The 140,288-nt window shown below is 44.8% G+C and overlaps 3 protein-coding genes across 4 annotated transcripts; 1 reads left to right on the top strand and 2 right to left on the bottom strand.

Moving 5' to 3' along the window:
• Positions 1 to 35,161: 35,161 nt before the first annotated feature.
• Positions 35,162 to 80,803, top strand: GALNT5 (polypeptide N-acetylgalactosaminyltransferase 5). 2 transcript variants are annotated; one of them, XR_006413542.1, is made up of 11 exons: positions 35,162 to 36,788; positions 48,094 to 48,260; positions 50,040 to 50,159; positions 54,267 to 54,402; positions 60,701 to 60,820; positions 61,826 to 61,943; positions 62,681 to 63,004; positions 68,309 to 68,389; positions 70,641 to 70,802; positions 75,700 to 76,068; positions 77,534 to 80,803. XR_006413542.1 is itself a non-coding variant. In XM_044418275.1 (10 exons), exons 1-10 carry the CDS (start codon positions 35,299 to 35,301, stop codon positions 75,838 to 75,840), a joined length of 2,859 nt encoding a protein of 952 aa, XP_044274210.1. In that variant the 5' UTR covers positions 35,162 to 35,298; the 3' UTR covers positions 75,841 to 80,803. The 2 variants fall into 2 exon arrangements, 1 of the variants encoding a protein (XP_044274210.1); XM_044418275.1 differs by having other exon boundaries at positions 75,700 to 80,803.
• Positions 80,804 to 86,621: 5,818 nt separating this feature from the next.
• Positions 86,622 to 97,256, bottom strand: ERMN (ermin). Its single transcript, XM_044418469.1, has 3 exons — positions 97,023 to 97,256; positions 96,285 to 96,402; positions 86,622 to 87,094 (listed from the first exon to the last, which is right to left on the bottom strand). Exons 1-3 carry the CDS (start codon positions 97,254 to 97,256, stop codon positions 86,622 to 86,624), a joined length of 825 nt encoding a protein of 274 aa, XP_044274404.1.
• A 16,015-nt stretch (positions 97,257 to 113,271) lies between these two features.
• LOC123017224 (cytohesin 1 interacting protein) lies at positions 113,272 to 129,486 on the bottom strand. The gene is made up of 8 exons (XM_044418426.1): positions 129,278 to 129,486; positions 126,161 to 126,210; positions 124,886 to 124,940; positions 122,881 to 122,983; positions 122,670 to 122,763; positions 120,836 to 120,905; positions 116,528 to 116,594; positions 113,272 to 115,380 (listed from the first exon to the last, which is right to left on the bottom strand). The coding sequence occupies exons 1-8, from the start codon at positions 129,446 to 129,448 to the stop codon at positions 114,914 to 114,916; spliced, it is 1,077 nt and encodes a 358-aa protein (XP_044274361.1). The 5' UTR covers positions 129,449 to 129,486; the 3' UTR covers positions 113,272 to 114,913.
• Positions 129,487 to 140,288: the final 10,802 nt, after the last annotated feature.

Genomic DNA, 140,288 nt, shown 5'->3' with positions numbered 1-140,288 from the left:
CGCTTTTAGAACGGTCTTTCACGTTTCTGCTGCTTGACACACGGCACTCTGGCTCTTCCTTATTCTTGCTTCTTCCCCTGCCTTCTAGGTAGCAGAGAAGGAGAGAGCCATTTCACATGACACCTTTTTATGGTCCTGATGGCAGCAGGTCAGGACGGGGTGCACAGAAGGTACTGAGGAAAATATGGAGCATAAAGCCTTGTGATTAATACTGGGGTTTAATTAACAACATCTTCAGAGGTTTAGGATGCACAAACAGTGTGTGTGTGTGTGTGTGTAGCGATTTATATCCTGCCTTTTTCCTACAAAGGGCTCAAGGCAGCTTACATCATTCTCCTCCTCCATCTTATCCCCACAACAACAACCCTTTGAGGTAGGTTGGGCGGAGAGTTTGTGACTGGCCCAAAGTCACCCAGTTGGCTTCATGGCTGAGCGGGGACTAGAACCCAGATCCTCTGAGTCCCAGTCCTGTGCTCTTAACCACTACACCACACTGGCTCTCCAGTGGACAAACATGGACTCTCCTGTTACCATTTCCAGAGGCATAGCTGTGTTAAGGCTGTTGCAGGGAGAGGAGAGGAGAGGAGAGGAGAGGAGAGGAGAGGAGAGGAGAGGAGAGATCTGTGGCCCCTTAAAACCTAACAGAAGCTTATGTCATAATCAGTTGGTTTGACTTTAAGATGTTGCAGGATCTTTTGCTCTTTATGAATTCCTCTATAATTTGGGGGAATGCCCTTACCAACATTTTCAGGGTTCTCCATTATGATGGCCCCACAAGCTAGCAGCTGAGAAGCAGAGCTACATATCAAACAATGTAAATCACATAAGACTTTCCTCTTTTCTCAGCGAGGCAGTACTTTATTGACATTTAGAAAGGATAAATGTTCGATTTAAATTAATCCAGCAAAGCTAGGTCCAGTTTGCAGAACAGTGTTTTGACCAAGCAGCATAACATTCTCAAAAGACAAGGTTGAATTCTTGTCTTCCATGTACACCTGTTTAACAAGTGTTCTTCAGTTCAGAGTTGATTGCCAAGAAACACAAGACGTGATGACAATTTGGTAAAATAACGTTTGTGAATCACACAAAATGTTGCTATTTGTAAGCCACCTTAAGGATGATTTACCTTTGGAAAAGTGGTATACAAATAAACCCATGATAAGTGTATATAGGATTAGAAGTATAATCATTATGTCATTTTATTACGGAGGAATGTTTACACACCTTTGTTTATTTACTTACTTACTTAAGCCATGTTCATGCTGTCTCTCATCTTATGGAACCAGAGTAGCATATAAAAAGTAAGTTAAGAATCCTGGCATGAATACAATCAAGACATTAATGCACACTTTTAAAAACTACTTCACTTGCATCCAAAGCTAAAGAAATGGCTTTTATGTCTCTGCTTCTGCCTTATGTCTCTGCTTCTAATGGCAAGGAAATCCTTGATCTCATACTGAATAGGCACCAGATAATATTTGTACAAAGTATTTAGTCCTTACTGGTTATAGTTAAAGCAAGTTGGTTGTGCGAAACACCTTCCACCACTCTATCCAAAAAAACAGCAGCGTAATTAATATCAACAGCTGGTGAGAAGAATTGGGTCTGGAATGCCTCATTTGCATATCAAAGAATGCAGTCTTACACATGTTTTAGCAGAAAAAAATTGTACAGCTCCCAACATATATCCTATTTTTGGTCTAAACTTGCGTCAGACTATTTCTGTTAGAACACTCCTGAATTACAGAAACTGACAGATGCATTTAGAGTCTGTCTATCCTAAAGCACATTTACAGATGTTCCAGCTGTCAAGAAAGAAAGAGCATTGATCAAGTGTCATGCCTGTCCTTGCTATGCTCCCATTTTCGATTTTGCCTCTGTTTAGGCTTAGGGGAGATTTGTGGCATACCTTTATAAGCATTTCTGACTTCAGTCACAAGCACGCAAAGTGCAAGGATCAGTCCCTTCCATACCACTGCCAATGCCAACCTATGTATTCGCTCAGCAGATATATTTAGTGCATTGACCAGATCATTATATTTCCATGTAGCAAAGGGTTTACAGAGTTACAGATTCACTGCAAACCCGATCTTTTGTGGGAGTGAAACCCCATCCACAACTGGTTTTTTTCACTGAACATCCACCACAGAACATTGATCAATATGACCCAGAGGTCAAATCCCCTGCCATCAGGAGACAGATCTGAGGATACCACAGGATGGAAGAATTAGCCCCTAAGCAGGCTCTGAAATATGTTGCTGTGACAGAACTGTCCAGGTGAGGGAAACTCCAGGACCCTGCCAGTTGCCAGCGAGGCAGCCTGAGATGGTTGTTCTTCCTTTACCAGAGGCTCCATTCACATGTCACACTAAGCCATGGCATGCGGCAACCACATGCTATCTTACCCTGTGTCCTGGCCTCAGACAGGCACTTGGTTCCCATGGTTTCCAGGCTCTCCATATTCCCTCCAAGTGGCTTTCGCTATCCCATTGTTTCATCAGCCCCCATGGCCCAGAATCAATCCCAGAGTGCACCACCCCTGCCTGTACATAAGCAGTAGCTGCCTACTCACAAGAGTAGCCCTGTTGTTCTAGAGTAGAGCATGAGACATGGGCTTTTCGGGGCCGTCACCCTGAAGGCAATTCCCCCGCACAGCCCACATGCTCCTTGTGAGTAAGGACGATGGAATGTGCAGGCTGGAACAGCTGCTGCAGCCATGGCTGGTCTTGCTCCAAAACTCAATGGCAGAAATGTGGAAACCGCACACAAACATACTAACTTTCTTCAGACAGGCAAACAAGTCACGGCGACGTATGGGAACCTTACAACAACTTGGTGTTTCTCCACATGGTTCCACAGAAACCAAACATGCCAAGTTTCACCATGGATCCTGGGTTCAGATGTAATAAAAATTCATGCCCACATGGTTGCCACAGTGGCTTGTTGCTGGGAGACTCCACTCTCAAACCCTCAGCAGAGCTGAAGGCCTGCTAGGGCCATCAGAGTCAATGTCTGAAAAATCAATTAGGGTCTCTTTAAGAAAGAACAACTCCCTCAGTAATGGGTGGACCTAAGAACTTGATGCGTCTTCCGTAGCTTCGTAGCTTTGCAGTCCTGCTTTTATGTCGAAAGTCTTGCTTTGTCTTCCGATTTCTGCCTGTGGAGTCTACTTGGAACAGGATCCCACTTTATCCAGAATGAACTTCAGTTTGTGGGGTCCCACAGAACTTAATGCTAGTCCCAGGCACCAAGTCAGTACTTCCACTGCCTCATTTTATGCAAATGTCAAGAAGAACTAGGCCAAAGTGGGTTGGAGTGAAGCCACGTGACCTTTTGCAGAGTGTTCTGTTCCGAAGACGTTCTCTACCTGAGGCACTGACCTGTCCAAGTCTGGCATAAAGATAAAGCACCATCAGAAGCAAGAGTGGGACCTTAAAGATACTCGTCTACAGTATCTAGACAGCAAGGGAAGAAAGGTGGTTGCAGTCTTCCTCATTCTGGGAAGATACGTTTTGTTTCTATTTCAGTTAGTACTGTGCCAGACCCTGCCCCTCTTTTGGGGATAATTTTTCTGTCCCTGGCAGAAAAGGCATTGTTGTTGTTTTTTCTGCCTCTTTCACAGGGGGAAATGTCAAATAATTTTCTCCCCGGTGTCGGGGACAGCATCTCCATATACAGTGGGCTCAGTTACTGCATTTTCAGTTAACTGCGGTTGACCTTGGCACAAAAGAGAAGTCATAAAGTGGCAAAGAGACCTCGTAAAGTGCTGTAAAGTGCCAGAGGACGTCTTACGGTGGTGAGGTAAGAACGACCAGAATTGGGAATGTATATAGTTTGAGTTTATTTTGATTATATAGTGTGTTTGAGTTTATTTTGCAGCTTGCCACTTCCACCTGCTGCTGCACACAGGTGCCTGCTTGCTGCCCGCTGTCTGTGGGCACCTGCTTGCTATTTTGTAGTGTGTTGTATGGTGAGTACTATTATCCGTGGTTTCAGGCATCTACTTGGGAGCTTGGAACCAATCTGTGCACATGCAGGGGCCCTGCTGTACCTTTTGCAGTTTACAAGTTGACTGAAGGAGTGTCTGTCTGTCTGTCTGTCTGTCGTCCTATTCTTTATCTTAAAAATGGGCTTGTAGTAGCATTACCTTCTTGAGGAAGAGGCTTCTCCAAGCCAGCAGCAATTCTTGAGCACTCTTGAGAGCAGACGCTCCCCTGGGCTGCAGAAACCTCTCTGCAGAGAGTGCTAGGCTGCCACAGTCAAGAGCTGAGTTGATTTTATTAAGAAAACTTGTGTGTGTGGGGGGGTGTATTTTAAAAGAAACACGTGCACATGCACGCACACACACACACACACGCACACATAAAATAAAATAAAATAAAGGTCACTTTAACACAAAATGTTTCATGGTAGCTCATGATGCATTTATTAAGATACATCATATGATTCTGTTTCCAAATGTTTATTACAATCTTAATGCAGTTTCAAAATTCAGCACACACAAAATTGCTTGATTTGATTCCCCATGTAAGCAGAGCGTTCTGAACCAAACAAGTCAAGTACAGTAGTGGTGCATTCCAGTGTGAGATGCACCAAAAATGCACTTTACACAGACTGAAACAATAAGTATTTGCAAGCAAAGAATATATGTGTTTAAACAGTTCCTGAGATCAACTTTTCTTTCATAACACCCACATTTCTGGGGATTTAGTGTCTTGTTAATCATATAGCACTTGAAAGGGCTTCTGGTGGATTTGGTTCAGTGGGCATTAAGTGAATAAACTTGATTCACATTTCCTGGACTAACATGCAAATCAGAATGCAGTTATCCTGTTTTCTCCCTTCTCTAAATTTTCAAAGAAAAGTATAGCGGTGTATATTTTAGGTTAAAATGTACACAAAACACATGTCTAAGGATAAAATGCATTCCAAATTCTTATTGTATGTACAGGATACATACAAAAATGTACTGTATACAAAGTACATCCTTCTGAGAGCTTTTTGCCGAAAGAACAGTATATAAAAGCTTCAAATAAATAAATAAATAAATAAATAGTTTCAAATCCATACATGTATAGTTCTGTCTTAGATACAAAAATGCATTTTTCGTGAAAAAAAATAATTTAAAATCAATACAAATTTTAAATCCACAGATTGATGTGGCAGCATGGAAGATCATACGAATGAACACTGGTGAACTGGATATGTATCAGAAGTAGACCTGGCTGTCCATTGCTAGCACTAGAAGTCAGGGATTTTAGCAATGCCATGCAAAGCTTTGCCCAGTCTGAGGAGGCTATAGACCATTGGTCCTCAAACTTTTTCAATAGGGAGCTAGTTGGAAGGTTGCAGCGACCAGCATGAGCCGGTGAGGAAGGGGGGCCTGGGAGTGTGGCCAGTGAGGCATCGCCGGGCGCGCACGAGGAGGCATCAGGCATGCGCAGCGGTGGCTCGCTCGCTCGCTCGCTCGCTCGCTCGGAGATCTCCAAGCAAGCGAGCCACCGCTTCCCTGCCTGTGCTGAGAGGCAGTGGTGAGCGCACGTGCGGGGGGGGGGGGGGGCAGCGGCGGCAGCTCACTCGATTGGAGATCTCCCAACGAGTCCAAAATCATCTCCGACTGAGCAAGCCACCACCCCCCACGTGTAGCGAGGCGGCAGCGTGCACGCAGGCAGGCAGCGGGTGGTGGTGTGGGCCAGCTAAACAGGCATGGTGGGCCGTCGTTTGAGGACCCATGCTATAGACAGTGTCCAAAGCCGCTTCTCTGTTCATGCCATGGGTAGGAAAGCTTACGCACTATCTCTGCACCTTTCCTTGGCAAATCCACTGTGCCAACTTGCACGGCTGCCACAGTGCTTCCGGCAGCCTGCCAACCGGCGCTTAAACACAGAGGCAGCAAGAGATGTTGCCTGGATCCGCCATGTCTCTTCATATAAGTCTTGATTGCTTTTGCACTACCCACCCGTGCATAACAATGTAGGTCCTCCAGCCCTGTGCACACTGAAATATATACATCTTCTTCCACAATCACTGCAATCAGTGCCCATGAGTGCAGCAATAATATAGTCGTAGAGATAGTAATCATCATCATCATCATACCAAACACAACCTGACTATTAGGCAAAGGGGGTGGAGCTGATACTTGCGTGCATTTGGTGGAATTACTACGTGCAAATGTTAAGTATGGGAGGGAGAAGACAATGTTCCCAATGACGGCTGACAACCTGAAGTGCACATGGGCCCCAAAGGTGGTGCTTCAACTGGTCAGTCACCTGGCGACTAGGCTTTCCAAGCCGCAAACATGGGTGTGATGCAACAATGCAGAGCATGCAAACCATCTCTCATCCAAGATGAGATGGTAACTCTGGGATGGGCGTCTTCTCTGGGAGGAAATAAAAAAGTCGATAAAGCCTCATTGTTCAGCGGCGATGGAGATGAATGTGTTCTATAATATCTCTCAATAATAGTTTGGTATTCACCATGTTTGAACTTCCTGCCAAAGGTGAAACCTTTTCAATCCTTTTGTGTCATCATGATTGTAATCTGCAAATTCAATACTCCCACAATCCTAATTTTGCTCTTGGCATTCAGAAAACTGGCCTTTTATTTTCAGACTTCACCTTGCTTGGGAGTCCTTACAACTGACAAAATAATGACCTTAAAAACAAAAGTATTGTTTACTATGGATAACGAACTCAGAAATAAGAAAATCACAGATAATCCTATCAGCAAATACTCATCACTCTCAGGTTCATTCGTTCCCTCATCCTTCATTTGCTTTCTTTTCACTCCCTTTTTTGTACTCTGCTGTTCTGTCCATTCAGGAGTGTGAGTTTTGCCAATAATAATTTGATTCTTGTGCTATAGGACCACTCGTTGTCTCGCTCTCTTCCTTTTCCTGGAGTAAAAAGAAGGTTATCTGAAACATTCCATAGAATTGCATGCACATTCATCCTTTTCAATTTAGTTTACAGATTGGTGTCTGATGCTAAGTTCACATCCGATTACATTATGCACAGCCTGGGCAGTGTTGAAGATGAGCACTGCTGAGCACCTGCCAAAAACTCACAACCGCCGGGGCTTGCTCCTCCTCTTCAGCACTGCAATGCAACTTGTTTGTTCTTCTGACTCTCCCGCTGGCCCAGACGGGAAGGCAGGGAGCTTGCTCACTGACACTGCACGTGCCAAGCAAGCAGGCGGCCGCAATGGGGAGCAAGACAAGTGCAAGGCTCGGGCCACGAGGCACAGGTGCAAGGTGCGGGAGCCAAAGGACTCCCAGACATCCCCCTGAGCAGGGACCCCTCTCACTCTTCCTCCAGCTCAGCCAAGGCCCAGTGCCAGCCCAAGGAGCGCTGCAGCAGCCAGCCAGGTGAGGTTGAGGACCCCAAGGCATCCCGTATTAAAAACAGAGGGGGCTTTACTTGTGTTTTGAGTAGCAACAAGCTTGAAGTCTGCCTTTGAGAGTCATTGCCAATGAAGGCCCCACAGGAGCGACCTGATGTCAACCCTTTTGCCCTCATTGGCCACGGCACCCCAAAGGTCAATGACTGCTCAACAGGAAACATAGAAAGTCAAAAGGGGTCTCCCAGGCCATCTAGTCTGACCTCCGGCACCAGCCGGCTCCGCTCACGACATGCCCACGACATGCCCACCAGCCTATCCTTGAACACCCGCACCGATGGGGCCTCAACGACCTCCCGTGGAAGCCCATTCCACACCCTCGGGGTCCTGTCTGTCAGGAAGTGCTTCCTGGCATCCAAATGGACTATTGGTCTGCCTTTCAGGCAGAATAAAATGGCAAAGCCAAGCACTGCAACATGCACATTCAACCAATGCCCTCTCATTTCTCTGTTCAATTCCAGAATATCCCATGTGTCATAGTGGAACAATAAAATGGAGCTGTGTAAGCCATCTTGGGTTCCTCACAGGAGGAAAAAAGTCAGGATATAAATGCAATAAAATTCTCCTCCTCCCCATCCACGATGCCTCCTTATTTTCATATTCTTCTACTCCAAACACCCTGAAACATTGTACCCTTCCTCACAGGGGCTTGGTCCAGGCTGTAGATCGGAACTATACACCTTGTGACACACCCAAGACCTGCTTTGCATGGTTGTTAAAAAGTAACTTACAGGCAAGGGATCCCCAATCCAGAACAGGACTCTGCTACTGGTGTGTGTGCAGGATGCACCCTGGACCTTTCCAGCCCTGCTGCAGCCCTAATCCAGGTGGAGCCTGCGATTTGCTCTGGTAAAGGCATCCCGGCAGTTCTGTCCCTTGGGTGTCTGGTTTTACCCTCAGGAAAGAGCTTTCTGAGGACTGATGTCCTGCCTCTGCCACAATGAACTGAGGGAAGCCCCTGACTCGAAAGGCCTCATGTTCTCGCTTTGTGTTCCTCCTCCTATTTCTAACTTTGTTGTTTGTATGCTGCTTGCTGTGCAGCTTTGGAGTGTTAAAGAGTATTAACTTATTAGCTTTTAATATGATGGTTTCATTTAAATTTGCTGGGTTTCTTCATATTCTGTTTATTCATCCTTAGTCTGCACTGCATTGCCATTTTGCTCAGATCCCCAAACCTACATAGTATATAACCTCCCTAAGCAGCATCACAGATGGGTGGAACATGGTACAAAGAGGCTTTCCGTTCCCCTTGCAGCCGATCCATTCACACCAAATGCCGCTGTGATGCCACATGGCGACCTGCCGTGCTTTAAAAGCAGTGACCTCCTGGGCAGGGGAGGGGATGCTGCATCCTTAAAAAAATACGTTGCATTTACCTGCAACAGAACTGAAAGTGAGCCTGCTCCGTTGCATTGTATTACGGAACGTATCAGGCAACATGCAGAGGCTCTTTTCAATGTGCATGAAAAACAATCTGTTGGATCTTCATGGTGAATGGCAGGAAAGAGGCTGGTTGTAGGAGTAAGTGTTTCCACTTGCCCACCCAAACTAACTTCATCTGGACGAGGAATCATTAAGACAAGATGGGAGTCTCTGTGGTCCTCCAGAATGGACTACAACACCAATCACCCTCAGGCAGTAGGATCAGAGAGTATGGGAGATATAGTTCGACAACATCTGAAAACCACCCAGCCCTGCTTTTCAGAGTTAGCGCTGTAGCCTGTCTACAAATGCCGGGGTATGTGAATGAATCATAATCAGGAAGCTTTACCCCAGTATTTGCCAAAGATTTATTTTAAACGACTACATAACTGGAAGGACAGATTTCTAGATAAAGAAGTAAGCCGGCCTCCCCAGCCTGCTCTCCAGGTGTCTTTGGCATCAACTCCCATCAGCCCCTGCCAGCATCACCATTTGCAAGGAATTCTGGGAACTGGGGGCAGAAGTAGGTTGGGGCCAGTTGAGCTAGGGGTGCCTCCACTCCCCCAAGACCACAGGAAAACAACCGGTACCTAAGCAGCCCGGCAACATCTTCCCGTGGCTGACCCAAGCAAAGCTTCTTGTTTGAGTTACCCATTCGGTAATGAAAGTAAGATCATGACCACTGTGGTCATATTAGAGCTCCTCACTGGTAAATAGAGGAACAGAAGGCCCGAGCCCACTTGTGCCAGGAAGCCCTTCTGAGACCAACAGGAGCCTGTAGGACAGTGCAATGGGTACCGTTTGTTCTCTGCCAGCAGTGGAAACTGAAGAAGAAGAGCCCAAGGTACATTGGAGCAAGACACCCAGGCCTTTCCCTTGGAGGACTCTTCTTACACACATAAGAGTGCTGTCAGGTTCAAGCTGAGCTAGATATGAATAAAGCAAAGTGCAGGGTGTTTTTATGTTGTTACCACGCACTTCTCCTAGCCAATCAACTTCCCAAAGCGAGGCACTTTAACATTCCAAAATCGAGTCTACTCAAATTGATGCTATCATCCATATCAAAGGAATCCATCATGCAACACATAATGCCTGTTGAAAGCAGTGCTTTCCATGCTGGGGAAGGGTGGGGTGACCATTACCTTTAGTTTGGGGGTGCATATGAACAGTCATGCTGCACACACTGAATAATAATGCCAATGAATTCCTCTTGCCAAGATTTCCATCTTGCCACCGTCCACAGTGTTAATTTCATAGCTCCTTTTTACTGCAATATGAATCTTCTGTCACCTATACTCAAAGGAGCGAACTCTGCTTTTAAAATCCCATCATAAAACACAGCCTTCCAAAACAAACGAACCACTAATTCACTCACACAATTATATTTGTAGACAAAATTGCATTACCTCCTCATGGACAAACAGCTAGCATGGAAGAGGAACCCAAGAAAAAAAAAAGGGTGGGGGGAGAGTGGTAAGTCTCCAGCTTCTCCCTGATCATTGTCTTCTTTGACTTCTTCCATGCTAATCTGTCACAATAGAAGCAAAAATGACAAAACTGAAGATGCCGTGCTTTGGCCACATCATAAGAAGGCAAGTCTTACTGGAGAAGACTTTGGTTCCCCTCTAGAAACCAGGGACTTTTCTACACAAGACCAATAACCACTATATCTGCTTTCTGGTTTGCCTCAGAATTGGGATCCAAGCTCTATGCAGTTTCCTTTTCTGCTTCTCTGCTGCATAACCTCCAGGAGGAGCTGTGCTGTAGTAGAAAAATAGAAATAGAAAAGCAGATACAGCATTTCCAAAACAATATTCTATTTCCCCCATTCTAACCTTCTACTCTGGGAATATTGAAAACCTTTTCACTTCAGAAAAATAAACAAAACCAGAGGATCATGACATTGTTTAAAAACACTGGTTAAAAAAAAAAGAACCACAAATTCGCAATAAATGTCTCATGCCCAATTAATTTGTAACTACTGTATCTAGTGAAATTCAAATGCTAATTTTGGAAGGATCCTTCATTCCTAGCAGCTTTTTTAGGCTTGCACAAACTATTCAATTTTCCAGTCAACACGAATAATACAGGTGGGTGGAAGTCCTTTCAGAAAACCACTGTGATTATATGTTCAATAATATTTTCTGATCCTGTTCATTGAATTGCTTGGCTGCCTGTTCCCCCTAACCGGGAGAAACATGGGAAAATATAGTATGCATCAGGGATGCTATAATACAGCCTTCCCCAGCCTGGTACCCTTTAGATATTTTAGACTACAAACCCCAGCATTCCAGAGTTTTGTAGGGGCTGATGTGAATAACGCCCAAAACATCTAGAGGATGCCAAGCTGGGAAAGACAGATGTTGTGAATGGGATGACAAGACAGAGCTATATAAGTCCATTTTGGTAGGCATTCCTTGAGGTGGAGCACAAGTAATGGAAAATAAGGCCAGTGCTACATGAATATATGGACATGCTTGCAAAAAGGGCTAATCATCTGATAAACAGGAGAGAAATTATTGGGGTTCAGGCTATTTCAGATCACACTCTGTTCAAGTATGCTGGCTGGAGTCTTTGTTATACCTTTTCTCCACAATGTCATTGGGAAGAACTGTATCAAGCACTTTTAAAAAACGATTATTAGACCTATATCCTGTCTTTCCCTGAACGGAACTTTGCATAATTCTTTTTCTCCATGTTATCCTTACGAGGCCTCCCAAGTTCTGGTCCAGGCCTCAAACCAGCATGCCACACTGGCTCACAGATGCAGCCCACTGGCACCCTACACACCTGCCCTTCCACTCTGCTTCCATAAACCAGAGTGGCATTTCCATGAAGGGGTCCATTAAGAATGATCAGGGCCCAGGGAAACAAAGCCGCTCTATCAAGAGTGATATACATGAGGAGTGCACAAGCTCGCAGCGCCTTATCTTGACAAAGAAACCAGGCCCGTTGCTAATACAACATGACTCCCCAGGGAGAGCATTTCCAGTGAGAGTGGCATTTGGAACACTGACCTTCATGATCCCCTTCTGAAGCCAACCAACTCTGAGGAGGATAAGAACTAATTTGCTCCATCCTCTCCTACTAATATTTCCTTCCCGAGAGCAAACATGGCAGTGTTTTTCTTATGCCTTGACGCAAATATGGTGTTTCGGCTATACGCTTTGTCAACAACACTTCCCATCCTGGATGGGGTGACAGTAGACTGTTTTTACAGATTTCCATTATCTGCTTGGTTGCTTGCTCACTGCCTTATTTCTGTACTGCTCGATAGCCAAAACTCTCTTATTTAAAGCTTTTCATGGACATTAGCTAGACAGACACCACTTACGTTCTTACAAGAAATGGATGAGATTTGTACAGAACGGATACCATTCCTTCATATCTAGCATCAAGGATAATGTCTTGAGTACACTGGCTGGACCACAAACGGTTTAGCAGAAGTGCATGATTTTCAGCCAATATATTCTCTATGTCAAGCTGCTCACAGACTATTGACGTGATTAGCAGGACTGCGGCTTCATTTTCATCCTTGTGTTATGCACTCTCTTGAATTAACAGGACAGATCATATAACATGTGTGCTGTGACGAAGTGGCCCCTGCCCTTCCTCTCCCTAGCTAGAAAAAGAGATTGCTTACCAGACCAGGGAAAAAGAATTCCAAACAATGATTCTTCTGACTGATAGTGGCTTGGGCAGCTGCTATACAATAGCCCTGTCAGAAGTATGGTGTCCACGGCAGGCAGCAATTCAGGCAAAATCAAGGAAAACAGGGAGGTTAAGTGGAAGGATGATCACCTGAATGGCGGGTGCTTCCAGAAGCAGTGCAGAACCCCAAGACAGAAATTAAGTGCCTGTGTGTAGGGAAGGTGTTTCACCAGAAATCTGGTGGGCATCGAGGCTGGCGGAGCGTCAAGGTCTTTGTGACTGCCACCATGGTGGGAACCCTTGGCCACAAGTCCAGAGCGAATTCACTTGTAGGAAAGAAGCCCCTGACAAGTGTGAACAGGGAAGAGGACTCGAAGAGTATTTCTGTTTGCTTTGTTGATCACCCACAGTGGAAATCGTTGTGCTCATTGCTTGTGAGGTGTCAAGAAAGCCTTCACTGAATTTTCTTTGCAAAGCAAGGGATTGGGGAAAGCTTTGGGGAAGCAAAACCAGTCTCACCATTCTTCTGGGGATGAGCACCAAGTGAAGAGGACTCTGAGACAACCCCACCTGCAATACAATGTGCACACACACAAACTGCAGTAAACCATACTGCAATCCTGTCCGGGTGTGCACAGGAGTATCCAGTGGGATTTATTCATAGCTCAGTGTGTTCATATACCAGTTAAGAGCACAGAAATGGGACTCAGAGATCTGGATTCTAGTGGCCAGTCAGTGATGAAGCTAACTGGATGACTTCACGCCAGTTGCAGATTCTCAACCCAACCTACCTCTCAGGGCTGTTGTTGTGAGGATAAGACTGAGAGGAGGAAGAGAATTGTGTAAGCCACCTTGAGTTCCTTGAAAGGGAAAAAAAGGCAGGGTATAAATAAATAAATGATTTCACAGTAACATTCTCAACTCAAAGTCCAGAGTCAGCCATAATCCAGCATGAAGAATGCAGTCTCAGGGGTTTTGTTTCTTGCTTTTTAAGAAAAATATATACAAACTTAATATTATAAAAGTATCTAACATTGTGGTTGTGCACCTGGATATTTTTACTTGAAAGTAAGTCCATTTTAATTGATAGGACCTAGTTCTAAGTAAGCAGATGCAGGATTGTATGGGATTGGGGTATACATTTAATTTCAAAAGCAACATTTAAAGAAATCAGCATTACATACTTTTCATACCTACAGCTCTGTGTATTCAAAAATATGCTAAATTCCATGAAAAGAAAGACTGAAATCATCAACATTTTATTAAGCCACTTTGCCTACAATGCTTCCACGCTAACCTCCTGTGTTGTTGCCATTGACTCATTCACTAATCCCTAAAAATCCAGATGTTACATTCCCCAATGCTGGCCAGGTCTCGTTCTGTCAATCTGTGGCGATTTTTAGAGGTTTGAGTGCAAATGAGCTTTCAGGAGTGAACTGATGTCATTCCTGAGATGTGGGTGTGTTTTTGATGTGGTCTCCTCCTCGCTGCTCTGTGGTTCCCTTGAATCCACTGTCTGCCCCTTCCAGGTTTCCTCTGCTGTAGAGTTATTGGAGAAAACACTTGCCAGTTTCACCCTGTGGTGAAGAAGCTCCTTCAGCCTTAATGCAGAGGTGTGTATAAGGTTGTCATGATAGGTGGGAGGGCACTCTGATAGCTTTCATTGCAGAATGATCACTGAATCAAGTGGGAACCTCCAGGGCTCAAGAGATCTGCCTTTCTGGGGTTGCTGGACCCAAAATTGCCTCTGCAGTTGCAACGCTCTTCTGTGTTACTTACGCTCTTTAACATTTTTTAAGTGTGTATGAGTCACATGCAAGGTATCATTCCAGCAATGGGGCAGGTGTCACCGGGGCTTCTCTGCACAAGGCGTTTATTGTGTGCTTATGATTCCTCATTCCTGGGTGCTTTTCAGGATGCTCCAGACCCTCTCCTATGTTTTGCAACCATTTCTGCATTTTTATTTTTTTTCCATCAAGGTAAAACTACTATTATCTGGAAATCATGCTGGGAGAAGCTTGTGAATTGTCATGATTCCACTATACCACAATGTCACCTTGTGGTTGTGTTCTGCAATCTTAGTCCCTCAAAAATCTGGCAGCAGAAACTTGAGTAAAGTGCAGAAGCAGAGGGTTAAAAGCCTCATGGACAGAGGCCCTGAGTATGAAAAGGCTTCCTTTCCACAGAAGTGCAGCAACAGCTCCTTTTTCTCCTGGTCCCTCCCACTGTCTATTCCAGTCTGCTTTGTCACGGCTGTGACAAAGAGGAAGCAGGGTTTGGCCAGGAAATTCCAGTGACTTGTTGAAGAGGTATGTCATGGACACCAGCTGAAAGCAATGCATAGCCAACTTACTAAACAGATTAGTCTTGTCCTGTTAGTGGGTTTGAACTTGCTGTTCCTTTCAGTTTCTCTCTTTGATACAAGTAGCTCCTTCCCTAACTTTCTGTTCCCATTTTTCAGCCAAAATTCATTTTAAAATGCTGTTTGCATTTTTTTTCCAGTAAACATTGTAAAAAAAAAATGAAGGACTTCTGCATGTGAATATGAAGGATTTTTCCCAGTTCTGTTAACACTTTGCTGACACACCTGGTGGTGGGCACCCTGCTTGGTCATAGCACTTGGAGGGTTCCTGACCATGCCAGCCCCATCACTGGTCTGGAGGCTGGGATGGGCGGGAAAGGAGGTATTCCCAGAACAGTTGCCGAGGCATAGAGCCAAGTGCACTGAATGATGTATAGCACTGACATAGCCCCAGAAAACAAAAGACAACTCACCTTTTAGTTGTCGGGAAGCACAATCATCTCACAGGATCTATTATGCAATTTTTACTACTTGTAATATTTTTTTCACTTTCCGAGAGGCCGAAATGGCATGAAAGGCCATCGACCACTGGCAGTTTTATGAAGTGACTCATTCCGTTTCTGAAATTCTTCATTCATTTTTCCCATGCTTCATTTATATTTCTGCAATGATCAGTGCCAGATCATTCTGCATCAAGTTAACATCTGGCGGCTTTTCAGGAATCTCATATAATTACAGCATGTGCACAGAAGTAACTATTGGGCTTCTCTCCCTAGCTGTTCCCTGTATCTAAAGGGTTTAATCTGAGCAGGGCTGCCAAGGACTGGCTGTTTTGGAGGGCATTCATTCATAGGGTCATTCTTGGTGAGAGATGACTTCATGGCACATAACAACAGCAGCAAAAGCTCCCATCATGGCTCTTTCTCTGCTGCCCAAGAATGAAAGCTGTCATCCGCTGGACCAGGAAAAAGATGCCAGACTGGATTCAAAATCTGCCTCCTGCAAGACTAAGAGGATTTCTATGAGAGGAGGGACTTGGCCCCTGTCCCTCACCTGATTTTGGAGGTCACACCCTGCCACATCACAACTCACCCCATCCAGCAGGCTCTCTTGACTGCTTGTGCAGCATTTTCAGGAAACAGGATGCAAAGGGGGAACCTGGGATGTCCACTTCCATCAGCACAGTAAATACAGCTTAAACCCACAGTGAAGTTCTGTGTACATACAGCACATCCCACTGTGTTCAGCCGCACTTACTTTCCAGTAACTACGCACAGGATTGCAGATCACAAGTTCTCATGGTTTCTGTTTTAAGGTTTCACTTTATTACCTTGGCAACTTTTCTTATTGCACAGAGCGGCAAGAATGAACCCTAAAATGCTTCTGAATTTAGGTATGCTTCATCAGCCACTGCAGACACCTTTGTGGCTCTTCTTGGAAAGAGAGAGAGAGCAAAAGCCCCACCTTGTGGTGAACAAGCAGCGTATTTCTCATGATGTTTGTTTCTTGTGTTATAGCTGATCTCTTTTGAAAAAAGCCTGCCCCTTTAGTTTCCCTTAGTCAAAGTGACGAAGGTTAATAAAATATTGTGGCTGCAATCCAAAGCATCTCACTTGCCACCACAAGGCTTCTGCGCAGGCAACTGAGCCTTCCTGTCCTGCTGGCCATTCCACCTCATGCCAAGATGGGGCTCATTCAGGAAGGGTCTCCAGCTCTGGAGTATGGCTTTTGAGGGATCTGTATATGGAATGTGGGGCTTAGAAGGCTTGAAGAAAACATGGAAGTTCTGTGAAGGCCTTGGAACTAAAAGTTCCCATTTGGAAAAGCACTGTTTGTGACTAAAAGGGACAGGAAAGCTTTTTAATTTAAAATATTCATTCCTTCATTCATTTTGAGAATCACCCTATAGATGAAGCAGCTGGAATGACCTATATAATACAAGCAAATACAATAAAACCAATGATACATCATTGGTTTTTAAAATATTTTTTCTAAAGTTTCAAAAGCAAAAAGAATAATAAGTAAAGAAGAGAAAAATATCCAAAGAGCTAAAATCTTGGAGCGGGGTGGAATCTGGGGAGGAGTTCATTAAACTTGATACCGGCCCCCACATGGCATGCACAGTACCCCTCCCCAAAGGTCATCAGATTACTGCTAAGGTGTATGTGCCTTTGACCTCACTTGTTCCAACTATGGTCAAACTGCAGGCTAAACATGAGTCAGTAGTGTGACATGGCGGTCAAGAGGGCAAATGCCACCCTTGGATGCATAGCTGCAGCTGGAGTATTGTGTTCACTTCTTGGCCCCTCATTACAAGAGGGATATTGCAAGGTTCGAATCAGTGCAGCGAAGGGCCACTAGGATGGTGGCTTGTTAGCAGGGTAAGACATATGAGGAGAGACTGAGGGAGCTGGGTCTTTTCAGCCTTGAGAAAAGGAGATTCAGAGACTCAGAACCAAGATTCAAGGTGGATGCCAGGAAGTACTTCTTAATCGTTAGGACCCCGAGGGTATGGAATGGGCTTCCATGGGAGGTGCTTGAAGCCCCATTGGTAAGGGTGTTTAAGGATAGTCTGGACACGCACATGGTAGGCATGTCATGAGTGGAATTGGCTGGAGCTGGGGGTCAGACTAGATGGCCCAGGAGACCCCTTCTGACTCACTCTGTTTCTGTTTCTGCAAGCTTGAAAGATCACCATGCTTCTGTGGAAAGTAGACTGATAGAGACACTGCATAATCTTTATCTGTCTCCCTGTTTCAACTGACTCTAAAAAGGATGGAGTTTGTGGAGAGGTAGGATATCTTGAAGCGATATTGCTTGATAGTGCAAGAAAGGAAAGCTGGGCAAGCCTTCCTACTGGAAAGTGTCTTCCCACATACCTTCATCCCAGCGTTCCCCAACCCTGTGCCTTCCAGACACCCAGAATTCCCTTTCAATGGCCCTGTTGGATGGAAATGCTAGGACTTGCAGCCCAAATGCCTCTGAAGGCCACCAGGTTGGGAAAGGTGGCAATAGAATAATTGGATTACATTTCTATACTACCCAACAGCCAAAAGCTCTCTGGGCTGTTCATAGCACTTAAAATCAGAAAATGCAGCATAAGATACTCTATAAAAAATTGAAACTACAGTATAAAAACACCAAAGTAAAACCTAGCCACAGAATGCCAAGTTTTAAAATAGAGCAAGGGTATAATCCCATGGCCTCCCAACATCACCAGGGAGGCCATAAAATACTTTGGAGATCAGTTCCAAGATCCTCCAATCCAGGACTGAGCCCCAGCCTTGCCCCCTTGCAGCCACTGTGGAAAGAGCTACAACTGGGCCTAGGGGGCGAAGAGGGGCATGTCAGGGGAGGATGGGGCTATGCCAGTGCCAATTGGCGCCCCAGCCTCCTGCCTCCAGCCCCCACCCAGTGCATGGCCGCTGCCACCGCACCTTGCTGCGGCCGTTGGAGTTTGGAAACTTGGGGGCATCTGCAGTGGGGTGATAGGACCGCACCCCAACAGATCTGAAACAACAGAAACTGAAAGACTAAAATACCTGGGGAAATTATATGAATATCACATGCTTGCATGCACGCACACACTGGTTTCACAGATGAGGTAGTTTAGAGGAATGTATTTTTAAAATCACATAGTTCTATTCTCTCATTTCTTCCAGAAATTAGACTAAAAAAGCAATCCTAGACTTACTTAACCAAAGAGTAAATGCCACTGAGCTTGCAAGAACATGCCCAGGACTTTCAGAATATTGGGCCTGGGATCATCTTCTGCATTGAAGATCTGTGCTCTATTATGGGGATATAATCCCTCCCTGATGTTCAAAGTGCAGTGACAAACTCTGCCTAAGTCACGGTCCCAATACGTACAGGCATTTTTCTGATTCTCCCCAGTGCATAATCGCCATAGCATCTGCACAGTTTCTTGCAGTGAGTGTAGTAAATGGGGAACTCATCATCCATGGAGTTCTTTTTGTTGGTTTTCCTGTGAAGCCCTGAACTGGGTCAGCTGCAATGTGAACAACACTGCACCTATATGAATAATACCAGTTATTGTGTTAAGAGGAAAATAAAGAAAACAAGCAACCTATGTCGCTTCTGAAGTCCCCACCCCTACCACAACCACCCCCATTTGAAACGTGAATGGTTCCTACCATTTTATCACGGACTCGTTTTAGTTCTGTTTGCCAAGCCTTGGTCTCATGTCCTGCCAAAGAGGTTTCCTGGCAAACTGGTTTGTTGCTAGGCTGGGGAGGTGGGAACAAGCATGGATATGCCAATGGGTAGAACAGAAAACAGGTTCTGAGGCCTTTTAAATCCTGTGGATTGGATCCAGGGACTAACGTAGTCATGCTGTAGTCCCACTAAGCGCAACGGGTCATCTCATGAGCTAACTTCTTCCACGGATTTCAGTAAGCACTGAAGCATGACTCTTGGTGGATGCAAGCCAGTTGGTTTTCGCAACACCCATTTCCTCACTACACCAGAGAACTGAAACTCACCCAGATGTTATGGGGATCCACACAGAGCAAGAATTTGTCTACTGCCCACTTTCCTCACAGCCCACATACCATGCTTATTTAAAAACAGTAGTCCTGTTTTTCCTATCCTGTCATTCAAAGATAAAGCGAATATATCCAAACTCTGCAAATCAGTAAGAAAAACATTTAACTGTTTCAAACAAACAAAATCAGTAAGAGAAACTGCAGTGCACCTAAAGCCACCATAACTCTTAAGGATTACAAAGCAGGGGCTGGGCAGAAATAGATCTCCAGACAATTTGGACTCTAATTCCGAAAGGCTCTTATAAGCATGATCAATGGTCAGCACTGCTTCCCACCAGCTGCCCACGGGCCCACAAGAAGGATGTGAATGTATTATATGCTTCCCACCAGCTGCCCACGTTCCCCAGCAACTGGTGTACACAGGCAAACCATGCCTGATATGGGAGGTAACATAGAAGCGATCAGATCTCACAGCCATTGGTAGCCCTTTCCATGAATTAGTCTAATCCCCTTTTAGAGCTCTCCAAGTTGGTGGCCACCACTACATCTTGTGACAGTGAATTCCACAGTTTTACTGTGCTCTGCATGAAGAAGCCCTTCCTTTCATCGGCCCTGAATGTCCCCCCAGTCACCTTCATGGGGTGATCCTGGGGTCTAGAATGAGAGGGAAAAATGTCTCCCTCTCTACTGTCTCCACAGCATGCATCAGTAAATGCACCTCTGCCATGTAGCCCTCCCACACCCTTGTTCTGACCAAACAATCCCAGATGTTGCACCCTTTCCTCAAGGAAGAGTTGCTCCAACTCCTCAACCGTTTTAGCTGCTCTTTTCTCCACCTTTCTAATCCCACAATGCCTGTTTTTAAGCTGTGGTGGTCAGAACTGTATACAGTATTCTAAGTGCGGTCGCACCATCACTTTTTATAAGGGCACTATGATCTTGGCAGTTTTATTTTCAGTGCCTTTCCTAATTATGCCTAACACAGAGTTTGCCTTTTTCACAGCCTCTGAAAGTGGAGTAATAAAAAACATGGAATGAATGGAATGAGAATGGACCTGAGTTGCAGGAGTCTTGAACGGAATTCTTTCCATGTGCATAATGAATCATTCTCATCCCCTGCATTATGACTGCTCTTTTAAATATGCACAGACCAGCAATATGAGGGACGCTGTCCAAAGGCTGCTGAAAGCCCATAGCCTGGAGACAGGTACTGGACTGATTCTTTTGAACACTAACTATGGGACAGGGCATAGGCATGGAAGAATGACAGGGGAATGCTGGGAACTGTAGGATTATTTTTTTCCCAGTTTAAACATGGATAGGATTACAGCCGAACTGGTTCATCAAATGCTAATGGGATGAAGAATGCTAAAATTGTGGAGGTCTCTGCTCTAGGAATAGGTCTAGACATGAAGCAGAATTTGACATTATAATACTATGACTGCTAATACTATGACTGCTAACTTCAGACTGCTATTTAGTACACCAGATTATAGATAAAGGAAACAAGAAGTTTCAGTTCCAAGAACCAGATCTCTGCCCCTTCTGACACAATGCAGTAAATACATGGTCTTTTTTTTTTTAACTTTCTGACATATCCATTCCTTTGTTACATTATTTTGCAGATTCCCAAAATCACCAGTTCATGGCTGACAACATCACAAATTTGGTTTAACTGTTTTGATGCAACAACCTAATTAGGTAACGAGTTCAACAGACTGTGTTTCGTTAATTTCAACCATCTGCTTCAGCATTTGTTTATAGGTGTACCAGATTTTGGTGCTTCTCTGTTCTAATAGTAATTAATGGTACTGTTAATAAGCTACATATATCATGTTATGCAGCAATAACTCACCAAAGGAAAGATCATTTTATGACACTGATTATATATAGCAGTGATAGAAATTACCTCACATTCCTGAACATTTCATATTGCTAACCTGTTTTACTTTCCTCTTAATGAAGTCCCTAATTAATTTAGTGCACACTTAATACCTGAGAGTTAAAAATAAGCATTGCCAGATCCAGTTCTATCCATTTTTAAACCATGCCGTCTGCCTTTACGACACATCTTTACCAAATATGACCTGTATGTGCATTTGCCTCAGACCTGATGTTTCAATTCCGAGTCCTTGCAAACATATCGCAGAGCAAACAAATCCCCCATCTCTGGTTTTCCAGAGGACACTTTCACCCGTTACCTTCTGAAAGGAAGATACAAGCATTTCATCCTATTGCACGCCCCTGTGAAATCTGTTTTCAAATCTAGCCTCTGAGACTTAAAAGAGGGGGATTTTATTTAAAATGCCGCAATAGGCTCTAGAGCCGAAACTACATCCAGATGGGGAGTGGGGGGTCCAACTTGCCCAGCAGGCAGCTCCGTTCTCCTCTCTGCCTCTCAAGGGACCCATGTGTTCCAATTAGTGCTAGAAACAGATCTAACTGCTGGCATTTGCATGTTCAAAAGAAGGGCAGTCATTATTTCTTTCTCCCAGTAGCCTTTGGTGTACGTTTGCATCTAGTATGGCTTGGATATAGCACTTCCTCCACTCTGCTATACCTCACAAGATGCAGAACTCACTGTGGCCAAGAATAACGCTCTATCTCTCCTTCATGTTTGCACAAACTCCAGCCTGAACCTAGGAAAACATAAATCTTGCACGATACTTCATGGCATTCTCAGTGGCATGAGATCATAGTGTTTATTGTAATAATCAAAGATGCTGTTATGGTTAGGGGCCAGTCTGAATGACATGTGAGGGGTCCCTTACAGCCCAGTGCTTATGAAATTAATTTTGTACATGTATATTTATTTGTATTCCACCTTTTTTCCTTCCAAGGAACTCAAGGTGGCTCACATAGTTCTCTTCCTCCTCTCAATCTCTCACAACAACAAACCTGTGAGGCAGATTGGCCTGAGACTGGCCCGAAGTCACCCAGTGAGCTCTATGGCTGAAGGGGGACTAGAACCCTAGTCCTATACTCTTAACTACTACACCAGATTAGGTTCACTCAGGATCCCTTGCAAATACCTTATCCTTGGCTGGCCCTTGAGTACACCTCTCAGTGTGGATGCATTAAGGCCTGAAAAGGACCGTTGATAGACAATAACAATGCCAGGGGCTTTCCTCCCACTGGCAACCCTGAGGGAAGCCTAGAGGTAGGCAACGAGGAGGAGAGTTTTCACTACAGTGGGCCACCATCGATGGAAAAGCTTCCCCACTGCAGCCTGCCTGGTGCCAAGCTCACCAGCTTTTCGGTGCCAGTCAAGGTAGCCCTTTCTGCTGAGGCCTTTAAAGATCTGCTTGGTGGTATGAGGGGATAATCCAAGTGATTCATTTGCTTTGCCCGGTCATTTTTTACTGTATGTTTTAGCTATTTTAAATTAAATTTAAACATTGTTTTGTTTTTATATTTGCATTGTATTTTATAGTTTTGTTGTATGCACTATTGTAAATTGCTCAGTCATCTTCAGCTATGGAGTGGTATAAAAATGAAACAAACAAACACAACATTATCCCCCGCCCTGTACTTATAATTGTACTTTGGTCTATTCGGTGGCCTATACATCTGAAAAAGAAATAACAGTAGTTTCACATTCTGACAATGTGCTTCAGCGAGAGATGGGGTGGCATCATTAATGCAGGTTTGTTTTTCCTTGTTCTAGCTTGCTCCAGACAAGGGTTTGTGTGCATGCGTGTGTTTCTGTGTACCAGAATGCTGGCAACGGACTTGAAAAGGAAGCTTAGAGCTTTTCTGCATGGGGCATTTATTGTATACTTATAATCAGGGGCCTCACAGTGGTTTGCAGGCTCTTCAGCTGACAGCACAACCCTCCTGTATTGTTTCCGTTTGTAAACAGCACGTTGGGTGAGTTTTTTTTAAGAACGAGGAAAATGGTACAAGAAAAGCATTTCCAGTTGTGTATTTGTGTTATTCCGCTATATTGCAATGCTACCTAGAGGCTGTGTGATGCAGGAAAGAAAATGCTCCTCATGTAGTGCTTGGATCTCAGTTTTGCTACTAAACCAGAACATCACAGAAAGTGGGTCATAAACCCAATCAAACCAGAATGTTCCCTGGCAGCACAAGTGACAAACCTGGTTGTCATACTTCAGACACATCATGAGAAGGCCAGACTCCCTGGAGAAGACAATCATGCTAGGGAAAGTTGAAGAGAGAGGATGAAAGGGAAGGCCAAATATGAGATGGATTTAATTCATCTAGGAAGCCACAGCCTCCATCTTGGGAGAGCTGAATGCTGCTGGCATGAACAAGACATTTTGGAGGGTTTCTTTCATAGGATTGTCGTAAGTTAGGGAGGACTTGATGCCAGATAACAACAACTTCACAGAAATGCCCTAAACCTAGTGTCCCCTTCTACGAGTCCTTGACACTTTTCATAAGTGAACTGCACATGCATAAAAGTATCATTCCATTACAATTTTGGCAGCTTTGTTTCATATCAGTACTTTTGTTGTTGTTCCAATAATAAAAATCTACTCTTAGATTTCTATTAGTAGATTTCCAGTAGAAAATGGTAAACAGTGACAATAGTAAAATTTCTAATAGCATAAATCAGTAAACACTGGCAAAAGAATGAATCGTTCTCTGTTCTCTAACAGAATTAGGAGTTAATGCGTAATAATTATTTGCTCCCTAACACTGAACACTACCTAGTATGATCAGGGATCTGCCATCCACCCTCGTGTTTTATTCCAGTTCTACAATGCTCCATTTGTGCCAGATGTGAACATTTTTAGTCATGACTGTGTTCCATTGGGCTTACTCACAAGCAAGCCCCAATGATACCATTCAATACGATCACAACCTAAATGTTGTTTTATTCATCTAAAGGGCAGCCATGAAAAATAGTTTGCTCGTTGAAATTGTAATTCGCTAATTGACTTAGGAAAATGTGCTGTTGTAATACAGCTTTCAGAAAGAACTTGCCTTATGCAAACAGTTGTAATTCAAAAATCATACAACTTGCACAGGTTGTATTTGAGCTATGGATTGCTTGCTTTATTGTTGTTTTGAAATATATATTGGGGGGGGGGAGGAATGAGATTTGTCCACCATGTTAACATTCCCATGCATCCAAAAGCGTACTTTTCGTGACAACATACTGAAGAATATTTCCATGTCTTCAGTCCAAATTGGCATCAAGACTGAAATTAGAAAAACAGAATAAATATTCAGGCTATTTGTGTCCTCTGCAAAAGTGAACATTTAGAACATTACTATTTGCCATAAGACAATTCATCAGGAAGCCTGAAAGACAGAAAAACTATTCTTATAATTAGTTACTGTGTCACATAACAAGTCTTTAGGCATGCAAGAACGCTAACATCTAATTACCACTTATGTGATTGCTAACAAAACATTAGTAAAGTGGCAAATGTTGGCAAAGCGGTAAAGTGTGAAGTTGCAAAGTGACAATTTTTCCACATGAATGGTACAGATCTGAAGCACTGGATTCAAAGTTCAATTATGAAACTGTGAGCAATAAATACTTACAGGGATTTACATGAATATTCAAAATAAACCTAATATTCACTAATGCATTAATATATCCTCCATCCAGAAGATGTGTACCTCCTCCTTATTGCCAGAACAGTTACTTGACAGTTCCAGTGTCAAGGTTCAGTGTTGAGGCAGAATTGCATGGGACCGCAGATTACAACAGTAGATCCCACTGATGGCAGCTGAATTTATTTTTGAGTACATTTAGAACTGGGCTTTCATATACTGATCCCAGACATTTTTACCAGGAAGTAACAGAAGAATGGGATGTCATGGGTTTTTTACTTTTTGTTTCTTTTTTATGAGGGAAACATATGAATTGTCCTAAAGCTCTGTGCACTGCCTTGCAAATTATTCTAAAATGTGGGTATAACTACATGAAATTATGAAATGAAATGATGTGGGGAGGGGAAGGGGCAGTTCTGCTGTTTATGGTAGGAAAGGGAACCTTGCAGTCCTCCAGAGGTTTTTCCCTACAAGCTCCTTCAGCCCTAGGCAGTACAACCTGTGCTGTGGATTGGTGGAATTCAGAAGCCTAAACTTTTGGAGGGCCACAAGTTGCTAAGTGCTGCATTTCCCACTTACTATTTATAAATATTGAATTATACTTCTGCCCTACCTTTCTTCCATGGAACTCAGGGGAGCATTCCCAGCATTCTGTCTTTCAGACCCAGGCCCGCTAAGCTTCCAGTGATCACAGCCCAAGTTGCTAAATCTTGTTCAATTATTTCATCTACATTAAATTCAATGTGATTAAAATCAGAGGCATGCAGCAGAAGCTAGATCAGAATCTACTGGTAGATTCAATAGATTTCAGTAGATCTCCAAGAGTTTCTGACTCTCAACGACAGTATATAAAATTGCAAGAAGCAAGTTGCAATGGCTGACCTTGTGCTAATTTATTACAGTTTAGCTTTGGTGTTCCTCATTGAAAAAACAGAGTGCTAATTGGTTGATCTTCGACCAGGTGTCTGCTTGCCAGTTTTAGAGAGTTGTGCTAGAAGAAACTCTCATCTCAGGGAATTCAAATATAGATTTATATACATGCCAGTGCATGGTTCTTTGGGTGCAGTAGATGACCGACTCCTTTCCCTGAATTGCCATTTTGTGTCTGGCTCCAGGTGGAAGATACCTGTTTTACTGAAACAAAAAACAAATAGATCTCAGAACCCCAAAGTCCCTTTACCTCTGATTATACTGAAATTAGCGGGACTTCTTATAATACCTTGTTTACAATTAGGACATTACATGGAGAATCCACAGGCCATGGGTCTATGACCTTTCACCTGTGTTCTGTGGAGTACCAAGAACACATCTGGAACTAAAGAAAAGGGAAATCAACCCCATCTGCGCAGTAGAAATACAGCCATCCCTTGCATATAACTAGATAGCATGCTTTCTCCATAACTGTGACAGGGAGCTGCCACCTGGTGAGAAAGCGAAAGACTGGAAAGTTACTTTCATATCTGTGTGTCTCTTCCTCCATCTTCCTCTTCCAAGCATGTGATTTCTACTCCCACCTGGTTTTCAGGTCCCCCCCCTCCCCATTACAGTCAGTCAACATTCTGTGGGCACAAAACATACTCAGTCCACTGTGGTCTGTTTTAGGTATTTTTCTCATGATGATGATGATTGCAAACCTAGGAATTACCCTGTGTCTGCTGGTAACCTGCTGGCATGGCTGAGTGGTGCAGCTTAGCTAGATGTCTATAAGGCAACTCACATATAAGACAACGTCAATATTTTGGGCTGTTTTTCTGGTACTTGTCATATGTCAGGCATATAAGACAATCTCCAATTTTTGCTTAGCTATTTCTGGTTTTAAGGGTATATCATGCACACACACACAGGCCATATATATGCCAGTATGTAGGTGTAGATCACTAGAAAAAAGCACAAATATTTCTAACAAACAACAGCAAATATCTCTAGATGTGTAATATCATTTCACATGCACTGAGAGACAAACACATGAGTGAGGCTGGCTGATGCTGAGACCCAGAGCATGGCATCCCTGGTGTCCCTAAAGATATTTGCAGCCTTTCCACTTTTGTGGGGCTCTTGAAATTTCAGGCATCCGCTGCAGTGCTTAGAACCTGCCAATACAGAGGCCCTACCATATGATGAAAAGTTTTCACCTGGCATATAAGATGCCTCCCTGATTTCTGCCTTGGTACTTTTTTGTTTCAAGGACCATCTTGTTTATTTAAAGCTTTTCTATCCCATCCCCTACAAACATCTCAGGATGACTTACAATGCCGGTACTATATGCACTACCTCCAGATGCGGATGCATCTGAATACCAGTTACTGGGAAAAATCTATTACCTTCATGCCCTGTTTTGGGGCAACTGGTTGGTCACTGAGTGGAACTACATGTGGACCTAACAAGCCTTTGGTTCGATCTACCAAAATGTGCATTTCCTACCAGATGGTGCCACAAATCATGAGCCAATGCATCAACCAAATACAGTTTAGCAGAACCTTGTGGCCTTTCTCACCGCCAGATTTTAACAAAGTTAAAGTTCACGACTTTGTTAAGGTTCTCACATTTTAATTTATTAATAATCTAAGAATTGTTCTGAATTACAGGAATATTATATGGAGTGATAACACCAGGACATGCTGTTCAGGTATGTTCAGCTTCCTTCAACATTAAAAAAAACCCACAATATTTTTCAAGTGAAAATTTATGCAGCCATGTTTCATGTAAAGTATGCTTTCTTTCTCCTTCCTATTTTTCCTAATCATTTTCTATCCACACAGACTTTTCACCTTTGTTCCTCTCACACTCATTTGCCTTCTCCCTTCCAACCTTTAGCTTCACTGCGTCTTTCCTCCAACCCCTTCCTTTTCTCCGTCCCTTTTAACCCTTCTCAGTCCCTTCTCTTCTGCTTCTCATACACAGAGAGAGAGAGCGAGCGAGCGAGCGAGCAAGCACCTACCCAGTCATGGGCTGTGATGGCAGGGGAGGAAAGAGGAATGCCAGGTGGGGATAGAGGCAGAGAAAACTTTTATTTTGGGGCTGGAGGCATTTTCCTTTCACTTAGAGCTGTGGAAAGGGTGGGGGGGGTGTGCGCGCGCGCGCGCGTGACAGAAGATAGAATGAACAGAAGAATCCTCTGTCAGTCTACTCAAAAGTAATTCCCATATGTAAGCATGCATAAGACTGCCATCTTAAAAAGGCACAAAGGTGAGCTTTGTTGAGCTTCCACATCAAATAGGTGCATTGCTTTTGGGGTTCAGACCCTTCCTTTACTTGTTCTCATTTTCTTGAATGACTTATGTGCCTTTTGACTAGCCGGACCCCATGGTAGTCACATCCTGCATGGGAGCCATATTGTGGTGGTGCCTATAGCAGCTTCTCAAATTCCCATATGTGCTTACAGATCCAAAAAATGCTGGGAAGCCATCACTTAAGGATTGCTTGTTTGCCTTCACATCAACACACTAGTCAGCTAGTGAAACCTAAGGCTAGAATCTGGTATTCTGAGAAACCTGAAAGAGCTTAAAAAACCACAAAATAACACTAAAATTATTGCTATAAAAGTTGCCCTTCCCCACAACTCTTCCAGTTCTATACACCTCATTATTATTATTTGCAAATGGCCTGAAATGAAACATACATACTCATTCAGTTTACCAAAGTTTCCTACCTAAAGGTAATTCTGACTGGTCACAGTTGATCAGACAAGCAGCTGCTTACGCACCAAGAATAGTTGAAATAGCTTGTAGACATCTCAGTGGATCAGAAATTATCCAACAAAATGAAGCAATCTAAAATTAACATTCATACAAATCTACCAAAATGTAAGTCTTCTCCAGTGCAGTAAAAAGATGCAAAGGGAGAATGGAAAGGGAAAATAAACTTCCAAAGGTTCCTCTCTGGAAGTTTTGCTCCCATAAATAGTGCATGGATCTTGGTGAAGGAGGACTGAGATGAATATCCATAGTCATACTCCTCTTGAAATGCTAGCTGTTAGCTCTACCACTTTATTTTTCATTCATTTTATGTTACTTTTCCCTATGCCACTTTCAAAGACATGTTCGTTTGTTTTTTAATTCCCAAAACAGTTTACAAATCAGAAAAAGCAACAAAAAGCCACATCCACAGAGCAGCTAAAAGGTGGGCTGAGAAGACACAGGGTAACAAATCCCTTCCCTCATTCCCAGCCTTCTTGGCTTGTGGTGGAAGTGACAACTCCCATTTTGTCCAGCACTAAACCAGCTGTAGGTACAAATGCCTCATCTTAATCCTCATTCCGCAGTCAGCATTGGGGGTGGTGAGTAGATTACACCATTAATATTATTCATTTGCTTCAAATATTTCTAAGCTACATTTTAGGATTACTCCTCTCAATGCAGTGTACAGGAAGTTGCCAGCATGATTAAGGAAGTTATTACAGAAAAGACCATTTCCTTCAGAAAATGGAAGTCTGGACCATATGAGGAAAACAAAGTGAATATAAGCTTCCACAAGGACATGCAAGCAAACAATAAGAAATGAAAGAAAGCCTTCTGAAGAGTATATTTCTAACAGCTTCAAGGCCGGCAATGAAGAATTCTTTAAATATATCAGAAGCAGAAAAACGGAAAGGGAGGAAGTTGACCCTTGGAAAAAAATGGAGCTGAAGGAATACTAAACAAGGATAAGGAGATTGTGGACAATCTAACTGAATTATTTTAATCTGTTTTCAGTGCAGAATATATCGCACACATACCTGTGTGTGGACTGATGTTATCAGGAAGTATGAGACACTGAGGCAAATAGTGATGACAAAACATGAAGTTCTTATCCTTACTGACACACTGAATGTTAATAAATCACCAGGCCCAAATGATATTCATCCCAGAGTTCTTCAATGACTCAGTATGAATATGCTGATCTTCTAGCAAAATATGTAACATATCCCTAAGATCAGCCTCTGTACCGGAGGACTTGGCCAGTAGCACACTATGTTTTAAGAAGAATCCAGTAATAAATTATGGACCAGTTAACAGTTATTGTAGGCAAATTGGATGAAAGCATTATTAAAGATAAATACAACAGTATGGAAATAAGGGCAAATGCATTATTTGCTAGCAACTAGATTTGGCTCTGTTGCTTTTACAGCTTCAGAGTCTCCCTTATTATTGGAAGTACTTACGAGGGCTAATCAAATACATTCACCCATGATCCAACTTTATACCTATTTATTATCAGTGAATAAATATGATACAGAGACATAAGCAGGAACAGAATAGGGGATTGGATCATTTTATTCTGCCTAATTAATCAATCAATCACTGCATTTGCGTCCATCTCAGTCAAGTATCACTGAATCTTAAGGTATGTCTTATTCAGCAGATACTTCTTTCTTCTGTGTATACTGGACACCACAACATCTTTTTAAATAAGAACTGATCTAAGTTAACTAAACATTGAAGATATAATACAGCCAATGCTTCTTTCACTCAGGTTTTGTTAATGCTCAGTAGTTGTCTCTTTTTAGGAGGAGGTTATAATACAAATTTTATGCCTGAAAACTCTTTGATATGTACTGATACACATGCTATCTTCATTGAGAACCTGTTTGATATAGTTGTGAAGAGCATGGGACCAGGATTCAGGCAATTTGGGTTCTAGCCCCTGCATAGCCATGGAGCCACCTGGGTGATTTTGGGCCAGTCACAGATTCTCAGCCCAACCTACCCCACAGGTTGTTGTTGTGGGAGTAAGATGGAGGAGAAGGAGTCTTATGTAAGCTGCTTTCAGTTACTTGAAAGGAAAAAAGACAGGCTATAAATCAAATAAATAAATAAATATTGAACTCTAACACAAGGTCAATGTAAATTGATTTCTCCTGACCTTTTGATAGCAAAAAGACTGATATTACAACACTGGAAGGATAAATGGCCATCTCCAGAAACACAATGGTTGAGGATTCAACAATGCTTTCAACATTTGAACTAGTGTCAAGATGCTGTTTATGAATGATAAATAAATGGATACTGTTGAAGCTTATATATAACTGGATGCAGGTGGCGCAGTGGCTTAAACCGCTGTGCTGCTGGGCTGGTTGATCAAAAGGTCACCGGTTCGAATCTACACAATGGGGTGAGTTCCTGTTGCTCCATCCCAGCTCCTGCCAACCCTGCAGTTCGAAAGCATGCAAATACAAGTAGATAAAAAGGCACCACTTCGGTGGGCAGGTAACAGCATTCTGTGCACCTTGGTGTTTAGTCATGCGGCCACATGACCACGGAGACTTTCTGTGGACAAACGCTGGCTCCCTCGGCTAGGAAACAGAGATAAGCACTGCCCCCTAGAGTCAGGCATGACTGGACTTAACATCAAGGGGAAACCTTTACCTTTTATATGTAACTGGTTTTTATATTTCTTTAAATATATGTGGATAATCAATCCATTCAAATTTTAGGTATGGCATTTCTTCTCTCTCTCTTTCTTGCTCTGACATTCACAAGACAATGATATTAACGATAAAATTAGTAAGCATATAGAAGGACAAGCTCTGCTGAAAATGTATCAATCCAGCTTCATGTCTCTATAACCTAAGTCATCTCTCTATATAACCTTTTAAAGTCTTTTAAGAATGTCAACAAACGTGGGTGATCTGATAGACACTATTTCCTTGGACTTCCAAAGGCTTCTGACAAAGTGCCTCAACAAAGACTCCTTAAAAAGAGCCTTCTTTATATCAGGCTTTTAACTCATTTTAAGTGACCACCAAGGTTTCTGCTTCCAGATTCTTTGTGATTAACTCCTTCAATGTCCCCCCTCCCCAGGTTTTCTTCTGTGCCTTTATGTTCTATTACATGATCACAAGGTGGTGCTGTGATGTAGTAGGACTACCAAACACCACAACCATTTCCTAGTGTTCTACAGCAAGCAAGTCTTTTCACAGCTCATTATCCACATTCTTTAAAAAGCCATGGAAATGCCCAGAAAGCACAAGGCTACAACACTGCAAAGCACCTGCAAATTATTGCTATTCACTATCTACTTGAAATCACTATGTTGCAATTGGTGTGGTGATGACATGAAGCTCTCCTTTTCATCTCCATCTCATGAAGCTATGGATCTGCTCAATGAGTGCCTGGCTGAAGCAATGGATTGGATGAGAATTGATCAACTAAAACTTAATCTGACTGCATGCACAGCTGTAAGCCTGCATAGCTAGCTATACATCGAGTCACCTTTGCTAAGTTGGAAAGGCACAGACCTACAGCCAGATGGGTAACTGCATGTGGAAGTGGAGCCTTATAAGCCCCTTCCAATCCAACTACTATTCTAGTCTAATCAAGCCAAAACTGAGTTGTTATTAGTTTGTCTGATCGTATGGAAGGTGCTCAACCTTATCTGGATGTGGTAGCACTCCCTTGAAAGGTTTGCAGGTTGGAGGTTCTCCTAGAGCCATCTCTGTCACCTGAATTTCAGATGGCTTCAGTGGCATGGAGTGTCTTCTACCAGCCTTGGCTGGTGATCCAGCTATCCTTCTTTCAGTAGTCTGTGTACCGGAAACATTAGATTATAGTCACAACTGCATTCTACATGAGGGCTGCCCTTAAAGAGTGTTCCAGAGCTGCATAAGATCTGAGCATATTATACCAGTTCTGAGCATATTATACCTGGTAGCTGCCTCTGTGCTTTCAAGTCCAAGTCAAGGTACTGGTTGAACCTATAAAGCCTATAAAGCCTATAAAGTTTGGGGACTACAATAGTAGCTGGACCATCTCTCCCTCCTGACTCCACCAGTCATCTCAACACCTCAACATCTGAGGATTTGTATTTTATTATTGTATTTGTGGTTTGTAATTTTATGAATTGTTGCAAGCTACCCAGAGAGTTTTGGCTATTGAGCAATATAGAAATTAAATGTATTATTATTTCTCCTTTTATTATTGAGCCTCAAACTTCAGCACAGCAAAGTCACTTCTTCTTTCCAAGCCCTACACTGAAAAACAAGAAATATATAAAACCTTTGCATTCTGTTAAACACCAGATTTCCTTGCACATATAAGCATGACCCTCAATATTATTCTAATCTTAGAGTGGTCTGGAGTTAATTAATCAGTCCATACCTATAAAGGCTGCTGTCCTGTGTTGAGCAGGTCTGTTCAAACAAACCCCACACAGTTGTATTTGCAGAGCAGCAAAACCAGACTGCAAAGTTTACAGTGAGGCTATTTGACAAAGCCATTCCAAGCTGTGAAATGTTTCATGATTCATAATCTGCAAGCAATGCTTAACAGTGAGGGTCTATTCCCTTTCATTCCCTGTAAATCATTCATTCATGAGGTGGACAGGAATCTGCTAAAAACATTCTGGTTTGGGGGCACCAAAATTTATCACTAGCTAAGGCTACAACAATCCTCACGTCTCTCTGTGTGTTCAGGCAACTTCTGCCCTTTCCGTTCTGCTATGTATCACATGCATGCTATGCTTGCTAGGAGCAAGAGCAAGTCCCTCTTGCAGCGGGCCTTTTGTCACATATTTACCTTGAGAAGGCAGCATGCTGGCCAGTCCACAGCTTCACTGTCCCTTCCTGCAGTCCTTCAAATACATCCTCATTGCTGTGGCAAATGAGAGGAGAAAGCAAGCCACTCTGCATATACCTTCTTACTCCAGTTGAAACGTGGGAGAAGCCTCCATGCCATGCCATCCACAAGTGTGGGGTAGGATAGTGCCCAAACCAGCTTCTTCAGAGTGGACAGGTATCCTGTTGCAGGTATGGCATGTGATTGCAGTGAGAATGGAATTCATGTTGCTCAGACATTGCAAAATGAGTATCTGCCCTGTTTTCCCCATTCTCATGCCGGTCCTATGCACACTAAGAAGTAAAGAATCACAGGAGGTTACAGCTGCATACAAAAACTTCTCATTACTGGATAAAGTACACTTGGCATCTACTGTATGGATAACACTGAGCATTGTGCCCACGCAATTACCATGCATTGCATCACCATTCTCATTGCAGTGAACCACACCCATGCTTAATTTCTAGAAACAAACAGTATAATTTAAGCCTAAAGCGAAACCTGAACCTGAAATGCCCTTGATTCCATTGCACCTGTTCTCGTGCACTTGGAACCTTTGTATCATTCGACATGAAGTCCCACACACAATATCATCCCTTTAGTACCATGAGCCCAACATGGCTTGGGACCCAAGAATTTAAGGAAAATCTGCTCCCACATCAACTCACTCATGCTCTGAGGCCATCTTCTGAGACTGTTCTTCCACCACCCTTGCCATCTGAGAATGACTGTCAGAACGGGGGCCTTTTCAGTGGTGGCACCGAAGAGTAGAATTCTTTCCCTGGAGGAATTTGCTTAGTGCCTACAGTCTAATCTGTTCCAAGCTTCATCTTGAGGAATTGGGAGAATTTAAAACACACAAATGCTTATTTTTTTTTTAAGTCCTGGTGTTCTAGTTGCTGAAGCATTATTACTATGTGACTCTTGCTGTGTATTTTGTATGCTATTGTGGTTCCCCCCACACAACTATGTGAACCACCCTGAAAATGCACTTAAAGGGTGCCCTATACATTTCTCACCCTTTGCTCCTTCCCTTGTTCCACACACTGAGGAAAAACCTTTGCACTCATACTCAGAAGAAATCCCCCCCCCCGCCCGCGCCACGAACATTTCCCGTCCTGTTGCTGCTTGAGCCCCTGAACGCAGCAGAATGCCGGTTTAAAGTCCTGTCTGAAAAACAGAAGAACCGTTGTTCAGGGTGGCCACGTTTCTGAAAGAATCGGAGTATGTCACCAGGATCCCTTGTAAAGAGGCAGGGTTAAGGAAGGGCAAATTTCCCCATGGCAACCCATGCAACACAAGCCCCGAACCAGAAACGACGGCTGAGTTGCTTTTGTTGGCCTGGGCGCGTAACTTTGCCGCAGTCTTTGAAAATAACTTCTCTGGCTCCGAAGGTACCGAGGAGAGCCACGTTCCCCAGAAGTTTACACGCTGGAAGTTGTTTTCTTTAGGGAAGTGGTGTTGGGTTACAGAGAAGAAATGAAAACTGTGAGGCAGGAGCGGAGGGGTGGGGAGACGCATTACACTCTCTCTCTCTCTCTCTCTCGTTCATTCTTGCAGCATGGAGAAACGGACCCTGCTCCGAGGGGAGGCGAGAGCAGCCGGGCTCTGCTTGGAGAGTGGCCCGTGGGCAGCCCTCGGCCTCCTGGCGTGGGGCGCGGCTTAGGCCGTGGCACGCGGTCGCCGCGGCCACGCGAGGCCGAGGAGACGTGGATGTTGCGCTGTTGCTGCTGCCGCTGCTGCAAATATGCCACGCAAGCAAGGAGCAACAGGCGGCGGCAGGACTTGAGGCTTCCCTTAGATCGCTCTGCAGACGTGTTCCAGGGAGAAGGGGCTGCGTGTGCTGCCGCTGCCGCCGCCACCTCATTAAGTGAGGAGGCCCAGCGGGGGAAAGGCGGAGGCGGCGCGGCAGCGGGTGCAGCCTGAGCAGCGAAGAACGAGCCAAACTTTTCGCAAGATGAACAAAATCCGGAAGCTTTTTCGAGGTAGCGGGAGAGCCTTCGCTTTTATCTTCGCAGCCTCCATCATCTGGCTACTCTTTGACATGGCAGCCCTCCGGTTTTCATTCAGCGAGATCAACACGCAAGTTCTGAAAGAGGAGATGATCAGGAAGGAGCGGGAGAGGTTCAGAGCGTGGAGAAACCTGGGCGACGGACGCGGCGTCAGGTGGCCCAGAGAGGAGCCCGGGGCTCCGCCGCCCCCGACAGGGCTGGGAAGAGATGAGAGGGGGGTGGATTGGGACCGCAAGGAGGCGGAGGCGCCGGCTGCGAGGGCTGAGGAAAGAGTGGGCAAAGGCGGGACAAGGCAGAAAGCCATCTTCCAAAGACTGCAAGAAACGATGGGATTGCCCGGGACAATCCCAGGCAAGCTGTGGTGGAGCCCCCCTCAGGCCTCCTTCGCCGCTCGTGCGGAGAAGAAAGAGAGGGGCGCAGTCAACGCCAGCAGCCCGCCACAGGCAAAGCCAGCTCTTCCCGGGGGGGTCCCGGAGACCCCTTCAGTAGCAGCTGCGGCAGGGCAGCCCCTCGTCCATCTGACCCACAGGGCAGCTCCTGTTGCAAGCAACGTCACTCAGAAAGTGCCCAGGACGTTCAGGGAGGGACCCGCGGGAAGGCAGGAGGTTTTCAGAGAGGTTGGCTTGGGGGATAAAGCCTCTTTGGCGGGACCGAAGCGAGAAGGGCCAACTGGAAGCAAAGCGGAGGAACCGCGGGAAAGCCCCCGGGTACTGAGCGAGCCAAAGTTTTCAGGAAACAGGACGGAAAAAAGAATAAACGTGGGGGACGTTCAGGAGGCAACAAGGAGCGCAACTTTACCTGGCGCAGGACTGAACGCTTCAAAAGCAGCTGAGAAGAAAGGAGGGTCTAGGAACGCAACAGGTCCAGGAAAGCTGCCAAAAGAGAGCGATGCAAAAATTGTACAGCCACACCAGGTGCTTTCTGAAAAGCAAGTGGTCATTATTAGCAAGGAAGGGGTGCAGGTGGTCTTTCCAGCATCTCAGAACCCCCCAGCTGATGCCAAAGGAAAGAGATGGGTAGAAAAGAACCTCCAACGAGTAAACAACGCAAGCAGAGATAACCAGAAAGCAATTAATGTAAGCCACGGGGCCGATTTTATTAAGGCTGCGGTTAAAAAGGCAATTCTAGCTGAAGGAGCAGAACTACGCAATGTTGACAGGGTCAATTTAGTCAATAAGGACCAATTAAGGAAAATCAATCACAGTGACAGTGTGATCCATTTCGAAGAAAATCCTAGAATGCATAAAGTGTTGCCCATTGATAGGTCACTTGGCCCAAGGGACCCCACAGCGCCAGGTCAGTTTGGGCACCCTGCTGTGGTCCCAGATGAGAAGCAAGAAGAGGCAAAAAGGAGGTGGAATGAAGGAAACTTCAATGTCTACCTCAGTGATCTGATCCCCGTGGACAGAGCCATTGAAGATACAAGGCCCATTGGGTAAGAGCTGCTTTCTTGAATCAACGCAGATTTTGGTGGCTGTGAACTGTTTATTGGTCAAGTGGGCTTTCTTTATTTCTCCTAGAGTAGATGCCAATAATGTTGAGCAGCTATGAAACCAGTAACATTCATAAGACATGTACATTAACAAGAATGGGCGGGGTTGCTTTTATTATACTGGAGTAATATTTTCTACACAAGTTTAACTTGGTTCTGCAATATCTCTTTCATTTTGGACTGCAGCTCACATGTTCTAGCTAAAGTGTTGGCTCTATATTCATTTAATATATTTATAAAAGCTATTTTTATATATAATAATTCTGCCATTAAACACCTATCCAGCCAAATCAGTACTTACGATACACAAATCCCCATCTCCCTAGATTCTCTAGATAGTTTTTTTTTTAATACCCTAATTTCACTCTCATTATTGCCTAGAATTTTGCTTCAATTTACAAAAGTGTGGCTTTGTTATTATCATTCATTCATTCATTCATTCAAGGCCAGATAGCAGGTATTCCTGAGCATTTAATCTTGCAGGTCTCCACTGAGGCACCTCATTATTCTTCCCATGTTAAAGATAAAGGGAAGTTTTGGTTTAAGTTTGAGGTTCCCTTTGAGCCTAAGTTTAGTTTCCCTTTGAGCTGGGAGTTAAGTTTCATTGCCTCTCACTGAACACTGTGTTCCTAGGATCACATTAGCTTTCCAGATCATGTATCCAATCCAGATTGGATAGGCAAGGACAGTACTGTGCTGCAAGATTAAAAGTTTCATCCACACATCTCAGACCTCATAGTATACAGCGTGGTATGATAATCTGTCCATAATATGTCTATACTTCCTGAGGACTAACCTGCCTGACACTAAAAGTATTATTGAAGAACTGTGGAACACTGTTGCTATACTGGGGCCTGGCCTGTTGTGCAGCTGCGGAGGTGACAGCTTCGAGTTGCTTTTAGGATCCTTAAAACACTGAACTCAAACAGGAACTTAATGTGTAAAGCTTTGCCTGTTATGGAACTACTGCACTGGTATGGCAGGGTATGGAAAAACTTCATTTGCTTAATTTTGGTGAGTAGGAGTAGGGCCAATAAAAAACTAGCAATAAGTCTGCCCAGGCATATGCAGAAGTAAGATCTCATGCAATTAAATATATTCTGAAGTAAACATGTATACTAACATTTCTTTATATAAAGACATCTTTATATAATTTTATATTTGCATGGAGAAGATGTCAATTGCTTTCAAAGTTGCTAAGAGAAGACCCAATTCATAAAATTCCTAGAGGCATTTAGGAGGCATTCCTAGAAGATTTTTCATATATATTTTTCAAAGCTGTGTACCTCTAGGGAGAAAAATAGCATTCACCTGCATTATCTTTGTGAATAGATGTGACGTCTAGACAACAGTTTTTATTTGTATTTGCTTGTTCCACACCTACGTCAGGCTTCTCCCTCTTATGCACATAAACCTTTTCGTTAGGCTAAGAGGCACCTGGCCAAAGTCACCCTGTACTTTGAGGATCTGAATGTAAGTCTCCTAGTTTTACACCCTAATCTAGCGCTGGAGAAATTGTGACCCCCCAAATATTGTTGAACTCCAGTTCCTTGGTCAGCATGCCCTGTGGTAAGTCCAGCGATACCTGAAAGACCACAGCCCCCCACCACCCCAACCACTACATTTCCCCACCATCCTTGGAGAAACATTTTTATATCCTGCATCATCATTCTGACCTTCTTTTTAAAATTTGTATAGTTACTTAAATTTTACTAGCCCACCTCTTATGTGTTTAAAATTAAGCCATGAAGGTTGTGAAAGTATGCCTTACTTTCAAAGTCAAAACATGCGTAGGCTTGTGTCCCAGGCTGCTCAGACATCAAGGAAACACTGCAAGAAGGAGCTTGTCTCACTCAATTTCATGTGGGGAGCCCTTTTTGGCTACAGCACCCAACATCAAGAAGGGGAGGAGGTATTTTTCAACCTTGAGTTTTCACAATAGTCCAGTATGATAGCCACATTTTAAGCAGTAAGAGTACATAGAAAAAAATATCCCGTTGAAGCCCTGCTGAAATGAATGGGAGCCTTATCAGAAAATGATGGAAGGAGGACGCACAGTCAGCTCTTAAAACAGTCATGTAAAGGATCTGGAATACCCAAACAGGGCTGACTGAAGACGTTTGGCTGCCTGAGATGGTCAGCAGTGCAGTTGACTCATACTTCAGTCCTGGTGATAGGATAATGTCCTCCACTGCTCCTGACAGCAGTTGCACCGGAGCCAACTTAGGAACACAGAGCAAGCGGCTGGCTCTTCCCCCAGCGCAGCATTTCTGCTGCCTGAGGGGCTGCCTCACCTTGCCTAATGGTAGAGCCGGCCCTGCCAGGCAGACAAAAATCAAAGTAACAAGTGCTTTTGGTTTTGCTCAGTTGCTACCCCAGTGCAGAAGAAGAAGCAAAGTTTTCCTGAGTTCCAGAAATGATGTGTCGTCCTATGCATTACTACTCAGAAATATATCCCACTGAATCCCTTTGCGTTTGTTGCAAAGTAGCAGCGTGGTCATAAGCACTTTGAGTCAGATTTTACTAAGTTGCACTGATTTTGATTGGACTTGCTCCCTAGTAATTTTCTGGCCATATTGTTTTAATGATTTTATTTTGTTAGCTGCAGTACATTTACTTTTGATAAGATAAAGTTTTCTTTGCTTTTGAAAGTAAATGTTCTAAGGGTGCCTTGCTTCTAAGTGTGCCTATGATTGTGATCTTAGGTATTAGGAAAGGTGTGTGTACTTAAGTGGATCTAGGATATTTCTGAGTTAAGAGAAGGATGTGGCCAGGAAGTATACCTGTAGTATTTTTAGTGAAAACTCCTTGGCTGACAATGGAAGTATTAATGCAAGCACCAAGATGCAAAAGGAAACTGGAAAACTTCCCATCAGATTAGTTTACTACAGAAGAGTTAACAAACATTTCGTGATGCGCTAAATTGGGCAAAAGAAAAAAGACTTTCTGTAGCCTTGAAGGGGAAGCACAAGGATTTCCTCTTTGTTTAGTTTAAAGAACATAGTTAGCTTTGAGGAAAGCAGCATTCCTGCCAAAAGTATCTTGCTTTGCTAGCAACCACCTCTAAAATAAAACAGGGCTTGAAATTTATTGCAGAAGTATGTCAGTGAGCACCTGTTGGGAATACAAACAAGCAACTACTCCATGACGTGGAACTTTTAGCTGTCATCCACACCAGCAACCCACAGTTTTGCTCACCATATGCTGACAAGGAAGTATGACCAACCCACATTTTTCACTATGAAATGTTCCTCCGGCAATGAATATGCTTTGGAATTTGCCCAGCAATTACACAGACTCTTGTTTCATTGATATCCTTCTCAGCTTTTAAGTTTTCTATGCTTAGTTCTTCCCTTAGATTTTTAGGAAGTATATATGGAAGCATTTAAAGTTTAAGAAAAGGCAATGTGAGCTTGTTTTATCTTTGCATATGAACCAAAGAGTTAGCTTCTCCTGTACTGCAGGTAGTTTAAACCTTCTTGCCAACTAATTGTCAGCGATCTTTCAAGAACCTGGCCTACATGGACAGAATCAAACTACTTACATGCCATCATCAATTCACTCTCATGTGCACTGTCAGGACCGTGTATGGTGGGCATTTCATGCAAGAGAGATACAATAAACTAGAAAGAAATTTAAAGCAGTATACAGATCTTTAGCCATAAGTTCTTTCATTATCCTTGGCACAGGACTTCCTGCAGTTTTCTGATTAAGCAAGTGAAGGACCAGTCCTATTGGAAGTCGTATTCATCATGTTGGATGTCTTCAGTAGGATTTATTGTGTACAATGGAATCCATCCCCTTCTAAGAATGTTACTAGGAATGCAGCCTAAGAGCCTTGTTGGAATCCAGAATAATTTGGCATGCACCTTGTGTGCATCCAGCACACAGAAGCTCAGTGGGTTCCTCTATGCCCCACAGCCTGCAGAAGTCCCACTCTTCTCTCAGAACTGAGGTTGGAGAAAACAGCAGGACTGCAGGTGGTGGAGACTCAGACAGGGCTAGGAAGTGCTTCCACTGTTGCCTTGGGCATGATTTGTTGTACAAAGCCAGGGAACTGGAAGCGGTGCTTCCTCCTGGTGTCAGCGGAGCCCCTGTCTCCATGCTCCAAAGGTATGGGCCTCAATGGCCTGCCACTGAGAAAGGCCAAATGGCCATGAGGTGCAGTGGTAATAGTCATGGTCTGTTATCTGACCTCTGCAGGGCCTGGGGAGGGGATTTTGGCCTTTCCCCAAATGCATGGAGTATTTCCCATTGACTTTAATGGGTGGTGAATCCATAAAGTGGCATTTGATTTGATCATTTATTTGGGGCCATGGGGTTTACATCTCAGAGATCCTCTTATATTTTGCATTTACATTGTTTTCAGTCATGCCTTAACCCTTTACTTACTTAGAGTCAAAGGTAAGTACCCTTGGCTCCTTTGATAATTGGTTTGTGTATTTATGAGCTTTTTCAGCCAGCATTTGGGGGGGAAATTATCTATTTTTTCTGAGATGTCTTTCTCAGCGTGTAAACTCATGATTTGTTTGTTTTAGAAGCCACTTTTCTTTACCAAGGCCATCCAAGGTGATGAACAAAATACAACAACAACAACGGTTTCTTCTGTTTGGTATTGGTAGACCGAATTCCCCCTTCTCCCTGCCGTCTCCAGAACTGCTCTGGAAGATTGAGAAACATTCCAGAGCAGATCTGGGTGGTGCATAGTTTGCTGCAGAGGATGGGTAGGAGAGGAATGAAATTCTGCTTGGGCAGTGTAAAACTCCCATAAGCCTCCCAAGAAACTAAATATATGCCCAATGGTCAGGGATTGTGGGAGTTTTAGTCCAAAACATCTAGAGGGTATGAGGTTGCGTACTTCTTCTCGTACGCAGTACTCCTGCAGGCAGAAATTGCTGCTAGACCAGTGGGCATCTAGCAGTTCTCAAAGCAATCCAAAGTGAATGGAAATACTCGTTTCTGAAGGTTCAGATCAACAAAGTTGACAAAAGGGAATTTTGTTACCCTGACCCATTCCTTTCAGCAATGTTAGTTGCCCATTGTGCAAGTAGTGAGTTTCACAAGTTCAACAGAACCGGTGGAGGCAACTGTAATTTTAAAAATTCTGGAATAAAATAAATTACAAGGTAAATTACACCATGACCAATACAAAACAACACCTTAAATGGCATCAGATTCATCAGACAGAGGCCACTACTGGAAAAGCCACGTACTTCATATCCACCAGAGATGACCTTAAAGATAAGCCCAGCTTCTGACACCAGCTTTAAAGCACAGGCAGGCTCATATGGCCCAGGCAGGTCCACTAGCCATCTTGCTGTGGTGGTGCTAAATCCATTATATTTCCCCCAGGAACTGTCATTTGGTTTTACCTTCCCTGCCAGCCATGAATGTAGGAAGCCACTTTCTACTAGTTCAGACTATTGAGCTGTCCTGCTTCCATCACTGCTACCTGCATGAAAACTTCTGCCGTACCGCTGAGTGCACGGTCTCCTTCCTATAGGGCTATTTGGAAATTCAGCCATTTCCTCAGAGCAAGAAAAGGGCTTTGTTCTGGATAAGGGCCAACAACTGAAGGAAAAAAAATTGGCAAGGGACAACCAAGAGAATTGACTCTGTGCAGGAGAAATTCTTTTGGAGGCCAGTCTGGCCTTGAAGATTTGCTTGAAGATAGTAGAGCTTTGGGAGCAAACGACCCCATAAGGCACACATCAAACCCACCATTGAATTGTAGATAGAGGTTGAGAAAAATACTTTTGCTTCAGCCTTTGATTCATGCAGGAAAGACTTGGACCTGACCCAGCACTTTGCTTGTCTGCTTGATTTTATTTTAACTGCCGTGACAGCAAATGACAAATTCATAAAAATAGGAAAAATCATTCTCGTCTCCTCAGATCTACAGATTTCTGCTCTTCCATCTTGATAGGCTTAGTGGGCTATGCTCAGACCTTGTTGCTTTGCAGACTGTTCTTGTTCACTGGCTTGGTTAAGAGGAAAGGAGCAAGTTTTATTTTGATAAAAATGATAGGGGAATGATTTTGCAAGTAGCTTTCTCATTTTCTTTTGTAAGGAAACCAGATTTCCAAACAAATCAATTTCTAGTAAGCATATACAAAATGAACACCTCACCTTGTGGAGTTACAAGTGTCAGTTGCACTGCAACTGAATTTGATATTCCGTGATATCACTTTAGTTGGGTTCTTTGTCTTTACATGTAGCTGTTTGAAGAGGAAATTAATATGAAGCTTTCCATGTTCAAGAAACACTCTGTTGTGCTTACACACAATTGTAACCCTTAATTCTGTGCAAGATGAACATATATTGGAGAAATGCAGGCTGCATTCCTGTCCATTCTATGTACATTCATTAGAATGTCTCAACTATGAGGTAGTTTCATAACTGGGGCCAATAGTCTTACTTGGGGAGCAGGGAGAAGCTTAGATAGGCATGTGAGGTAATTCAGATGTGAAGCACACAATTAATATTTCTCATCTCCCCGCCATTCTAATCCTTCCAGTGGCTTCTGTGTGCCAGATAGGTTAACAGCAATGAAACAAAACAGAACACTTTGCCAGTCCTAATAAAATAAAAATACCCTGAGCATGCATTGTCTCACTTTTAAACTCACTTATATCATAGCCCAGTTATGACTATAGGAACAAAACTGACTTTACTTCTGATCCTAAGCATATTTACTTGGGAATAAGGAAAAGCGACAAATAGCACTTGCTTTGTTTTTATTTTATTTTTTTACGGCTGGTATATTTTTGGCATAAAACTGATAGTGACCCTCTGGAGTTAGGTATGTGCTGGTCAGCAACTCCAGATATAAAATACTCTCTCCTTTCTTTGCATTTTGAGAGCAACGCTTCACGTTGCCCTCATGGGTTCCAGCACACCCAAGTACTAGCCAAAGTGCTGATGCAGGGCCTGAACTTCAGCCTCAGAGTCCAGGCCTGGCTGCACCACCGGTTGGGTGGTGGAGTCTATGGGTCACCTGCTGAAGTTCCCAGGTTCCATTCTTGACATTTCCAGGTGAAACTAGATCTGGGGTTTGGAGTTTAGGGAACCAAGGCCACTTAGGGTAGACTGAGCTGGATGGACCAACATTCTGACTTGCTATAAGGAAGCTTCCATTTATTTATTATATTTATACCCCACTCTTTTTTTTTTTCCTTTCAGGGAACTCAAGGTGGTTTACATAACTCTCCTCCTCCCCCTCTCGTAACAACAGCCTTGTGAGATAAGGTGGACTGAGAGGCAGTGACTGTCACCCAGTGAGCCCCCAGGCTGAGCGGGGACTGGAACCTGCATCTCCCAGGTCCCCAGTCCAACACTCTAACCACTTTTCCACACTGTCTCTTCAGCTAATGAATGCACATCAGTTTGGAGTAGACTTCCTCTGCCCTGTTTCTTCCACACAGGCAGACAGTTATTTTCCAAAGCATAAACACCAGAAAAGGACTTGCCCTGGGAATGCTTTGTCATTGCTTCTGTTATCTCCCTAGATCCACACCCCTTTCGAAAGCATGTACACAACCCTCTTGCCTTTTCTCTGACCACTGAGAACAGTGTGGCTGCTACACTGCTGATCATTATAGCTAGGCACTTCTAGCTACATCAGACAGGAACACCAGAGCGTTGTTTAACAATTTTCGCAGGCTTAACACCTTCACATAGTTGCATGTAATTAAGCAAACCTGGGGCAGCATAAGGCCTTTTTGCTCCCTTAGATAGTTGCACTGTGCAGTCTTAGAGATAAACACACGTACCTTTTGCAATGTCACCAGGCCTATTACGGCCTTAACACTGAAAGGATTGGTCTAGTGGCCTATTTAGTCTAGTATTCTGTTCTCCCAGTAGCCATCCAGTCGCTCCAGTGGAAAGCCCTCAAGTAGAACATCAGTGCAACTAGCAGGCAGGACCTGCTAGCCATCTGAGTTGCAGTTTATTTGTTGCAGAATCTATATTCTGCCCTCCAGGTCCCTATTCATTAATACAATATATGATAAACCAAGCAATAAAACTGTAGATCAAACTCGTTTAAGCAGCAAAGCAGTAAAGTACAGCACTAAAAACAGCAACACTAAGTCAAGAACTATTATTAAAGCTGGGCTGGAAGGGATGTGTGTGAAATTTGAAGCAACACAAGAGTGAACAGGGAAGTCTCCTTGGGGTTCATCTTCCAGAATTGAGTGGTCCTGTTCCTCCAGTCTCTAGCGACCTAATCTAATGGCAGGGATAGATCGAAGCAGATTTGACTGCCTGTTTTGCATTTTTTTCAAAAGTTCCACTTTCATCAATAAAAAATTATCCCTGTAAAAGGTGGACTGCAGCTCTCATTCCCTGCAATCTACATGCCATGTTACAGGACAGTATTTTGCTTTAATAATGATAAGAAAGAATATTTGAAGCTGTGTCAGTAGCAGCCACAAAAGACTTAATGATACGAAAAAGCTTGGATCACTTTTCCTATTAACTGGAGTTTTGTGTTTAAAAATTTTTGACTTTCCTCCTCACATTGCCTGGTTCTTTAATAACTTACTCAAACTTACTCAAATTTTGAATTTCACACTTCTCTGCTGCAGCCACTAGAGGGCACTACAAATCCAATTTCTCCCTCCTCTCTAAATCTGGAATAAATCCAAGCTTGTTAGTATTTGTTCTAAGCCAGAAATAACTACCATAAAAGGGGACACTTTGTTCTATTCTAAGAAAGTTCCAATGTCCATTGCTTAATCCTAGGGTTAGCTTAAGTTATTAGCCTTGGAAGCAGCCCTGAAATTTGTAATGGAAGAGAGGCATCTCCAAGTGTTCATCCTATATCCCACCTTCCAAACTCGTAACAAATTGAGTTCAAGCCCCACCAAAATTGAGGCTCTGCTCATAATGCTCTCGCTGTCATAGTGCAATAGGTTCAGTTCTTTTTCCATCAAAACCTGCCTTGCAGTAGCTGGGCTACAAGAGGGAGGTTCAAGCCCAAGGCTCCCTGAGCCCCTTCATACTGGCAGCACTCCGGTCTCAAGGAACGATGAGCATGGCTGTCCAGCCATTCCAGCTCCCCATGTGCTTCTCCCCATGCTCTTGAGCACTCTAGTCTCTGCTACGGAAGCTTCTTAACATTTTTGTCCCTACAGCAGGGTTGCATATACTGCAAAATCCACGCGACTTCTCTGTAATATTTTTCACTTCTCTTAACTTTCAGTTCAGTACAGTACATGGTGGCTGCCAAGCCTTGTGTGAGTGTTCATTCCTCTGGAAAAATAATTTGTATGCCTTGGTATTTCAATACCATGTTGGCCACCCTGCTTGTTCTGCTTTAAAGCCAGAAACTGACTAACAGTAATTCAGGCTGTAGCCTGGATTTTTATTTTTATTATAATTGCCTGGGGATTATTCTTTGCCAACAACAGGACTGCATGCTAGCAAAGAGTTTGTTGTGCGAGGTAATTTTCAGTGAAAGGAGGTTCAACAGTACATTTTCCCTGTTGGTTTTAGCTCCTGTTTGATTTTAGCTTCTGTTCTACCTCCATTCACATTATTATCTCAGATCAGATTGCTCCAGGGAGGCAAAACCTGAAGAGTAACCCTGCCCCGCTGGAGCAATCCAAGGAGGCTCTGTGGGCCAGGAGTTCCTTCTTAGGACTTGCAGGAAGGAGGCCAGAGAGCTGGGCAACCTCGTATCCCGTGTTCCAGCCCTCCAAATGGTGTTCTCTTGTCTTTGTGTTGTGGGGTCAAATCTTATATTCTTCTCAACCCCCCTCCTTGCCATTATCATATTAAGGTTCCTGAGGAGGCAGGACAATATTCTCCCAGCCAGGAAATCATTGCCAAAGTGTCACCAAGCACCTGGTGGTGAACTGCCTAGTGCTGGTGCCTTTCAGATCCGTAAAGTGTTCCACCGTGACTCCTCCAGGAAAAGTGGCTTCCTGTACACTATTCAGAGGTGCTTGATGTCTGTGTTGTGTGTCGGTTGGCTGTGGTGATGGCAGAACCTGTTGGACAATCTTGTCTCAAATATGCTGCCTAATGATCCAACATACCCTGGGATTCAGTGGTCCCAACTCCTCCAGCCAGGCTTAGAGCTGGGCATGAAGGGACAGGGGAATGTAATCTTTTCTGGATTTCATACAATAGCTTGTTTAGTGAGGCACCCGAACTTGGTATTTCCTTGACCAGAAATACCGATTTGGAGGCTCAAAATGCTTGCCTCAGGAAGGAGGCAAACACTACAGCCAGAACGTTGGGTTTTTAAGGCAAATAGAGGGCACCTGAAGTCCTTCCTTCTGGGTCCCTGCCTGCCAGGTGGCAGGAGGATGGCAGAAGGGAGGGAAGTATGAGCACTCCAGAGATGAAGGGTGCGCTTTTGCCAGTGTTTGACTTAAGCCCTCGCAGAAGTGTTTTCAGAGGGAGAGGAACAGAAGGGCTTGCTTTCACATACAGCCTGCTCCACTGAACTGTTGCATGAATGCCACAGCCAGTGAGACTGATGCTTCCTTCCAGCACTGGGAGCCAACCACAGCAGAACTTTATTGGGTGGTAGCCTTTAGGTCTTTGGGGGCATGTGATAGAAACTCTGTATGCAAGAGGAACAGAAGCTTTTCTTGCAAGCAACGGAGAACTCACTTTTCAGAAAATGGGATGTGCCGTTTGGCTACAGCTGCCCAAGTCACTTGTGGATTGACGTGTTTAGGCCATTCCACAGAATCAGTGCAAGTTTGGGGAAGAGAGTTTGGCCAAGGCGTCATCTCCTTTTTGCCCCTCCTGCTTTACCCTCATCCTCTGGACCCAATCTGCTTGGATTCTGCAAGAGGGCTTGGCGAGTAGAGACTGCACCTGTCTTGCTCCTGGAGGTCTGATAACCCCGAAGCAACAGGACAGGTGGAGGAATGGCAGGGTGAGCGGCTGCAGCAGTGAGGAGAAAACTCCCTACAGACATAGAACTAGGAGTGCCTGCCACTCCCTCTGGGCCGGGCAGGATCAGTCTGCCTAATGCCTCACCTGTGCTCAGACTCCTCTCTCATGGCTTTTAATTCCTGTGATTCTATTCTTCATGGGGCCATGCACTTTTATTGCTACAATTGACTCAAATGTACTCCTTGGTGCTTCTCCTTCTCTCCATTTCGTGCCCCACTAACATGACATTTTATGGTGAGTTGCAGCAGCAGGAACCAGTGGTCCATTTTCATAGGCACACTTGATCTGCTCATGCCTGCTCCATCAAAGATTTTGATCTCTGTTGCCCCAGGTGTTCAGATCTTCTCGTCCATGATGACCTTCCCACCACCAGCATTATCATGTGCTTTGTCGATGAAGTGTGGTCCACTCTCCTGCGCTCTGTGCACAGCGTCCTCAACCGTTCACCCCCGCAGTTTGTTAAAGAGGTCATTCTGGTGGATGACTTCAGCACAAAAGGTAGGTCAGCGATTCCCTTCAAAGTGATCTTGGGACTTACAGTACATGAATTCTGCTCCTTGGGTGGCTCTCTTGCTCACTCATTCTCTCAATATGCATACATCTTCTTGTTGTCATTACCTTGGTACAAAATGGTTACTGTAGTATTCTGGTCAATTTGTATAGCCCTAATTTTTTCTGAAAGCTCAAAAAAGGGTTTCCTACAAATTGAGGCAGCCGTGGAACTCCAAACATGGTTTACCACTTGGAAGGATGCTGCATCATTCTGTAGGACAGAAGCAGCTGATGGCTGTCCTATTGAGGTCAGCCACCACTTCAAAGATACTGTAATACTTTCAAAATGTGATTTTAGCATTTAAAACTTGCTTAAATATGCATCATCTTGGTTACACAAACAAAACAGAATTTGCTTCTCTTGTCCTGATGCTAAAGGCATCTAACCCAGCTCTACCTCTCGTTCTCAACTAATCCAGGTGAGGCGGTGGCTGTGCTGAACCGGTGCCTGGCCAAGGTAATGGGCTGGATGAGGGCCAATAAACTGAGGCTCAATCCAGACAAGACGGAGGTCCTGTTGGTAGGAGCGTTGAGCTTCGGGATGGGGTTCCTGGACCTTGTCCTGAATGGGGTTGCACTCCCTCTTAGGGACAAGGTTCACAGCTTGGGAGTGCTCCTCGACCCTGAGCTGTCATTAGAAGCTCAAGTAACAGCGGTGGTGAGGAGCGCCTTCCTTCAGCTTTGACTGATCCATCAGCTGCGTCCCTTCCTGGAGAACGACTGCGTGGTGACTGTGACACATGCATTGGTCACTTCCCGATTAGATTTCTGTAACACGCTCTACGTGGGGCTGCCCTTGAAGACAGTCCGAATACTTCAATTCGTGCAGAACAGAGCTGCCAGGTTGCTGACGGGGACTGGGCATTGTTCTCATATAACCCCAGTTCTCCATCAGCTTCACTGGCTCCCCATTGAAGTCCAGGCCCAATTCAAGGTGCTGGTTATCGCCTATAAAGCCCTCAATGGCTTGGGACCTGGTTATCTAAAGGAGTGCTTGCGTCCATATATGCCCTCCCGCCCCCTGAGATCGGCAGGGAAGGCCCTTCTCCGGGAGCCTCTGTGAAGGATATTAGGAGGGTGAGTACCTGGAGGAGGGCCTTCTCTGTGGTGGCGCCCCACCTATGGAATGCACTCCCCAGAGAGGTCCACCTGGCGCCGTCCTTATTTGTTTTTTGGCGCCAGGCAAAGACCTTTTTATTCAAATGATATTTTAATTGTTAATTGGTTGTTTTTATTTATTGGTTTTAAATTATGGCCGAGATACTCCGAATTTTTAATGTTATTCTATTGTATGTTTGTTTATTCTCTTTGTAAGCCGCCCCGAGGCTTCTGCAATGGGTGCGACATAAAAATGCTATAAATAAACAAACTGAGAATAAGGGCCATTTTGTTGTAGAAAAGAATACTATGTATTAAAATAAACAGTATTAAAAGAGCATCTGTTACTGTGCACATATTTGGATGACCGACTTCTATTATTTAAAAAATAATGAAGAAGGAAGTGCAGGTACTGACCCAGAGCCCGTTGTCCACTGTACTCACTACTGATCATTCTCTGGGTGGGCATTTGGGATCATCTTGGTTTGCAGGAGGTCAGATGTCAGCCCCATGGCCCAAGTCTTGGTCCCACCACTGAGTGGCGAACCCTCTTCTTCCATCATGGGCTGCTTTGAAAGAGATGCAGTCTGTGCTCTGTTTAACTGTTTTGCCTCTGTTCTGATTTAGCATACCTCAGGGACAAATTAGACAAGTACATGGCACGATTCCCCAAAGTCCGTATCCTTCGTCTCAAAGAAAGGCATGGTCTAATACGAGCAAGACTGGCTGGAGCAGAGATTGCTAAAGGTAAGTGGAGTTGCTGCTTGACGTCAGCATGGCATTGGCTGAGTATTTGCTGTTGCCTGTTATTTTTAAGCACAGAAGTCCCTGGGAGCAAACTAGTGGAAATGTGAATTGTCTAAGTTGTATTGGCATAAATGGAACTGATAGCATTAATTAAGTGGGATTTAGCATGCAATCCTATATACATCTACTCAGGAGTAGGCCCTTTTGAAGCAACTGAGGCTTGCATCTGAGTAGACATGCTTAACATTGATTGGACTACATGCAGTGGCTACACCAGCTTTCTGCAACCAGTGGAGTGTCAGATGTTTTGAACTATGGTTTTATAGTTTTAAGGCTTTACTATGTTTTTATTTGTCTGTCATTCATGTTTTCTGACCTTTTTTCCTGAACGTCCCCGACTGATTTCTCCAGAAAGGTAATATGGAAAAGTTTTAAGCCATCCTGAAATTCTGTAGGGGATGGGATAGAAAGATTTTAATAAACAAATCAAGCAAGCAAGTTTTAAATAAATAAATAGGTTTTAAATAAGTCAATCAGCTGCAAGCATTCCTGACCATGGTCCATGCTGACTGGCTGGGAGTCAGAGTCTGAAACAACTGGGGAGGGCACCATTTTGATGAGGGCTTCTCTATGCCATCTTAAAAACATGTAGTAGGATAGTTTTTTCAAAGATGATGCAGGTTCAAGAAATTATTGATATAGTAGCTACACCAAATATTTTCCTGTTGTGAATTTTGATCCAGAATAGTGGTCTGAGACGTGTGGCAGAATTGTTTCGTAGAAGCCCCTTTACCCTGAGAGTGTTTATCATTGCACTTCACTGAAGCATCCATAGCCTCTGGTTTCCTTTCTGGTTACTTGGATCCACCATCCAAGTTCATTACCCCTGCAATGAATGGAGCAGTGTAAAAAACCAGCATTGCAGCCATTGGAGCTTGGCAGTGTGATGACAGCAGGGTGAACGAAAATAGATTCAGGACAAGGGCAGCTCTTCCTGAACCAGTCACAGGGATGATCCTTGTAGGGATCACAAGGTGCTTATATTACCCAAGCAACAAAATTTAGCTCTAGAAAAATATAAATGAATGCAAAGACAGCCACTTCAGAAAGGCCCACACAAAGTGGACAAGGAAGCGAATATTTCCACAGGCATTGCCAAAAACCATTAGAAGAACTTTCCAACACTGTTAAAATGTCATTGCAAAATGGTGAGATATTAACTCAAGTGAACTTCTTCGTACATCCTTCCTTCTTTCTCTGTTCACCCTCCCTTTCATTTCCCCTGCATGCAGTTAGTAACTGACCTTTGGCATTAGGGGAGTCTGGAATCTGACAGTTCCTTTCATATAAGAAAAACACACACAACAGGGTTGTGGGCATGCATGCTAGCCTCATATGGCCGCAGTGTCATTGTGCCCTGTTACCACAAAGGAGTGATTAAAAAAGCAAGAGGGGAAGGCATGTATGGGTTCAAAAGCAGATAAGAAAATATTGTCAAGTTCCTGAAAAACCTTTTATTATACACAATGCATTTTGGAAAGGACTTTCTTTTCTTAGGGACTGTAATTAAAATAACACTGCAAAATAAAATTTATAGTTTTTGAAAGTCCTAAAATCTTTAAATAGGTTGAACAAGATACAAGAAATGATTTATTAAAATGCTGCCACAATTGACAGTATTTATAAGATATAACCATTAAATAATGGTTGCTTTGGTTTACATTAGGTAAAAACTGGAGTTTGTTGCCTTTTCCTTTCAGTGGGCTAAATGTACCCACTTGTTGGAACAAAAACACTTCTCTTTCACAGGAGCGCTTAAGCACACATCTAAGGTGCGTGTAATATAGCAAGCTCCCTTGGCTGATAAAACAAACACTTTCAAAAGTATCCAACCTTTATGGCCTTCTTAGCACATTCCTCTACAGGATGCCATTATCCGTGGGTTTCCTAGCCACTTTTCCCCCAGCGGTGTTGCCAAGGCTCTTGCTAATGCTACTCAGAAAGCACAAGGGACCCTCCCTGATTTTGTAGTCAAACCGGTCAGTCCTAGAGGAGATCAACCCTGACTGCTCTTTAGAAGGCCGGATACTGAAGATGAAACTCAAATACTCTGGCCACCTAATGAGAAGGAAGGACTCCCTGGAGAAGAGCCTAATGCTGGGAACAATAGATGGCAAAAGAAGAAGGGGACGGCAGAGGATGAGGTGGCTGGATGGAGTCACTGAAGCAGTTGGTGTGAGCTTGGGTGGACTCCAGGGGATGGTGGAGGACAGGAAGGCCTGGAGGAAGTTTGTCCATGGGGTCGCGATGGGTCAGACACGACTGCACGACTAACAACAACAACAACAAAATTGGCTGCTGTAACAGAGATGCCCATGCCCTTTCATTAGGGGAGAGATTGCCATTCTCCTGTACCAGCTCCGCTGGCTACCAGTTGAAGTCCGGGCCCAATTCAAGGAGCTGATTTTAACCTAGAAAACCCTGAATGGCTTGGGACCAGGGTACCTGAAGGAGCGCCTCTTCCCTTACATGCCCTCACGCCCCTTAAGATCTGCGGCAGAGGCTCTGCTCTGGGAGCCCTCTTTAAAGGAGATAAAAAGAACAACTACCCGGAGCAGGGCCTTCTCTGCAGTGGCACCCAGATTATGGAATGGGCTCCCCAGAGAGGTGCGCCTGGTGCTGAGTTTATATTCTTTTCGGCACCAGGTTAAAACCTTTTTATTTAATTGCTATTTTAAAAACTAATACTTTATCATTGAACAGTCACTCTCTTTGTTTTCGGTTTTCTTGTCTTTTTGTAATCTTTTATTGAATTTGTTATTTATTGTTTTTAATTGTATGTATTGTGAGCCGTCCTGAGATGCCAAGGCATGTGGTGACAGCATACAAAAGTTTTGAATACATAACTAAATAAATAAATTTGGATACCATTTCATTACCAAATTGGCAACCAGCAGGGGAGTGTCCAGGAGGAGACCGGCAGGGGTGGGCCAACCCATGCAGTTCCACAGTACCTTCCTCCATGCTTCTGATACCACCCCCATGGTTGACAACAGGATAGAAAAATGCATCTTTGTGTAAAAATGATGAAAGCACAAGAGTAAAACTTCTTTGGGAAGTAGTCCTTGCATCCTGGAAATACCTTTTACCAGACTAACCATTCACAGTGCAATCTCAGGAGGTATGTTATTGCATTACATTTATACCCCCTAGAAGATGTATATCTTTCTTCTTCCTGCAAGGAATATCTTACTACGTCAGGTGGCTTCCTAGGCTCTCTTGCTGTCTATGTTATCCCCACAATATAACAGCTCTGTGGAAGAGTCTGGCGGAGAGTCTGACTGGCCCAGAGTCACCCAGTTGGCTCCATGGCTGACCAGGGACTAGAACCCAGATCATCTGAGTACCAAACCTACACTCTTAACCAAGACACCGCACTGGCTCTCTTGACTGTCATCTCATTATGTTAATATCTTATTGTTACATCAGTCTGTTGCAGTGTTTGAAAATCTGCATTAACAAAATGAAACATGTCACTACAGCTAATAGAAACAGCTAATTAGCTGCAGCACAGCGAATGCTTGGTGCCATGCATGTGATTGATGGCTTGAAATAGCTGTCTCAATTCGGCTATGACAGAGAGTTCTTTTGGATACGTGGATGGGTGTTTTGATATATGAAGATATTCTTATCACTTGGTGCTAATGTGAGGCAGGCCCACATTTAAGCTGACCCTGGAGGTCGGTGAACATTTTTGGTGAGATGTCAAAAAGGGTCACTTCCCTCCCAGTACAGTTAATAATTAGCATTTCCATGGCATTTACTGCTGTCAACATTATTTCCCACGCTTACCCTGCTTCTCCATCAAAACAGAGCACTGTGAATTAGCTACGTGGAGAACTCTTCTTGGGCCTTCTTCCCCATGAACATCCTGGCTTCACACAACTTTTTGTCCTCGCTCTCTCGCCACAGCAGGACAGTGGTAGACTTTTGCAGCTGACGTCTTCTCCCACCCCCAGCAACATTCTCACAAGAGGCCACCGAGCAAGACTCTTAGAGCTGTTCCCATTGCAACGGACCTAATTCATTTCTTACTTTCACCTTTAGGTGACGTACTGACCTTTTTGGATTCACATGTGGAATGCAATGTTGGGTGGCTGGAGCCGCTCCTGGACAGAATCCACCTAAACAGAAAGAAAGTGGCTTGTCCTGTTATTGAAGTAATCAGCGACAAAGACATGAGGTGATGGTGATCCCTTCCATACTTGCCCTAATCCTGTCATGGTGGTTTGTGCATAGAAAGAGGGTTCTTCGTTGTGGCCTCTGTGCATCACACATATGGGTACTACGCCTGCGCAGTGCCTTTGGCCGGAAGATTGATAGCTAACGGTTTTTGGCGGGAAGCTCCGCTCCCCCTCCCCCTTGTGGCCTTTAAAGAGCAGAGCGTCCGCCATTTTGTTCAGTTTGTGCGACCGCCGTTCGCTGTGCCTCGTGCCACTTTCGACTTTCGCTTTGGCTATTCTTGGTTCTCTCTTTATATATTGCCCTTATACTACTTTCCCCTTACTTCGTTTCCCGCTTCTGTGTAGTTTTTCTCTTGATACTTCTTCTTCAATCTATTAAAAAAAACAAAAATATATACTTACCCTCTGCACTATCTCTCTTCTTTTTCTTCTTTTCTTCTGCGATGGCGCAGCGAGCGGCTTTCCGCAAATGTGTGGACTGCGAGTCAAAAATGGCACCTACTGACCCACACAACCTATGCCTCCTCTGCCTTGGAGAGGGGCATAGGACAGATAAGTGCGTTCATTGTCTAGCCTTCTCAAAGCAGGCTAGGAAGAACTACAAGAACCGGCTTCAGAGGCTCCTTTGGGATAGGGCTCTGATGCAATCAGACCCGCTCGTCTCTATCCCACATCCTGGCTCCGCTTCTGTGGCTCCACCCTCATGCCCTTCGGATGAAGGTGTGTCCGCTTCAGTGGCCCCCTCTGCTTCACCAAAAAAGAGGCATGAGAAGCGGAAGCATGCCGAAGAGAAGCCGGCAAGCCATAAGAAGGCCAGAAAGGAGAAGGCCACTAAGCCTCCAAAGAAGGCTAAGTCCACGGACCGTTCCCGACATCGGGACTCGGAGCCGACGGGACCCTCGGTACCGGTGGCAGTTATGATACCGACCCCACCCGAACTGATCCTTCAGGAGGCCATGCGGGTTACCCCTCAAGGTCGACCTCCCGCCTGCACCCCTTCCAACTTTACGGGGATCTATTTCGGATGGGGAAATCCAGGACTCCCCTCCTAGAGCGAGGTCACTGACACCGATGCCCGTGGTGACATTGGAGACAGAAGCTGGCCTGTCCTCACCAGGGAATCGGAGGAGCCGCTCGGTAGAGCAACGCCCGGAGAGTTGGCATCGTCCCTACTACCAACCTTGGGGAGACCCGCTCTCTGTGGGGTACTACCCTGCTCCCAGAGCGCGATCCTCACCTCCGCCCCGCGACCAACCACGGTCTGTGGATTCGAGGAGGGTGCCACCTCGATCCCCGCAAAGCGGAAGCAGCCTCTCCTTCTCGCCGGCGGAGTCATCATCTTCTGCCCCACCATACTACGTTGCTGATTCGGATGACTCTGAAGTAGACTCAACCTCCCTGGATGTCGTGGTGACATCCCAGGATCCTGCGTCACCCAATGAGTCACACGTCTCCTTCGCGGAGCTGATGTCGAGGCTTGTCCAGTCCCTGGACATCGACGCTGCCCAGCGCCCAGGACCGTCGATGGACAAGTTTTATGACATCGTCCACAGGGAGCAATCGACCTCCATCGTTCTGCTGCTTATAACTACCCTGCGGCAGGCGATGACGTAGCCCTGGGACCTACCTTCACATCCTCAGCCGACGTCCTGGAGATATGAGTCTATGTACAGGGTCCGGGAAGAAGGCATCCCCTTCCTGCTAAAGCACCCGGAACCAAACTCGGTGGTCGTCGAATCCTCGCAAGGCAGAGAGGTGAGAGGACATACGGCGCTGAGGGATAAGGAGGGCCGGAAAATAGATTCCCTGGCCAGGCGAGTCTATGCTGCCTCGGGCTTAGGACTTCGCATTTCCAACTACAAGGCGACGTTGGCACGATATCAATATTTTATTATGCAGCGCCTCCACAACGTCACCTCCACCCTCCCAGACCACCAGGGTGACCTTGCGAAGGTCCTAATCAAAGAAGCCATGCAGGTCGCGGTGCAGCAGTTGTCCACGGCACATCACCACGTGGACACTGACTCCCGGGCCTTGGTTGGTGCCGTTTCCCTCCGGAGACACGCATGGCTTCGGAACTGCAATTTCCCGGAGGAAACCAAGTGGCGAATAGAAGAGATGCCTTTTGATGGTTCATGGCTCTTCCATTCACGTACTGACCACAAACTCAAGAAACTGCACGAGTCAAGAATGACGGCACGCAGGATGGAGATCCAGTCACACAGCAGACGTAAGTGGTCCTGGAATCGGCCATCCTACAGGCAGTCATACCAGCAGAGACAGCTGCCGCAACACCACCAGCAACAACAGCATCAACAGCACCGCCGCCCTCAGCCCCAACAGCGCTTCCAACAGGGCCGCCGTCGTTTCGACGATCGGAGGCAGCGCTGACGGGACTGGCGAACCACTCCTCATGCTCCTCTAATAGCCACCCCCCTCTCATCTGGGGATCGGCTCCGAAGCCGACTCCCCATTTGGGAGTCCATCACATCTGACCGGTGGGTATTATCTATCGTTCAACACGGCTATCGAATAGAATTCGACATCGGTCCTCCATCGAGTCCGATCCGGTCTACTTCATGTTCGCCAGTACTTCTCGACGAAATACATCAACTTCTCCTTAAAGGAGCAATTCATCAAGCATTTCCATCTGACGGACTTCACGGATTCTATTCCAGATACTTTACGGTCCCCAAGCGGGATGGTGGTCTACGTCCGATTTTGGATTTACGGGACTTGAATAAGTTTATTATACCGAGAAAGTTTCGTATGACCACCCTTCAAAACATTTTGCCGTTGTTAAGGAGAGTAGATTGGTTCGCCTCACTGGACCTGAAGGACGCCTACTTTCATATTTCAATTCATCCAACTTACAGGTGTTTCTTCCTTTTTGCTGTTGCAAACCAACTTTATGAGTTCACAGTTTTACCCTTTGGACTGGCTACGGCTCCGAGAGTTTTTACCAAATGTATGGCTCCTGTCTGTGCCTTCCTACGCCTTCAGGGCATACAAATTTACCCGTACCTCGATGACTGGCTGTTGGTCTCGCAATCCAGAGAAGGACTCCTAGACACCATCCATACAACCCGTACCTTACTAGATAGTCTGGGCCTACGTATTAATAAAGAGAAATCTTCTCTTCTTCCGACACAGACGCTCACCTTCATTGGAGCCCGCTTGGATTCAACGTTGGAGAAAGCCTTCCTCCCTCAGGACAGACAGCAGACTCTCGCTCTCCGTATCCATCGAATCCGACGAGAGGGAACGGTTATGGCGAGATCCATCCAGAGGGTCCTGGGGTACATGGCCTCTTCAGTTGCCGTAGTTCCACATGCCAGACTTCAGCTTTGCCCACCTCAACTATTCTTCAACAAGGTGTATCATCCACAAAGAGACCCACAGTCGAAACGGATTTGGATCCCGTCTTCCGTGCTCCACTCCCTGTGCTGGTAGCTGAAACCGATCAAGCTCATGATGGGAGTCCCCTTCAGGGCGTGACCTCCTTTGATAACTCTCGGTACCGACACGTCTCTCCTAGGATGGGGGGGCGATATGCTCTGGCCTGTCTACCCAGGGAACGTGGACTCGTCTAGAATCCATGAATCATATCAACTTCCTAGAGCTGCTGGCAGTCTTCAAAGCCCTTCGTTCTTTCGAAGACCTCCTTCAGCATCGGATCGTTCAGATAACTTCGGACAATATAGCGACCATTTTTTATCTGAACAAGCAAGGAGGGACGAAGTCACCGACCTTAGCTAGGCTTTCTATGAGAATTTAGGACTGGTGCATTCAGAGACACATTACTCTGATGGTCGTTCTTCTGGCTGGCACAGACAACGTGCACACGGATCTTCTCAGCAGACACATCTTCACTTCTCACGAGTGGGAACTGGATCCTCGTACGCGCAACCACCTTTTCAGGCGCTGGGGGTTCCCTGATGTGGACTTATTCGCTACTCGACGGAACAGGGTATGCGAGACTTACTGTTCCAGAGCGGGAATCAGACAAGCATCCCTAGGGGACGCATTCATGATCCCTTGGGACAACATCAACTTCTATGCTTTCCCTCCGATCCCTCTTCTGATGAGGGTCATAGCAAAGATAGTGAGCGACCGTGCATCGGGGATACTAGTTGCCCCTTGGTGGCCACGTCAAGCGTGGTTTGCGAAACTGCTCGACATCTCCCGCGGGGAGTTTCTTCATCTTCCAGCACTTCCATATCTTATAACACAAATGGACGGCACACTTCGTCACCCGGACTTGCTCTCATTGAACCTGACAGTGTGGCGGATTCGATGATTGACCTTCCATTGGGGCCGACGACGGATTCGAGAGCCTCGAATCCGACAACTTCTATTAATCCATCGGTATTGACGATTACTTCGACCGCTTCGGTTCCGATTCTCGAATCCAACCATGCGGGTGCCTCTCACTGCCACAGTCTCTCCGTACCATCCGGTTCGAGACAGACCCTGTCGAATTCGAACCCAACGCTCTTGCACCCTGAGATTCAGCATATTATCGACTCTGCCCTAAAGCCGTCCACAAGGAAGTCGTATATGGCTAAATGGAAATGTTTTTCCAGCTTTGCCGAGTCTCATTCGTTCTCCCCACTTGTCTCATCAATCGAACAAATTCTTCAGTTCCTTCTGGAGTTAAATCACTCTGGACTGAAGCCATCTTCTATTAAAGTGTATACGGCCACAATAGCCTACCACCGTGACTTAGTCGACAGATCACCCCTATTTTCTCATCCTATCCTCAAGAGATTTTTGAAAGGACTGTATAATCTTAATCCATCGATTAGACCGGTTATGCCCACGTGGAGCCTTTCTGTAGTTTTACAGGCCCTTATGAAGGCCCCCTTTGAACCTTTGGCAACTGTGGATCTCCGATTATTTTCTTGGAAGACAGCGTTCCTTGTAGCTGTCACGTCAGCCCGGAGGGCCAGTGAACTTTGTGCCCTCCGCGTCAACCCTCCTTATCTAAACTTCCACAGAGAAAAGGTCGTTTTACGTCTCGACCCATCTTTCTTGCCCAAAGTCTCTACACCTTTCCATACAGGACAAGACATTGTACTGCCTGCCTTTTTTGCATCGCCGTCGAATCCCTTGGAAAGATCCTTGCACTCCCTCGACGTTCAGTGTTGTTTAGCCTTTTATCGATTGCGAACGGAGTCTATTCGGTGATCCAATAAACTGTTCATCAAATATTCGGCTAGAGATCAGGGCGGCCCAGTCACTCCACAAAGACTTTCTAAGTGGATAGTCCACACTATTGTCTTGTGTTATCAGTTATCAGTTAGCTAAGATTGAATTGCCTTCAGTTCCTCGAGGCCATTCTACTAGAGCTGTCGCTACATCTTTTGCATTCACATCTGGGGTTCCGATTGATGATGTCTGCAGAGCCGCTACTTGGGCGAATCCCTGCACTTTTGCCAAGCATTACCGTCTCGATGTTCGGGCTCGATGGGACTGTTCCTTCGGTAGAGCTGTTCTCTCCTCTGTCCTTCGATGAGGACACCATCCCTCCTCCTTTGATGGTAAGCTTGTTAATCTACCCATATGTGTGATGCACAGAGGCCACGACGAAGAAAAGCAGGTTGCTTACCTGTAACTAATGTTCTTCGAGTGGCATATGTTCTTCGAGTGCAGTCACACAACCCGCCCGCCGGCCCCGCTTGGTGTCGGTGAGTGGATGCATCGACAGCTCAGTGTCGGTGAGAGAGGGCATTTTCGGTACCGACCATCTCCTTTATGGTACCGACAAAAAAAAAATCCATTAAGATACCGTACGTTCAGTCGCAAAGACTGAACAAAATGGCAGACGCTCCGCTCTTTATAGGCCACAAGGGGGAGGGGGAGTGGAGCTTCCCGCCAAAACCGTTAGCTATCAATCTTCCGGCCAAAGGCACTGCGCAGGCACAGTACCCATATGTGTGACTGCACAGATGGCCACTCGAAGAACATCAGTTACAGGTAAGCAGCCTGCTTTTCTCCATAGCACTGCTCAGACACAATGCATCCATAAGGACATGAAGTTGCACCTACTGGACCCGGTCCTAAATGCACCAGCCAGACTAGCTCTACCTGCGCAGTGTCTGCCCTCCCTGTGTTGAAAAGGTCTGAAGGGGAGTTCTCTATATATTCACATGAAAAGGCATGAAAACTAGCATGTAACTGGGAACCTTCCTAAAGCAATGGGGTCTGTTAGCCACCCCAACATCTGTCATCAACCCTTTTCTAACTCAGCATCTGCTTTTGAAATTAATACCTGCTGTTACTTCCTTTCTTTAGTTACATGACTGTGGACAGCTTTCAGCGTGGTATTTTTACATGGCCAATGAATTTTGGGTGGAAGCCAATTCCTCCAGATGTCATTGAGAAAAAGAAGATTAAGGAAACTGATATAATTAGGTAACTATATGAAGTTAAGCTAATGTTGGACAGAATTGCTTCTTAAGTATGAAGCCCTCAGGATGGGAGAAGCCTGTGTATTTCCCAAATTTGCAAAGCATATATAATATTTTTATGGAGTGAAAGCCTGTTCTTTCTCCAGTGCCAACTAGCATCCTCTAAAACCCAGCCAGCATAGCTACAAGGGTCCTAGTACAATAGAAGAGGTTCCTTTAAAACAATATTTCCCACATTGGTGTCCTCCAGAGGGTTTGATCTACAACTTCCAGCATTCCTGATCATAGGGCAAGCTTGCAAGAGCTGATGGGTGCGGATGGCCAAAATATCTAGAGGGTACCAAGTTGGGAAAGGCAGCTTCAAAGTGCATATAGCTTAAACAGGGAGCAAACTCCAATGTCTGTGATGTTTAAGAACAACCACATGCTAGGAATCTAACTCTGCATTTGGCTAGAGACATCTGTACATGAGCTATGTTTTCCTTAATGGTTAAGCAACAGATCCTTACTATATTTCCAACTTCCTCAATATGGCTTGCTTTAAGCATAGATGAAAAGCCTTCATCTATGGGTTTCCCCAAACTGGAGTGGTCTGCCCGATTTGTTTCTTAATTATGGAATTATAAGCAGTAGTTTGAGAAATGTTCTATATAAACATTATCGCAATTACTATTTGTTTTAATGTATGTCACAACATATTTAAATGTATTTTAATATATCCATGTGGATTTTTAAATATGGTGAGCAGATATCTATAGCAATATGGTTAGATATAATAAATACCAACAACAACATGAGTATACAAAGTTTATAATAGAGTTTGCTGTTTTGGGGAGCAGGGTAGGGTACAAAATTATCTGATTCATCTTGTCTGTCTGCAAGGAAACATAGTATAAGCACATGGAATGTTTTTACTTTCTAGTTATTTATGGTAGGACCTCTGTAATATCAAATTCTACATTTATTCAACATGCACAGTGTACATGCTGATTTCTGGTTCAATTATTAGGTGCCCTGTGATGGCAGGTGGGTTATTTTCTATCGATAAGAAGTATTTTTTTGAACTTGGAACATATGATCCTGGCCTTGATGTTTGGGGAGGTGAAAACATGGAGATTTCATTCAAGGTATCTTGTATCCCTATAACAGCATGTTGATTTTTTATTATTTAATACTTTGATGATCATCAGGTTAATGGTCACAATCAGCAGCAGTGAATATGATTTTCAAAAGATTTGTACAAATGTTTGAAACTTGAAAAACTTCATAAGCTATGTCTTTAACAAAGTATGGCTTTCATGCAAAACAATTTCCAAAATTCCCCCAGCAATTCATAAGAGAAGCACTAAATGGTGGCAGATCTTACATTGGTTCACTTGAAGTTCAAATATCGCACAGACCCATGATTAAAGACCTTTAATGAGAGGTCTGAATTGATTATCCATGGAATGCAATTTTGTGGCTGACTGGAATGGTTTGAAATGGGTTCGCAAACTGGAGTTTGTACTAACTATGGTTAGTGTGAGGTTTGATTTTATAAACCGTTGTTCTGCCTTTGGATAATTCTGGAGTTAGAAACTGGAGTGTTGAAAGGATGTTAAATGAAAGCAGAGAAGCAGCTTAAAACCAAGGACTGCCTGTGCATTTTGGAGCTCTAGTCCTGGTTTGAGTTTTAAACTATGGTATTTATGAACCATGGTTGGCACGTCTCTGAACTCAGCTGAAATAGCATGGAATTTCTTCAGATAATTGTGCTAAAGTGTACCTAGCTAAATGCAGTACCTAACTAGATTCTAAAGTGTGTTACATGAAGGAATGCATTCAGCAGGTGTTACTTCCTTGACACCTTGCCTCTTTTTACCAGGTTTGGATGTGTGGAGGAGAAATTGAGATCATCCCGTGCTCCAGAGTAGGCCACATTTTCAGGAACGATAATCCCTACTCCTTCCCTAAAGACCGCCTCACCACAGTGGAGCGGAATTTGGCCCGCGTGGCAGAGGTTTGGCTAGATGAATATAAAGATCTCTTCTATGGGCACAGTTACCAGCTCATCCAAAAAAACCTGGATTTTGGCAACTTGACTCAGCAGAAAGAATTGCGGAAGAAGCTTCAGTGCAAAAACTTCAAGTGGTATTTGGAGAACGTTTATCCTGATCTGGAGGCTCCCCTCGTTAAAGCTAGTGGGCCGGTATGTTGATTTACCAACAGTTATGCAAACCATACTATCTGCATATGGTAGCATCAAATATTGGTATCAGATAGAGCTGAATTTTGCCAGGTGCTTTGTACTTCAAGTGCTAAAGTGATGGGTTCACGTGGAGCTTTTCTACAATTTGGGTTCACATTTTTATTCCACACTTTCAACCAACCCAAAACGGAACTCAGTATCTTTGAACATTTTCTTTTCTCCAAAGTTTAGAATAGAGCTCTTGCAAAAATGCACACACAACTTCATGGATTAAGAAGAATGCGCGTGGTAAATGTTTTCTATGTTTTGTGCAAACTTTAAAAATTCTCAAAAGTTCAGGATGAACCACATTTAAATTTGGGAGAAAATGAGTAAAAAGTAGAAAGTTGGGTCCCCATCTATGTACAATAGCCTTGCCTTTGGTATTTGTGGATGGAGTCTTCCACATGGTACCTGTGGCCATCAGTATATCCATGGATACCTCTTGGTGCCCACCAGGCTACCTCACATAATCTTTATTTTATTTCTTAGGATTTTTCAAAATTATTTTTCTTAACCTGGACAAGCATATGCTGCAAAGGAAAGTACTGCTTTCCAGTTTCTAGCTGTATTTGGAACCAAAAACCTATCCGGCCTCTCCCTTGTAATTAGCTTAAGTTACTTTTACTTTCAGCTCCCCACTTTATGGTTGCCATTATTTGGGAGCACTTACAACATGGACTCAAACAAGAAATGTGCCCACCAGTGGCAAAAAGTTGGGCATTTCAGCATACGATGATTTGGAGACTATTATGGCTCCCAATACGCACAGTGAACCAAAGCACCATCTTGAGGGCAAAATCCACAGCAATTAAAGTCAATGTACATTGTAATCTTTTTGGCTTCACCTTGAGATCACAGACCCCAACACCAGCATGCTGGCAGATTACAAAAATAATCAACAGGCTTGCAAAATTAACTTCATGGGGACTTGGTGGGATTTGGATCTTAATAGACAAATTAATTGACTAATATATTTGAGGGGATCTATGTGTGATTTTAACATTTCAGGATAAATTAGTGCACAAGAGCTTGTTTGGGGAGGGTCGCATGCCATGTGTTGCAAGATCAAGGCTGTTCAAGACCGTACCTGCAGCAACTTGCCCTTCAAAATCAATGCCACCAACCCATACGGTCTCCGGTCTTGCAAGTGCCACTGTCCCTGACACATTGTCCAATGAAGTCCTAAAGAAGCATGGATTCCTGCAGTACCCCCAACATCACACTTGTCTCAGGCCCCATAAGCTGTCTGGGTAGGCCAGGAATGGATTGGGGTGAGGTCTGAATCTCGGAAGCCCAAGAGACTTCTGCTTTAGGAATAGTGTCTCTCACATAGTCTGGAGCAACTATGTTTCATGCCATTTCCTCTTTAATAATTATAAGCTGATAAAAGAATAATAGATTTGTTATATTTGCCCAAGTTAAGAAAGTTTAGCTCTCCCCCTTACTTTTCTAATTCTTCAATAACTTATTCGAAGCACAAAGAGCAACTTCCTTTAAGATGTACTATTCTAGCTTGCAACCACTAGAGTGCACTAGAAACCCACTATTTCCATCCCCCACCCCCTTTCTGGAATAAAATCCAGATTTTTGTATCCTCTTCTGAAACTAAAACTACTTTCTATAGAACACTGACATGGTGTGCTTTCAGTGCTTTCTCTTCAATTTTCATGTTAATTGAACAACTGCAGAAAGTGATGATACTTCAACATTTGTAGTGAGCGGTTTTATTTTCCTGGGCTCCAAGATCACCGCAGATGGGGACTGCAGCCAAGAAATTAAAAGACGCTTGCTCCTGGGGAGGAGAGCTATGGTAAATCTAGACAGCATACTAAAAAGCAGAGACATCACCCTGCCAACAAAAGTGCGTATAGTCAAGGCTATGGTTTTCCCAGTTGCAATGTATGGCTGTGAAAGCTGGACCATAAGGAAGGCTGAGCGCCAAAGGATTGAGGCCTTTGAATTGTGGTGCTGGAGGAGACTCCTTCGAGTCCCTTGGACCGCAAAGTGATCAAACCAGTCAGTCCTTGAGGAGATCAACCCTGACTGCTCTTTAGAAGGCCAGATCCTGAAGATGAAACTCAAATACTCTGGCCACCTAATGAGAAGGAAGGACTCCCTGGAGAAGAGCCTAATGCTGGGAACAATAGATGGCAAAAGAAGAAGGGGACAGCAGAAAATGAGGTGGCTAGATGGAGTCACTGAAGCAGTCGTCATGAGCTTGAGTGGACTCCGGGGGATGGTAGAGGACAGGAAGGCCTGGAGGAATGTTGTCCATGGGGTCGCGATGGGTCGGACACAACTTCGCGACTAACAACAACATTGTGGAAAGAGAAATTCAAGTATACCCCACTGATCCATTATGAGTCAAGTCCAAATCAGAATGGAGTTTTGGCCTGATTTCATGCGTACTGAGATATCTCTGCTGCTGCCCTGCTGCTGCCTGTTCCTTTCAGAGGTCGTGAAGGCCCCAGAGAGGCCTTTCGGGGCAGCCTTTGCTTCGTCCTTGATGCTGCCACACGACCATAGGTTATCCGCTTGATCCCCTTCCCAGATGTTGTTGCACTGCATCCCCAGTCAGCCTTATCCAGCATGGTTATCGGGGAGGGATAATGGTAGTTGTGACCTAGCAACACCTTCAGGGCCACAGGTTGCCCACCCATATTCTGAACTATGCAAAGCAGCATGGGACATGTAGTTTCCATGGACGTCAGTTCCCAATGGCTCTTGACACTTGGGATCCTGGTGGACACTCCCACAAGGGCATGCCAAATGATAGGAAATCTGTTGTTGCAGCAGAACATCCTAATGGAAGCCCTGTCACAAGGCCTTCCTATAGCACAGTTCCCTATTTTCACCGCCAAATATAGAAAGGGAAGCGGGCAGCAGCCAGATGTTCCAGCTTTTCCAGGCTTCCATTCCTTCTAGAGGAGCACAAAAGACCCAGGTTTTGGAATATGCTCAGAAGAAATGTTTCCTTTCTAATACTTCTGGAAAACAGATTGTTGTAGCGTTCAGGACAACGCCAGGAGTTGTTTGGCCATCACTAGATGGGACAGAACTTAAGCAGTAAAGATTAGCATGGGATGCTTACATCTTTCATAGAAGACTTCTTTCTGAGATTTGTAATCTGTTCACTTCATGAGGATTTCCTAATGTTATGTCACCACTACATATACAGTATTCATTCCAACATGGAAAATCATGCAATTTCAGCTTTCTTTGTGAAACAAACATTTGCATGCTGTTTCCATGCATTTGATTAATTTCGTAGTGGCTTAAACATGGGAAGCACATGTAACAGGAGACACAAAGAGAAAACAATCATATTGTAGAATTGCATTACTTTAATGAGGCAGCAAGATAAACTTGGAAAAGGAGCACCCACCACTAATTTTTCTTACAGACACCTATACTGTCTATACTTTACACCTTCACTTCTGCATATTTACGTTTTCAGGGCAGGAGTCACAGGCCTGGATGTTGTGAGAAACTTGCTGTCTTGTTCTGTTCCCAGCAGCATCATGAACTCCAGCATTGTTTCCTTCTGCGGGGCAAGTAGGATGGTCAGATGCGAGAGGACAGGGCTGAACTGCCGAACTTTTAAGAGCTTTTCAGAAAAGGACATCTTAGCAGGAGAAGCTTGTATGCTAAACTATATCCGCTGAAGATCTTTCTTCTACACAAGTAGTAACAGTGCACACTCCCTGTCCTCTCTTGCAACTGCCTCCTTGGAGACTGAGAAGGGGTTACTGGTATGCGCTAAGTCTGTGCTAACATGAGATTAAGGACACAAGGGAAGGGTGTTGGGGTGGGTGAAAGAGAGACTTGATAGTACCTGCCTGGAAAATGATGTGTGCAATCAGTCACTCATCTTCCAATGCCATTAGCAGACTGAGATCTAATGACAGCAGGAGGGCTTAGCCACTTATTTATATTTATTTTTTTGACCTTTACATTAACAAATTATAGCTCACATCATTAAGCCAGAAGAGTTTGTTTAAAACTCTGAATTAGTCTTGGTTAGGCAAGCTAATCTCAGGATAGAAGATCGCTGTCATGATGAGCTGGGCAACCAAATTGACTGCATAAGGTCAGCTGTGGAGAATCGCGCTTCTGCCTATCCCTTGCTTTGGTTTTTGCTGTGGTGCCGCAGCAGTCAAAATCACTCCCCCCACCCCGCACCTCCACATGCAAAACCCAGTTGCAACCTTCAAAGTAAAGAAAGGGGAGTTTGCACATTCAAGGGTTAAGTTAAGGGCCGGTGGCAGCCCCAAGATTATTGAATGTGTTTGTGTATCACCTAAATTTCCTTATAAGAGGTGTCTCTCTTTTGCTGAGATAACAGTCAAAGTTTGAGGCAGCTAGCATTTTAGGACTGCAAGCCTATGTTCTCTGTGCAGAAATAATAAGCCTCATTCAGTTCACTAAAACTTGCTATTGGGAATAGGTTGCAGCCTTAATACCTAAGTGCCACTGCACTGTTAGAAGAAAATCCATCTTTCGCTCATATTTTAACCCACTGTTATATTCACATGCCCATCAAAATACCCTCATATTCTCAGACCAAATAAGTAAAATTAAACCCAGCTAATCAGTCACCTGCATCTGTGGTGTAACACAGGAATTGCATATGGCCCTTGACCTAATGTCATGCAGCTCTCATTTCATCCGGCTCAGCAGATGCTGCAAGCCATCCTTGCCTTCCGGGTGTCCCTCTAGAAATCACTTCCTTTTCTGTTTCATGCAGGTGTGAAAGGTAGAGAGGCAGAGGAAGAATTCAGTGGCGGGGGGAGAGATGCCGCAAACTCCACCCACTTGTTTTTGGTCCCACCCACATTTAGCTCAGGGGCCATCCACCAATGAGTTGTACACTCCTCACCATTGTCCATGGACCCCAAAGGGTGTTTCCTGTGTGTCCACAGCCCTCCAGTGGAAGATAGTTCCCTGCCCATGATCTAAACCTACCAATTAATATTTATAACCTTGGTTAAGACTGTATATCCACTGGAGTATTTAGGGGATTAGATGTACTGCTTTGATGCAACCCCTGAAGTACATCTGTACCAGTTGCTGCAGTCCAGAATAGCAACATTGCCATGGATTTTAGTGGCTGCAGCTTTACGTCAGATGTTCACCCGCAGATACCATCATTTCATGGGCTTCAACCTGTGCAATGGGTGGGAATGTGTATGGAGCTATTGTTTGCCTCTGTTGTATTTATTCATGGCCCTTCATTTCACTTCATTTACTTGTTTCTTTCAGATAATTAACACAGCATTAGCTAAATGCATTGCTGTGAATCAGTCAAGCCTGACCTTTGAGACATGCGATGTTACTAGCAAGGTAAGATAGTTACTGGGTGTGTTTTGTATTATTTGTTTCAGAAGCCAGATAGAATTGCTTTAATACATGTTTTCAGCCGTTCCCTTGGCAGACTAATTGTTGGCACACTGCGCCCTTGCACATGCTGAGTGGGTGTCAGGATGACTTGGAAGTGTGGGGTGACCTCATCTACTTTTTTATGCCAGAAGGCCCTGTGGTCCTGCATCCAGTGCTGTCACAAACTGCTCAGATTGGGCAGAGCCGTATGTGTGGCCTTTGCCAGCTTGACCATCCCATGCAGTCCCATTTCCTGCAGATGCCAGAATGCATGGAAGAACTCTCTCACCCATCATCCTTTCGTGATGGTAGTCAAGTGCTTGCACATTTCTATGCATGGACTAGAGCCCTACACATAGGACTGCAAGGTAGCCCAAGATGTTCCCAAAAGGAATACCAGTTCTTCATATCAAGAATGTATAGGATATCAGTTAGTGGGCAGGAATTGGCACTCTTTGGGGTTGTTTCTATGTGACCAGTGAACTGGTGATTACTGTCCAGCTGAGATATTAAAGATATGCTTTTAAATGAATGCAGAGAATCCCTGGATGTATCACTCACTGTTTGCTTAGTCTGCAAAATAGTTTCCCACTGCTCTCAAAAAGCGGGCTGGGGGGGAACCTTTTCTCGACTGAGTTCAGACAATGCAATAATACACATTCAAGGGATGAGCATTGCTTGTTCTTGAAACACAAGTTATTTTATTGTCTGAACCCAGGTGTGCTAACAGACGTGACTTGTTCACCATGAACAAAGCAGGAGTAGAACCCACAGTTGCTTCTGTTTGTTTTGTTGTGAACAGTGGGTTGTTCACTGTGGTTTGTTGTCTCAGCTGGGGTCAGACTACATAATAACCTGGGTTTCAACAGCAATCCACACTCAACTCTTGAGTCTGGGTTTTCTTGTCAGAACCCAGTCACTATAACTTCTATAAATGGCTATTTAAGTATTTGTTTGAATGATTCTAGGGCTTGTTTGGGTTTTTTTACTTCTGAGTAGAGAAAGATGCCTCATGGCTGAAGTCCTGAAAGAAAGGCTTTAGACAACTAGTTCTGAGGGTTGGATAAGAATGCCATAATTATAGGCAAGGGTGTAGACCCAGTGACCAAACTGCAGGTACTGCATCTTTTCCCATTTCAAGTGAGCAGCACCCTTCAGCAAACTTGCAGGGCCTGTGGCAGAGCTCTGCTGTGCATGGCATTGGCTGGGTGTAGCGTGGCCAACTGTGCTTAGTCCCAGGCTGAAGATGGGGGCCCAGTCAAGTTCCTGCTGGCTCACCATACATTGCTGATGGGCTGCCCTTGGTTTGCAGGACTGCAGGTATGAAGACATGTCTCACTGTAGCGCTTCACATTGGCACAGCCAGGAGAGGAAGCTCTGTGTGCAACCGCGGTAGAGCAGCAACTCTAGGAGCCAACCAGCCCTTGAGAAAAGTGCCTTGGAAGGGGCTGGTGTGCCTCCCAGAACCATAGAGAGCAGCCTCAGCAGTTCTGCCTTGCTTCGGGGTGATTGCTAGGAAGACTTGTGCTCAGGCATATGGCCTAGAAAACAGGCCTGTTTTCCAGGAAGCAGTGTGGATGTTTTGAGGCATGATGAACTTATGAAGGGCTCCAGAAACTAAAGACAGCCTTCATGGGGCTCATGGGTCAAACCAGTGGCAGAGAACATGGGGCAGTGTCCTATGCTGTCTCCCATGCCTCTGCTAGTTCCAGTGCAACAGAAACCAGCGGTTCCTGAAATAATCCAAGAGATGTGCAGGAATGCTTATTTCCAATGCAAGGCAGCATGCCCCCTGTTCCAGAAGCAAGCATTGTCACATGTTGCCAGTTCTTTCTAGACCCACTAATTTCTGGCGAACCAGACTGTAGGGGCAGTCTGGGGCATTGCTCATGTGGCCCTCCAGAGGTGAGTCCCTACACTCCAGCCAGCATGCCAGTGTTGAGGGCATGATGGGAGTTGTAATCCTGTAGCATCTGGATGGCTACACATCCCTCACCTCTAGGCTGAACCATTTGATAGCCTGATTCAAGTGTGCTAAAAGCAGTTGATCCCACCGAATTCAGTGGGGCTTGCTTCTGAGTAGAAAGGTGTATTTCTCTGTATTATTTGTGTCCAAAGCATCTGCCCTTTCAGGCAGAGGGAAGGGAGAGAAGAAATTATCAGTGTTAGTCAACTGTTAAATCATAATCTGTTACTAATTCTTTCCCATGTTCAGAACCAAAAGTTCAACTACACCTGGCTGAGACTGATCCAGCATGGAGACCTCTGCATAGCGCCAAAGGATGCCAAGGGGAGGATGGGCCTGCACCCTTGTGATAAGCGGAACAATAGCCTGAAATGGTTGCATAAATCACTGGTGGCCTTTCATCCAGAACTTGTAAGTACAGCCTAGCAAATGACTATTTCCCCTCAGTCTGGCTAAACTGGAAATGGCGCAAAACAAAGGGAGTCTTTCGCTCATTTCCATTTGTATGGCAATGGCAGCACTCATCATGCAAGCAAAGAAAGAGTTTGTGCAAGCATCACTTTCAGCTTTAGTATTTATTTTCCAAGACAGCTCTCTGTACATGAAAAACACCCATTTATAACACTGCAGCCATCAAAAATAGCTTCTCTAAACTGTCATGGTCCAAAAAATCAATCTGAAAAGTCCCTAGCAGTCTTTGCAGCAGTAGATCCTAGAAATGATTCTGAACTTGAAGGAAGTGCCAAGGTCAATAGAGCGCCCTCACTGCTACCACCTTCCGAAAGGATGTATTTTTTAGCAGAGCCTTTCAGTACTGGGACAAGAGATAATAGCAGTATGGTATCTGATCAATCTTGTACCACATCCTGATAATCGGGATTCCTTGCATTTGTCTTTCTTTAGCAATCTTAGTGCAAAAGCTCTTTAAAAAAAGAAAATGTGTCTTGAGGGTAAGAGGTTTTGTGAATGTATATGAAAAAATCAGCCATTTAAGTTACCAGATGGCCTGTCAGGTCCCACTGATGTTCTTTGAATCTGCTGCTGAACTTTGGGCCTGAAGACAGATTGGGCCCTGCCACAACAGCGAGAGTAGTGTTTCTTTCTTTTACAAAACCATAATACCCAGTTCAGCACAATTGGGCGCAGATGATTGCACCTGTACGAGATGGAGCAAGTGGCAAGCTGCTGCTATACAATTTTATCCACTGAGGTAAGAGATCAGATTAGTTTTTATGAAAGCTTCAGGTGCTGGAAGAGCAGAGTACTGGCCCCCTGAGAGAAATGCAGCCTAAAGTTATCACTATTGTAGGAAACGAAAAGATGGATTTATTTTCTCAGAAGGTAATGGTTGTCCTCCACAGGCCCCTCTTAAAGCTGAACTGTTCGGAATGAAGAAAAATCGGTCGCAAAGCAGCCTGTACTTTGGGCTAATCTAGAAGCTAGCTTGTACCTGAAGCTGTTTGTATTTTATTTTGCACATCTTAGCTTGTGTGGGAGAGCAAAGAGGAACCGGGCCTCAGGCTCCCCAGGTTACACCCCAGGTCTTCTGTGGCTACACGTGTATTAATGCGCCACTCCACCAGCAGAACCTCAGACTGTGCAGAGGTTCTGACCACAAGGAGCACCTGTCTGTATCCAGCTTTCTACCTCCCTACCTCCAGGCACCCATTCTCAGATATCCCACTCAGCATATAGATGTCATGGCCACAACCAGTGATTTTGCAGCAGGATGTATTTATTTATCAGCATACATAATTCTCCTCAATATTATCTTCACAAGAACAATGCTGTGAGGTAGGTTAGGCTGAGAGTCTGTGGGAAAAGTCACAAGTGAGGTCTGTGGCTGAGCAGTGCCGAGAATTCAGCGCCTGAGTCCCAGTCCCACACTTGAAACCACCACCCCACACTGGCTTTCACACTGGCAGGATGCATTCCTGCCCCTCCAGGAATGCATAACGGGTGCTTTAGTGAATAGTCTTTTTGCCACTGCTACCAGTGCAACCTCCCCGGGTGTTCTTCTGCACAAGCCCCCATAAAAACGGGGGCTGCTCAAGAGCAGCGCTATAATTGTCACGTGCCATTCAAATCCATTCCATGTCAGCTGTGTTCCGTGGTGTCAGACCTACCTCTGAGTTGTTTCACAAGACCTCTGTGGGGTTTGGCTGTGAGAGGGACTTACTCAAGGCCACCTAGTGAGTTTCCTAAATAAACCTGAATTTCCCATATCCATCGATACCATTCTGGCCTCTATAATGCAGTGGCTTTAAATTTGGGGGATATCATGTTCAATATATATGTATCAAACTTCAGGGTGGGTTTTTCCATATATATCTTGAATTTGAACTATGTTGTCTCTGCAAACCTAAACTGCAATGTGAACTATTGGCACCATTACAATGGAGCCATTTCTAAAAGATGAGGTAACTGTGAGTTTTTCCTAGATAGGGAGCCCCCTCCTACATTAGACAGAGCGAGGCAGCCAGCTGGGAGTCATGGCAGGGACGTAGGAGACAGTTTCACGCGAGCCTCTCAAATCGGCTCGCAGCCCTGAGTTCTGGGGGAGAACTCCACCGCTGCTGCAGCGAGATCTAGCTGCCCATCCAGCTGGCTTCCTGTCCTTATCTCAGACACCAGCATGACTTGTGGTTGCCCTCTAAATAACCTGTCACTTATTATTTTATATTTGTTTGAGTACAGTGGTAAGAAAAATTAGAAATGCCACATTTTGAAATCTGAGGGGCATTTTCAGAGCATAGAAATGTTCTTGAGAAACCGAGAGAGACAGAGCAGTTTTGGAGATTATAGTGCTGTGAATAGTTTTCTAGGTCTTTCTAGCAAATGTCAACTAAACAAAAATATCATTCCAAAGATGGCTACAGATTGAAGATTGACATAATATAAACTATCTCAAATTGACCATCTTTAGTGCCATAGCACACCAATGGAAAAGAACATGTCAGCTAAAACCATACTAGAGCAGGTACTCATTGTACTGCATGGTTGTTTTTCTTTTCTAAAAAATTATTTGTTAATAATTACCAAGGCTACGATGGTAATTTATGATGCATAACTACATACCAAAGAAACTCCTCTTGGCACATCCAACCTGTGGGTTGTTTTGCCACTAGTGGAAGAGATGGCTCTACCTTACTTTGATCCAAAGCGCAGAGCTCCGTAGCTACAAGCAGAATAAATAATGGAAGAAATTCTTGGAAGAAAATGTTTCCTATCATAGTAAAAGCAACCAAATTAGCATGTTTTTAACCACAAACTATATTGCTATCAATATAGTGCCTGAGCTCCACATTACAAGTAGTGTATTGCTGCTGCTGCTGCTGCTAACTGGTGTCTCCCCCTGCAATCCCCAGTAATGTTCAGTTAAAGAGACACATGGCGTTGTTACACCGAGCATTGCCCTTGTGTCTCACAAGTGGCACCCACTGAAGTGGATCCATGGGGAGGAAGCATTGAGCACAACAAACTTATAGGTAGAAAGTAGTAGAGCATTAGACCCCTTAAGGTTGGTGTATGTGTGAACTGACCTCAGAGAAAGTCATTGTATCTGAAGGCTGGGTTTGCATGTCAGTTTATGCAGGGGGTGTTAAATGTGAAGAAACCCCCAGTGCACCCAACAGATTATCAGACTCACTGGGGTTTCTCCCCGCTCCGTGTGTCTGTGGCTATCCCAGGGGACTCTGTGGCAGGACTTACTTGCCTCTCTCTCTTTCCCCTGCTGTGGTTACAAACCCATTTGCGCTTGCTATGGCTTTTCCCACCACCCATCCTTTTTTTTAAGCCATTCTTTGCAATCTTCAATTTAACAGCTAGGGGCAACCCCTTCAAAGTGTCCAAGCAGCATTATCACCTCTTGGTTTTTCACCCCCTTTCTCATATTTTTTTAAAAATCAAAGCAAGGAATTTTAGCAAAGCTTTTCAAACATTTTTGTTTGTTTGTTTATTTAGTCAGATTCGTGTGCAGGTTCAGTGACCGGGGAGGGGGACAGTGAGGGGTCTGCTGTGCAAGTACAGTGGGCAGCTGCCATGGACATTGACTCGGAGACCCCACTAAAAGCTTTGTTTTTCAGTTGCTTTCTCTTGGCAGCTGTTAAAGGCAAACTGTCAAGCGAAACTAAAGCTTGAACTGATCTTTGCTTATGGAAGGGAGTAGTCAGTGGATCACCTCCGTTGCAGTAAGATCTTGTAAGCTTTTTTGTGGGGTGTTTTGTTTTGTTATTTGGGCCTGACCCTTGTACAGGTTCCTTGTCCTTTCCCACTCTTTCCCAAGGAATTAGATGCTCCAAAATGGAAAGGTAGAAGCCACCCCTTTTTACAGCCAGCTATCAAAATGCCAGTTTCTTTTAGATGTTTAATTTTTTATAGTTGAACAGGGCTACCCCATGTGTTCATGCTGCACGTGTCCCTGTCGAAAAAGCTTGGGTAGCCCTGTCAAGGAATCCATTTTAACAGCTACCAGAGTTTTGATGGTTAGCTTCTGTAAAAGGGATGGCTTGCGCTTCTTTGTTTTTCTGAGCACCAGAGATCTCAGGAGAAGGTAGGAAAGTGTGAGCACCAACATTCACTAACATGTATGTGTTCCTTGTAACATGGATCTCAAGATGCTAGTATTTGCCTTCTTCCCATCTTCATAATTCTTATTTCCTAAGATTTGCTGTCAGGATAAAGTGATGTTCCAAAATATTAAGCCATGTTTCTTACAGCAAGCCTGCTCCTTCCTCTGAGAATAGTGGTAGTATTGTCGTAATGAAACTGTCTGTCTGATTAGAAAAAAGATTCTTGTATCTAAAAACAAAATAATCAGAATGCATTCCCTGCATAGTCAAAAGCTTCTCACGATTTCATAACCTGGTTCCGCATCCCAGCACTTGGACTTAATTAACAAATTACTCGGCCCACTTCTCATCATGGTAAGCATCCTTGTATTTCATCAGCTGAGAGATAATGCAGTATGAAAGCCAAGATCTCCTGCCATAAGTTATCCTATACTGCAAATGCCATCTGGAAGTATTTCCTGTGCATGATAATTACCATTCAGACAGCCAGAGTCCTGTTCTTTGCATTTTGAAAGAATTAACAAGCCATGCAGCACAGAAGGTATAGCAGAGTTCAGGTTCAAGAACAGGTGGCTATGTTGGATACTGTCCAGTTTCCCTATGCAGCTTATAAATGAACCATAGGTATTGAACAGAGATGGCTAGAAAGTTCAGAATTTGCCAGACTGAGAAAATGGCATTTTTCCTGCTCTGTGCATGCAGTTCTGTGCACAATGTTTTCTTCTTTCTCTTTTCAGATGGATCACATTGTTTTAGAACACCTTCCCCAGGCCACATGTCTGGAAGTGGATCCATCTCAGGAAACCCTGAGGACAAACATTTGTTCCTCCTCTAATCTTTATCAGAAGTGGCAGTTTGAAAATTATTATGCCGATTGAAGAAAAAGATGAGCAAACCAGACATGAGAGCTATTTGTAATCCGGCAAATTTAAGAATGACAGCTGTGAAATGTCTGATGGTGGCAAGGACCAAACTGACAACTCATTTCCAAAGCTGCGATTGAAAATCTGTCAATGTTAAAAAGAAACATATGGAAAGATCAGAAGATGGAGCAAGAGCACAGCTGGCTGCATTCAAGCCAGGCATGTCACCTCCAAGGGTGCCTGGTAGGAATCTGGCAGGAAAAACATGTCACAGGGAAAAGAGGCGTGCTGGGAAAGTGCTCTGCTGGGTCTGGGGTGGCTTGCCTACTGAAGGGTAAAACAGTCGACAGGCCTTGTCAGCAGCTATGTTTGTGGCTTTTGTTTCTTTTTTTAAGGAAACTTACGGAGATTCCAGTTTACTAATTCGCTGTCTCTCATTCTCTCCCCGCCTCTGAAAATGCCAGTCCTTGGTAAAACCTTGCAGGCTTAGATATCTAAAATCTCTACCACCAGTGCATTGCCTGAGCACTGGAACTGAAACCCGTCAACTTGGATTGGTTGTGGGCTGCCCGGTGCATCCTCAGCCTTCACAGTCATGGTAAAAAATACGGCTTCGATGTCGTAAATGAAGGAATTCAAAATGTTTTGCAAGGCAAGCAAGCAGGTCCTCCTGTGCCTTCGAGGCCCTGTGGGGCACATCTGGACTACAGCATTCGGACTGTAGGGATGAGAAATGCCATCTCCTGAAATTGGAGTAGCCTGGACAGTATCTTTTCAGAGTTTCCCTTATGCAGAGGCAGAGAGCAAAATGAGCAGATCTCTGGTGAACTGGACACGGGACTGCAGGCCTTAAAACGCTGGATGTCCCACCTCCCCTGAAACCTCTTTCAATACAGTGTCTAACAGGGGGTTGCCTCCCTGGGATTTGCTTCCTGGTGTTGGAGACCCTTCAGGTGGACCTTCCGTTGCTCGTGGGACAGGATCAAGTGCTCATTGTTGCTGAGGAGCTGAGGCTTGCTCGATCGGTTCCCCCTGCACGTTTGGAACCTCAGGCCTGAATAGGGCTTATAAGGTGCTGACTGTAGAGTCCAGCAAGATGCGAATACTGGCACTGCTGCAAGTGGGGGGTGGAGGGATCTGCATATTGTTGGGCCAGTGAGTCATTAGACCAGGAAAGCAAGTATGAAGGAAGCCACTGAGACCCAAATGGGAAGCAGCAGCAGCCATCCTTGTCACTGTCCTAAACCGCTCCTTGTGCAGAAGATTTCTGCTTATCATGTGGCGGACACTTCAGGACTTCCCACGAAGTGCATGAATATACCCCCCAGCCCCATAGAGAGCCAAGCGCTACCCTGCACGCACAACATGGCTTGAAAGGAACACGAGGAACGTGAGGGATAGCACTGGCCTTCCAGCTGCTGCATAGCTGCTGACGGACACCAAGGAGCTGGCTGTCTCCTGATTGCCTCATTGCACCCTTTCACTTGATGCAGTGATTTTTCGGAAGCACAAATAGGCAAACTTACTGCAGAACTGCCCTAGCATAAAAGAAAGCACACAGTCGGCTGCCCAGCTTGGTATATCAGCTGTTGAGCTTTATGAATTCCAGCTGCAACTGCAGGTTCATAAGCTGGCAATGCTTTCTCATGTAGTATCTAGCAAAACATGTCCGTGATGTTGATGCTTTGCCTTCTGCCATTTCTTTCAGATCCCATGCTTATTCTCCAGTAGCATACATGTATCTGACTTTTAAGAAGTAATCATAACTAATGCTCTTGAAAGCACACTATTTGACTAATCTGAGCTTGAACTTATTCAAGAACAAACCTTTGCATCTTGCATCTCCATCTGCCTCAACAAAACAGTTTTCCCTGCCCCTAAGAAGACTGGAAACCATTTCTCTGTGCTCAGCACATGCGAAATATGCATGCAAGCAGCGTTGGTTGCTTTTGACGCGGAAGGATCCTTTAGTTCACCTGGCGCAGCACAGCAACAGATTCAGTATGTGTACCCATTGACTCCTCCATGCACTGGGTCTGTGTGTACCCAAGGGAGTGGGATTTTGCTCCGGCCTCTGTGTTCAGTGGGCCATTGCAAAGCCCCAGTCATGCTTTCCCCATGGGGCTAGCCGAGATGGGAGGGGGAGTCACTGGACTTCCATGGGCATTCCCCGTCAGGGTGACCGTTGCAGCCCAGCACGTCTGAAGGGTGGGAAATGTGTTGTGTGTGGTCATCCCACTGAACACGTGGGATTCCAGCGCACAAAAGCTGACTGGGAATTATTAGAGCTGCAGTCCAACACATTTGAAGGGCAGCAGGGTGGGGAATACTGCAGAAACAGTTGTGTACGTGTAGACAAGCCATGCAACTGGGAACCTAAGCATGTGAGCAACCAAGGTGTGTCAAATGGTATGCATGTGGCCAACCCTTCCTATATGATATGGAAACTGCAGAAACTGGGAGTGTTGGCATTGGGTCACAGTCCCATTCCCCCTCCACATGGAGACTAAATTCGTGGAGGAAAGTCTGTGTGCAAAATCCTTTGTCTCTTGTATGAGAACGGTAGTCACCATTGAGTAGCTTTTGTCCATTTGCAGGTCTGAGAGCTTGAGGAACAGTCCTCAGCCCGTTTCTTTCAGAGCAGTTGGTGCTGGACAACTGCAATGTGGATTTGCCAAAGGCATGCAGGACTCTTCTGGAGCAAGATGCTTAAGGATTAGCATCCCTGTCTCAGAGCATTGCACTGAGTTTGCACCTCACTCTACAAGTTGAGATGACAGCCAAGCTTTCCTCAGCCGTAATGTTTACAGCTTGTTGCAAGTCTGTTTTGTGTCCAAGAGGGCCTCTGTAGTACGTTGCCGTCACATCATATATCAACACTGACAATGTTTGACAAGCTGAACCTGCCAAAATATTGATTTGCCTAACAGACTTTGCAGGCAGCTTCATTCCCCACTGTCTTACAGATTTCCTCCCCACCTCTTTGCCATCCTTCTGTATAGTTGCCCTGCAGTTACAATCAGAAAAATCACACAGATGTTGTCTGCAAACTCATATTTATCGAGGGCATGAATTGCATTACATCCAGTGCATTGACTTTCCGTCATTTGTCATGTAGCAGGCACAAAATTTCCATATGCCATGGTCACATTGCATTCCCCATCATCCTGGCTGCATGCTAATTCTAAACTTGTGCAAAGGCTTGCTTCTGTATTGCTTTAGTTTATGCAAAGATACTTTCAAAAGTATCTCTGTGCATTCCCTGTGGACTCTTGGCATGAAAAGGAATGCAAGATTGTACCTATCAGCCTTTTCTTTCAGCAGAGAGACTAAGACCACCTTGACTAAGTAAATGAAAAAGTTCATTATTGCATTTTGATCAAGAGCACATCGGTCTTCTTAGACCCAGGATATGCAGTTGAGCACCTGGGCCATTTCCTGGCAAATTATCTAATTGGAAGTTGCAATCCACTTTTTCCCATGCCAGTGAAAATGACTTCAAATAAGCTGTGTCCACCATTTTCAGTGAATCGTGTATTTCATTTCACGAAATGAAATACATTTCATATAGGAAATATATTCTAGCTGTGACAACTCTTTTAGAAGCAGGGGTTAGCAACTACTTTGCTGGCATACATAGGTTTTTCTCTTCTCAATGAAAGGTGCGTAAGAATAATCTCTAGACTTCCAAACATGTTTTTAAAATTCAGCAGTACAGAAAAGTGTATCCATACTTGGAAGTGGTACATGAACGTTTCTGCAACATGAGCACAAAACTCCAGGCACACTGGATGGTTAGCAGAATGTAGGAGACCAGCGTGTTCTGTATTTTACAACATCATTTTCACCTGAATAAATGAGCAAGTATTTTGGAATGACAAAAATCTAATGCTCATGTCCTTTGTGAATAAGGAGTGTCCTGTTACAGTTAAAGTCAGTCCTTCAGTGAAGACACAGTCCCAGGTGTATGTAGGCAGTAGAGGCGCCTACAACTTGTAGAATTCCCCTGCCAGCCATGCTGGGAGTTGTAGGCCTTTTTCATGTCTAAACATGCATTGGACTGTGCCAGGATGAGAATGACCAGGATGTAGCACTATCATTGTGCGCACACATTCTCCAAGGGAATCACTATGAAGGCAGTGTGTATGTTACTGTGTGTCACTGTATCCGTATACTATGTATGAATCAGCACAGAGCGGAATTGGTGGCCCAGTTCTGATCTTACCTCATTACCTTTTTTACCATCTGGTTTGTAATACTAATTCATTCAGAGGTAGTTTAGTGAAGAATCCTGTATATGTTTCATTCCTGAAGGTCAAATTCATTTGTTTGACTTAAATACCCAGAGTTTGTTTTTAATATAAATTAGCATCCAGGTTAAAGAAAAAACAAAACACTTATGCCTTGGCTTTTTAAATAGACTTAACTGCTGTGAATTTCAAAGAAGTGCTATGCAACAGGTTGGACTTGGGCATGCTCAGAGCTGACCCATTGAGGTCAATGGAACTTAGATTAGTCATACTCAGTTAAGTCTCATTGAACCCATTGGGTCTACACTAATTTAGCATGGCAGTCTAGATCCAGCCTAAACGAAACAGCTCAGAAATAAACCCACGTGATGTCTTAGGCTTCAGTACCATTATATTTACTTGAGACTGTGTCCCGCTGAACTCAGTGAGACTTATTTCTGAGCTCACGTAGGACTGTTTATTCCTAATTCTTGAACGAGGGTGTACATTTTTATAAAAGTGAGGTGATAGCTTTTATATAATGTGATTTGTGTATATGTCTTTTTTATAGACATGATACTTTCACTCTGGCATTTACATTTATTTTACCTGTAGGTAATTCTCTATTTTAAAGATTTAAAGAAGTATAGTAATGTTGTGTAGTTGAAACCAAAAGGACAAGATTATTACATTTCATGAAAATGAACTTTTATTAAAAATCAAGTTATATTTATTATTTGTTGCACAAAGTGGTTTCTCTTGTATCTGTCACAAACGGTCCTATAATTTTTGTGTATCTTCTGCTAGGTTATTAGGGTATCTCCACATAATCCTATTACAGCACAGTGAGTGTACCGCTGTTCCGTGGTTGAAACACACAACTATGCAATATGCTGTCTTTGCAGTATTTTCTTTTCCATTCCAGTTATTATATATGCAGTGCTTTGGAGCTCCTGTGGGGAATGTGGTTTTATGGTTCTATCGACCTCTATTAGCTTGACATAGCAAAGAGATTTCAAAGCAGGACAATTTTTTAAATTAAATACATCATGAAAACATTCCTTACCTTTTTGCCATGAGGCTTGCAGTGAATTCTTTTCACACATGGGAATATCCTAGCCAGTCAGGGATCCCATAGGCAATATAATTGTATGATGTCATCATTCTGCCAGTGAGATGTACAGTGGTACCTCGGCTCACGAATGCCTCAGTTCATGAGCAAATCGGGTCGTGAACAAAAATTTCATAAAAATGTTGACTCAGGTTGCAAACTCCACATTGGGTGGCGACCGCGATCATCTCTCCACCTCCCTGAGTGCGGTGATGGCGCCGATCATGCTGGGGGCAGAGGTGGGGGGAGATGGCCAAAATTGCACCCGTCTTTCCTGCATGAGCACACCCATGATTGTGCCCAGCTTTTCTGCATGAGCACAACTGTGATCTCAGCCATCTCCCCACTCCAGCATGATCGCACCCGTCCCCCCCCCGAACGCACCCACATTCCCCTCCGTCTCCCCCCCCCCCGCAGCACTCTGGGATGATGGGCGCAATCCCGGTCATGCTGCGGGGGGTGGAGATGGCCGCTCCTGCTCAGGGTGAGGGGAGATGGTCATGATCTATGTTGATCTTTGTCACTTTGCTTCACATTTTTCTGATTCAAAAAAAATGGTTACAGAACAGATTAACCTTATTTACACTGAACCTTACGGGGAAATTTAACTTCACTCACAACCAGTTTGGGTCACGTCCAGAGTCCTGGAACGGATTAAGTTCGTGAGCCAAGGTACCACTGTACCTTCATGATGGCTTCAAGAAGCCAAATCAGAGTGAGGACCAGTAGTTTTGCTCATACTCTGAAAGGCTTCAGGATGATGCCATGCAGACAGGTTTATCTGTGTGTAGCAGCAGTGGGAGCTGCTGGTCAGGTGGGTTGCCCTCTGCTCCTCCCAAAAGAAAGCAAAAAAGATAGCTGTGAAGCAGCCAGAGGGTATGCACCCCTTTTCTGCATGGCTTGCTGGCACAATCATTGCAGGCTTTTCTCTCAGACAATCATTGCAGGCTTTTTCTCTTTGCTCATTATGCAACACCCCATGGCATCTGTTTTTATCTTGCACATGTGTGGCAGTGTGCAAGAGCAGATGCCTTATTCTTGACAAGGGAAACAAGGATAACTTACTTGGGAGTGTGCCCGTGCCAGGCCATCCCACTGAGACACAGGATAGTGTTGATAGTGTTATAAACAAACAGCTTAGGAAGTCTATATTGCCCAGCACTTTAGCCAACTAGAGTAGGAGGAGGGGGTTGGAATAGGCCATGTGTCAAGCACAGGCCATTGAGCAGCAGAAGCATCTACATGTGGGATAGACTAGGCAGCCCATCCAACCAAGCAAGCAATAAAAATGAGGCTGGCTGAGGCTGGGAAAGCTACAACTTAATTCAAAGAGGCCATTGCTTATCAGGAACACTGACTGTGTCACAACCTAATTGATTCTCAAATATGTAATCCCTGAAAGGTTAAAAGACAAGATGTTTTGCCAACATTTTTCTATGTCTAGTTGAAACAGAATTGCACAAAGGAGTAGCACTTTCTGGGAACAGAATGCCATAAACACAGACCACTCAGGATTCGTCTGCAGACAACAGTAAGAATAGCCACATACCATAACTTGGGAAGAAAGATTCTCTAGGCAAATCAGAGGGCAAATAAACAACTTACATTGGTACAATGAGGTTAGTGTTTAGTTAGTACAATACAGAACAGCCTTTTTTTCTATTAGCACAATAAAGAATTGCCTTCTATGACACACAGAAAATCCAACACAATATTTGAGCCTGCCAAAATTGTGAAACTCATTATCAAAGAACCCTTAGAAGTATGGTAACATAGGCCTCTTCTCATTGACTAGTGATTGGCAAACACCTAGAAGGCCAGGGTCCAGTTCCAACCCTGCAAACAATTTCAGATCTTGCTTTGTTTTTGCTTTTTTAAACTACATTCTCCTTGAATTTGTTTTAGTGGACACTGTGAAGCATAGAGACTTGGCACATGTAAGGTTTGTTAGGACTCCATTCTGCTCATTCAAAACCCAGAAGACCTGCCTGTTTTGTGGCCAGGTGTGCAGTCTGCAAGAGATTTCTGCCCATTCATATGACTGATCTGGGTCAGTAATTCCGGCAACATACCTTTTCTCCAGTAGGGGCAGAAAGCAGGACACTCTGTTGCCCTCACCCTCACCCTTTTCCCACTTCCAGTTACAGCTGCCGCAGGTGGCTTTTTGCTCATTAAAAAAGACAGTATATAGAATTCCATACAATAGGAAGGTTTATACATGCAAATACAAAGGCATCATCAAAAAGTTACTAGGTAGCCTCAATTACACCATGATGATTAATTTGAAAATAATCACAGTAATATTTTTCTGCTCAGAACTTTATAAAAAATGAACAGGAGACGATGCATTCAATAAACACACTTGAGCTCAACAGCACAACTCTTACAGTGACACCTAAAATGGCTGCTGCACTAGGGCACCATTCCTGCTTGGTTACGACCACTGGATCGTTTTCATTCCTACTACCAGTTCAGCCAAACAAAAAGGGACAATTTCACCTGGTTACCGTCCCTGCAGAATGGCTGTATGTATCTTACAAGAGCAACTGTTGCTCGCTTTCATAAAATGGGCATGGAAACTAACATAAGTCTAGCTGAGTGAAGTCAAGACCAGTGTAGTGTAGTGGTTGGCATGTTGGACCAGGAATCGGGAAATCTAGGCTGTAATCCCCACTCAGCCATGATGCTCGTCGGGTGACCGAAGCAGCCACTTCCCTGCAACCTAGCCTAACTCACAGGGTTATTGATGTGAGGATCAAATGGAGAGAAAGAGAACCTTGTAAGCCACCTTGGGTTTCCTGCAAGATGAAAAAGAGGATGTATATGTAATAAATAAAAACAGGAATCCAGAATGTTCTTTGTTATTATTCTTGATGGGATAGCTATCCTCAGTCCTTGGAGTCAGACAATACAGGAGAACATCCCATATAACCTGATGGAAAAGCAGACACAAGTCTCCAGATGGAAGAAAATAAAACTCCATTGCACATTGGGCTAGCTTGAACAAGAACACTTTATTTTGTTACATGCCAAGATTTGTGCTCTCTATTTTTCATTGTCTCCTCTGTCCTCACCAATGCCACTGATTCAATCAGTATCATCCAATTTGTTTAGCCAATTTTCCATGTTTTATTTACTAGAAATAACCTTCAATGGGTTTTTCTTTTGAGTTTTTCTTTTACTAGAAATAATCTTCTTGGGTTTTTCCCAAAGAAAAGAGAAAAGAAAAACTCAAATTTGTGCCCATTCTTTTATTGTTTAAAGATGGTTGGTCCAATGGACTCTATTATCCAGGAGAACAGACGCTGCTGGAGGATTGGATTCTCCCTTAAGACAGCCAAATGCAAAAGACAACAGAACTCCTACACCTTTTGCAGTTGTGCAGAGGACTACAAAGAAAGAAAGGCCCTGGGATGGACATGATGGTCTTGAAGAAAGTTGCGTGAGACAGCTGGGCATGGAGAGCAACGATCCACGGAGAGGCCAAGGGTTGGACTCAGCTGAATGGCTGACGACAAGAGGAGCAGTTTTCAGCCTGCCATGCTGAAATGCAGAAGCCCTGTCTTCTTTTATGCATCCTTCATAGGGAACCTTCTGATGCAGCTTTTGCGATGGAGCACATGGAATTGCAGGGAGTGGAGGGGGAGGCCAATAGTACAAGCAGATTCGTGTTTCCATGCTATTGGACAGAGATCCAAATTTTAATGCTTAGTAAAAGGCTTTTCTGCATATTCTAAATCTTCACAATGTACCAATTATGGAATGGTAACAGCTGAAGTACCTATAGCAACAGATGTACAAATGTTATACATTATCTCAACATTCAGACTGTGTATGAAAGGGTAGCTATTTGCCAAGCTGATGGTATCAGGTGCTGATTTAAATGATAAATTTGTCAATATTTGCCAGATTAATTTACAGAGTGCAATTGGATTTGTGGAAGCGTTAACATGTAATTATTCATGAGACGAGCCCATCTGGATTATATTTTTTTTTCTGCAGCATGTTTAAGACTAATGCCGTTAAGGCTGCATAACTACTATAGCACGAATCAAAGAGGACAGGCATTGTCCACGTGTAGTAGAGTCACCAGCATGCGCAACTCGCTTGACAAGCTGACTTTGGGTGAAATTCCCTAAGCACACAGCTCTTCAAGGCTCAGGAGACAGGTCCTCTTTTGCACCTGGCCACCCTAGAATGCAGCCTAACAACAGTTACCCTGCATAAAATTAGATGCAGCTCATCCCTGGTTACTGAATCTAGTGGGACTTACTCTCCGGTAAGTGTACATAGGAATGTGCCCTGATCGCAAGTGTGATTACTCTGAAATAGAACCCAGAGTCCCCAAGGAACACACCTACAGGCAATTGCACATAGAAACACAACCTGTGGCCCTGTGCTGTGGAGCATTTATCAGACAGCTCACTGTGTCCAGTATGGCTTAGTGTGGATAGGATTGCCTTAGGCTTAAAGGTGCCTGCTGGACTCAGCTGGCCAGTGCTTATAATCTAAGAGTAACACCACTCGTTGGGGTAAGTGCATGCAAGATTCTTCTGAGAAGCCTGCCCAATAGAAAAGAGGAAAAGGGGGAAGGCTTTTTTCCATACCAGGAAAGCTACAGGAGCCCCCACCTCATTTTCGCCTGTCCAGCTCACAAGAGCAGCACTGCAAAAACGTGGACACGTCAGTGCCAAAGGAACAAAACCTGTTAGGACAGAGGAGATGGCAATTGCATCATTATCATTTTATTTTGCAACTCCGGCCTCAAGACGAGACTATTTTCCAGGAAATCACCAGCATCAACAACAGCCTTGTTTATTCTGTTTGTTTTTTAGGAGATTACCAGTTAGTCTTAGTCTGTCTGTTTCTACCACTGCAGTACCAAAAGTAGACAGAATAGTATACTCTTCTTTTACATGAATCTTCTTTTTAAAGATCTTTAAAATAAAGTTGTGTTAAATTTATAAAACTGCTGATTTGATTCCTACACTTGTTATTTCTTAATGAAACATAACAGATTACATTTTTGAAGTGTACAAGTCCAGTGACACGTGCCGCACCCAATCCAGCTGTGACTAAGTTAGTTGTGACTAAGTCCCACTGAAAGCAATAGAGCTGACATTAATGATGACTAACTCATTCTATGAGTTTCAATGAGCCTTACGTTGCATACTTATACATTGGTTCCCAAAGTAAGCCCTGTTATGTGCAATTTGACTTAACTCCATGATCTCATGCATTTTTACTTGGAAGTAAATTCCAGCAGAGCATGGAAATTACTCCTGAGTACTAAGGGTGCCTATGATTACACCTTTAGTCATTACTAAGGTTAGTCAAATCAAAGTCACAAAAGACATCTTGATAACTGGATATTAAGGTGGAGAAACATCTGGCATTATGGGGATGTGGCGGTGGGAGAAAACTTGCAGTGTGCTGATCAAATTCTTTGTCTCAGTTCATGAATGCATCATGGACTCAAATTCATCAATTCTTTGTTTGGTGTTTCCTTTCCGGATCTTCCGGTAAGATATTGTGTTGTATCGAGAATAGCTGTGCCTGGAGATATCGTTTATTTTCAGCGAGCCTGTCTGCTCATTGGCTGTCTCAGTCTGAGAGTGGCAGCTGGGGCTGGTAGGAAGGGATTCATTGCGGTTCTCCTCTTGCCTTTGTTTATGCAACTCCTCATTATTTTCTTTCTGCTCTCCTTCTGTGCCATCTGAGTCTTCATCTGCAGCATCCTCATTTGCTTCTAATTGAGTGTCTTCTTTAATTTGTTCCTTGGGTTCATTCAACGGCACTTCTTCCTGATCTTCCTCTGCCTCATTAGTGCTGGGGGCCTTTTCATCCTGAAGTTGCTGTGCGTCCCATTCTTCTGGCTTCGTTACTTCATGTCCTTCGGTGCTTAATGGATGGTTCTCCACACACAGCTCTACAACAAAGGACAGTAGTCACCAAACAGCAGAGCTGGCATAAGTGCAGTGCCTAAGGCACCGGCCCACATGTGCTTACTCATGAGTTTACGTTCTCTACACTCTGCTGGACTAGCAGATGAGCCATTCTCAAGGGCTGAGTATGCTTCAGTGTTTGTTGTTCTAGAACCATGGGTTGCCACTGAAACGTGGGTTATCATGTTGTCTGAACCCAGCTAAGATAACAAGCCACGGTGAACAACCCACAGTTCACAACCCAATGAGACATTATGGCCTCTCTTCATGGGGTGCTCGTGGTTAAGAAGCCATGGCTTACTCTCATGACTGTGTTCATATACCATGCTAACCGACTCTGCAGCAACAACCCATGCTCAGTCCTTGAGCGTGGGTTATCCTGCTGTCTGAAGCCAGGCAATAGCCATAGCCAAGTGGGGGCTCACAGAGCTGCAGAGCAAGTGCTTCCAGGTTAACAGAGGCGTTGATGCCATCTGCCACCCCCCTCAGAATCACTTGGACTTCCTGACATTAGCAGAAATGTTCACAGCCGCTGGGGAACATGAATGACAAAGGAACAAGATATTCCTCCTTAACGCAACGTATTCTGAATGGGCAATTAGCTTCCCTGAAGAAGTGGTCCCAGTAATGGTGGGTGAAAACTGCTGGGACGGGTTTGTTGATACGATGCACAAGAGGTGTGTTTCTTTTGGGACTTTCTGGGGGCGGGCATGGGAGCTGTGACAAGGAGCATGCGTGCTGCAAAATGTATCACTATACTCTCAGAGAACTGAGTTCAGGAAATCTGGAACTCTGCTTCAGACTTTGGCTTAGCCGTCTATTCACTAGGTGGTCTTAGACAAGGAACTCTCCCACATGCCCGCCTTCCCCATATCTGCTATTTGGGAGTGAGAATGCTCACAAGCTTTGTGTGGCAAGTATTGAGAAAGTCGTGTTCATTGCTCTGATCAACATCTGGTGTCCTCCAGATGTTAGAGAGTACAACTCACATCAGGCCTAGCAGGCATGATCATTGGTCAGGGATAGTGGCAGTTGCAGTCAACTTCATCTGGAGCACACCATTTTGCAAAACGCTCCTTTAAAGCACTAATACAGATGCCAAATAACAACATAATATTGTTTGGATAGTGTCATTATGTAGTTTCATCACTAGGTCGACCCAGTTGTATCAGGGTGGAGTCAGGATTTTCTGCTGCCTGCACTGCTCTTGCTGGGAGAGAGATTTGTTTATCCTAAGCTTTTCATGCCAATATTTTTATTGTCAATACTTTTGAAGTACAAGGACATTTTATCTCTTGCATTACTGTTACATGTCTTTATGTTAATAGCAAAACCTCACGCTATAGTTTATAACAGATTAATGGAACAATTCAAATGTTTAGAGGATTAGGAAATGCAAACAAGCCAATCCTTAACATTGCCGCTTTTCTTGCTTTGCCTGCAAAATATACAGTCACACACACACACACACAAACACACACCACTTGTTCATTGTTTTAGCCCATTGTCATTTTGTCCATAAATGTGCATATAACAAAAACATGTTGCTCCCATTCTAAGGGATTCTCTACCTGAGGTATTAAGCAGCTGCTTTTTCTTTCTTTGTGGCAGTAAGAGTACTCACTTTGCACATGTATTTTCCTGAGGTTTTTTTTCTCTGCCTCCCTGTATATTCTCTTACACAACCACAAGGTGTTGCTGCAGTATAGCACAACTGCCAGAACACACTGGGTTTATTTGAGCATGATAGCGAAACGATAGCTGATTATTTTCATTCTAAAAAAGGTGTGAAATTGGCTGCCAAACATGGGAGAGGCCCTGGAGGAGGACGCCGTCCTGTAAGCCTGTAAAGGCTCATTTGTGCCCAATAAATGTCTCAGGTGGAGAAGCTATAAATATTTCTGAAGTCCCTTTGCTGAGTTGGGGAAGTTCTATTCCACCTGCCATCCTTCTGTGGACAGCTGCCTAAACTACATCAACTTGAAAAGCCAGAACAGTTGTATGTGAGATTGTTGGTTTGCCTAACGTGTGTGTGTGTGTGTGTGTGTGTGTGTGTGTGTGTGTTCATATGCATGTTAAGAGCACATAATTGGCTTGTAGCAGCCTTACCTAACTTGCTGCCCTCCAGGTGTGTTGCAACTATGTTTAGATTGGTATGTTTGTTTTATATCCCACCTTTTTTCTTATAATGAAATCAAAATCATTCTCCTCCTGCTGCTCTCAATCTTATCTTCACAACAACAACCCTGTGAGGTAGGCTGGACTGAGAGTTTGTGACTGGCCCAGGTCAGCAGTTGGCTCCATGGTTGGGCAGGGACCAGAACCCAGGTTGCCTGGGTGCCAGTCCTGTGCTCTTAACCACTACACCGCACTGGCTCTTGATGGCTATTACAGTCCAGTACATGTGAAAAGTGCCAGGTTAGAGAAACCCAGCTTGTGGCCTGTTACCACCTGTTCCTTGCTGATGGAAGTCTCTGCATTGCTTTGAGGCCCTGGGTTCATGCGCAGGCAACCTGAACTTCCATGGAGCCTACTTCAGGTAAGCATGTACAGGACTGCAGCCTAAATGAATGAATAAATGCTAGAAATGGTACAGAATGCCATATTTTCCTGACTTGGAAGATGCTGCTATTCAAGCAGAGATATATGAGCCATTTGCATCCACTATCTCAATAGGGCAGCCTGCCTGCAAGTTATTTATTTATGTATTTATTTATTTGAATGGCTGATCATTAAGTTTGGGCACGGTTTGGACAGGTGAGGACAAGCTTTCTCAAGAACCTGAGAAAGACAGTGACTATTATATGGGCTAGATCCATCTTCCTCAATCTGGTCAGCCAGACTGACCAGTCAGCATCAGTCAGACTGGCCAGTACCAGGAATGCTGGGAGTTGTAGTTCAAAACATTTTGAACCTAGTTCAAAAAGTGGACTAAGTTTGGAAGGATGGTTTAGGCTGGACAAACACTATCATCTAGGTGCAATTAACACATGGAATTGTGGTATAAGTTAAAGATTCTTGCAGGATGGCTTCTCAGTTTTGCTTCTTCAAGAACTAGAATATTTTGCCCAAAGTCACTTGATAAAAGTTCAGTGCACATCTGTTAACTCTAAAAAATATATAAAATACCATCCTTTCTGTAGCACTGGATAATGTATGGAATGATTTGCCAGGTCTTGTTAGGAAAAATGCAAATAACGGACATTAATGAAATGCGAAGATTGTGAAATCACACATTTAACTAGGATTATGAAATTTTTAAAAATCCCTCCAGTTCAGCCTGAACTGCAAAGTCATTTTGCTATAAACTTTCTGAACTGATGTTCAGGGTGAAGGAGTTTGTTTGCAACCCCTTTCTAAGATACACTAATCCCTGACCATTGGCCGTGCTGGCAGGGGCTTCCAGGAGCTACAGTCCAAAATGTCTGGAGGACACTAATTGGTTACCCCTTCCCAAGGAGGAGACACCTGCCTAGTGCTTCTAGAGAGGGAAGAGAAAACTTCTATGGGTAGAAAGAGCCATAGCCTGCTTTGGGGACAGGAGGGCACTGCAGTTCAGTGCATCATCTATTCAGGCATCGCTTGAACTGTCAGGCACTGCTTCCATTTACCAGACAGACCCATACTGACTTCAGTCATGGGGCAAAGCCTGCAGGCCTCCCATTAGGGAGTAAGTCATGAGATTAAGGGTTCAAATCTATGCACACTTATTAGTAACTAAGTCCCACTGAACTTAACAGGTCGTTAAGTTGAGCTTCATGAATGGAGACCATGTAGTGATCTTTGGAAACCCACACACATTTTTGCTGAACATGCTCACCAGATGCTTTGCTGAACAAAGGAGAGCCCCCTGCTTGGCAGCAAAGTCGCTTCTTCCGTGGTTTAAATCGCGCTGCGTACCACTCCCCACAACAATGGCAGATATTTTCATTGTATCGCACCTGAGCAGAACATGGGGCAAATTTGCTCTTTCCACCAGGGCCGCAGGCCAAGAGGGCCATGCTCCTTTCCCTGGCCACCACACATCTGGCGGCTTTTTCTGCCTTTTACGTCTGCCTTTTTTATGTACCTTCCCAAACCTGGAAGGACCCCTCCTCAGGCTTCATCGGGCTTCATTAAGTGGCTTAGAGGTTAGAGTGGTGGGCTAGGACTCTGGAGCTCCAAGAGGCAGCAATTAACTCCTCTCCTGGGCTAAACCCCCTTTCTTGACCCCATCGGTCCCATGGGGAATGAAAGCCAGAGCTACCAATGCAGTGGTTCTGGGACTAGAATTAGATGTGAGCACATACTACATGAATATGTACTCAGTCTTGTCAGAACTGTCATCCTCAACAGGGTGCTCATAAACAAGGTAAAACAAAGATCTGGTGATGGGAAAATATTTTACTCCCATTTGGTGCTTCCAGCTACTCTCACTCTTTACTTTCTCACCTCAAATAAGACATTGGCCCATAAGGAGCAGCATAGCTGTGTTGTTATCACACTACGCACATTTAAATTTGCTTAATTTTTATGCAAACCACCACTGGGGAATCCAAAGTAAGAGAAAGATAAATGACAAATGTACCATATATACATATGCAGGAGCTGTCCAAATATTTACTTCCCTCTGTATTGCAAATGTTCTCGAGAATTTAGCGCCTAGAACACTTGAGAAAGAAATTCGCTGACTTATGTTACATAGAAGTTAATGTTCACAGTGCCTTCAAGACCAGTGCTACACTATGGTGTTGTGTCTCAAAATCATAAAGAACTCTGTGTAGGATTCTCTAGAATTTTATAACCGAATCCAGGTGGAAAACCGTGTTAAATTACAAATCCTATTAAATTGTGCCAGACTGGCACCATAATGAGGCAATTCTTTCCGCCTGCACCAATCCGCCAAACAGCATGCAAATGGCCAAGAGTTATGCAAGTTGTAGTCCAAAAAGTCTGGAGGTCACCAAGCTGCCTACGCCTGTAAACACAGAAACCCAGCCTAGCGATCTGTGCACAGTGCTGCAGAAGCTGGATGCCACGTTTCTGCAGAGAGAACCGCCTGTCCATTGCCTGCTGGCTTCCATGTGTTCAATCCATCAAATACGGATTTGCGCAGCGGCCGGCCTCCAAACAGGATCCCCTGCTGAGTGCCAGTGACGACGCTTGCTCAGTTGCGTGAACGCTCATGGGCAGCCAGACCATTTGCATGAACAAGATGCATACTGTCCGAAGCATTATCCACTATGGACTGGAGAAGAACATTTAAGAATGCAGGGTAGAGAAGTGTGGGGCTTCAGTCAAATCAAATCCTGGTCCAGCAAAAACAAAAATTGAATTGCCCATTTGGCACGACCTCGCCAGCTTGTTTCTGTTTCTTTTTTCTTTGCTAGTGGCTTCATGTCCAGCTGAGCACAAGAAATAATGGAGGGCAGCTGGAGGCTATTATTCCAGAATGTCTGGTTATTCAGACTAGTGTCCTTGGTCTAAGGGAAAACAAAGAATGGGGTGATCCTGGATAGTGAGTGTGCTTAAGAGGGAAGGGCACCATTAACTCACACTACCTGATCAGTCCTTTTGAGGGTACCCCATGTAAATGCAGGTTAGAGACCATCTCAACTGAAGAAGGCAATCAGGTGTCAAATAAGTAAGCAGCGCAGGGCCAGCAAAAAACATTTTGCCACAAAGAACAAGATGGTGCTTTCTCCCATCTCATGTACAGAAGCCCAGCTTTTCTTCAACAGTGTGATGGAGCGGTGCCCTCCACTGCACTTCAAGGCGGCAGGCTAGAGCCAGAGAGACAGGGCAGGGCGCACGGCCTACAGCTTGTTCTTCAAACCCACTGCTGCTGACTCACAGCATCTGCCACCTGAAGCCCCTGCCTCACCTCACCTAATGATAGGGCCGGCCCTGAAATGGTTATGCCATTTCTTCACCCAGATACCCTCCAGATGCTGAAGACTTTAATCTGAGTCTTAGACACCTGCTTGGATCTGATGGCCTTCTTGTGTGACTTTTCCAACTCTATCATTTTATGATTTGATGAGCTCCCATCAACCTTAGCCTGTGTGGGCAATGATCAGGAATGCTGGGAATAATGGTCCAAAATATCTGAAGAACAGCAGATTGGGGAAGGCTGTGCTAGAGTGACTCCTGTGATTGGTGGCATAACCTGGGGGAGGAGTCCAGACTAGTTGCAGACCCATAAGGCAACGGCAGCTGGGGTTCTGAGCTCTCCCAATGGCCTGTTGGCAAGGCTGTTCCTGGCACCTGCCCCTCCCGATATCGTGAGTCAGTTCAGAACCTGCACTTAGACCTGAGTTGCTACCATCCAGTTGGCATCTGCCGGTGAGATGCGTGGTAACGGGGTCACCTGGGTACAGATCATCTCCTTTTGCACTATTTGCAGGTCATCTGGAGGACACATTTTTGGCAAGGCAGACATTGTGGAAATAAATAAATAAATGTTTCCTGTTTACTCTTCACCTCACTAGCAGCATAGTCAGTGCCTGACCGCAGGAGCCAGAGAGAACCCAAGACAATTGCTTGAAAGTGAAGGATGTATACTCAAAAGCAGACAAGCCCATAAATGGCCACTGTGGGGGATCAAACATGGTTGGGAGAGTTCATCCTTTCCTCCCCACCGCCAGGATGAACACCCCTTCTTCATCATCCCCTCAGGCTGCTGCCAATCCCAGGTGGGAAGCCCCTCTTTATCACCAGTGGGGTCTTCCTACCCAGGGATAACAGCAGCTTTGTGTAGCAAGTGATTTGGGTCAACAGGGCAAGGTGCAGGAGGGAACCTCTTCACCACCCATCCCAGTTCTGCACTTTTTCTTCTGCATGTACACGTACCAACATTGCAGTTGTTTGCATTTTAAAAACCATGCATGCACATTATTTTCCTGCCATGTTTTTTGGTCCTGAGAAATGAAGAATATTCTCTCTTGCTCTCGCTAAGCGCCTCTCAGCTGATGGTGGATCTTCCACCTGCTGAACTGGAAAATCATGTTTAGTTTTTCCTGACTAGAAGCATTTGAGCCAGTGTGGTGTCATGGCCAGAATGTTGGATCAGGACTCAGGAGTTCGGGGCTCAAGCCCCCACACAGCCATGAAACTCAGTGGATGACCCTGGGTCAGTCAGTCACTCTCACCTAACCTATTTCACAGGATTGTTAAGAAGATAAAATGGAGACAAGGAAAATCGTAGAAACTACCTTGGATTGGAGGAAACATGGAATATAAATGTATACAATGCAAACATGGGACACAAACACATATAGATGCAATGAATAAATGTAGTACAGCTTTCCCCCATCTGGTAGTTGGATGTTGTAGTCAGAAGAACATAAGATGAGCTATGCTGGATCCAGACCCAGGGTCCATCTACTCTTCTGGCAGTCTGTTCACACAGGGGACCTCCAACAACCACCAAGAAACTCATGAGCAATGCTCATGTGTATGTGTACACAAAGACACCTTCCTGCCCATGTTCTTCATCAACCAGTGCATATATGAGGCATACTGCCTCTAATATTTTGGTATGTATTTATGTACTGGATTTTTAGCCAGAAGGCTCCCTGATACTGGAAGCAACAATATAACTGGAGAGCCTCAGACTGGGGAAAGCTGATTTAATCAGAATCCCACTTCCCCCCCACCCCCCACTCACACACACAAACGAAGGCAGCAGCCCCGTTCTCCTTTCCTACTTTTCCTACTGCCCATGAGCAACGCTGCTTCAGAGAAGCTGACCTGCTTCTCTTAAAGAGATGAGTCAAACAGCCGCCCACCTCGATCAGTCTCTGGCAGGAAGCTGGGGCTGTGGTGCAATGATAGGATCTAATCCCGGCCTGGGTTAATAATTACACAATCATATCTGTGTTTTCACATCCCTTTCCTACAGGCTAGAATCCATTTCGTTGCCTTCTCGCCATAGCCCAAATATGGCAGGTTGCGACATTTAAGTGGGCGTCATGCACTTGTTGCTGGCTACTCTCTGGCTTAATTGGTGCTTTAATTTTACAACCAAATGCTCCATTCAGCTGTTGCCTCTGGCATCTTAAGTATTAATTAGGTTAAATTGGATAGGTAGTAAAAAAGCTGCCTGCAAATCAGAGATAAAGTGCCGGTGCCTTGGAGTTTGTGTGTGAAATATTATTTAATGGGTGTTATTGTGTGTGTTTTCTGTACCATGTGAATGTGGGGACAGTCATTTTTCATCAGCTGGGTTCTCCAAAGGGCTGAGGACAAAGCTGCCCACTGATAAATGTGTAAATTTCTCCAACTGAATGTCCCAATCCCTCCTCCTCCAGCCTCTGCACCATTCATAGGCTGAAATCCAAACACAGTTACAGCTATAACTCTTTCTGTATTTGGTGTTATCCATTTGCATCTACTCTGACCGGACCTGGGCTAATCCTGAGATTCCTTTCACCTTGTTTCGATTTCTAGAAACCAAATTCTCTGTTTACAGCCATTTTGAAAGACCCATCCTGTTTGAAGGGGGCAGACACTTGCTGTTTGGACACCCAGCTTGGGGAAGGGGTCACAAGAACTCAAATGCTCTTGCACAACTTCTGTGATATGTTGTTTGGTTCTGATCATAAAGATATTCCACTTCTTTGGCTCTGGAATACTTCACTGCCAGCCGCACTGTTAATAAAGCAGCTGTGCTTGTGGGTTTTAGATATAAGGGTGGTTGAAGCAAAAGCAAAGCCAATACTATTAGATAGCTTGACAGATATTTATGGGGCAAAAGACATAAATAACCCCAACTGTGGGACAAATGATCAGTTTTGTGTTTTCTCTCATCCTTGCAATCATGCATCACAGACATCATTCACTGAGGCTGGAATTATTTGTGTGGAATTGCTTCACATCATTGAGAAAATAACCTCTGTTTTTTGTTCTGTGTCCAAAAAATTGTTCTCTTCCTGTAGGGCAAATTTTATTTTTTTATTTTTATTTAAATCTTTTATATACCATTCTTTAGCAAAAAAGCTTTAAAAATCTAACTAAACTCAGGCTTTGAAGAATTTGATTGTTTGTGACTTCAACTGATATACACTGGTGAAGACTTAAGTGTCTATTTAACTAGCCCTTTCAAATCAGTTGGACCTCACAGTGTTTGCCTGTACTTAGCAGAAGCTGTGATTTATTTTTTCCTACTTAAAAAATCCCAAAAATACTTCTCACCTTCTCCAGATTCTTCTTCCCAGTCTCTCGTTTCCTGGGAAGATACACCATCTTTTTCTTCTTTGTTTCCCCCAGGCTTTCCTTTAGAAGATACAAGATGATATAAAAGTGACATCTCCTAAACAGTGAGAAGTGATTACAGCTCCACTTGCTATTCTTTTCAGCTGTACAGAGTAGCTTAAACTTTTCCACCTGGAGTTATCATTTCAGTTACATTTTCATCTTGAGCAATTCTCAGTAGAGATGTGTTCCACACCAATCTCTGAATTGATTGCCACTGATTTTTTTTTTCTTTTTGGTCACAAGAACCACTTAGAAACACCTCAATTAATGTTGGCAGAGCTTACATTAATGGCATTTTGCACACAATTCTTCCAAAGTTAAATCATTTCACATTAATTTTGACCAGGCAAACTGCAAGAATTAACAGTCCTTGATTCTGGCTAGATCAATTTTAGGATAAGAATCACATACATTTGATAGATAGATAGATAGATAGATAGATAGATAGATAGATAGATAGATAGATAGCTGGCTGAGCATATTTTTGGAATGTCAGTTGACTTCACTCAGTATTATTCATTCATATACAATATCTTTAGAATAGTTACAGACACAAATAAAAGCAAAACTGTAAGGGAGAAAATCTGTTAAAACATAGATACAGCATTTCATAAGTTTGTTCGCCAAACGATCAAAGAAGAAAATATCAAAGCATGGCATTTTACCTCCATTTGCCTTTGCCTCAACCGAACCGTCATATACTGTGTTCTCTGCTAAACTAATGTTTCCTTCTTGGTTTTCTTGTGTAAGTAGGAAACCAGGTTTAGGTTCGTCAGTTTCATAAGGAAATATCTCAACAGAATTTGCTATTTGATCAATAATATCAATGACTTGGATTTGTGGTTTTTCAGAGGGCATATTCCGTTTATATTCAGACATGCTGGTTGGAACTTGGACATCATCCGTCATGATTACTGTAGTATCCAAAGGGTTCCTTGTGGATCTGTGTCCGGTAATGATCCAATATCCTATGATTACTGCAGAAATCAAACCAACTGATGGTCCACAACTTCTTTTGAAAACAAAAATCCTTGAAGAGTCCTTTCTCCTGAAGTTGTTGCTGCCAAACAGCAAATAGAATAACAATTCAGGATTTGTCTCAGGTTTGTCCGCGGTCCCCTTCCAGGAAGCTATCCAATCAGCACCGTCTCGTCATTTAGAGTCTTTCTGTTGCATAATAAAATGCACCATTTCAATTTACATAAACAAACAATCTACAAGCAACAAAGCTTTTTGTGCTGGCATGCAGAGCAGGGCTTTCAGCATGTCAGCCCAGCAGTAATAAACAAAGATTGTTGTCCTTGATTCACAATGGCTCTTTGTATGCCTGGCCTTGCAACAAGAGTGGCGATTGTTCTAAATCTTTAATCCACACCGAGTGACCACCTTGAGTCACACTAGCTGTGTGTAACCAGCTTAACATTCCCAAATAGAGTTAAATACTGCATTCTGGTTAAACCTCAGACCATTCTTGGTCTGACAAAGAATATATCTGATATTTGTGGAAGCATGAAAGGCCATGAGGAAGGAAGAGGTAAACTTGCATGAGGTTGTTCAGCTATTCTGAAAAACGGTATTCCTCATCCCCCCAATTATTCATTTCCCTTGTCTGCTAAGGCTTATAGAAGGTAAACATGAATACAAGGAATGAAAAACTAGTAACTAAAAGTTAAGTATCAGATCTTCTATTGTGCAAGGCCCCAGCGTCTTTAATGATGGTTTAAATGAAAGTATTCCAGGGGGTCCAGTTTTAGGTCCAGCTTCAGCACCATCAGTGACCTTCAACTACAGTACACCAGGTGCAGGCTAGACACAAGGAAGAATGTTCTCACTGTCGGAGCAATAGGGCAGTGGAACCAGCTGCCAAGAGAGGTGGTGCGCTCTTCCACACTAGGGCCTTCAGGAAGAATCTGGACAGCCCTCTGAGTGGGATGGTGTGACTGGCATCCTGCACCAGCAGGGGTTGGACCTGATGGCCTTCGTGGCCCCTTCCAAACCATCTCTTCTATGATTCTATGATTCTGTGAAATGGCAACTGACCAGTGCTCCCCACATTGACAAAACGCCGGGCCAGTTTCAGCATTTTTCAGTGCTTCTGGCTGATGTTGTTTAGGGCTGATTTATCTGCACAACTTGTGGGCCAAGTCTGCCCGGCCCGGGGAGAAAGCCCTTCTAGGTCTGGTCATGGCAGTGAACACCTTCTGCATGGCAGTGAACACCTTCCAGGAGCTGTTCTGCCACTTTACTGCCCCGCATGCCTGCAGGGCTGTCTCCTGACAGCTCCGGCTCTCTCTCCCCAGCTGTGCCCAAGCCCCAGAGGCCACTTGACTGAGCTGCCAGGCAACAACCTGCCAGCGCAGTGGGAGCCTTGCAAACCATTTTTGGGGCTTAGGCTGCAAATCTCTGGCACCCTCTCCTGGGCCTAGAAGCCGTCAAACTGTTCCGGTGTGCAAATCTCATTCAGCAGCAGTGCTGATAGTGCGTTATAGACAACTGAACCCTCAGTGAAATTGTGTCATTTTAGACCATGGATTGAGTAGTCTTATGGGGGAATGGGCCTTAGGAAAGCCAGAATTAATTTGGCAACTCCCACAGAGATTTTCTGAGCATGCACAGAATTCCCTATTTTTAACTCATCAGGTTATTGATTGTTTTGTTTTTTTTTACTGTGCAATAGCTGAGGCTCACTGGGTGGTTAACATTTCTTTTTTTTACTGTATCATCATGGATACAGGAAGAAAGTGTGTTTGCTTCTGCTGCCCTGCTGCTCAATACTTCTGGTTGAGATAAGGACCATTTCATTGTAGAAAGTGACTATATACGAAGAATAATTAGTAAAGCGAGCGCCTCTAACCACATGCTTGCCTGCTTAACAACCCCCTAGCCAGGGAGATTGGCTTTGCCACTGCCCCTCCAGGTGCAGTCCTGCAGTTGGTCACCAGGGGAGGCCTGGGCTACGTGCTCCCCCGGCCTCCATTCCTGAGCTCATGCCATGCAGCCGGTCAGCCTCGTGTGCGCCTGCCAGGTGTCACCCATTCGGGCTGGTCCAGGTGTCACCCATTCGTGCTGGTCAGGCCCTAAAATGTCAATGCTGTGCCGTTTGGCTGAAATGTCCCAGCATGCAGCAGCTGCTGCCGGGGCCGGGCAGCCCCAGCATGAGAGGCTGCACATGGAGAGCATTGCACAGCAGAACCACCTGCGGTTGCAGGTGTGCAGGGGGGACTCGTGCACAATCACCTGGTTCACAGCTCACAATCCACCCTGCACTGTCGCTACGGACAGTTTCAGGAAAGTTTGTCATGACATCCAAACCCAAGGTGGGTGCTGAATTCAGACTGCATGACAACCCAACCTCAAAGGTTGTGTGTGACTCTGCCAAAATGTGGTTTATTGTGCAGTCTGAACTCAGTCATGTTGACAAACCATGGTTTGTTTTTAATGAAAAGGCACCCTGAGAACGCATGGCTCACTGTTAGTTGGCTCAGAGGGACTGAGTTTGAGAAAATGACAACCCACACTCAAAAGTCAGTCATGGGCTGCATGTGGAGGTTGCCACTGAATGCGGAGCTCCTGTTGTCTGAATCAAGCCAGTGGCTTGTTTTCAGAGTGGCTTGTGCTGACATCCAAACCTGGCATGGCCCTCTCCCTGTGGTTTATTGGAAACAGCTAAAGAGGCACCTGGCAACCATGGTGGAAGCCGCTGCTACTCTCCAGGACCTCTTTAGCGCTGCTGCCATCTTCCTCCATCCGCTGTCAGTGCTCTTAGCCCATGCTGCTAAAGTCTAGAAGGAAGGACTCTGGAGAGTGTCCTGAACAGGCTGCTGCTGCTGCTGATTATCATTATTACTCTTATTCAAGTGTGCCCATTCAACCATCCATGTCTATGAAAGTTGCATATATTTACCAAACTTGCATATAGTATTGTCCTCTCCAGTTTACTTTTCTGTCAGGAAATTGGCAAACATTTTCCAATCCATCCCAATTTTCTGGCTTGAAATGTGGGTGTATTTACTAATTGCCCTCACCCCCACTCTGTCCTGCCTTGCAACATGCACATCTTTACCAATTTCCGTCACTGCTGACAGCGAACAAAGGATGCCAGAGGAGGGAAGAAACAAGCATGAAGTGGAGTGGCGGGAGAGAAAGTGGCTTGCGGCTGCAGTGAACAAGATGTGCAAGTGACCATATTCGCTTGGTGGCAGGTGCAGCAGTCTTTTAAGAAGGGCTTTTCACCAACACATTTCGCCATACTGAAATGTCAAGGACCTTGATGAAGAAGAGGAAAGCAGTATGATGGGATAAATAGTGAAGAGGTGGTCTTCTGCTCTGGTGACCTTGCAAAGACCCCGATTTTAAAAAGGAAAAGTTTGTGGATGTGTTGGCACATTTGTAAGGACTCAGAAAATGTCATGCACTTGGCAACCTGATGCAGAAGGGGAGAGACTCCCTCTGAGCCAGCAACCCCAGCAAACAAATTGCAGAAATATGCTGATGCAGAGAATGTGGAATTTCTGCTGCAAAGGCACTTGGGATACACGCCAGAAACAGGTGGGAGGACCAAAGGGGGAACAACAGCAATGCACCAATCACCTGCTAGAAGTAATGTGGTAACCCACAAGTCATGATGACTTGCCTTAAGGTGGCTTAGCAAGATGCACCAACTTGCCCACTGGGTACATCAAATCCCAGATCTTGGGATAAGGCGCTTGGAAAGCTTGGGAGCACACTAAGTGCACGTCCTTGTCTTTTAAGTATGGTGCACAGAAGTCTCCACCAAAATCCAATCCTGGCTATTTCTCAAAATGGGACAGAGGAAAGGAAGTCATCTCTAAGGTGTGGAAATTTCAAGCTCAGTTTTGCTTTAGACAGTTTTTTCAGGCATGTCTGAGTAGAACTACACTTTAATCAGGGACCACACGTACATATATCTGATTCCTCATGAGTGGTACACATACAATGCTGCCAGAGCCGCACTTATTGGTGTGCCCACAGAGTTCAGCTAGACCCAGTTCAGTCCAGCTAGTCCAGTGCAAAGCTAGACATGTAGCTTCGCACTGGACTGTAGCGAGAGTCCATAGCTAGATCTCCCATCAGATTTCCCATCAGATAACTATTGGAAAGGGTAGCTTAGGGTAGAACTTGTAGAAGAGAGGCCACATTTAAGAACAACAAGAGGTAATAATCCTGGGTGAAATTCACCATGGTACATTTTCCACCTTCCCCTCTCAGCTTTCATTGCTTGAAGACCAGATTTCAATGCAAACAACAATTGTGGAAATGAAACAACATCTTGAGATAAATCAGCAATGCTTGGCTTATGCTTCTCATGAGCTGAATGCTCAAACAGGTCCATAGCAAAGTATCTTTGGCCGTTTGGATAGATATTTCCTTTATTTAGCTCTGTCCATCTGGACACTCATTGTGAACTTATCTGTCACGTTCCTATCCTGCCATTCGGATCCCGTGATTCCCACAGTGCTCCAGCCCACATCCTGCCACTAGTGAAGGCGAGCTGGAAGCAAAGCCACCGGCTGGTGCAGATTGCACGGCTCCGTTGGAACCCGGCTCTCAGGGAGAACCCAGTGAGCACTTAGCTGTGGGGCAGCTGTAGCAGCAGCCATGTGCATGGCAGTGTGGATGCTGCTCCAGGTTGCAATGCCCGTGGCACATTTCATTTCAGCCGCTGCTTCTCCCGTGAGGTGCATGACTGCATCTAGAGCACGGCATCTAGAACCTCCAGCAAGTGGGCCAGATCTCCCCAAGCTTTTCTGTGGGTTTTCCATGTGAACCACGGGGTTCCCGTTTCCCAGCCCTTGTTCTCCAACTGTTCGGCCATTTCCTGGCATTTGTGCAGTTTTCCCTGGTTCTAAAAGGTTGGATGCCTCCCTTTGTAGCCAGAAAGGCTTTCAGCTTAAATGTGCTGCTATTTTTGATATCTTGGCCCTGCCCCTTTCCCTTCAGCCCCTCCCTAGCCCTAATCTTGACCTTCTCTGTGATGGGATTAGACCCTTGGGCTGAAAGAAGTTAAGCACCCCTGGTCTAAATAATAAATGCAATGACATTTACGACCTAGGTACTGTATAACACTCAGCGACTTAATTATGAAGAGGAGGAGGAAGAATCTGGCTGCAACAGGAAGCATTTCTTTATCTAGATGGTCCTACGCTGCATCTTATCTCCCTTACTGGCACAGCGTCTGAAGTTACACAGGACAATAATTTACTGTCATAAACGGCATCATTTCTGCTAGAGGCAAGGCACTTACATCTCTCTGATTTTCCCCTTGGTTTTCCTTTTCCAAGCCTCCTGCTGGGCTCTGATCCAACACCGGGAAATGGAAGCAAAGCCTAGACCGTTCCTGATAATCACGGAGTGCTCACACTGAAATCAATCGGTGCCATCGCTGCCATGACAAATGAGCCAAAAGAAGGCGGCCAAGGATCGCTGTAGCTGTTCCCGCAAGTCAGATGTGTTGCGAAGCTGCAGCACGAGCCGGTGCTTTGTTGATAAAGGCTGCCATGGCTACACAGCCTGGGACCTGCGTGCCTGAGGGACCACTTCTCTCTCTAATAAGCCGGTGCGTTTGCAGTTGGGAACTTGGGGTTTTCTCTCTGCATCACAGGGCAGACCGGAATCAGGTGAAAATCAGAGGGCTGACCTGGACTGGAGGAAAACAGTGGCAGCTTCTGCAGCCTTAGAGCTGGGTCTCTGGAAGGCTTTATCGGCTGAGATCAGGAGACTCTTGTCTGTGCCTGGTGCCCAGTTTTTGGTGAACTTTTCAAAAATGTTCCTTTTGCCCTTGGAGGGCTGTTGATGACTGCTCACATTTTTATGTTTTAGGACACAATTCTATGCATGTCTAGACAGGAAAAAAGTCTATGAGAACCTGTAGGCCTTATTTTCTGTCCAAAGAAGCACAGGTCTGCACCTTTAAATGTTTTATTCTTCCATGGGAGAATGTGTTACCCCAATGGTATAACAAGAACCAACACTTGAGAGAAATGGATCAAAATGCTTTTTCTTGTTTTGATTTATGAACATTCTACCCAGTTAATTTCCTCAGTGAATTCGTGTGCATTTTAATGTCTTCCTTGTGCTTAATAAATTCCCTGTTAGTTGCAGAAAATTGTGCCTCTGTCTGTGAGTCACTGGGTCCTCTCCTGCCTGGTGCCCTAGGGGCAAAATGGAAAGGTCCTTCATCAAATGTGTGTCCTTCAAATGTGTCCAAGTTTGAGCACATGTGTAAAGTTTGCGCACATGTGAGAGCCTGTGTGGGGTAGTGGTTAAGAGCATGGGACTGGGACTCAGGCGATCTGGGTTCTAGTCCCCGCTATTTATGAACATTCTACCCAGTTAATTTCCTCAGTGAATTCGTGTGCATTTTAATGTCTTCCTTGTGCTTAATAAATTCCCTGTTAGTTGCAGAAAATTGTGCCTCTGTCTGTGAGTCACTGGGTCCTCTCCTGCCTGGTGCCCTAGGGGCAAAATGGAAAGGTCCTTCATCAAATGTGTGTCCTTCAAATGTGTCCAAGTTTGAGCACATGTGTAAAGTTTGCGCACATGTGAGAGCCTGTGTGGGGTAGTGGTTAAGAGCATGGGACTGGGACTCAGGCGATCTGGGTTCTAGTCCCCGCTCAGCCATGGAGTCAACTGGGTGACTTTGGGCCAGTCACAAACTCTCAGCCCAACCTACCTCACAGGGTTGTTGTTGTGGGGATAAGATGGAGGAGGAGATGTAAGCTGCCTTGAGCCCTTTGTAGGAAAAAGGCAGGATATAAATCGAAAATAAATAAATAAAAGAGCGCAGTTGGTTAGCACAGCTGGCAACGGGTTTCATGTGCTGCATAAAACACCTACCATTGCTGTCCCATCTAGCCTGGCAGCAGCCCTGTAAAGGAAGGCTGCTTATCATGATGCAGTTTATGTCCAAGAAGTGGCTCCCAGCAGATGGGCTCACCTGGCAAGGCTCATTTCAGTGCTGCTAGCTGAACAAACTCTCGATTAATTACTCAAGAAAGTAACCATGACTGGTTTGCATTGGAGAATTGAACTGCCCTTCTTGCAGAATATAAGCTACTCTTATTTAAACGTCATTTTAATTGTTAACAATATTTACTTATTTATCTGGCCAGGACGACTTCTTTTCTTTTCTTTTCTTTTCTTTTATAACTTTTCTTTTATAACTTCTTTTATATCGTTTATATTTTTTATTTATTTTATATTATTAATTTTAATTTTATATTGTTATTTTTATATTGTATTGTATTGTATTGTATTGTATTGTGTTGTAAGCCACCCCGAGGCTTCGGCAAGGGGCGGCATAGAAATGTTCTAATAATAATAATAATAATAATAATAATAATAATAATACTCTGGTACCAGATGCCTTAGTTTTCTTCCCTCCCTCCATCTCTCTAGCACAGAGTACCCACAGCCATGTAACACGCTGCACAAGTGGCTTTGGCAACCCACGATCCCCTGTGTAGCTCCCAAACAAGGATATACCTATGCAGCCTCCCAGTGTACTAGCACCGAAAGCATCTCAAGCAGATACTCCGAAATGAAGAGGAGCAGAGAGCCCCAGCCTGGCCTTTGGCATACCACGTGGTTTATGAGTCCTCAAAGGGTATCAGCCTCAAATGCACGTTGGCATGTAGTGCCGTTCTGCAGTACCAAGAGAGAGAGAGTCCTGGAGAGATGCAAGCTGGTAATGGGAAGCTACGGTCCAAAGCCTCGTGCTCTAACAAGCTTTGCTGAAGTGGCTCTGGCCTGAGAACTTCATGGACCTCACCCAATCTTCTCTTTTGCCCAGACTCTTTGAGGAAAAATCGCTTCAGGTTATGCTGCCGGTCCCCCACAAGGACTGCATTATGCATCATTCATCCGTAATCTCATTCACACTGGCTAGCCCAGGTCATTAGGTCATTCCTGCTTTACTCCAGCTTCCCCGTAGCCTGGAAGCTTGTCCTTGTGACACCATTGCATGGTCTTGGATCCTCTCCTTGTGGTGCTGGGCATACAACCCACACTGGTGTTTATTATAAACGCGTGCTGCATTTTGCCAGTGGAGTACAGCAAAATGCTGGTATTAGTAGCACCACCTGTTGGAAGAAAGACATACTTCCACTATTAGGGCCCTGCCAAGCGCTATAGCCCAAATGGCATTCTGAACTGCAAATGTGAAAAACTGCTGCAAAACATGAGACTCCACACAGGAAGACTAATCTGCATGTCCATGGAAGTACAGCCAGGAGCCTCTGAACAACAAATATTGGCACAATTATTATTGCTTGTCAATAAGAAATGGAGACAAATTATCTGAGGTCTAACAAAAATAACAAGGATTATGTGAGCAAATTCACAACTCGTGTTAGCAGGGCTCTTTTTCAGTAACAGATCTTATTCCCTTTGTTAATAAACTAGAGTTGCCCTCTTTATCCAGAGGCTAAGCAGGGGATAAAGAAATCCCCTGATTTGTATGGCATCAAGAAAATCGTTAAAGCTTAGAAGCAGCGAAAGCAAACCTCTTGACAAAAGTACAGGATGTGCTTCATGGAGAAAGGGCAGCCAGCTTCCTCCTAATCCTATAAATTATAACCAAAATTATAACCAAAACATTCACTCCAGAACCAAAGAATAGGAAGACTCAGTGGTTCCAGCTTGGGATGAAACTCATTGGAATCCACCCCTCCGGCTTTCGTGGACTTTCTTTCATGTTCAGTCCAGTGTTGCAAAGTGGCATCCGCTGCTGGTCCTTGTTGTTGCCCCTGTTGTGTAAGCCAGAGGGAGAGGTGGCATTGCGGCAGCTTCTGGGTCAAGGGGGGCATTGGAGAAAGCGAGGGTGAGGGTGGACTCCAATTCCAGCCTGTAAACCCACCCCCAGGGGCCGTTCCTCTGAGACAAGGGTAAGTGGCAGGCATCCTTGTGGCCAGATGTGTTCCTTGGCTCCAATTCAGCTTTGCAAGAGGGACTAGCAGTACCAAAGGTGCAGCAACAGGCATCCCAACTTCACCCTAAGTAGACCAGCAAGGGCCAAATTGCCATGAAATTGTTCTCACTGAACCATGTGTGTGGTTCCCTCTATCCCGGGGGCCGGGGGGGGGGGGGGGCGAAATCCACCAGCAGTTATCCTCACACCTGTCCCTTCTCAGTGAATTTTTCAGAACAGTATCATCAGCTTGCAAAGTGGAATTGTGGGGGCACAGCAGCCTGCTGGATACTGTCCATAGGTTGCTTTTTTAAAAAAATGCTCCTGACTGGATGGGTGCATAAGTTGTTTCACATACACCCATTTTGCACATCAAAGGTCGAATTTTGCACACGCGAATATTGAGCCTCTTGCGGGATTAAGCAAAATGTAGTAAGTATGGACGTGCTATGCGGCCTTACACTGCACTGTCGCAACACACACGCACACACCCTTCTGAGCACTACCTCAAAGAGCCAAGGGTCACTCACCTCTTGCCTGTGGGATCCTGTGGGCATCTGGCTGACCTGTGCCAACGGAAAGCTGGACTGGAGGGACGCCTGACATAGTCCGGCATGGTTCTTCCCATGTTCTCAATCGCACTCTTATTGCACGACTGGGAGCTTAGCGGCAGTGGCCTGCAGCGCTGTAAGACCTTTCCTATGGCAGCTGCCGAAAGCCACAAGAACAGCAGGGAGGTAAATTTAGGAGCGAATCCCTCGGATGTTTAAATGAATTCACGTCTCATTGCATGTAAGGAAGTTCAGAATGCTGCTCGCTTGCTGTTCCCCATTTGATGCTCTCCCATTTCCCCAGTTTATCTGCAGAGTTTGAATCTAGGCGGTTACTTGGTAGCCATGGCTCCCCTTGCATGGGTAGTGAAGCTTTATGAATGGAAATGATCTCTCTCACCATGCAGTAGAGGGGAGGTGATCGGTGTCTAGAAACTGAAGAGGAATTCTGCAGCTGCTTAGGGGTACGGGCTGGCTTTTCAAATGCTTCACGACTCTCTTCTTCCAATATTATTTGCCCCTAGAGGGTTCGGGGAAAGTGTAAAAATGGCTCCACTGTGGTTGCCAAAAGGGAGGAATGAGAAACACTGAAGTTCTTGCTGAGGAGGGGGGAAATCCCCTCCGCATAGACAAAAGCAACCCACACCCCCCCCCCCTCCTCAGCACGAGAGCCTTCACGGCTGCCCGGTGGGCTTCCCTAGATAGATCAGCTTCTCTGACCTGCCAAGGGCACTGTGGGGAGATTCAAGACTTGGCTATGCAATGGCGTCTGTTGCCCCACCGGAGGCCTGAGATCCTCCCAAGATTACCTCTGCAAACCAGGCATTTGAGCTGATGGCACCACACATTTCGAGCATGAACATGAAAATCCCAGGCAACCACAGGAATCCCCTCCAAGGTACTGCCAGGGCACTTGCCTGGCCAGCTCCTGGCTGCCAAGATGGGGATTGGTTGTGCAGCTGGCTTTTGCAATCTCCTCACCCCACAGCAAAAGAAAAATCTAAAGGGACAACACAGCCACCGTGCAAAAAATGGGCCGGTATTGCACCGAGGAGGGAACGAAGACTTGTGGCTCCCAGGGATACTGCCTGAAGGAAAGATGGAGGAGCTAAGTAGCCCCATCAACAAACCTCCAGACTGCCAAGATGGGTGGCATGATGTGCAAACGTGTCTGTCGGGCGACCCCATTAGTGCTGCATTCCCTCGCCATAGCAAACTTCAGTGGAACGGTGACATCCGCTTACTCCTGGATAAGGCAGCAGCCTGAAGGTGAGCTAATGTTTGAGAACATTCTGTATCTGGTTTGTTCCAGTCATTTATTCCTAGGTGCAATCTTACAAAAACATTTTATAGGACTTTCTGTTTCATGCTGTGGAAGGAGCCAGACAGTAGTTTTTAAGGGAGTTGAGAATGGAGTGCATAGTGAGCCATAGTATAGAGTCCATGTTCGAGGGAGGAGTCCCACCATTGTGTCTCTGGCCAGCCAAAGATTTTGAATGGTTTTGAAGCACTACAGAAATCCCATTACAGAGAAATCGAGATCACTGTACAGCCATCTGGGCAAAGATGTACATTTCTCACTATGAAAAGAACCTTCATCTACCTGTAGGTTGCATAAACACATCCTCTCTCCTGTGGTTAGACCATTTTTGATGTCGAGTGAACCATTTTAAGCATCCTCCCATGCAAGCTTGACACCTCTTCCTGTTTCTCTTACAACTACATCAGAAAGCTGTGAATAGCTCAGTGTACAAGCTGCACCATAATATGTGCTAGAATCCAGTGTTGTTGGACTTGCCTCTAGTTTGGTGCAAAAGAGGGTATCATACCTCTTCTAGCCTGAGTCCATACTGGAAAACTTACTGGGTGTTGCATTCCAGGCAAAAGGAGGGGGACCAAAAATACCCCCTGCTTTAACTGCAGGCACTTAGTGCCAGTAACTGAACCTTAGGTAATGCTTGGGAAAGGGAGAGACTGCACAGAAGCCGGTGAACCGCCAAATGGTGGCGAGGGGCGCACGGCACTGGGGCACGGCTGCCTGAGGCACCGGAAGGCCAGAGTGGAATGCTGGGTGGGCCACATTTGGCCCCAGCCTGGAAGTTCTGCACTCCTGCTGTAAAACAGCTAATGCTATGGTTTTTCTTTTTAAAAGGCATGAAAAGTTGGGTTTAAACTGCACACATTTCCACATAAAACATGCATTTTGGACAGGTTTCCCCTGAAATGCACAATCTGTTCACTTTTTTTGAACTGGGAACTGCATTGCAGAACATGGGCAGCTGTACAGTCCAGATAATAATTGTGTTCCAGGCATGTGTGTCACGGGGCCTAACCTGGAAGCCCAAAGCCAGCCAGATGTGGCAAAGGCTGCCTTCTCATTGTCACTGCTAAAGTAAGAGTCAGTTGCCAGCCCAGTCGGCTTTTCTGTGTGGGTGCACTTAGTCTTTTGCCGCAGATAGCAAAGTATCTTGATTCAGCCTTCAAAGCAGTGAAGAAACAATTGCTGAGTTCAGACTGCATGATGAGTTGTTGAGCAGGTGGTAAGTGTACACTCAGGGGTTCAGGATGGGTTCAGGGTGATTTGTGGTTAGAACCAAGGGTTGTCCTTGAAATCTTGGCTGTTGTGTTATCTGAACCCAGTGGCACTAATAAGCTATCACTTGTCAATCACAAGAGAACCCATGGCTTGTTGTGTTATGAACTATGAGTTGCTTAGCATGGATTTTTAGCATAATAACCCACATTTCAACAGCCCACAGTTCAACAAACAACCCTCTTCAACCCTCGGGTGTAGGCTATTGAGTTGTCTGAAACCAATGCCTTTACTGACCCTCGGGAAGATCTTATTTTCCTTTTACATTTTATTCTTCTTTTAGTTTCTTAAAGAAAATTCATTACCTACTCTAACCTACAAAAGTGGGGAAAGGGTTTTAGTTCCTGCAGCCTCGCCTAAACTGGTGCCCTCCAGATGTTTTAGATTTCATCCCCCATCAGACCCAGAATGGACAATGCTTAGGGGTGCTGGGATCTGTAGTCCAAAACATCTGGAGGATACCAGACCATACACTGGTTATATAACATAATTTGTATGTTCTTTCAGCAGCAATCTTAGACCCATCTCCTAGGAGTGAAGCCCACTGAACTTCTGAGTACACAATGCGTAGAACTGGTTTGCAACGTATTAGATTTTAGCTGTTTATTTAATCCTGCACTATATTAAAATTCTGCTTTTCTTGCAAAAAATGTCTCCCAATATGACTAACAAGCATGAGACTTCAATACACCCTGCCGTGCTCATGTGGCTTATATAAGAGAAAAGAAGAGATGGTCCTGTGACCTAAAAGACACGATATACCAAGGAAGGCGAGTGGAGGGAAAAGGTAGGGAGGGGAAAGACCGGCCTGATAAAGCTCAAACAAATGGAAGAGCTATAAACAGGCGTTTACACCCAGTCAGGCCCACGTGATCTTACTCGCCAACATTGTTCTTGAGATGGGGAGTGGTAGAACTGCCCAGAGCTGTTTCGGGGCCAGAGGACCTTTGCCCAGGCAGAGCGACTGACAATTAACAGTCCCTACGCCAGCACTGCTCATTATTATAAGGCCCTGTTACTGTGGCAACAGCTGATGTTTGCATGGTGGCACGACAGGAAACCACATCCTCTCTCCACTTCTATATTCAACCTGCAGCTGTAAAGAAACCGAGAATACAAAATGCAGTTTCCCACCAAAGCTTACAGCTGCCAGTTTTCTGGGCCTTTGGCCCTGCTGGCTGCAATCCAAAACTTTTGGAAGGCACCCAGTGGGTTATGGTTGCCCTAACATGCTAGGTCTGTGTACTTGCAGCAATTAGTAATTTATTTATATGTATTAGTAACTGCTGCCCATGGTGACATTACTAACTCTGTTCCAACTACAGGGCTGTGTCACACTTGAAGCCCACCAGTATCCTCAGGAAAGCCACTTGGAGTGAGGCAGGACATTTTCCTGATGAAAATAACCCTTTCCCCTAACCTTATTTGCCCTGTGGGAAGGAACAAACAGATACCTGCACGTTTTTGTCATGAGGCTAAAGGTTGTTTCAGGGGTGGTTTTAATGCAATGTGTGTATCTGTAACAAGTATGCCCTGCTTTCTACTAACATCACTGCTCATGGAAGCTACCGATAAATTCTAATGCAAGAGCACCAAGTTATGAATAAAACATTAAATATCAAATAGAAATGCATCTCAATAAAAATAAACATGAAATTAACAATATAATTGAAAAGGGGGACCTAATTAAATTACTTCAGCAATACATAAGTTTAGATTATCATCAGTATATTAGCCAAAGGAAGGAGAGTGAAGATGGAGCTAAGCTGGCCTCCCTTCGCTGGGAGCCTCCAAGCCTGGAACGGCCCACTGAGAAGGGCTTTTCCTGGGGTTCTCAAAGCTTGGGCAGCCCGTGCAGGAGAGAGTGCTCCTTTGAACAGCCTGCTCCCTAGCTATACAGGGCTTCATCTTCCATAACCCCTTCCAGTTGTGCCCAGAAATGGACCAAGAACCAATGAAGCTGTTGTCACAGACTCCCTCATCAGGTGAACAATTTGGGCACAATTTTCTGGACAGCTGAAGTTTCTGAACACTTTTCAAAGGCAACGCACTGCCATAGTCCTAACAGGATGCAACTAAGGCATGCAAGACCATGCTCAGATCAGGCAGTTCTAGCAACAGGAGCAGTACCAGGTGGACTAGCATCAGCTGTGCAAATGCACTCCTGGATACCACCAAAACGTGGACATCCAGGTTTAGGGTCTAACATGGGAGGACTTCCAGTGATAAACCTGAATCTTCATAGCTAAATTCCTATTCGCTCATCCGCCTTTCAGCTAACCAGAAACACCTCTGTCCTGCCTGGATTAAGTTTCAATTACCTTCATCCAGGTTCTTACCAGCTTAGATAAGAACATCTGCTTTGGCTTTAGAAAGAGACATAGCTGGGTATCTTCAGCCTACTGGTAATATCGAACCTCTTCTAGCAGCTTCATGTAAATGTTACACAGCAAACCTGAAGGGCACTATAAAGACCACAGGAGTCAAGAGTCCCTGTAGTTTAACACCCCTGCCATCTGTCATGTCTAGTTTGGATCTACCTTGTTCAATGGAGCAAGGCTCAGGTGGCCATCCTCATTCATGGAGCATCCATTCAAGCTAGGAGATCTTTTAAAAAGATTTACATTCTGATAATGTCTTGCTAGAGTTAAAACAGCTGGCTGCATGGATTGCATCCACATCCAATTTGAATACTGATTTTCAAAGTCCTAAATGGTTTGGTACCCAGATATGTGAAGAAGCACCTGCACCTTGTGCCTGCATTCATTTATTCTCTCAGCTTCCTCCTTCCCAGAAGTAAAAAGGATGAGAACCAAAGAGATTTTTTTTTTGGTGCTAATGTTCTATTTATGGAAACTGTTTGGGGAGCAGGGAGGCTTTTAAAAAGCCAGATCAGGAGCCCTTGCACCTGAATTAGTGTACAATTGTAAAAAGAGATGCTTGACTGCTTGATGTAGATTTAAAGCAGGTGCTGGATACGAGGTTCCATGCAATTGCTCATCCAGACCACATCCAGACCGCTTTAGCTTCTGCAAGGTTGCTGCATCACATGATTGCAGACCTTGCCATGGGAGGTGGCTTCTAGTAGGCACTCCTCTAATTCATGGGGGGGGGGGGGGGGAAATTGAATCACTTCCCCATCAGGACCATTAGAAAGAAGGCTTTTCCCCAGCTAACAAAGAAAGACACAACTCCTCCACCTTTATATACCAAGGTTGAGTAGATTGGTGGTGGGCTGTTACTTCAGTGCCAGCAAGAGGACCCTGCAGGAAGCAGACTAGCTCAGGCACAGTCAGGCACACATGGCTTGGTCCTCCAACACTTTGCCACCATTCCCTCCCCCAGCACCAGCATCTGCCACTTGAAGAGGCTGCTTCAGTCCACCCAGCGGTAGGGCTGGCCTTGCTTGTAATTCATTCTGCCTGAGGACCATGGGATAGAAAGAAGTGGAGAGGACCTGGCAGCAGCAGGGCGAGGGTCGAAATCACAGGTGCTACGGAGGCAATAATGCAAATATGCTAATGTTCCGGGACCCATCTCCTCCACTGCAGCCACAAGATACTGTCCTCTCACTCCTAATGGATGCAAATACCCTTTTAATTTATTTCCTTTGGAAAGCATCTCCCTATGCCCCAAATCCAAATGAATGTGCTTCCTGATCGGTGTGTTTGAGATTGCACCCATACTCCCATTCAAGTTAACAAGAATTCATTGATTTATCTCCATGTACTGAAAACCAAAAATGGAATTGCTGTATATAATCACTAATGCAGAAACTGGTGATGGCATGTGATCTTTCTTTCCTTGAACTGCATGGAAATAAAGACTTTGTGTCAAATAAAATAATAAATATACTAAAACAAATTAATTTATTTGCCTGCTACACATGTGCCCCATCCTTCCTCTACAGCAGGGGATCCTTCCCAGGTTCACCAGGTGTCCATGTCACCTCTGGCCCTGCTCCCCTGCCCGGCAGTCCTTTGGTGGTTTCCCAGCTTATGCACGTTCCCTGCTTCCCTCCATTCCACAATGCCAAACTGCATCTCCTTGGGCTAAGCCTAAATTTTAGCTCCACCCTTTCTACATGAGGTCTCAGCCACACTGGAATTTGGCCCCAACAGCCTCCCTGATATGGAACTGGGTTCTTGCGCTGAAAGAGTTTGACGCCCCTGCTTTAGAGAGTCCAGACTTCCTAGCACAGCCCTGGGCCTACACAAGCATTTTCTAACCATATGTGCAGAAAGCCAAATTTCAGGAATTCGGATTTTTCCATTTGGATATTGAAATGTAGTACTTAAATTTTTTAGCATATTAAAGATTTCATGTTCTTGTTTTTAATTTCTGATGAGTAGCACCCAATAAGTACAAGTTGGTGGTAACTCTTGAATTGTTTTCTGAAATTCAGATGTGAATTTTTCAGTTCTTGAAGCCTGCTACTCAAAGGTAAAGGTAGAATAGTATTTCAAATATATTTAAAAAGAGAAAGAGAGAGAAACTTTCTAGTAAAACACTTCATCTTGTTAAGCTCTGGACGCCTGCCAGCTCATGTGGCTGACTCCCTCTGCCTGACTGTATGGTTCTTCCAGGCAATCATAAAAGGATATAATGACAATGATGGACAATCATGACCCCTTAATACATGCATGAAGGAAATGTGGTGGTAACACCAAGTGAATTGACTGGGCCTTTCTTTTGCTAATCCAGAAGAAGGATGTGTCTAATTTTCTTATTAGCATCTAAATACTTGGGGAAGAAATACCACCATGGAATATTTGTTCCTAACTGTTACAGGTAGTCCACAGGTAACGAACAAGATCCATTCCTGAGAAAATGGAAATTTGTCTTTAAGTAGAACTTGGGGAAATGTGTCTCTAAGTTGAACTTGTACTTAAGTCAAATTACATATAGTCAGCTCTCCACATTCACAGGGGTTGAAGGTGGAAAAACTGCAAGTATTTCTAGTCCCCTCACTGCTCAATTCACCAGTGCCTCCTCTTTGCAGCAAGGAAAAGCTAGAATGATTTCCCTCTCCAGATGGTTGGGGCAGGAAGGCATGCTTTGGAGGCCTCCCTCTTTCCCCTTTCTCTTCCTTTCCCTCTCTATGGTGATAATTTTTTAAAAAAATTACTGCAGGAAATTGTTGATAGGCTTTATGACAGCTCGTTCACAAGTATGGGTTGTTTGTAACTCAGAAGTTCGTAACTTGGAGACTGCCTGTACTGTATACTCTTCATGTCAGGCCACATTGACTTAATGTTGTTAGCCCTAATGTTGTTAGAGTGTCCTTCTCCTGGAAAATAATAATTTAAAAAAATCTGTACATCTGTCATGGTTGAAGTCTATTTCAGGCAGAACGGGCCATGTCAAGAAAACCCTGTCTCTCAGTCTGAATTGTCCATCTCCCCTGGTTTCCTTGAATTACAACCGGAAGGGTGAGCACTACATGGTTGCAGAATTGCCAGTTGCTGCCCAAAATCTCAACCCTTTCCTGTGGTCAGAAATAATTTTCTTCCTCTTCTACTGCTAGGTGAAGGCCAGGGATGAAATTCAACAGTCTTTTCCGAATGCTACCACTTCTGTTTTTCCGTGGAAGTGTCCCAAAGATGTTTGGGACTTTGCCTCCATCCGAGGAGGGGGACATGGATCCACTGCTGGCCATCCTGAAGCTTCTGTGTCTTCTCAGTTTGGTCTTCATGTGAGCAACATCAGAGTCTCTTGGGAGGAAGCAGTCGTCCTCCGTGCTTGACTGCCGACTGAAGGTCCCACGAGCAGCATCTTCGAAAACACAGGCTTGGTAGAAGCTGTCCTCACTGTCCACAGTCATTGAGCTCAGGCGGCTTAAGCAGCTGCTTTCACTAGAAAATCGGGCTTTATTGGTCATGGCCGATTCTGACCCAACATAATCTCCAAATAAATTAGAAGAATCTGATCCGATGGAATCCAATGGCGACTCTACTTCCCCTAAAAAAGAGGTAGAAGGGTACAAGGGTCACATCCTCAGAAACCTCAGTTTGCACAAGCAGGATTAAGGTAACACCCTTGATTTTCATAAAATAGCATTTGAAGATTGGGAGAAGTTTGTAAGCTGTGGGGCAGGGGCAGAAGGGGCTGTTTCACTTCCATGTTCTGCAAGGCCACGCCTTGTGCAAACGGGGCAGCTGCTACAGCACAGTAGACAAAGTGAAGTTTCCAGCTCATGCCTGCTTCTACTGTGGCCTCCCTCGGTGGCCACTCTCTTGGCCTCCTATCTATAGTAAGGGAAACAATAATACTGAGCTGGTACGGTGCAAGTGTCAACCTACCTCTGGGGAGAGCTGGGGGAGAATTTCCTACACAGCCATGAAGTGATCGAACTGATGTTGGGCCCATCATCATCTCTCATCTTAATCTACATCGTTGCAACTCTTTCCATTTGCAGGTGCTGGCCATGCATGCCTCTCCCCTCTACCCACAAAGTTTCTTTTCCCTTCTCACTCAGACTGTATCTGACTGAGTATTTGCATATTGACAAGGGAAAGAGAAAAAAGCTAAGCAAATTTCACATAAATCAAAAGCACCGTTTTGCTTTAGGTCTGAGACCAGGGCACTGATTGGAGCAGTTTACTCTGCAGGTCCTGGAAAAATCGTTTTCCAGATCAACCAGGAAAGTTGATACAGGTGGGTGAAAAACGGACTGATGCATTTATTTAAGGTCTCTGTAAACCATCCTTCATAAATCTTTGCTGCAAAGTGACTTACAATGAAATTTAAAAGGAAAGCAAGCATAAATACAATTTTAAAAAATCAATAAAACACAAATAAGAGTACATTAGAATAGCAGAGTGAAAAAAACTTCATTTTGAATAATAAAACTTCTTAAAAACAGCAGCCTTTACCAAAGCTGGTTGTATATATGCAAATGTTTTAATTATGGGCTAGAAGGTGGAGGCATATGGTCAGTATTCTTCAACACAACCACCCCGAAAGCTTTCATTCGCAAGGATAAGAAAGGCAAATCAAAACTGAAACTGCTCAGCTCTGCACATTGACTGAGCTTGCATCATTTCTGTAGAGAAAACTGGGAAAGCTTTTTTGTTTTAATTCCTTATAACAGGTCATTCAGACTTACCATTTGCAAGGCGTTGTTCTCGGAAGCACAGTGACTGAAACTCTACCAACTTTTCCTGCAGAGTTTTCTGTAAAAGGCCAACAGTGATCTGTGTCACTCTTAATTCAGTCTGGGATATAATATTAGCTTTAAAAGACTCATACTCTGAGTCAATTCTGTCCCTTGGGCAGCAGAATGGAACCCCCCCCCCCCCGCACAAAGAATGAATTTCCCTTCCCCTCCTCCATATGCTCAGAGGGTCCGTTGGACTCTGTAGCCTGGAGGAGAGCAAAGAGAAGCCCCACTGGTGGAACAGTAGATAAGCATTAGATTTAAACCTGTATGATTATACACTTAGTGTAGAATTCTAAGTAGTTCATATAGAAAAAGTCCTACAACTCCCAGCATTTTCTGTCTTAAAAATGCATAGGCTTGCATCCTTGGGTTGAGTATAATTAAGACTAAATTGTACCACAGACTATTCTGCATTGGGGTCCATTGTGTTTCAAGGTTTGTTTTGTTCTTCAATGCCATTAATATTTCCACAGTAATATTAAAAATAACATTTTTGTTGCTATTAAGGCACTTTCTCCATAATCAGCGAAAACTATATTGGTGCAATTTAGCACCCATTTAAATCAATAGTATTTTTGTCACTGTTGACAGTGGAATATGGCTCTCAGACATCAGTAAAATGTTGGCATTCTATCTTCTTTTCCATTGTGATTTCCTTTTATGAAAGTTGAGGATTTCACTGACAAGGCATTGTGGTCCGTTGAACCTCAAGTGAATAGTATGCGTGCGGGGGGGAGGGGGACAGTATATGTCCAGATCAGCACATGATTGTCGCCAAATATTCAACAAAACCCCCACAAACTTAGTATCAGCACACACTTAAGCACAATGGGCAGTATCCAATGTGACACTACTGCTAGCATAAATTAAGCTGTGCTAGAATAAATAACGTGCATGTTTTCCAGATGCAGCCATCATGCCAGCCAACACTACTGGCATTGTGCCAGAGGTTGTTCATGCTAACACAACATAATTTATGTTAGCAGGAGCACTAGCATGGATACTGCCAACGGCAGAGTTATACTTGGTGCTGCAGTCTATACCAAGATTAATCTTTGAGTTTTGTTTTATATTTTACTGTTGATGCTTCCAGAGGTTGTGTGTCTTCTGAAAGCATGATTAGGATAGTAGGACTCTTTGAGAGAACACATACAAAAATAATATTTATAAGGCAGGTATTGATGGAACTTTTGGGCAGTTGGCCTTTCAGCTTTCCATACTGGCCTGCTGGATGCATCTTTAGGGGGGAAAGGTATGTGCAAGTCACTGGGATCTAAGAAACCTTCACTACCAAGAATGCTTTACAGCCTCCGGTAGCATTAGGGATACCATTGAGTAGCCTGCCTTGTGGCGCTGGCCACATGGACATCCACCGACGTATCTCAGATCGCAGCCATACTTTCTTCCAAATTAAATTCCAATGCCTTCTAAAGCTTTCCTTCCAGCAGAGAATGCGCATCAGGCAGTTTATCCAAGCTTGGATAACTGACAGCACCGCAATCCACACGGCATTCCTCTAGTTAGCTGCCAAACTTCATCATAATCAGCCCCTGAGTTCTCATTAATCACAGCACTGAAAGGTCTGGCTCTCCTCATTCCTAGCTCTTTCTGGGCTGGATGGCAGGGGTCCCTTGCCTACTCAGCCGCTTTAATCAAAGCACTCGCTGCCATTCCAGGAATCGGAGTCATTTGGAGGTCAAGCTCAGGTGGGGCCTCCACATTACGTAAGTGGCTTAGCCAGACACGTGGCCTCGCCACACTCCCCTCTGCTCCTCCAGAGAGTTTATACCAGGGAAGAGGAACACTGCAGGGCGGACAAGGGCAGCCACAGGAGCTGAAGGGGCCTTCAGCTGGCAGCCTTGTTGCAGCGGTGATTTATGGGGCCTTTCAGGAGCAACTAAAGGCTCTGGCTAAGATGAAGGCCCCGTTGTCCTGAGGAAACCTTTAATCCTGCTCCCATCACAATTTCACTTATGGAAACAAGTCAGAGACTGGACAACGGAGGAAAAAAAACGCCCCAAGGAGGTGAAATAGGCTCATAGAAGAGGTTGGTCCAAATATTAGGAACAGAGATAATTATTGCCAAGCTCCAGTAAAACAGAGCTCCCTCTGTTTTTAAAGGCTATTTATCCGGGTTGGAATCCTTTGTATGGCCATACAGCAATCTTTCCCATCCTGCTGTTTCCAGATTTTGGTGGACTACCAGCATTCCTGACCATTGGCTATGCAGGGAGCAGCTGAGGGGATCTGAAGTCCAAAGCATCAGCAGGTCAAGGAAGGCTTCTGTGTAATAATTCTGTCGTAACCCAATGGACCTGAAACTCTGGGTTTGGGCCAGGTAGAATGTACTTGAAAGGTCTGCTGCAGCTCTAGATGGGAAGCAGGTATCCATCTACAAATGTATGGCCTATCTGAATGCATCCCATGGACATAAGATCATAACATGCATGAGTCAAGGCCGTGCAGTCAATTTCCAAATTTTTATCTGGGGACTGACTGTGCAGGCCTCGTTCAGACTGACTCTTCCTGCATGGATGGATGAGGATGGGCGATAGTTTCATGTGTAGGGCTGGATCAGACCATATTGCTCAAACTAGCTCATGTGCGTTCCATGGGGCCACCCTGCCAATGTAGAATGTAGCACAGAATACAGTCTTTATTCTGACTAAAGCTAACTTTCTAGCCATTGTGAGCTTAAAATTGCGCTGGCAGACTCCAGGGAAGGTCTGCATCAAATCCTACCAATGTCTGGACAGGCCTTCTGGTGATATGACCTTATGTTGCTGGGCCTGTCTACTAACAACTGTGCCTACGCTGGACCTGCCCTAGTCAAGAATGCTTGGAATTGTAGTCCAAAACATCTGGAAGTCAGAGGCTAGGGAAAGCTGTATTACAGTGAATTAGCTTAGAAGCTAAGCTAAGCGGAGAAGGAAGGGAAGGGGATGGAAATACTTCACCATTCTTTTAGTAACTAAAAATCTGTTACACACTTTGCAAGTCATGTCCTATCCCAGTTCCCAGTTGCCCTAATCTAGTTATGGTAATACTGGTCGACGCAACATCCATCTGAAATGTATCTGTCTAGGACAGGGTAGGTAAACCTACATCTTATGTTTTGGACTACAGTTCCCATGATTCCCACCCATGGACCATGCGGACTTCTGTTGACAATAGTTCAAAAATCTGTAGGGCATCAGGATATCTATCCTGCTCTAGAAAATCTTCTCATGGAAATCGATGGCACAAAGGATCCTTGATGGACTATAGCCGGTTACATTAGCCAGTTACAATTTCCTGTTTTATGTACTAACCACAGATTATGGGCAAGATGTGGCTAACACCACCCATGTCCCTTCCTGGATTTCCCCAGCGATATTCAGCTAAACAACGCATGGGAAATGAAGTCACTGAGTAAAGTATTTCCTCTTTTTATGCCACAGTAGCCAGCAAGGCAGAGGAAGGGCAGGGAAGCACTAAGAAGCATCACATGTCATCTGAGATCTTTCATGGAACCACTGAAAGGGCTTCTGTAAAAAGCAGGGTTGAAATGTTTTAAAATAAAGGGAACATTCCTGGAACACGTGGAAGAACGCATGGGTTGACAGCAGCCACGTGCCCCCTTCCTTGCAATTTAAGCCCTTCAAGTCACACCCAACCATTTCGTTACCTGTTGTTTCAAGGTTCAGTTCAAGTCTCTAGGGTTGACTTTAAAGCCCTAAAGATCTTAGGACTTGGGTGCTCTAAGGACCATAATCTTCCATGGGTTCCTCCCTGCATTCTTTGGTCAACATCTGAACATCAAGTTCCATTGCTAAATAAGACACAGCAAACTGCCAGCAGCAGCAGGATCATTTAGGTAGCAGAATCTACTTTTCTATGGAGAATAGCTAATTGGTTCTTTCCTTCTTATTTTCATGCTATTGCCGTTGTGATTTCTGTTGTTTATATAGCATTTTACTTCATTAAATGTTACATTTAATCTTAATATCTTTATTGTATACTCATAGGAAATATTTGATTTTGTGTATGCTTTTATGTTTTAAATTGTGAGCTGTTTGGGTCCTTGACAGAAAAAGCAGGAAAGAAGCAAATATATGTTTCTTCAGCTCATTTCTACATACACTCTACACCAGCCTTGCAAATTAGCACAATCATGCACCATCATGAAATACCTGGTAACCTAAGGCAACCAGCTGAATTATCTAATATCAGGTGGCACTCGTACATTCTTCACAATCTGTGCAGAAGAATTACCTTCAAAAATCTCAGCTTGGTTTCCAGTTCCATTCTTTTGACAATCAAGGCTTCATTCACAACAACCAACCTGTAAACAGAAAACCAACAATGAAACATTCCTATCACAAAAAGAAAAGCATACGAGCAATTCACAACCGTGCCTTTATAAAGCATGTGTTTTCCCTAATTTAAAAAAGCTCTGCTGGGACTCTCTCACATTTTCCCCTTTTGTTCATTCATTTATTCATGCCTTTTTTATACTGCACAATAGCTGAAGCTCTCTGGACAGTTTACAAAGATTAAAATCCTATAAAATGCCATATTATTACAGGAATCACTGCCATACACATACATAAACAGATGGAACAAGCAAGTATATGGAAGCAATTGTAAACAATCGACAATTTTAAAAATCTGGGACCTGATTAAAAGCTTGTTGTGTGCTGCCAAATGCTGAAGAAAAGGGAAAGGTCTGTTCTTTTTGCCACCACTGTGCAGATTATTTGTTCCACAATCGGAGACCACCACCAGAAAGGAGGTCTCCCCTATTTTCACATGCCAATCCTTCCTCAGAAAAGATACTGGGAGGAAGACCTTAAATGAGGAACACGGGGTACAGGCAGGTTCGTGCTGGGAGCAACATAGGCAACAAACATGATGATGATGTGATGATGATGATATGTTTATGCTGCTTGCCTTAGAAGATCAACATAACTATGTAAGAAGGGACTATGCTGAATCAAGTGCAAGATCCATTGAGTCCAGCACCCTGGCTCCCGAAGTGCCTGACCATGGAGAACTCACAAGGAAACAAGGATGGAATTAGCTGTCCCTGGTTTATAGAAGCACCTGGATTTATTGCACACATGCACAGCATTCGAAGTAAATGTTTTACTTTTAACAGAGACAGGCACAGAGGCAGGATTGCCATTGAGATCACAGGCTGAAGCAGCCTTCCCTAGCCTGGTGTAGAGGATTTGGCCTCCAACTTCCATCAGCCCCAGCCTGCACCGCCAATCATGTGGAATGCTGGGTACTGTAGTTGGAAATATATGGAGAAGGAACTAAAGGAGTATCGGATGGCTCCAAGGGTTAGATTTGTTCAGCACTGCTTCCTCTCTAGCCCAAGACAGTAAGGGACAACGGTTAATAATGTGGACAAATGTTGGTGGCTAAATGCCATGGAGCACCGCTGCTTAGAGTGGGGGTGGTCAAGAGGCATTTCTGGCCTGTGGTCGGAAAGAGGCCAAGCAAGGGACTGCCTGTTCTGCTCCTCCTGGGCATGGGGCCTGTGCTAGCCTGTGCTGAGCGCCGACAGTGTGCTCCGTGAGACAAAGTCCTGTCACTTGCCTAATGGAGCGTCGTATTTCAGGGACTCTCGTGTTAAGTGGCAAATGTTCGGATGTTCTGAGACCAGAGCCTGCTGGATGAGCCTCCCCACAGACAGGCGGTGGGAACCCGATCCTGCCAGGAAAGGGGGAACATGGGGTGCCTCTCCCCTTCGGCTCCATGCTGCAGCTGCAAGGGTGGCACTGGCACAGTGGGGGAGGCGAGGCACTCCTGGCCGGGCACGCGAGTTGTCCGTGGGCGCTTTTCCCTCTCATTGATCCATCCCTGGAGACTGCACATTTCCTAGCCATCTCTCTGCCTTCATATAGCAGTGTGTTTGCTCTTATTAGCAGTAGCATTTCTCACTAGAAAAAATAACTTCATTCCTACCTCAGCAGGCGAAAAATCGATACAGCAAGAGCAGCAATAACAACCCCAGCACTGCTGCAAAGAGCAAACAAACCCTTTCCTCTTCTTCTGGCTGTCAGGGCCTGAACACACAGGCATCAGGTTTCGTGATTACCTTAGAAGATTTCCTGATGCGCTGATCAAGTCCGCCATTTTTTTGTGGCAGAGGCTCTCTGTGCTCACTCCATTGATACTGGTTAGAATGTAACCTGTGACCACGGCAAAATGAAAGAAATTAGGCTTCCTACATTCATCACTGTCCCCGTGTCCTCAAAAAGCAGCAAAGTGAAGCGAGGGGAAGGCTAGGATGAGGAAATACTCATTACCGCTCTTTAGTCCAGAAAGAAAGGCAGGGCTTCCTTCTTTCACTTTGCAGACGTAACTGTACATTTCAAAGGAGTTGTTATTTTGACGCTGAAACGGAAGTATCTGTAAGTGTCAGAAAGACAGTGTTGTTAATAGCAGCCTTGCAGGCTGATGCCCCAACTCACAGCGCTCCACGTGCCCCATAGTCCTCTAGCTGAAGAGCAGAAAGAAGACAGCGCTCTATTTGAAGGGCTGTCCAGCAAAAAGAATCATAAGGTGGGAAATTAGGGGTCTAATTGAACAGGTAGACAAAATGGGAGAATGCCGAAAAGCACCTGATGAAAGGGAAAGGCAGGCCGGCTTCATGTGCCATGGCAAGCAACTGTTGCCTATTATTGTTGGTTGTCTGTCAAGCCACGTGAAGCCAGTTGGCACCCTGATCAGAACAAACCAAGTGTCGGAGGGTTTGGCCCACAAGAGCTTTCCATATTGCCCAAACGGGCCAACGTGACCCATCATGTCAAAATCCTCTTGCTGCTCTTGCCAAGCAACTAACCAGGCAGTCATGCTGGAAGCTGCCCCGGAAGTGCCCAAGCAGCACGTGGGGGCGGCTGTCATATGCTTCTCCGACCTCATCCCTGGGCCACTTCAGAGCATCTTCCCTGCCTGCTCCTTGAGGGGGCCCGTTCTGAGCACAAGGGAGGGTGCCGTCGCTATTCCATGCTGCCTCCCTGAGCATGGGGACCAGCCCTTGCTGTCTGCTCAAGAGGCCTCCCCTGGAGCAAGCGGCAGAGCTGTCACCTCCTCCTCCGCAGAGGCGCCTTTGTCTCCTCTCCTTTCCGCTGCCCAGTAATTGGGTGCAGCATATGGCAGAGATCAGGGGAGCCTGTCTCACAAATGCCAGGAGGTGGACAGACTCCCTGGCAGTGCTGGCAAGGCCACGGCAGCTGCAGCCTCAGCGCTCCCCCGCTGGAGATGTGCTGGAGGCAGCTGGACAGCCATTTGTTGGGAATGCTTTAACTTGGAGCCCTGCAAGAGCAGGGGGTTGGATCCAGGGGCCTGAGTGGCCCCTTCCAACCCTACCATTCTATTTCTATTTAAATCATACTAATTATTCCTAAATTTCCACCTGTGCATCTATAGATGTGCACATGTTCTACCAGCCCATGCCCTTTGTTCTGCACGAGCAATGCATTGCCTCTTTCTTGGACAATGTGCTAATTTGCACCCTCCTCTCCTGGGCACGTGAGCCTGCTTTATGCACACACCACACTGTGTACCCCACCCACCTCTGCCCCCGCAGACGGCCTTACCGAACAGTTCCTCTTTCTTTATCTGTGCATGCATACGCACATCCTCATATATGTATGTATATGAATATATAAGATAAAAGGGAAATTACAGGAACAAACATGTTCCCTACCCAAAAACAAGGCTGTCCTTCTTCAGGAAATTATGGTTGCAGGTCAAGCATGATTAGGTGGAGGTTGCTTCTACTGCTCCACAAAAGGAGCAATAATTTTATCCACTGTGTCAGAGAGCCAGAAAGAGGGGGCAGCAGGGCAGGGCTGGGAGTAAAGGCAAAGAGGAAGGCAAAGAGTCCTGGATTCATTCTTCAAGAGCTCTCTTCATGCCCCTAAAAATCCCACAGGAAGATTGCCTGTGGTCCTTTTTCCCCCAGGACCATATGGAAACACATGGCCAAGGTGTTGTGAAATGCAGACTCTGCATTAGTGGCCTGGAGAAAATCTGCACAAGTGTGTGTGTGTGTGTGTGTGTGTGTGTGTGTGTGTGTGTGAGAGAGAGAGAGAGAGAGAGAGGAAGTGAGATAGACAGCCCAGAGGAGAAGTGGGGCATCAGGACCACCACACTGGGGAAGGAAGCTCAGCGTTTCCCTCCTGCCGCCTGTTCTCAGTTAGCACCCCAGTGCCTCCGCCACCCTCGAGTTTTCCCACGGTTAGATGGTTCTCATGTTCAGATGGGTCCACAGCCACGCCCCTGAGGGCTCGATGTGAAAGGCCTCACCTGAATCTCAAATCCAAATGTTTCATTATCTTCTTTGAGGATGGTAAGTGATTTTCTGCATCAAAATACATAATGATAATAATAAGAACCCATTGAACAGGTGGAACTTCTTTAAGAATTATTTAGGTTAACTGTGCTAAAGGCAGAAATACATGGCAAGGGCGCCGAGAATTCTTAAATCAGAGGTTCTGCCCTGCCCCAAAGAATATGTACCTGGGTTTACAGAAAAAGCCACACAACTGAAGTGACTTGGGAAGAAGGTGGACTGGGTGGCGTGTGATACCTGCACAAATCCATTCAGACCACCTATTCAGCAGCTCTGTTTGGTTGTGTGAGCTGAACCACACATGTAGAGTGGCAGGCCAGTTCCTCAGTGCTCTGACCTGGAATTAACATCGCACTAGTGAATGTTTGCTAGTGCAATGAGGCTTTCTCTATCTGGCACCTCCCTGCAGTCCTCTGGATCATCCAAAATCATCTCTGAAGGCTTCCAGAGCTCTCTGGAATACATTTTAGGGATGTACGGGGAGCTGCAGGTGTAGGGGAATCACCCCTCTCCCACTTCCACTGACAGAAACCTTCTGTCAACCATATGGCACCTCTGGATCCAATGACTGGCCTAGTTTGCTTGTCACAGTGACAATTCTTGAGTTGATTCACCCAGGAACTGGAGGGATGAGTGCAGTGAAAAAGCAGCACACTCATTTCTGATTTTCATGAACAACCCAAGAATCCCCCGTTTCTCAGTTGTTCTTTCACATGTGAACCCGGAAGCCATGGGCCGTTTATGTGTTAAACAACACAGGAACAGGGCATGCTTGAGTTGTTAATTAAAATGGAAATGACAAGTATGCCCACTACAGGCCATCACATGCTCAGCTTGTCCCCAGATTCCTGGCTTAAACAAATGTGAATCAGAGCAATGCATCTTCGAGTTGGTATGACAGGGAAATTGATGAGATCCTGGCCAAGTGATGGTCTGGCACACACTGCATTTCTCTAAAGCCCAGCTCCATTGCCAGCGTAATTTCTCCAATCCCATTCCATTGCAAATAGCATTTGCCGCTTTAGCTGCTGGAGTCAAGAATGGGTTATCCTCATGAACAGCTCAGTACTTCCACTGCTCTCCAGCCCACAGATCTCACTGCGGTTATCTGCTTCGCACATGCATCTCCATCATTCACTATGGGCAGTCTGTCTCCATGCACAATTCTCGCAGACTAAATATCAGTATAATAAGCTAGTACTAAGAGAGAGCAAGTGATGTTTTATTACCTTTGTGGGCCAGAAGAATCACCCAAGGAACTCATTCTTCTTAAAGCAAGCTAGGAACAAACATTAAAAGAAGGCAATGGGACACATTAGAAAGTCGCCATGTTCCATAGAACATAATTGCATAATGCATTAAAGGAAAGCTTTGATATGAAGCTGTGCAGGTGCTAACAAGACCAGCAGCAGAGGCAGTGCCAAAAAGAACCAGGGCTCAGATCCACAGGAAAAACAGCACGCAAATTTGCATCTGCTGATTTCTGTCTTCCCTGAAGTCTGTGTGTGACCCCCATCTCCTAAGGGCACCCCCATTTGTACGAAAAGGATGTATGAACAGGAAAGGGGCATTTGATCTCTAGAAAAACAAAAGACAGAAAGGCAGAGGGAGGGTTGGCGGTTAGCAGGAGGCAAAGTACATGTAGGCAAATGCCAGCAAAGGCAAATGCTACAGAGACCATCAGGTCCCCCGTGCCTCCATTTCAGCAAGTTCCCATGGACTGCAGCATGGTGGCTACTTGGCCTCCCAGAAATGTAGGGCTCCATATGAAAGATCCTGGGCTCTAAGCCAAAGGGGCCACCCCACAAAGCCGCCTTTGACAGCAGACTTTCTTTGAGGGATCATATAAGGGATTTATAGTCTTGCATCCCTTTGGCAGAGTGAAGGACAGCCCAGGTGCCCTTGGATGTTCAAAGGCAGGACACAGAGGAGAAGATCAGCATCCCATCTTGATTTTTTCCAACTTAATAACAGAAGAACATAGGAAGAACCCTGCTTTCTCAGAGCAAGGGTCTGTCTCATTCAGAATCTGTTTTCTAGGCCAACCAAATGTCTCTGGAAAATAGTAACCACAAGCAGGACATGGCAATAATAACTGTGGTTTCCGAGCAACTAATAGTCAACGATGCACTGCCTTGGGTAGCTATCATGATTGTCTAGTCACCATTGACAGGTGAATTCACGGAGGACACATCTAGCAGAACATATGATTTTGGCAGTGCTTTCTTCTAAATGTGGACATAGATAATGCCGGCTATATAAATGTATTATAAGCAACTGTCTTTCTCATCCTCTAAGAATTTATATTGACTGTTGCTGAAGAAGAATGCCATATTCTGCTTTACTGCATGCATGATCTATGTGATGATATCCTTCCCATTTTATTATACTGTGGTATTTCCCTGCTCCTGGGACAAAATGCTCATGGCATCATAATATCCATAAATCATGCAATTGAACTGAGCAGAGAACATCTCTTTCCAATCATTTGTATGGTGGTTAGCAGAGAATTTGTTAGCGTGAACTTGGAGATTCTACAGTCTTACTGGCACTACTGCTATGAATCCTGCATTTACCCCAATTAACCTATGATTTCAATAGTGTGACTTAGATCCAACCCACTAGACACAACCTATGTATTTAAGTGCTCCATGATATCTGCCATCATAACTATTTTACTACATGGATGTTTCCACAGTATAGTATGTAAGTTATTGATTAGTGGCTGCAAAAATCTATCCAGTTTTTGAAACCTTATGTCTAAATGCCCAGGAAGGCATACAACCCTTTTCTAAACCCAAGTCTTGCAACCTGACACTGCAGAAATCCCTGCTAATATACACTCTAGTCGTGTTACCTACATCACACAGTTAGTGAACAATCTTATCTCAGCTCCCACTGCTGATTCTTTGCCACCTGGTCCCTCTGGTTGAGCTTTTCCATACAATACCATAAAATACAATATCTATGTTATGTTTTGTCACAGAATGAGATCCCAGCTCTATAGTTTTCCCTTTCTTGCTCTTCACCTCCATTACCTCTATGTAGCACCTCTTGGTAATAAAGTAGAATGTAACAACTGCACAAGTAGGAAAATACCTTTTACTTTCAGAAACAATACCCCAGTTTGCCAACTCATTAAAAAAGGGAAAGTGCTCTTAAAAACAAGTAAAATTAGTGGATTGTGACATTATCCAGAGAAGTCATAAAAAACAGGAATTACAAACATAGAATAGATGCCTCATACAAATCGACACTTTTTCCCTCTCCCAGCAGACACACACACACACACACACACACACACACACACACACACACACACACACATTTCTCTCCACCTTTCACTCCATGTCCATGTGAAGAGCTGATCAGTGTTAACCTGCTTTTTACTACCATTGCAAGAAGGCATCTCTCTGAGAAATCAAAAGTTCAGTCAAACACATAGCTTGAAGTTAAATTACTTCAAGCTAATTACTGACCGCTCAGGCAACAAATCTGGACCCCCTGAAGCAGAAAGCAAAACCTTCCCTTGATTACAAATATTACCCTTCTTAGCTTGTTGGGAAATGCAGAGCAAGCCCAAGTATGGCACAGCCAGCTAGTAGCAAGCAGCAGCAGTGCATCCTTTTGGAGGGGCTCGAACGGTGAATTGGTCTTGGGCACAGCAGCCGTGAGAGCATCTCCTTTGAAAGACCTCACCAGAGTGCCAGCAAACACCAGGATAAGCCATGCCTGGTCCTCTCGTGCTGGCTTGTGCCAGGGCCAGGGATGTTGCTGCCAGGCGTGGGATCGCAAACAGCAGCCCCACAGCTGTGCACAGACTGCCTGAAGGTGGCCAGATTGCTTGAGGCAGAATCCCACCATTTCTCTCCTTTGAGAATGAAGGATGATCAAGACCAAATTAGCAGGTAAGATATTTGCTGCCCCTTCATGACAGTGAAATTCCACTGCCTGAGGCAACTGCTTTTCTCTGCTTAATGGAAAAGCTGGTCCTATGCCAGGCAGTGCCCTTAAAAGGTGCCCTAATCAGAAGCCCTGACAGACCTGGATTCAATATGGACTGTTTTCCCAGATGGGGAGGTAAATGGTGGGAAAAAGTCACATGCTAAATTCCTGCACTTCAGGCAGCTGTCAACACGTGCAAGAACTAAAAGGGAACTCCTGAAATCAACACCACATGGAAACCGAGCTCTTATCCATCTTGCCCACAAAAACCTCCACACCAATTATTTCTTGTTGGTCAGACCATGGAAATAAAGGAAACATATTCACCAAGTGTGACATTAGAAATAGGAAGCGCATTTTGCAAGAAAAGTCCTACCAAGTCCTAAAGTGAAAAAACATACCTGCTTGTAGTCCTTCGTTAATGAGTCCATTGAGTTTGTGAATTCCTGGGTCCTCCTGTTGTCCAGAGGCGGGCTACTGACTGGTTCCAACCAGGGGCTGTAAGTTGAGTTCATACAATAGCCCACACCGTTGCCATTACGGCTTTGCTGAATGAGTCTCTTTAAGGACATCTTGCATTCAGCTTGAAGTCATTTATGGACTAGCATTGCTTAAGGTTCTGCACTGCTGAGGAAGCAAGCTAAAACCATAACCTTCGCTGTGAGCAAAATTATCTACACACACAAAGGAGGGGGGGAAGCCCATGTGACTTGTGGTTAGGTACGGGTTACATAAATCTTTTCTCACAGTTCACTCAAAGTTACTCAATGTTTCTGTTAAGCTTACAAGACTTGGACAATTAAAGTGATCTGTTTACCCCTCCACCCTGCCTCCTTTGAGGCAAGCAGAAATAACTCTGATTGTGCAGTTTTAATATTTCTTGATCATTTGTGACAAACAGCTTCTGGCTTAAAATGACCCTGGATGTGATGAGTTTGTTGTTTTTACAGCGCTTATTTAGCTTTAAAAAAACCCTACTATTTTCTACATAAGGGGAAGATTAACATAAAAAATGAATAGATTAAAAAAAAGCCCACTGCTTGCTTGTAAAGCAGTGATTCTTCCAGTCAGGAGGGGCCTTCTTAGGTCTGGCTATTTCCAGAGAGGCCCAAGCTGCTCCCTGACTGGGCCAGGGCTGAGAGTAAAAATAAGGTGGATCTCATCTATAGCTTCCACAGCTTGATGACCCCGCACATCTAAAGCATACTAGCCATGCTGTCTCAACTGTATTCTTTTGCAGCATAGTTCCATGCAAGTTTGTGGGGAAAAGCCCTCAGCCAGCCTTGGTGTAGGCCTTTTTCCAGTCTAATCACGCACAGGATTTTGCTCTTTGATTTTCTTATCCTTAAACCAAGAATAAGCATGATCTGTTCTTCAGGTGAGAATCTCAAATAAGAATCTGCATGTGCCTGGTCTGTGTTAAACACGTGAGCAAAAATTCTTGAAGGTTCTAGTTAACTGGTTAACCTCACTCTGGTTAATTGCAGTGAAAGTATTTGAAATATTTGCCTACACGCTTTGTAAGTACATACACATTTTTAAAAGTTAATTTATTACTTTCAGTAAAATGATCACTCATAAGTGTAAATTATGTGTCCTGACCACATAGCCTTTTTCCTGGTGAACATCTCTCTTTTGGATTGATTCTCTCTTTTATTTCTTGCAAATGTTTTGTGTGATTGCTGTCTCACATCCACATTATTGCTCCATCGTGAATTTCTTTTTGTTTGTGAGGGTGAATTTTCAAGTAAATCCCTATCAGACCTTGGGCACACTTTCACTGACCAATACAATGAGATGCATGCATGTGACATAATCTTACACATGTGCCAGCAACACAAACAGGCAGAGGAATCTCAGAAAGCATTTATTTATTATTTAAAACATTTCTATGCCGCCCCCATCGCAACAAAGCCTTGGGGCGGCTCACAAAAAATACAAAAAAAAAAAATTTAAAACCCCCCCGGTGCATACTCGGCTAATTTAAAATCCTAATAAATACAATAATTTAGCAATTAAAATAAGTTTTTTTAAAAAAAGGTCTTAGCCTGTCGCCAAAAAACAAATAATGACGGTGCCAGGCAGACCTCTCTGGGGAGCGCATTCCATAGATGGGGCGCCACCGCAGAGAAAGCCCTCCTCTGAGTACTCACCCTCCTAATATCATTCACAGAGGGTTCCCGGAGAAGGGCATCCATTGCTGATCTCAAGGGGCGGGAGGGCATATATGGACGCAAGCGTTCCTTTAGATATCCAGGTCCCATGCCGTTTAGGGCTTTATAGGTCAAAACCAACACCTTGAATTGGGCCCAGACTTCAATCGGGAGCCAATGGAGCTGACGGAGTTATATGAGATCAACGCCCAGTCCCCGTCAGCAACCTGGCAGCTCTGTCCTGCACCAATTGAAGTATCTGGACCGTCTTCAAGGGTAGCCCCACGTAGAGCACATTACAGAAATCTAATTGGGAAGTTACCAGCTCGTGTGTCACCGTCGCCAGGCAGTCATTCTCCAGGAAGGGACGCAGCTGATGGATCAGCCGAAGCTGAAGGAAGGCGCTCCTTGCCACTGCCGTCACCTGAGCTTCTAGAGACAGCTCAGGGTCGAGGAGCACTCCCAAGCTGCGAACCCTGTCCTTCAGAGGGAGTGCAACCCCATTTAGGACAAGGCCCAAGTCCCCCATCCCGAGGCCCGAGCCACCCACCAACAGGACCTCCATCTTGTCTAGATTGAGCTTCAGTTTATTGGCCCTCATCTAGCCCATTACCTCGGCCAGGCCCCGGTTCAGCACAGCCACTGCCTCACCTGGATTGGTGGAAAATGAGAGGTAGAGCTGGGTATCATCAGCTTTCTGATGATTCCGCAGCCCACACCTCCTAATGACCTCTCCCAGTGGTTTCATGTAGATGTTGAATAGCAAGGGGGACAAAATGGACCCCTGCAGAACTCCATGGCATAGCTGCCTTGGTGCAGAGCCATAGTCCCCCAGCACCACCTTCTGGAATCAGCCGTTGAGATAGGAGCAGAACCACTGCCATGCAGTGCCTCCAACTCCCAATCCTGCTAGCCTATTCAGAAGGATACCATGGTTGATGGTATCGAAAGCTGCTGAGAGGTCCAGGAGAACTAACAGGGATGCACTCCCCCTGTCTCTCTCCCTGCACAGGTCATCATACAGGGCGACCAAGGCAGATTCAGTGCCATACCCGGGTCTGAAGCCGGACTGAAATGGGTCCAGATAAACAGTTTCATCGAAGAGTGATTGGAGTCATGCCGCTACCACCCTCTCTAGCACCTTGCCCAGAAACGGGATGTTGGCCACCGGTCTATAATTGGCGGCCACCTCTGGATCCAGGGATGCCTTCTTTAGGACTGGCTGGCCTACTGCCTCCTTTAAAGGGACAGGTACCCAGCCATCTCTTAAAGAGGCGTTGACCACCTCCAGGAGCCAGGTCCCAATCCCGTCCTTGGCTTTCTTAAGTAGCCAAGATGGGCATGGGTCTAGTAAGCAGGTGGTAGGGCGTACTTGTCCAAGCACCTTGTCCACATCATCAGGCCACAACAACTGAAATTCATCCAGTAATTGTGGACTCAACGGCGTCGATGGCGTCTCCCCAGTAGAATCTGGTTCAATAGCAGAGTCAAGCTCATGGCTAATCTGAGCGATTTTCTCCCTGAAATGCTTGGCAAAGGCCTTCAAGGGTGGCACAAGATCTTTCTTCAGGCCCGGATGTATCAGCCCCTGCACCACCCGAAAGAGCTCCGCCAGACGGCATTGTGAGGAGGCGATGGAAACAGAGAAGAATTTCTTCTTCACCATCCTCACCGCCACAGCATAGGCCCGATAATGGGCTCTTAAGTGTGTTCGGTCAGAATCACCCCATGATCTCCTCCGCCTACGCTCTAGATGTCTCCCAACTTGCTTCATCGCCCGTAATTCAGGTGTATACCAAGGAGATGAACAGGCTCTGCCAGGTGGGAGAGGATGCTTAGGAGCGATCGTGTCAATAGCCCTGGTCATCTCCTCATTCCACAGTTCAACCAGGGCATCGACAGGATCACCAGCCTTGTCAACCGGAAAATCTCCCAGAGCTTCCAGGAATCCATCAGGATCCATCCAGCTCCGGGGGTGGACCAATACAATCAGGTCCGCACCCTTACAGAGGGAAAGGCCGCTCTCAAGCTCAGACCTTATGAGGAAGTGATCTGGCCCCAAACGGCGACCGCCCTTTGGCTGCCGGCCCGAGGCTGCTGGCCCCGGCCACTGCCAGCGCTTTGTGGCCTGCAGGGCCCCTCCCCGTGCCCCACCCCTTCCCAGCGTGTCTCTCACACACGCCGGGGGAGGCATGTCGGAGCAGGGTCCTGGGCCGGTGGCCCTGGCCTCTGCAGCAGGGCAGCGGCAGCAGCAGGCAGCAGTGGGCGGCGGAGCAGCGGCAGGGTCCGGGTGGTGCGGGCTCCGGGCAGCACGGATGGAGGCAGGCTGGTCTGGCGCGCATTTCCCCTTTAAACTTCCCCTGAGAACACTCATAATTGCAGTACTGATTTACAGGCCCAAGTATGGCACAACCATTAGTAAAATCAAACTTGTGGCAGTTCATACCTACCTACAAGATTCCCAACCATGCTTTTGCTACATGTCTTCAAGTTATCTCCAACTTATGCACTCCAAAATGCCCTGTCCTCCACAGCCTTGTTCATCTCTTATGAACTTGTGGCTTGCTTGCTTGCTTGCTTCCATCCATCTCATAATTGGTCTTACTTTTCTGCTTCTGTCTGCAACTTTCCCAAGCATGAGTCTCTTCTCCAGTGAGTCTTGCCTTCTCACGTTGTGCTTGAAGTACAACATGTCAGTTTCATCATTCCTGCTTCCAGAGCAATTTCTGGCTTGATTTGATCTGGGTCAATCACCACCATACTCATGCACATATATGAATGAATATATGTATCATGTAAACCAGGCAATGCACCATTACGTTTCCCATGAGAATTTCTCAAGACCACAGCTGCTAAAATAAGTGTCCTTCCTTTGTCAGCGTTGTTGCATCATATATATTCTGTGCATCATTTCTGGCACAATGGTAGGACCATACAATGGTGGGATTTGCTCATGGACAGCATAAATCCTATATGAGCTGGCCTGTAATTTAACAGGCACCTGTTTTCCTGTTCGTGATGTTTTAAAATTGGTAAGGCCTACTGTGTCAAAGTTTGAATATGAATGGATATAGCACACTCCCTTATATTTGGTCAGATCGTTCATTTATCTAAACTAGTCTTATGCAATAGCGGGCTAGATGAACCAATGGTTCTGACTGAGTAGGAGGGAGTTAATATAGTCATACCAAAAGACCGCGACCTTTTAACTGCATTGAAACAGACTTTCTGCATGGAAAGCATATGCTCAGTCATAGAATTACAGCCTGTTCTCTTGCATAAGTCATTAAACTCCAACAATCCAGGACTACCTTAACCCTGGACAGCCATCTTCTGTGTCATGGCAACCTTGGATTTCATTCATCGAGGCCTGCATAGATTAAAAACAGAGGAAATACCTACAGTCCATAATCATAAATTCCACACATGACTAGCTTATAGGCAACCGTAGTTCAAATGCTTAGGAGGCTAAATGGGGCTTCAGTGGAGAAAACAAGCAATGATATCCATGTTTTACTACATCGTACTTGGCGTTTCTTCATGGCACCAGGTCATCCTGCAGTATTGACAGCAAACCTGACATACATGGGTACAAAACTGTCCAAAACTGAGCCATCAGTCTTCTTGATAGGCATGTGAACTGGGAGTGGTGGTGATGGTTATAAATGGTCAATGCAACTGTTTTTATATCCAACAGGCCAAGACTGTCATAGCAGAAATGTAAATCGCATTTATTATTTCTTTATTTTTGGATTGATCACCAATCTTTTCTCCTCTTGAAAGAAGGCAAGGCTGCTTCCATAAGGCGCCTTCTCTCCATCATAGTCAGTGACTGGCCAAAACTTAACACAGTGAGCATCATGGCCAAGGGGACACTAGGAACCACATGTCCTGAGTTCCAGTCTAAGGCTCTAACCACTACACCACCCTGGTTCTTGCATCAAGCCCCTAAGAGGTCATAAAGAGTGCAGCTGGTGAGACAAAAACTGTAGGAAGTGCCCATCAGGGGCATCCTGAGGACTTCTAGAAGTGTATCCTAGCATGCAAATATTTAGTCATGCATGACCTCACAGGTAATCACTAAGTTGGCACTGAGTGCTGATGTGGAATGTTGCACTTCTCACTTCAGAAATGCACATTTTGATGGTTTATAACACTTGCCTCAAATAAAAGGCAAGCTCTCGAAAGCATTGCAGCTTGAAAAGTTAAGTTCTGCTCTGGATCTGGAGTTCAAACTCGCCCTCCCTTTGATACATGGGCAACCAAATTACATACAGTGTACAGCTACAATAATTACAAGACTCGTCAATATTTCTAGAATTGCATTTTTCATTCTAGTAAGTTATTTCTTCTTCAGAGGAAATATGAACAAAACTTTGCAAACAAATGTCTGGATTTTCTACAACTACTGTATCATCATCATCATCACGGCATGAAAAAACTTTCTTTCTTTCTTTCTTTCTTTCTTTCTTGATTGATTGATTGATTGATTGCATTTGTGTGCCACCCCTTTGTGGCTCACAGTGCTGGGTGGGTGGATAGATAAAAATAAATAACAGTAACAAGCAAACCATAAAACACAGTAAAATTAAAATACAATATAAATACAACCATATAAATGGGAAACAAGGAAATTGAATGCAATGATTTTGCAAAACATGCCTGCAATGTTGAGAAACTGGAGTTGGCAGAATCCCTTTGAAAATAGTTTCCATTTAACATAAATCTTTTTTTTTTTCACCTGTAGATCATCTTTAACCATCAGTTGGTACTTTTTCAATTTCCTGTCCCCCACAGCTCTTTGGTTTCCTGTGCCTTTGCAAGAGAAAAAGGCACTTCGCTTTGTTTCCTGTAAACTGTGACTACACCTGGTACTGAGCAAAAGTGTGGTAAGGAAACTTTCAGAATGATTTTCTGCAGTGGCATACGTGCATATTTTAACGCAATTCTTTAGGGTCTCCAAACTTACATCTTCCCAGATACTTGGGAATTTTTAGCTAGTTTCATCTCTCTCCCTCTCCTTAACAAGTTATTACTAGTAGAACTTTCCTTCGGCATAAAAACCTCAGGCATGTCTCTCCCCTTGTGTAGGTTTTACTGTGTGGTTAACTCTGATCTAGGATGAACAGCTTGCCAAGCGCCCTGAGGCAACTGAGAAGGTGCTGGGTGCAGGTGGGGAGCGTGTGCTCCATTTCCCTTGTTCCTAACAGAATCCAGTCGAGGGTGGAAGGATGAAACTGGCTAGACCCATCCGTGAGCAATTTTGTTGGATCTCACTCAAGATAAAGATGCTCCTGAAACTTCTCTTTGTGCATCGAACAATGTCAAATTGCGTGGGTGTGTACATTGAAGTGGTGGTCCATCGCTTGTCAAAATAAAAACCATTTTCAGCATTTTTCAAGCTTTAAAACTACTCCAAGAATTTGCACAGGTGAGTTTGAGAGGGAAGAAATGTGTGACTTGGTGGTGCTCAAACTCAAGCTCCAGTTCCTGCTCTCTACGCCCCCCCCCCCGCCCCCAAATCTGGAAGCTGTTAGAGTTATTGTGCCAGTTCACACATCACAATGAGCCAACCTGTGATCAAGGCATGGCGGGTTGGTTATTCGCAGAACAAGCCACAATATGCCTGGCAGACAATTAGGCGTGCTGCAGCATATTCTTCCCTGCCTTTCCCCTCAGTCCTTCATCCGGCTCCAATGACTGGACAGCCCACCATGGCTGGCTGCTCATGCTGGACTGTCATGGAACCCAGGTGCTGATCAGCAGGCTAACCATGCTTGCCATCTGTTCTCTGTCATCTCTGGATGGAGACAAGAGGGGAACCAAAGAAGTGAACGTACACACCAGGAGTATTATATGGGACTGACAAAGCAGCAAAGCCTCCAGTTTGGGGTCATTACAGACACACCAAGGCCTCATGGGAACATTTCCAGAGGCAAAGCCCTATGAGGAAAGACTAAGCGAGCCAGGCATGTTCAACCTCAAGAAGAGAAGACTGAGAGGAGATAGGACCGCACTGCAAGTACCTGAAAGGCGGTCACAGAGAGGAAGGACGGAATCTCGTATTGGTTATTCCAGAGTGCAGGATGCAGAATAATGACCTTATGTTAAAAGAAACCAGATTTGGACTGGACACCAAACAGAACTTCCTCACTGTCAGAGCAGTATGACAATGCAACCTGTTACCCGAGGAAGCTGTGGGCTTTCCCTCGCTAGAGACATTCAGAAAGTGTCTGGACAGTCATCTGAAAGGGATGTTGCAACTTAGTATCCTGCAAGAGCAGGGGATTGGACCTAATGGACTTCTGGCCCATTCCAACTGTACTATTCTGTGATTCTAGGCCGCTTATCACACATGTTGGCTTTTTCTAGTCTTGCCATTAGAAAAGAGCCCTTCGCCACAGGCTTAAAGAGGTGCCCAGGTCCCCTTACTCCACACCCAGCTTTCCATCCATTTCTCTCTCCTTTTTCCCATTTTCTGGCTTTGACTTGTGTCCTCTTTTAATTTCCTTTCATCCTGCTATGTTATTTATAGCTCAGGTTCAAGACTTATCTAGCAGCCTGCAAAATCAGTCCTTGTAGCAATCAGCCCCAGTGCGAATTTTCACAAAGGAAAGATCAATGGGTGGTTGGGTGGAGCTGGCTGAAAGCCACCTGGCCATTTGCAGTGAGTCTGAGAAATTGAAAGAGAAATGCTGGAGATCCCACCCCACATAAAGTGGACTGGATAGCAAGTCTGAGCTCAGTCCCACCACATCTGTGGATTAGCTGCTGATGTAGTCAATGAAAGGACAAAAACAAATTCCAGTTTAAAATGAAGAATTAATTGGGGGCTTCCTTGCCACTCCTGTCACTGATGAAGGCAAGCTGGATCTCCGAGTTCATGGTTTCCTACAAATCAGAGAAGTGCAGCAGCTTCTGCCTAAGTGAACTCTCTCTCCTCCTTGCTTGTTTTTCTGCTTTGCTTGTTTGAGCCTGAGCTAGACAGTTCCTCCAGGGACCACATCATTTCTTCACTCGCTAAAGTGTGGTGACTAATGTAGTAGCGTCAATGACTCAAGCTTTCTTCCTCTTTTCGCTTTGTTTTGTTTGTTGTTTTGCATTCATTTGTTTTAGCATTTCTGGAACAAATCAGAGTGTACATTTCTGTTCCTTAAATGTTTATATAGGCCCTTTAAAATGTTTTTGTTGAGAAAGCAGAAGAAAATTATCTTGAATTATTATCATTACATTGCATGTATATCCCTCCTTTTTTCCTCCTATTAGGAACCCAAAGTGGCTTACATACTTCTGCACTCCACTTTTGTCCTCACAACAACAACCACCTGGTCAGGCTGAGAATCTATGACTGACTCAAACTCACCCACTGAGGTTCACAGCTGAGCGGGGATCAGAACCTGGATCTGCCAGGCTGCCAGTCCAACAGCCTGATCACACCACACTGGTTCTTAGTGTAAGATCCATCAGCAGCATAGAACTCCATGGAGAAAATAAAATCCAAAACGATCTGTAAGTAACAATTCCATATCAACAAGACTAAGATCGATAATAAATCCGGAGGCCAAGCAATGCCTGCATCAGAGGTGAGAAGGAGCTGCACAGTGGGGACCTCCCCATAGCCTTGACCTGTATTATTCCCAGACAGAAGTGCGACTTGGCCAAAAGCCATGGGGCCCGGAAGGGTGGGACCTCTCAAATGACCAGAAAGCAGCAGGGAATGGGGGCAGCACAGAAGTAGAGGCAAACTCTCTTTTTTCTTGTAGTCAAGATGGTGCCATTGTTTCAGTGACTTTAAAATGCACAGCTGCACATGCTTGGGATATTCTAAACAATCAGGATTCACAAACAGACCAAGGTCTAAACTTCTCAAGCTGCACCACTCTCGCTGGAGTAGGTTGCAAAAATGTCATAAAAGGCCCACAAAAGTACATTTCCTTTTAACCTCGGAGTTCCGTTATGTTAAAACAATTAGTCAAGTGTAGCCTGGTCCTCCTTTAAATGATTTAAATCAAACAAACCATGGAGGGAGGAAGAATCCGTGCCTGAGAACCACCACTGGGTTTGCTGAGGCCAGGGCATTTCCCCCTCAGCTACTTCTTGTTCAGTTTTCATCCTCCACCCACTGATATCAATGGGGTATTACCTGCATGAGATCCAGTACTGTTGTAGTTTCTGGAGAATTTGGGGGAATATTAGAGAACCGAGGAGCTCTAGGGTCCTCAAGGAACTTGGCTGGCCATAGATGGGCGCAACTGCGGTCATGCTTGGGCAGGGGAGACGGGTGCCATCATGGCCATCCCCCCCCCCCCCAGTATGATCACAGCCATCTCCCCCCACTCCCCGAGCACAACCGCAATCACACCCATGCAGGGAAGACAGGCACAATTGCAATCGCCACCAGAGGTGGAGTTCATGACCTGAGGCAAAATTTTTCTGAAATTTCTGTTCACGACACAATTTGATCGTGAACTGAGGCATTTGTGAGCCCAGGTACCATTGTATTTAAATGCAGAAAACACAGGAACAAAAAGCCATCAGAAGTCAAACAAACAAACAGTAGCACTAGGTTCTTACACAGTGCCTAAATTTAAATGGAAATTTATTGAAATTTAGAATAACCAAGCAGTTGAAATAATTAAGTCAAAATGCATAATATATGAGTGATTGGTTAAAAGTCAACTGCCCTGTGTAGTATAAATCCAAGAAATTTCTACAGATTTTATCCACATAAACAGCAAAAAAGGACACAATCCTATACATGTTGAAATGGACAAAAGCTCCCAGCATGCTCCAGCCAGCCATGTTGGGAGTTATAGACCCAATGCATCCTTAGTTGCGCTCTGGTTTGAGATGGGCACCAGATGAAAGCAGTATCTAGTTCCCATCTCTTAAGTTCCTGTGCTATGACTCAGATTGGTTTACCTATATGAGTCGCTGAAGAGTGTTTGCTTACATTTTCCTAGCATGCCACCTCACCGTGTGCTATCAAAGCACGAAGTGCCTTTATATCTGCTTTTCTAATCTGAGGTAGTTTTTCTTATTTGCAGATTTATGATTTGAGGGCTGCTCCCCCATCTAAGTAAAGGCATTTACAGGATTATACATGAAGTTTAGCACAAGAGCTTCTGCAAAAGAAGACGAGTCTTTTTCGCACGCACTCTTCTTTGTGCATAGATTGGCTGCAACTTCTGGGTTGCTGGAACTGGAACCATCTCTCCTGCTGCACTTCCTACAACATAACGGGGCAGATGCTTTCTCT

This window comes from Varanus komodoensis, unplaced genomic scaffold (genome assembly GCF_004798865.1).
Source record: "Varanus komodoensis strain SLA01 unplaced genomic scaffold, ASM479886v1 scaffold9, whole genome shotgun sequence".
NCBI lineage: Eukaryota > Metazoa > Chordata > Lepidosauria > Squamata > Varanidae > Varanus > Varanus komodoensis.
This window is presented reverse-complemented; position numbering and strand designations above follow the sequence as displayed.

What these genes read in the sequence shown, in the direction of transcription:
- GALNT5 (XM_044418275.1), top strand. Translation starts at nt 35,299, where the DNA reads ATGAACAAAATCCGGAAGCTTTTTCGAGGTAGCGGGAGAGCCTTCGCT. An exon ending in TCGTTAAAGCTAGTGGGCCG is followed by an intron (nt 63,005 to 68,308) that starts GTATGTTGATTT and finishes TGTTTCTTTCAG; the next exon opens with ATAATTAACACAGCATTAGC. An exon ending in CATGCGATGTTACTAGCAAG is followed by an intron (nt 68,390 to 70,640) that starts GTAAGATAGTTA and finishes TCCCATGTTCAG; the next exon opens with AACCAAAAGTTCAACTACAC.
- LOC123017224 (XM_044418426.1), bottom strand. Translation starts at nt 129,448, where the DNA reads ATGTCCTTAAAGAGACTCATTCAGCAAAGCCGTAATGGCAACGGTGTG. An exon ending in CCAAGCTGAGATTTTTGAAG is followed by an intron (nt 116,595 to 120,835) that starts GTAATTCTTCTG and finishes GGCCTTTTACAG; the next exon opens with AAAACTCTGCAGGAAAAGTT. An exon ending in AGAACAACGCCTTGCAAATG is followed by an intron (nt 115,381 to 116,527) that starts GTAAGTCTGAAT and finishes CCTCTTTTTTAG; the next exon opens with GGGAAGTAGAGTCGCCATTG.
- ERMN (XM_044418469.1), bottom strand. Translation starts at nt 97,256, where the DNA reads ATGACGGATGATGTCCAAGTTCCAACCAGCATGTCTGAATATAAACGG. An exon ending in ACGGTTCGGTTGAGGCAAAG is followed by an intron (nt 96,403 to 97,022) that starts GCAAATGGAGGT and finishes CTCACTGTTTAG; the next exon opens with GAGATGTCACTTTTATATCA. An exon ending in GGAAGAAGAATCTGGAGAAG is followed by an intron (nt 87,095 to 96,284) that starts GTGAGAAGTATT and finishes CCTTTGTTGTAG; the next exon opens with AGCTGTGTGTGGAGAACCAT.